The 144,179-nt window shown below is 37.5% G+C and overlaps 1 protein-coding gene across 6 annotated transcripts; it reads right to left on the bottom strand.

The window, feature by feature from the left end:
- Positions 1–28,346: 28,346 nt before the first annotated feature.
- PLSCR5 (phospholipid scramblase family member 5) lies at positions 28,347–97,348 on the bottom strand. 6 transcript variants are annotated; one of them, XM_051818696.2, is made up of 12 exons: positions 97,281–97,348; positions 90,577–90,756; positions 82,333–82,441; positions 63,060–63,281; positions 50,182–50,248; positions 44,756–44,937; positions 38,779–38,821; positions 36,592–36,812; positions 33,827–33,988; positions 31,476–31,637; positions 28,794–28,876; positions 28,347–28,706 (listed from the first exon to the last, which is right to left on the bottom strand). In XM_051818696.2, exons 5-11 carry the CDS (start codon positions 50,192–50,194, stop codon positions 28,838–28,840), a joined length of 822 nt encoding a protein of 273 aa, XP_051674656.2. In that variant the 5' UTR covers positions 50,195–50,248; positions 63,060–63,281; positions 82,333–82,441; positions 90,577–90,756; positions 97,281–97,348; the 3' UTR covers positions 28,347–28,706; positions 28,794–28,837. The 6 variants fall into 6 exon arrangements, with proteins under 6 accessions (XP_051674656.2, XP_051674660.2, XP_051674657.2 ...); XM_051818700.2 differs by having other exon boundaries at positions 44,837–44,937; XM_051818697.2 differs by lacking the exon at positions 82,333–82,441.
- Positions 97,349–144,179: the final 46,831 nt, after the last annotated feature.

The raw sequence follows: 144,179 nt of genomic DNA, 5'->3' as shown, positions 1-144,179 counted from the left end.
AGGAAGATCGTCAGGATCCAGGCAGGACGTTTGAAATGCTGACACTGGGCTGCACCTGGAAGGTTATCGGGATGACTTTGAGGTGCAGATGCTGGACCTGGATGTCAATTCCTTAGGCCTTTGTCACACACACATAAGCTCATTTCTGACTTCCTACCTCACAGTCTTGATCTTGAATCTTAAAATCTATTTTTGCAAAAACTGTAACATCTACTTTTAACATTTTCTGTTTAATTGGGTAGTTTGTACTGTTTAGAGAGTTAGGTCCTGTAGGCTCTTTCCTGACTCTGCTAAATTGTTCCAAATTATGCAGTGATTTCCTGTGCTCTTATTTAAGGTTTTTATTTCTGATTTATTCAATGAACAAGAGAGACAGATTTTGTGTTCTGTCAAAGTAATCTATTGTGTTCTCTATTGTCTCTGTTAAGTTCTGATTGTTGAAAGGCATACAGTCTTAAAAGTTATTTTTAAATACATGTTTAATTAAAAATATTTGGTCACTTTATCATTATGATTAAATCAGTATGCTTAAAGCATACAGTCTTAAAAGTTATTTTAAATACATATTTATCTAAAACATATTTGGTCACTTTATCATAATGATTAAATCTGTTCTAAAGTTATTAAAATCTCCCTGACTAAATGGATGAATATTATTTCACGATGTTAAAGAATTCCATTTTGACAAGACAGTTTAACTTCTCTTGGCATCTTCCACAGACTTTCTGAAAACCAAAGTTCTAAATTCTCTGGACTTTGATTCTTCCAAATGGGCCCCTGGAAATGTCAAAGGATATATCTCTCATCTTGCAGAGATAATAGCCGGTTGGGTTATTATGATTAAAAGTGTTGCCAAGATGTGAAATGTTGCTAAACTTCAGTAATAAGCATGTTTCTTTCCAGCTGCTCCAGTCTAGCTCAGAAGCCAAATTATTTAAAGGGAGAATGACCAAGTCTCAGTCCAGCTAACCTTGAATATAACCAGGCACTGCTAGTTCAAAATGTGGCTCAAATGGAGGTCCAGCCAAAAGAGAGAAAGTGTTCCAAAGGAGACTTAAAGATGATTGGAGACAAATATGCAGCAGATACTAGAGAACTGGGTTCCAGGAATCCCCTAAAAAAGCTTTAGTATCCACAGGCTACCTGGTGAAAATCTGGAAGCTCAAAAACTTAATACAATTTTCCAAAAACTCACTTTTGAGTGACATGGTAAGTTCTAGTATAAACTTATGAGTTACATGGTAACATTAGTTAAAACCGGCAACCCATAAACCACCAGCTACATGGAGAAAATGCAGAAGCCTAAGAATGGCAGAGACATCAGCCACAGCTTCTCCTCTAAGACAGGCTATGTAATAAACACTGGTCAAACATCGGTTAAATCTGGAAGCCCAAAAAGTCAGGCTAAGCCATCAGGGAGGCCTGACTCACTGCCTCATTTCTCCTTTTTTGTTCCGGAAGAGAATTTGACTCTGTTCCACAGGACTCTCCACTGTGATATACGGTTTGAACCTCAGACCTTATAAAAGGGATGACTGACCTTCTCTAGTATTGCCACAGTATAGAAAACCAAATAGCAAAGCCAGAAAATGAGAGACAAAACTATGAAATGATTTTACAGCTAGATTTGATTTTCTGTGTGCACAATAAATGGGCAGAACTCCCCTTTTTAAACCAAATTGAGGGGGAGATAAGAAGTTGTGCTGATGACCTCAAAATATATAGACAGGTCACTACATTTGACTGACATCATAAAGGCTGCCTCCATGGTCTACTTTATTAGAGACCAGGAGAAAGAGGAGAGAGTTAGGTAAAAGGAGCAATGTAAGGATAGGCAGCAGGCCAATTAATGGCTGCTTTACATGGTGATTTGCCTTCGAAGAGATTCAACAAGGCCCTTGCTTTTGATATGAGGAGTCAGGGCATTGGGCAAGCAGCTGTCCTGACAGAAACCATCTTCTGTCAGCTCTTCCAAGAGCAAGGCCACTAGAAACGGAGCTGCCCTGGGTATTGAAAGATTCCTAGGTCACAATTGCAGACCCTATTGGCCCTGAGCTAAAAAGCCCTTAGCTTTGCCCAGCTTCAAACTCTAATTACTGCTATTGAGGGGATTGCCTAGGGTCAGTGAAACGTAAGTTGCCTATTTATACTAACCTCCTATTCAGTTCTCCTCCTAGTTCAGCCATGTAATAGGAGTCAACAGTGTGCCTTCCTTAAGAAGGTTCACACCTCTCTTGTAACATCTCTTTCAACACCCCACGGATAGGTCTGGGCCTGACACATAGCTGGCCAGCCCTTGAAGCCTATCCAAATATTATTAAGCCTAAAAAGCCCTTCCTGCCAGTTCCTAAAAACAGGGCTTAGGGTAACAGCTAACTTAGATAGTTATGCACCTATTTAGACAAGTCCTCACCAAAGACTTAAAGGACCTATCTCTTGAGAGGGGTGCAAAATAATGCAGAATGTAGGTGGTTTATTAGTCTGTTTTCTTTCTCAACCTGAGACTCTTGTCTTGTGCATTATCTTAACTTCCCAGCAAAATGTAGCTACCAGAGATCCAGAAAAAAAAAAAAAACATAGCTAGTCCACCAGAAAATTACTTATTTAACCCTTGTCGTCACCCCTGGGCAGAGAAAAGCAGCCACAGGGAGGATACAGGCCATGCAGCAAATTCCTACTTCTACAACTGATATAGGGAAGCAGATAGGATTAAATTGATTAGATTTGTGAGCTGGAGACCACGCCTTTGTCCTGCTCCATTTCATGAGTTCACACCACTACCTGACCTCACCTGTACCCTCACCTGCCAGACTATGTAACCACTCCCCTTAGGAAGTGAATGAAAGGCCCGGAGAATGGTGGGCCCTGCGCTAGTTGTCTCGCACTTTTGGACATATGGCCTTTTGGCTGCTGCTCTGCCTCTGCTTGCCCTCCTGTGCTATACTACCTGTGGCTGCTCCTAACTGCACGCGTTACTCCACGTGGCTCCTGGCCTGCTCTCTGCCTGATATGGACCCAGCTTATGCTTCTAGACTTCTTTCTCCCCTACATAAAGCCTTCACTTTCCTGTGTATTTCTCTCACTGAGTAAACATTAAATACCTTACCCTGTCACCTATTTTATTCTGAATAGACAGCAAGAACCCTCAATATTAATGGTAAATTTACTAATATAAAGCTAGTTTGTAACACAACCTGCAGGCAGTCTCAGCATTTCCCAAACAGGTTACCGATTCCTAGATACAGGGAAGTAGCAGAGTTCTCAAATCAAGTTCTTAATAAGGAACCAAAGTAGAACCCCCTCCTTTGAGAAAAAGAAACAAATAAATAAAACACAGTTTTCATCCTTTGAAAAACTGCCATGCACAAAAGCACTGTAAACTCAGCCCTTCAAAATAGGCAGGCCCTAGACCTGTGAACTGCTGCCAAGAAAGTGTCCCAAAACTTGGATCAAACTAAATGGGTACAAAATATTGTTCATGCTTTCTTGTATGAGGACAGACAGCTCCAAGACCAAGTCAGACAAGGCTAAAATATCTGGCCTAACATCTGGTCATATAAATTCTGGTCATTGTCTCTCCTTGGCGACATAGTGTCCACATTCTCTCTGCTTCTCTGTAGACTATTGTGTTTTTAATGACCTTGTTCTAACAGAAGATAAGCCATCTAGCACCAGGTACTTTTGAGACAGGGCTTCCAGCCTACCCCATCAGACAAGATTGACCAGTCCTCTATACCAAGCAGGACAATGCTTTCTGAGGCCACCCTCAAACACCATAGGCCACATAGCAAGAGAAAAATACCCATATTCACCACTACACCTATTTGTCAGCTCCGAAGCAATGACAGAAAATAGATCTTCACCCATTTATCCCCATAAGATTATGGGTATTTTCTCTTGAGGGGAGAAATGTTAGGTAAGAAGTTAGAAATTAGCCTAAGTGTGTGAGGGACCTGAGAGAAATACATAGGCACAGAAGCTCACTTTGGAAGCAGCCCAGCATCTATACTGTAACATCCTGCCCAGAACCTGATGACTTTCCAGGTGGTGCCAGCCCTTCCACCAAGAAAAGCTACCAGGAGAATTCAGGACCAAATAGGTTACCTGGCCTGATCACATAGAGCAATAAAACCATTACATCCTACCTCTAAGGCAGGTACCCTAGGCCCAGCACCAGGATGCCTTTCCCTCACCCCCAGTCTGATAATACTGAGTAGTATACTTGGGAAGGAATTTCATAATTTACACTCTGTTCTGGAGGAGAAAGGGGAGGAGATAAGAGAAATGGCAGGAATGAACTGGACCCTTCCCTTGTAAGCCCTGAGTCTAAACAAAGACTGCATGCTCAGTTCTCTCAGCTCTCTGCTTAGCCATCCACCTGCCTGCCAGGTGTATTCTCTCCATTTAACCCTGTAACCTCACTTTCCCCCAGTCTGAGTGACTGGGCACTCTCTCTCTGTCCCTTCCATTCTGACAGATGCCCTGTCCCCAATAAAACCTTACTACTTTGCTCTCTGCCTCATGCCTGAATTCTTTCTTGTGCAAAGACAAGAACCCCACAACTTCTTTCTGGTGACATTTCTAATCTGCACCTGAGTGAGCTTGTGTCTGCCTCTGCATGTGATGACAAATACTGCCTCTCTTGCATATTCACATCCCCTGTGTTAAAAGATACTCATTACCCTTTCCTTGGGGACCTCAGCTCTTGTGATTCCAGCATCCCATATGGACTCTGGCTCCTGTCACAGCAGCTCGAGTTCTGATGCAGCTCCCTGATAATAGCCTGCAAAAGCAGGGGAAGAGATCCCAAGTGTGGACTCCTGCCACCCACATGGGAGACTGGGAGGAAGCTCCTGAATCCTGGCCTCAGCCTTGCTTAGCCATGGCCTTTGTGGCCATCTGGGGAGTGAACCAGTGGATGGAAGAGCTCTCTCTCTCTCTCTTATCTCTCTCTTTCCCTCTCCCTCCCTCTCTATAATTTTGACTTTTGCATAAATAAATACATATTAAAAAATGTAATCCCTATGTTTTTCCTAATTTTTCTATTTTTTTTGGTTTTGTTTTTCATTTCATGTGATATTTACTTTTGTATGTGATTCATAGCAGGGTTCTTTTGTTTTTGCATATATTGTCTAACTAGTCTAGTTTCATATAAAGTAATTAACTATTCTCCAGCTGTTTAAGATATAATTTTATCACATTTGAAATTTGAGTATGTTTGTAACTTGTCTAATTTCTCCTTTTTTTCCCCCCACATTTTCTTTCAGGTACTATGTACAAAAAGAAAGTACTTCAAAAGCTTGTACAAAAAAGAGGCTTAGGCCGGTGCTGCAGCTCAATAGGCTAATCCTCTGCCTGCGGCGCCTGCACACCGGGTTCTAGTCCCGGTCAGGGTGCCGGATTCTGTCCCGGTTGCTCCTCTTCCAGGCCAGCTCTCTACTGTGGCCCAGGAGTGCAGTGGAGGATGGCCCAAGTGCTTGGGCCCTGCACCCGCATGGGAGACCAGGAGAAGCACCTGGTTCCTGGCTTCGGATCAGCGCAATGCGCCGGCTGCAGCACGCTGGCAGCAGTGGCCATTGGGGGGTGAACCAACGGAAAAGGAAGACCTTTCTCTCTGTCTCTCTCTCTCTCACTGTCCACTCTGCCTGTCAAAAAAAAGAAAAAAAAAAGCTTAAATGAATCACTATGTTCCTAAATTTTGTATATAAATTTCGTGAAGTTAGCATACCTTAAACCAAAGATTTCTAGGTAAAAAATAAAATAATAAAAAATTTAGAAAATCTATACATATACCTGCCATGAATTAGTCACTCCACTCCTGTGTACTCAAGGGTAATAAAAGTTCATGGTGGGCCCACCCTGTGTTGCAGCCCTAGCCTGCAGTGCCAGCTTCCCATATGGGCACTGATTCGAGTCCTGGCTGCTTCTCTTCTGATCCAGCTCTCTGCTATAGCTTCAGAAAGCAGTGGATGGTGGCCCAAGTCCTTGGGCCCCTGCACCCATGTGGGAGACTCAGACAAAGCTCCTGGCTTCCGGCTTCAGATCAGCTTATCTCTGGCCATTGCAGCCATTTGGGGAGTGAACCAGCAGATGGAAAACCTCTCTCTCTCTGGCTCTTCATCTCTCTGTAACTCTGTCAGTCAAATAAATAAAATAAATCTAAACAAAAAAAAAGCACATTGTATACAAAAAAATAAGTCTATTTTGGGCAGAAATTGTTTTGAAAATGATGCATAGTTTTTCATAATACACATTTTCCATGAACATTTTGAGACCCTTCATACCACTGTGTTTTAATTATTTAATTGTATAGTACATTTGCATATCTGCAATAGTAGTCTCTTTACTGTTCTTAAGGTTATGTATTTTTATACAGTAAATTCACTGATATAAGGATTAGAATTAACTTATAAAGTTCAAAATACATTAAATCATCTGTCCATTCATTCATACTTTCTTTAAGGGCCCTCCTTCAAGTTTCATATAGTTTTTAAACTTTAGTGTGTACAATATATTTTTTAATTCATTCTGTATTATTTTGCAGGATTTGTGGTAAATTTTAAGTGAAATCTTTTGCCTTTGACCTTTCAAATTTGTTATTACTGCTTTACAAGAGAATGATGGTAGTTGTTGATAACATTAAAATTGTTTTTCAATTGATTGCTTCATAGTCTCAAAAAAATAATCTGGCTTTTTGACAATTTTGTGTCTTTTTTCCAATATTTGTGTTTGCTTACTTTTTATGTCTTGTTCATTGGTTAGAATTTTAAAAGCATATTGAATTTGTTGAATAGCATGAACAATTAGAGGTATATTCTTATTTTGGTAGTATTTAGAGGTAGTATTTAGAAGATAAGATTGTTTTACAATCACATGGGGGGCTTTCATGTAAGTTTTTATAAAATTCTAAAGCTATTTCCATGGAAATATTACTCAGATGAGAGGTCCAAGTTATAATTATCTGAGATAGTAAAATACAACTTGAACATTATGTACATTAATAATGAAAACTTCAAATAATTTAATTGCAAAATATTTTTCCTCAGGTATTACAATTTGATTTCAACAGGTGCTATTGTGTACTAAGCAGGTCATATGCTGAACAATGGAACTTTCCCTTTAAAAATATTTTTGTTGATTTCTATTTAATTTGAAAGGCAAAGAGAGACAGAAATAGATCCTCCATCTTCTCAATCATTGCTCACAACAGCTCAATTCATATCTCGCATGTGGGAGGTGGGGACTCAAATACTTTCAGCTGTCACCTATTACCTATCGCCTTGTGCATTAGCAGGAACCTAGAATTGGAAGTAGAGCCAAAGCTTGAACCCAGGTACTTTGATATGGCGTATATATCCCAAGTAGCACCTTAAACAGTATATACCAAAGCCCACCCCCAGAACTTTCCTTTTTTCCCATAGTTCTTTCTTTTTTTAAGATTTATTTCATTTACTTGAAAAGCACAGAGAGTGAGAGAGGCAGAGAGAGAGAGAGAGAGAGAGAGAGAGAATCTTTCATCCACTGGTTCACTCCCCAAATGGCTCCAAAGACCCGGGCTGGGCCAGACAAAAGCCAGAAGCTAGAAGCTTCTTTGGGGTCTCCCTTGTGAGAGCAGGGGCACAAGTACTTGAACCATCTGCCATTGCTTTCCCAGGTGCATTTTCAGGGAGCAGGATCCGAGGTGGAGCAGCTAAGAGTCTAACTGGCACACATATGGGATGCCAGCATTGCAGGCACTTTACCTGCTATGCTACAGCGCTGCCCCCTCCCATAGAATTCTTGACACATAATTCTTGACACACAATTCTTTTACACTGAAAGATACACTGTTTTCTTATTCTAATAAATATTTTCTTTTTCGATCCACATAGCTACATTGATCTAAAATATTTAAACCAAAACACACCAAATTATCGATAATACTTTAGAAGGAATTTTCATGTTTTTTTTTTTAAGAATTCATAACTATTCCCAGAAACAACATACAAATAACATTTATTGTTTTTTTAAAAAAGATTATTTATCTGAAAGGAGAGTTACAGAGGCAGAGAGAGAGAGAGAGAGAGAAGGAGAGGGAGAGAGAGAGAGAGAGAGAGAGAGAGATCTTTCATCCTTTGATTCACTCCCCAAATGGCCACAATGGCCAGAACTGGGCCGATCCGAAACCAGAAGCCAGGAACTTCGTCTGGGTCTTCCATGTGGGTGCAGGGGCCCAAGGGCTTGAACCATCTTCTACTGCTTTCCCAGGCCATAGCAGAGAGCTGCATTGGAAGTAGAGCAGCCAGGACTAGAACCAGCACCCATATGGGATGCTGGCACTACAGGCTGTGGCTTTACCTGCTACTCTACAGTGCCAGCCCCCGATTATAGTTTTTAATAGAAGAATACAGGAAACTAGGACTCTTGGTTTTATCATCATATTGATTCATCTTTTGCTTTAAATAGTTCGTGTAGTTGGAAACAGATAAAGGAAATAAATAATGATATAACTTTCCTAGTCTTTTGTGCTCCATGAAAGAAAGGATTAGGTCTGGGTCTCTGTTTATGTTATCAAGGCGTTGGCTTGGCTTAGTCCCGAAGATCTCCAATTGCCATTATTTGTGAGCCCATATTCCTTGTCAGTGTCTCACAATTCTACAGTCTGTCTGTAGAGTGGATCATTTAATTGCCAATGAAAACCATAATTAAAACCCAAATAAATAGACTCTGTGTTCATAGCCATATCTAATTAACTCTAGATTGAGTTGAAACTTGGTACTGTCATAGGAGCAGTTGCATCTGCATTTTTGGAGTGGTGTCTTATGTTTTTATATTCTGCTTTCATTGTTTTATGTTCACATTATGAATAGAAAATATGAGAAGAGAAGGACACAAAATAGCTTGCATGTTCCTCAATCAATATTATGTCATAATTTCTTTTCTAACAAATCTGCTATATCCTTTCATCCTGTTCGTGAATTCAGAATTTTTTTTTTTTTTTTGGACAGGCAGAGTGGATAGTGAGAGAGAGAGACAGAGAGAAAGATCTTCCTTTTGCCGTTGGTTCACCCTCCAATGGCCGCCATGGCTGGCGCGCTGCGGCTGGCACACCGTGCTGATCCGATGGCAGGAGCCAGGTGCTTCTCCTGGTCTCCCATGCAGATGCAGGGCCCTAGCACTTGGGCCATCCTCCACTGCCTTCCTGGGCCACAGCAGAGAGCTGGCCTGGAAGAGGGGCAACCGGGACAGAATCTGGCGCTCTGACCGGGACTAGAACCCGGTGTGCCCGGTGTGCCGGTGCCGCTAGGTGGAGGATTAGCCTATTGAGCCACGGCGCCGGCCCAGAATTTCTTCCTTCTTACTTTTCTCCTTTTCTCACCATTCTACACAGATCCACTCAGGAGAAATCCTCAAAAAGTCTGGGTCCTGTTTCTTACTTCAAAAACCCCTATAAACTTTTTGACTCTCCTCAACTCTGGAAATTATCTAATATCCTTTAATGCATTTATTTTTTTGTTTTGACCATCCAAAGTGGTTTTTTTTTTTGGGGGGGGGGTGATAAACAATTTTGTTATATAGCTCAATATGTAGAAAATGTTTAATTTGGTGGGAATTTACAGGTATTAAATATGGAAACTAGCAGTTGAATAAAGAGTTATAGTATTGGTCAAATGTAGGATGAAAACTGATTTTACTTTCCATGTGCAAATAACTGATTGATTTGAGATAGTAGACTTTGCAGGAGTGGGGACTCTTTTTTTCTGCCAAGTACCATTTGGATATTTATAACATCATAAAACACTACCAACTTAAAAATTAGCCTGCTAGAGATTTGTTGAATTTCAAGTCCCAATTTTGGTTGGTTTGGTAAGGTTAGATAAAAGAAATTTGCGAGCCTTATATTGCCCACAGGCTAGAAGCTCCTCATCCCTGCTTTAAGGTAACATAAGTGGAATTAGGGATGATAGTTTAACTATTAAGCCTTAGACTTGGAATCTTTCCTTTATGAGGAATTATTTGGGCTCATTTTCTTAGTGCTATATAGAATTCTGTTGTCTTATGTTCTTTTTATTAAACATAAATTGAATTGATACAGAGAATGAATTTATTTATTTATTTTTAAGGAATATATATTTCATAAGTACAACTTTAGGAATATAGTTATTCTTCCCATAATACCCACACTTCCACCCAGCCTCCCACCCCTCCACCTCCTCCCAGTCCAGTCCTCTACCTCTCCCCTTGCCAGTCCCATTCTCCATTAAGATTCATTTTCAATTAACTTTGTACACAGAAGACCAACTCTACACTAAGCAAAGATTTCAACACTTTGCATGCACATACACACATACAAAACTGTTTGAGAACTGGTTTAACAGTTGTTTCTCAATACAACTCATTGAGGACAGAGGATCTGCATGGGGAGTTAGGGCACAGTGCAGAGAATGAATTTATTCTCTGTATTGTCCTTACTAAGTCAAACACACACCCTCACCCACACCCACACCACCCACCCACACCCACACACACACATACTCACACACAGAATGAAGTATAAGAAGCACATAGTCCAGTCCAAACCTCCCTTTGTAGTTTTCCTAGGTGGAAATGAAACACTGTAAGATCACTGTAATCAGCTTTGTTTTCGGGATCATTATAATACTCCAGGTAGATTAGGGACATTTATGCTGTCAATGACACATTCACTATTCAATGCCAATGTCTAGCCTAAACAACTGGTTTATTTTAGACTAAGTTGTGAAGTGGGCACTTTATCAATGGCTGACTTATTTTTTCCTGTGCCCTTCTTCCAGTTCAGTGCCCTCATTGTTCTTTATGCCTAAGAAGTCCTCATGTTAGTGTTTACATATGATTCTAAATCTCACCTGCTGACACATTCACAAACATGAAAACATTATTGCCTGTGAATGCAAAAGCATTTCTTGCTAAGCTCCAGGGAAAGAGAATGAGGAATACTCCTGACTGTCTTGCCCACTTGTGTGGAATGTTAATTTGTACCTTTCCTGGGCACTTTGCTGTTTATGGTTCTAGCCATGTTGATTCAGCACATCAATATTGCTACCCAGATTTGGGGAAGTCATATAGTTGGAGGTCTTCTCAAGACTGGGGTACTCTTTGTAATTTCCTCCATTGGACAACATCTATGTTGAGGTTTGAACTAGTTCACTATTCTGAGGGATTAGGAAATTCTAATTATCATGAAATTCTTTGTTATGTGTACAAAAGTCAGTCTGTCTACATCTATTATTAGCATTTGTAACACCCAGATTACAGGATTATTGACATATAAATTGCCACAACTGTTCCGATGTTATGGACATAATTTTCTGTCAATTTATCTAAGTAAATCTTACACGACTTCAATAGTTACTTGAGCTTGTCGTTAATTAAAATGTTGAAACTCCATTTATTCATAAATTTTCCATATTATTTTTAGCAATATGAGGAGTTACAAGTATCTGCCTAAAAATTTCATTTGCTTCACAAGCAAAGAAATATTTATTGAAATTAACTATATACAAGGCACAGTGTCTTGGCCTTAGGCCTGATAGATGCAAAAACATGTCAGAATCAGAGCCTGCCCGCCCAGAATGAGCTCACAGTCTAGTAAAGATGAATCAGAAACACAAAGCAAACAGCTACAATATATACTACATCATGGTGACTGTCACAATAAGATACCATTACATGTTACTGATGTAAAGAGAATAGAGGAAGTGACAGAGTGAATACAAATTAGAGAATACTTTTGAGGCAGAAAAATTTTGTCATTCAAACATGAAGAGCATTTGGACAGGTAGAAAAATGTACTAAAGGGGAGGGAAAAGTAAATGCCCATAAACACAGGGAGAGTTGAGTGTCTTGGACATACTTGAATTAGAATAAGGCAAGTCAGGCTGATCATTTAGAACCCAGACGTTGTTCTTCCTGCTTTACAGTTGAAGTTTGATAATGATATTTTGAGTTAATGTTGAGATTTCATGGTCTCACTTCTTTGTTAGGCTATTTATGTACAGGTTTGGTTTTGTTTTCTTGACTTGTACACAAAAGTATGAAGGGCAGGAATCAAAGTCTGCATCCTAGGTTGTGATTCTTGATGATTTCTTGACCCTCATAGCTGTCCCATTTGATGTTGGAATATTTTAAAAATTCCATCCTGCAAAGAGATTTCTTCTATTTTGGCATTCTCTGGAAGGCATAGTCAGGCATAAAACAGTGAGTGATATGCCTATGTAATATTTTTGCATTCATGAATGTACATGTTGGATACTATTTTATTGGAACAAAGGGAAAGAACTATAAAGTGTGTATCAAGAATAGAAACATGTTTCATTTCCCATAATGAAAAAAGTTATGTTTTTGTACCATAGAGTTTACTTTGAGAGTCATTCATCAGATCTTTCTGGAATTATTGGGTAGATGTTTTTATCTATTCTACCTTACTCCTGATATTCATCTTCATAAAATGTATGTTAATAATATAATTATATAATACAATATAATTATGTATGTATATTTGTGTAATAAAGTATAATATTTTGTATTATAGTATAATAGTGTATGTCATATGTCACTATAGTATATAATAATAATATAATAATAGTATAATATAATAATAGTATAATATTGTTATGTCATATGTGCAAAGGATATAACACAATAATGTTTATACATTTGATTCATGGACTTAATTAATCATAATAGCTATTAAAAATGGAAAATGGAGAGAACATTAATTTTCTGAAGGCTAAAACCATTTTCTGCTATATTTAAGTTGTATAAGTTTGCATTTGCTTCAAAAATAGCAATATTAATATCTAACAGTAAACAAGCAATTTGTCAATTATAGTGAATTTTGGATTCTTTATGTACATTATACATTTATGACTTTCTTTTTTTCTCTTATACTACTATGAAATCAAACTGAAAAAGACTAAGCCTTTGATTTTCCTTCTTCTAATGAATAAATCTGCCTCCTAACTCTTGTGCCCAAGCAGACAGTGATTGATATAGTTATAAAGTATAGATAAACAAAACAGTCATCAAATGATTATGCATTTTGTTTATGTCTAATCTACACATATTTGTTCACATTTTCTTTCTTGGGTAGCAATATCATCTTGCTAATAGTTGTCTTCATTTGAAAATCAAGATTTAATCTTTAATATTTGCTAATGACTCTACTTCTTAGAATTGGTAATAAAATATTTCCTGAGAAGAGAATTAAACTCATAGTTCAAGTAAAAAAATCAAATTTTCTTAAGATCATGATATCATGGTGGTTTCGGGAAGACAATATTATTTCTTTATTTATAAAATCTGTTCTTCCTTCATGATTGTACTAAGCTTTCAAATTCCTTAATATACAGTGATTTTTTTAAATTCACTTCTGTCCCCTGGCTTACATTTGTTTCCTTTCTGGTCTGCTAGCTTTTGGTTATATTTGTCTTCTGTTCTTCATATACTGAGAGGTCCTTTGTTCATGTGCATTTATGAATGGAAGGCTGGTGTCTGCTGTCATCTGGTTCTGTTGTGTGTGTCCAGGTTTCTACTCGGCATCTTCCACCAATGGGACCAGGCCTGGGAGGTCATGCAGGAACAAAGCTTGTCACTATTAGGATGAGCAGATTGGGAACCATGCTTTGGAGGCTAATATGAGTGGAAATTTACTTCGTGGCCCAGGAAGTCATTCCAGCCAATTTAGAGACCTTAATGCTCTTCATACTATTAAACAAAATTTTCTCAGAGTGCTACTTTCTGTCTACTTTCTATATGTATCCAGCAAGGGACTTATTCAAATATTTTAAAAATTGAGAAATATAGAGGAGTTTGCATCTATCTATATCTATGTGCTTTCTTTCTTTCTACTCTATCATCTATCTTTCATCTATCTATCTATCTATATCTCATCTATCTATCCTCTATATCTGTCAAGTAGGTTTTTGGTTCACAATTTTAAAAATTACAGAAATTCATGAAGTATTCAAAATATACCAAGTTTTATAAATTAGCATCCTCCATTATGCTTGGTCCTGCTTTAGAATTATCACTTAAATTTTTGATATGTATTATAAATTTTAAAGTTTAAGAATACCTTATTTAGTGTGTATATCATTGTCTTATATTTAAAAAATAAAGCATGGTTTTCCTGCTCTGAAAAATAATTTGCTTTTCCTTGACCTACACTATTGTAGATATTTTCTACCCTTGATTCCCTTCTCCTTCCTTTCATCTACCTGGCTACAAATCCATCTCATTTTAAGAATGGAGAATTCCATTCTATGTACAAGCAATCAATATAACCAATGTCCCACTGGTCAACATTTTGAAAATCTCCATTAATTTTTGTGAACATTAAAAATTGCTGCAATAATAATCTTTGATATATATATGTATACCATACACATACACACACACACCTTTGAAAGCTTTTGCCATTGTTTAATACATTTGTATGATAAATTCTAAGAAAACAAATTGTTTACTCAATTAATACATATATTTAAAATTCTGACACCTAAAATCAAATATCCCACCTGATTAATTATGCTACTTTTCTTTCGGCCAAGGGCATATAGAAACACTTGTTTTCTTGATCCTTTGATAGTGCATAATTCAAATTTTGAATCATTTCTATTTTTACTTAATAGATAATTTGAACATAGTTTTATTTTTACTAGTTATTAACATATCTTCGTGAATTTTTGTTCTTGTGTTTTGCCCACTTTCTTTTAAAGTGTTTGCCTCATACATTGGAAAATCCCTTTCCTCGTATGGGTAAACATTGTGTTTTATTTTATGTTGTATTTTTTCATTTGTCTTGTTTCATGTTGTGTTGGTATAGGAAAACATATGAATCTTCCCAAAGTTTAAAGTTTTATTTTTGTACCTAAATATATGTTTATTAGGGACTGATATTATACTTTTTCTAAATGATTTTATTTGATAGCAATATTTTCAGTTTTGTGTTAAAGCTTACCTTCCTGCTAGTGGTTTAGGCAATAAAATCATTTAATGATCTCAGTTAAGAATTTTGGAGCTAGATAACTCGGGATAGGTAAAACAACTACATGATGTCATCAAAGACCCATATTTCTTCTTAAAATTTATTTTTAGTTAATTTATTTTTTAAAGATTTATTTATTGATTTGAAAGCAGAGTTACAGAATGAGAGAAGGAGAGACACACAGAGAATTATCTTCCATCCACTAGTCACTCCCCAGATGGCTAAAACAGCTGGGGCTGTGCCAGGCAAGAGCCAGGAGCCAGGAGCCAGGTGCTTCATCTGGTTCTCCCATGTGAGTGTAGGGACCCGAGGACTTCGGTCATCCTCCACTGCTTTCCCAGGCATATTAGCAGGGATCTGGATCCCATATGGGGTACTAGCCCTGCAAGCCATGGCTTAACCTGCTGTGCCACAGTGCCAGACTTCCCCTACCCCCCTACCCCACCCTCCCACCATGTTCCTTCTAAGTTCCTGTGAGTTGTTATTTTCCAAGAATTGACTTGTTGATTCATCCTCAAGAGATTGCAGCTGTTATCATATGGTATTCCCAGGAGGAAGAAGTAGGCTGAAAATATACAGCCAGCTGCTGCTTCCTTATTTCTCTCTTTCTTTTTTTAACAGTAGAGTAAATGCTTTACTGGAAGCCCTAAGAAAGTTATGATTATGTTTCATTGACAGGGCCTTACTTACAGGGTGCCCTGGATACAATGAGCTAATAAAGTGTTTAGCTTAGAATAGACTTAGACCTGTATTCTGACTTTTACAAATATACTTAGTGGTGGGCCTTCAGCACGGTGGTTAAGATAGTTAGGGGCTACGCATTTTGTATCAGAGTGCTTGGGTTCAAATCCGAGCTCTGCTCCTGATGCCCGCTCCCTACTAATGCTCACCCTGGGAGGAAGCAGGTGCTGGCTCAGCAGTTGCATCCTTGTAGGAGACCTGGATTGAGTTCCTGCTTCTGGCTTCATCCTAAGCCTACCCATGGCTATTATGGGTATTTGGTGAGTGAATCAGAGATGGGAGCTCGCTCGCTCTCTCTCTCTCTCCCCCCTCTCTCTGTTTCTCTCTGCCTTTCAAATAAACAAAAGAAAAAATTTAAGGGAAAAATTTTATAACATGTATCAAAAGATATTTCATGTGACTTTTAGAAGATTGTACACCATACTTTCTACTATAGCAAATTGTAAACTTAAACTTCATGTTTCCCTTTTTCCCTTTTTATTTCATTCTGTTATTCACAGGGACCATATATTTAACCTCTGTACCTGATATTGACAAAATGGGGTTTGGAAATTCATTAGCCATCCCAAAGCACCTCCATATTGGCTAATATTTTAACAGAGCTTTGTGGATAATTATTCAGTGGATATTCATTAACTTATTGCTTTGAAAACTGTTTCAAACTAACTTTTCATAAAGACCAAGCTTTATATTTCTGGACTTCATACTCCAGAGTTTTGGGTTTTATAAAGTTTTTCTCAAGAACCAAATCATCTCATTCTTTCTTGTCTTCTATATGAATTTTTAGAAATTCTCAGAGCCAACAGTGCACCTGTAGTTCTGGAACTTGGGTGCTGAGAATCATGAAGAAACATCCTCCTACTTACAAATGCATGTCTCCGGCCGGCGCACGGCTCACTAGGCTAATCCTCTGCCTGCGGGGCCGGTACTCCAGGTTCTAGTTCCAGTTGGGGCGCCAGATTCTGTCCCGGTTGCTCCTCTTCCAGTCCAGCTCTCTTCTATGGCCTGGGAGTGCAGTGGAGGATGGCCCAAGTCCTTGGGACCTGCACCCGCTTGGGAGACCAGGAGGAAGCACCTGGCTCCTGGCTTCAGATCGGCGCAATGTGCCGGCCATGACAACCATTTGGGGGATGAACCAACAGAAGGAAGACCTTTCTCTCTGTTGCTCTCTCTCACTGTCTAACTCTGCCTGTCAGAAAATGCAAACAAACAAAAAAAGAAAAACAAATGCATGTCTCTTCCTCCCACTGTGTTTTGTTGGCTAGACGCTCCCTAGCTAGAATAGGGTAATGCCACTCTTTAGGGCTATCTAATGAAAAACAGTTCCAGGAAGGAAGATTTACAAAAACATGTAAGTTCTGTTCTGATAGTCATCACAATCGCAGAGTTTCCTCAGGGTGACATCTAGAAGTTTTACTTTTCCCTCTAATCTTTGTGATGTCACAGAAAATGTAGCACATGCTTGACAAAGTATGAATTACAAACTGAAAATATCTTTTTAAGAGATTTATTTATTTATTTGAAAGTCAGAGTTACACAGAGAGAGGAGAGGCAGAGAGAGTGAGAGAGAGAGAGAGAGATCTTCCATCCACTGGTTCACTCCCCAACTGGCCACAATGGCCAGAGCTGAGCCGACCTGAAGCCAGGAGCCAGGAACTTCTTCCAGGTCTCCCATGCGGGTGCAGGGGCCCAAGGACTTGGGCCATCTTCTACTGTTTTCCCAGGCCATAGGAGAGAGCTGGATTGGAAGTGGAGCAGCAGGGACTAGAACCAGCGCCCATATGGGATGCCGGTGCTTCAGGACAGGGTGTTAACCTGCTGCGCCACAGCGCCGGTCCCAAACTGAAAATATCTTACAGTAAGTAGACTTAAATCCTAATTGTTACTCTTATATACATATACTTTCAGTTACATGTTTGATTATTTTTGGATTTACTTATTTATTTGAGAGGCAGAGTTACAGAGAGGGAGGAGACAGAGAGACAGATCTTCCATCTGCTGGTTTACTTCCAGATGGCTAAATTGGCCATCTAGATGGGCTGATCGGAAGCCAGAATCCAAGAGCTTCTTCCAGGTCTCCAATGTACGTGCAGGGGCGCAAGAACATGGGTGTTAGGGCGTCACAAAACACTCTAGACACCGGAATAAGGGAAAGAGTTTATTGGGGAAAACCCAGCAGACTGGAGAGAAGGGGCGAAGAAGGAAAAGGAGAGTAAGAGAGAAAGAGGAGAGAGAGGAATGAGAGAGGAGAAGAGGAGGCTAGAGGAGAGAAGAGAAGCCAAGAGAGACGAGAGGAGCCAAGAGAGCCACGTGTTCAGGAATAGGCCCTTTTAAAACTTTGCCGAAGGGCAGGCAGGGAAGCAGGAGCAGCGAATCCCATTAGGATGGGGGTGGAGCTTGACACCAGTGGTTGAGCCTTGTGGCCACTTCTGGCTTTCAGCAATGGCGGCAGGAGTTGGGGCATAGGATGTAAATCAAGGTGCAGATCGCATCATAGGTAAGACTGTGGCGTTTTGCTGACACATGGGCCATCCTCTGCTGCTTTCCCAGGGAGTGGGATAGGAAGTGGAGCAGCCAGCACTTGAACTGGCACCGATGTGGGATGTGAGTGCTCTATAGCAGGGCTTAACCTACTGCACCACAGAGCTGGTCATATATATGTTTCTTATCTTTTCTTTCTTTCTTTCTTTCTTTCTTTTTTTTTTTTTTTTTTTTTTTTTTTTTTTTGACAGGCAGAGTGGACAGTGAGAGAGAGAGACAGAGAGAAAGGTCTTCCTTTGCCGTTGGTTCACCCTCCAATGGCCGCCACAGCCGGCGCACTGCGGCCAGCGCACCACGCTGATCCGAAGGCAGGAGAGAGGTGCTTCCTCCTGGTCTCCCATGCGGGTGCAGGGCCCAAGCACTTGGGCCATCCACCACTGCCTTCCTGGGCCACAGCAGAGAGCTGGCCTGGAAGAGGGGCAACCGGGACAGAATCTGGCGCCCCGACAGGGACTAGAACCCGGTGTGCTGGCGCCACAGGTGGAAAATTAGCCTGTTGAGCTGTGGCGCTGGCTTATATGTTTCATTTTTATGACTGCTTTTATTTAACTATTTGATAAGTCAGTGCTAATGAGTTTCCTCTGAGAAAATAGGAATACATTCATTCACTAAATAGATTGAAGTGGTGTGAAATATGCTTATTAACAATAGTAATTACTAAATTTTTGTGGTATGTATAATACATAATTTAAAAAATATGTAAATCATTTATTTCTTGGTTAATATGAAAAATGATATCAGGGCCGGCGCCGTGGCTCACTTGGTTAACCCTCTGCCTGCGGCGCCGGCATCCCATATGGGCACCAGGTTCTAGTTCTGGTTGCTCCTCTTCCAGTCCAGCTCTCTGCTGTGGCCTGGGAGGGCAGAGGAGGATGGCCCAAGTGCTTGGGCCCTGCACCTGCATGGGAGACCAGGAGGAAGCACCTGGCTCCTGGCTTCGGATTGGCGCAGCGTGCTGGCCGTAGTGGCCATTTGTGGAGTGAACCAACAGAAGGCAGACCTTTCTCTCTGTCTCTCTGTCTCTCTCTCTCTGTCTCTCTCTCACTATCTACAACTTTACCTGTCAAATAAATTTTAAAAAATAATAGAAAATTTAAAAAAAAAGAAAAATGATATCAAAGTTTGCCTTCGTACATAAAAAAACAGCATATTTTCTTTCTCAGATAACAGAAAGAACAAAGTGAGTACTCAGTAGAAATTTCTATCTTCATGATTCTTCTGGTGTAGCTAAGCAATGCTATCATAATGTAGAGTGTTGCTGCCACCTGCAGCATGAAAGACTTATTTAAGGTATAATGTCCCTACACACATATAACTGGGATTTTAACCAAGTTGCTTATTTAAAAAAAGTAAGAGTTGTTTCATTTCTTTGTTAGTCACTATATGAATTTTCTATTGATAGCCTTCAACTACATAAAATGTGGTACATTTTAAAACACTAAAATATTTGAGGATAGAATCTTGGTGCCAAATTAAGATTTATTTATTGATTATTTGTTTACAGTAAAATAATTCTAAAAAGTCATGTAAAATGGAGTAGTCTGATTTATCAATATCAGGAAATAATTTGCAAGTCTTTTGCTTGACAAGGTTTTTAAGGAGTTAGTATAGTATAAACATTTTCTTAGAGAGATTTTTTTTCAGGCTTACACACTAGCTGCTTCATTTATTGTGTAGGATACAGCTCTCGGGGAGAGCCACAAAAATGGCCTCACATGTGGAGCATCAGTGGGTGAAAGTCCTGACATCATCATTTAAGTTGTTTTTCTAAATATTTGTGAGAATACCACTTATTCAAGTCTGAAAGGCATGAGAACACTTCTCCCCTAGGTTTCTGGATTTTCAAGTTTCTTCTCTGGGACAGGTGTTTAACCTAGCATTTAAGTCGCCTGTCCCTTCCTCACACTGAGTATCTGGAATTAATGCCTAGCTCCTATCTCTAATACTTGACTCCAGTTTCCTGCTAATGCAGTCCCTGCAAGAGAGCAGTGATGGCTTAACTGAATTCCTGAAACTCATGTGGGAAACCTGGATTGAATTCCTTTCTCCCAGCTTTGGCTCAGCCCAGCTTCTATCATCGCTAGCTTGTAGGGATTGAACCTGCTGATGGAAATCTCTTTGTCTCTCTGTCTCTCTCTGTCTCCCTCTCTCTCTACACACACACACACATACACACACACACACACATTAAATAAATAGGGGCTGATGTTGTGGTGTAGCAGGTAAAGCCATTGCCTCAAATACTGGCATTCCATATGGGCACCAGTTTGGGTCCTGGCTGCTCCACCTCTGATCCAGCTCCCTGCTAATGTGCCTGAGAGAGCAGCAGAGATACCCCAAGTGCTTAGGCTCTTGGACCCAAGCGGGAAACTGGGATGAAATTCTTGGCTCCTGGCTTTGGTCTGGCCCAGCCTTAGCCATTGCAGCCATTTTGGTACTGAACCAGCATACAGAAGATATGATTTCTGAGCTAGATTTCTTATATACATTTCTCATCTAATTTATCTAATTTCAATGCAACACACAAAATGATTATTTCTTTCAAAATGATTATTATAAACAAGAAGAGAATAGATGAATAAATCAATGCTCTTATATTGCTATTAATGCTAGGTTTTATATATTCATGAACAGGTAGTTTTATTGTGCTTTAGCTTTGTTTCAGGTAAAATGTCACATTTTAACATTTGATATCTCTTACCATTTCATTGTTATTGACCTTTAGCTAGATATTTATAAATAAATGATAAACACACAAAAATTCTTTTCTTTTTATTATTTGAGAAAGAGAAAGAGGGAGAGAGGGAAAGAGACAGACAGTCAGAGAAAAAGAGAGAGAAACACTCCCATCTGCTGGTTCACTCCACAAATGTGTTACAGGCATGGAGTGATCCCTGCAGAAATGAGAAAAAACTCAATCCTGATTGCCCATGTGGATGGCAGGGATATAACTATCTGAGAAAAACACCTGCTGCCTCCCAAGGTGTGCATTAGCAAGAAGCTGACAGTGTGAGCTGAAGCTGGGACTCAAATCCAGGTCCTTTGATTTGGGATGCAGGCATCTTAACCAGTGTCTTAACTGCTAGGTCAAATGCTCATCAAAGAAAATGCATTTTTTAATGACTCTGATAACAATGTTGAACAGGTAGTCTTTTTTAAATGTATTTATTTGAAAATCAGAGAGAGAGAGAGAACTTGCATTCACTGGTTCAGATAGTCTTAAAATTGTGACCTACTTTTCTTTAACAACATCTTCATTAATTTATTTTTTTCTTTTTAAAATGTATGATGGATTCCTTAAATTACTCAATCCAAATTTGTGATGTCTAATTTTAATGCCTGGAGAGTTAGGATAAACCACCATACATATCACAAAGTCCATTTTCCACCTGATTCTATTTTTAAAAATAAGTAATAGCATGAGAAAACAGACAAAATCCATTTATAGTATTTAGAGAGTATTCATAAAAATGTGTTTAATTTCTATAATAAGCCACGTTTCAAAATAAAATGTAAGAAAAATAAATAAAAATCAAATAATAATGAATAAAAAATCAAAAGAAAGGAATAACTGCTTAACTTGAGAAGTCAAAATATTATAATTTCACTCCCTATGAATTTTAAAAGTCAAAAAAACTATGGTATAGAACTTTAAAAACATGAATAAGAGTAAATCGTGAAGAATGAAAAGTTCATGTGCTTTCCCTGGCTTCTTCTTTCATTTTGATAATTAAATATAACAAAACAAAAATATTTGTGCATAAGCCTCTAATTAAGTTTTCAAATATATCAGTTTTCATGAGCTGCTATAAATATTATGTGTATAGATATTATATGTACATAGATATTATGTGTGTAGATATTATGTGCAATATTTTGAATCATCTCTCAAAACTTTTCTTTTGCAATGAAATATGAATGATTTATCTAATGATTTTTGGTTTTCTCCTTCAGGTACTATGTGATGGAGGGATACGCAAGCTCCCCACTCCAATACTCTTGGTTTACTCATAGTTACCTAGTTTCCAGATAGTTTCCAATTAATTTCCAAAGTTCCTTGATGATGCTTGGTCAATTACAGATAAAACACATGAATTTAAAAGAATAATATGTTATTTGAAACATATTCTAGCACTATTACTTGGGGAATATTTGGAACACAACTCAATGGGAAGATATGACTTTGCACAAGAAAAAAGCCTGAATTTTTTAGGCACATCCTGATCTTGTGAGGCCTCTTTATTTCTGGTTCTGTGTACCATGTTTCTCACTCTGATGCTTTGTTTGACTGTTTTCTTGGCTTGTAAGTTTCCCCCAGCCACATACTTTCTGACTTTGACTCCACCTGGTCTGGAGAATGTTTTTCAACTCTTGTGTTGTTAACTACTGTTCAAGTGTTACAAGGCTCCGCTCTAAATAGCATAGAATGCTGCTTCATTTGTTTAATTTAGCAGCTACAACACTGAATTGCACCTATTTAGTGAGTAACCTAGATATCCCTTCAATTTCCTACAATGGGAACTTGACAGAAACTGGAGTTTTATCTTTGAGTTCTTAATGTCTCTTACATCACACATCCAATCACATTCAAGGTTTCATCAATTCATCTTCATTACTTTGCCCTGTAAGATTTGTAGGATCTGGCTGTGGCTACTAGCCCTCCTGTAGCTCATAACCCCTCTGCCTGTTCATAATACTACAGTCACATACGTTTCTTTTTTCCCAAACTTTCCCAGCATGCTCTTGATTCAGAACTGTTGCACTTGCATTTCTGTCTGTTTGGAACTCTCTTTTTCCAAATGTTTTTATGTCTGGCTTCATTATTTCTGATCTAAGCTCAAGGGAATCAAAGCTCTATATCTATTTCTTTATTCTAAATTACTTTTCTTCATGAATTTGGGAATATAAAATGCTCACCTACCCCCAAGCAAAGAATGATGGTTTTTTCCTCTCATTTTAATAATTAGTAACAATCAAAACCTGTATTAAATTTGCTTAGTTGATCAATGATTGATTATAAAAGTGAACACAGTTGTGGAAGACAATGAGTAACATCTCCTTCAAAGCATTTCTGAAAATCAGATAATCATCAATAGCTTCAGTCCGAGGAATAGATTTCTAAGAGTTAACCAGTCAGCAACAATTTTATTCTGGTCAATACATTTCTATAGCTATACTCAACACAGCAGCTTTTAAACTTCACATCTTCTTGTAACATCAGATAGGCTCTGTTCTTAGCCTTCAAACAGTGTCTGAGAAGCTCAACTCTACCTTGCCTGAGCAATAAGTTAATTGGTTTAGATACAGAATGGTCTACTATCTGTATTTCTAACCATCCATGATTACATTATATTATTGTTAACTGTTGGTTTATTATCTATCTTTGTTAGATGTAAGTGCCGTGAAAGCAGCTATCTTGTTGCTTTTGTTTACTGCCATAACTTAATGCTTACATTGATGCCTGGTACATTTAGCCATTCCAAAAGTATTTGTTGACAAAACGTTTGTAGTAAGAATAGCATGACCTTGAGCATAGTAACATGAATGGTTAATGCAAAACATAGTACCTAGAAGTAATTTCTTAAAATACTAGCTAAATAACTGCTAGTTATTCTTACCTCCACTGCTAGTTATTCCTTATGTATTACATCCAGCACCATTTCTGGATTTCCTGATCAGTTCAAATAGCCCTACCTTAACATGCTGACCATCTCCTTAAATACTTCTCACATTTGACATCTTACCTTTGTATCACTCTTGGGTTAAGATCTTTCTCCACTAGGGTTAGATTGCTGTAATAGTTTGTCATGACTATAATTAAATGCTTGAAGCAGCTAACTGAAAAAAGGATAACGTAGCTCATTTTGGATATTCAAAGTCCAAATGACATGGCTCAATCTTTGGCTCTAGTTAGTGGCCATAGTGCATTCTAGATAACACAAGGAAGAAAGATCACACAGTGAATGGGTCAGGCTAGACTGAAGTTTTATGACAATCCTCTTCAGGATAACTACTTTCCAAGAGCTTACTCCTAATGACCCAAGGACCTCCCAGTAAGTTTCACCTCCTATAGGACCTACCACCTCCAAACAGTGCTACCTGGGGTCCAGGCCTTTAACACATAGGCTTTCGGGGGACATCCAATATCCAAACCATAGCACTAACTAATAGGAGGGACTACATTTTTTGAAACAGAATAGGGAGTCAGTACTTATGAAACGGATGAACGAAGGAATGAGCCACTTGAATCTGGTAATCTTTCTTGATAAATCTCAGAGTAAACCATGTTGAAATCTGTGTTCTGAGAGTGTCTTGGGACCAAGCAGAAATAGGAAACCAGGAAACAGTAAGGCATAGAGGACCCACCTAGCTTTTGAGATGAATATTTTATTGAAAGTCAAAGGGTTGCATGAGTGTGTCATGGACTTATGTTTGGTAGAAAAGGGAAAAATAGAACATAGAGATAGAAACGTCAATTTTACTTTCATGATGAAGGTGAGACAGGATGGGTCTCACTTTACTGTAATATACCAATTCAAGAACAAAGTAAATCATCAGTTTTTTAAATGTAAAAATAAGTGCCATATTCTAAGAAGGAGTTTTATCTTCAGCAGGTCTCCATTAGATGTATATGTTGACTAGCTCTTTCCAATATTGTTCTTTTTTTTTTTTTTTTTTTGTTGTTGTTGTTGACAGGCAGAGTGGACAGTGAGAGAGAGAGACAGAGAGAAAGGTCTTCCTTTTGCTGTTGGTTCACCCTCCAATGGCCGCTGCGGCCGGCGCGCTGCAGCCGGCACACCGCGCTGATCCGAAGCCAGGAGCCAGGTGCTTCTCCTGGTCTCCCATGGGGTGCAGGGCCCAAGCACTTGGACCATCCTCCACTGCACTCCCTGGCCACAGCAGAGAGCTGGCCTGGAAGAAGGGCAACCGGGACAGAATCCGGCGCCCCGACTGGGAACTAGAACCCGGTGTGCCAGCGCCGCAAAGCGGAGGATTAGCCTAGTGAGCCACAGCGCCGGCCAATATTGTTTTTTTTTTTTTTTTTTTTAAAGGATTTATTTATTTATTTGAAAATCAGAGTTACACAGAGAGAGAAGAGGCAGAGAGAGCAAGAGAGAGAGGTCTTCCATCTGCTTGTTAACTCCCCAACTGGCCTCAACAGCTGGAGCTGAGCCCATCCAAAGCCAGGAGCTAGGAGCTTCTTCCTGGTCTCTCACACAGGTGCAGGGTCCTAAGGACTTGGGCCATCTTCTACTGCTTTCACAGGCCATAGCAGAGAGCTGGATTGGAAGTGGAGCAGCCGGGTCTCCAACCGGCGCCCATATGGGATGCTGGCACTTCAGTCCAGGCGTTAACCTGCTGTGCCCCACCGCCAGCTCCTCCAATCGTTCTAAGGTTCATTTAAAACTCCCAAGTAGTTTGTCCTATAAAAATGCAGCATTTACCAATAATGTCTTTTTTCTATTCCTGACCATGGTGAAAGTCTTAGCTTTTGCTGTTATGACTCAGTTACAAAAACTCTTGTTTTTCAAATCAAAACATGAAAGCGGGATCATCTTTAGGAAGAAAAATTGGAATGTAGAGCAGGGGTGCAGGTGTGGCAGCAGGACAGGGTCAGACATACTGTCTGATTTTGCTTTGTTATCCTTTCATTTCTTTACACTAGTCAGAGTTCTTAAGAAGTCCTCAGGAAATGTTCACTGTAGATGGCCATTTCCATAGTTAGTAAGCATCCACTTTAAAGATGTCATTGCTGGGCTGGTGCTGTGGTGAAGCAGGTTAAGCTGCTGCCTGCAATGCCAGAATCCCATATGAGCACCAGGGGAGTCCTGGTTCCTCCACTTCCCATCCAGCTTCCTGATAATGCACCTGGAAAAACACCCGCATGGGAGACTCAGATGGGTTCCAGTTCTTGACTCTGGCCTGTTCGGGCCCCAGCTGTTTTGGCCATTTAGGGAATGAACCAGAAGATGAAAGATCTCTCTCTGTGTCTCTTCTCTCTCTATGTTACTTTTATTGTCCAAATAAATAAATAAACACATAAATAAATAAATAAATAAATATTTGTTTAAAAAACAAAGTCATTTCCTTTAGCTTGTTATAATTGACCAAAAATCTGACACACTTTAGTTGAAATGGGTTAAGCAGAAGTGGAGGATGTGGTAAGTTTCCCCTAATAATCACCACAGCTCTGCCAGGTAACATGGGAAAACTGAAGAGTCTTGGAAAGTCTGCAGGTTTATTTCAATTTTAATTTGAGAGAGAGAGAGAGAGATCGATCTTCCATTGACTGATTCACTCCGCAAATGCCTACATGAGCTTGGGCTGGGTCAGTTTGAAGCCAGGTGCCAGGAGCTTCCCAAGGTGCCTGTCAACAAGAAGCTGAATAAGCAGAGGCAGGACTGGAACCCAGGCAATGCAAAATAGGACGCAGGCATCCCATGCTGAGGCTTAACCCATTGTGCCACTACACCTGCCCAAGCCTACAGGTGTAGGAAGCATGGCTACCAGACAGCAAGTCAGGTTCCAGGTGATTCCATCACTCACAGGATGAGTGAGTTCCCGTCCATGCCTGCATGGCTCCAACATGCGGGTGATACTAGTTATGCTGAAGAGATGGATAATAGACTGGGTAAAAGGTTGTGTGTGATTTTGAAATACAAATTTTTTTGTATGTTTACTTATTTTAGGGATTAGAACTTATTCTGTTCCAAATAGTTCTTTTGTGGTTGATGGAAGCGATGCATCATTTTCCATGCCATAGAAAGGAGCTATCAGAAAAGATGAATATCAATTATATTTCAGTTTTTAAAATAAAAAAAGAAATTAAAAAAAGAAAAGATGAGGTGTACAGCAAGGACAAAGAATGCTAAGGGAAACTGAACCAGAAAATGGGGAAGAGGTTCTTTCCTTTTAATCTTATGCAACATAAAGCCCTTATGCTAGAAACCGGAACTGAATAGGTATTTGTAGATTCTTTGGGAAGCAACCAAAGTAATGCTGTTGCTAGGAGATTATTGGTTCCTAATTTCCAACTATTGACTTAATAACAGGTACTTGGAATACATTCCCTTTTATAAGCAGAGGGTTTCTTGGAATTTCTTCAAACACTTCCATGTGCATGGAAATTTGGGTAGGGTTTGTACTATTTTAAATTAGAACCTAAATACCACATAGTACCTTTCCTATTGTTTCTGATCCTGCTTCCTGCTAATAAGCCTGGGAACCATAAGATGATTGCCAAAGTACTTGGGCTCCTGTCACCCACTTTGAAGTCAAATGGAGTTCCTGACTTCTAGTTTTGACCTTACTCAAACCTGGCTGTTGTAGTCATTTGGGGTATGAGCCAGTGGATGGAAGCTTCTTTCTCTCTCTCTCTCTCCCCCCACACTCCATCCCTCCCTCTTCCTCTCCCTCTCTCTATCTCTCTTTCTCTCTCCACCCCCCTTCTCTGCTTCTCTGCTTTTTAAATAAAAACATCTTTTTAAAAAAAGTAATGAAAAGGGGGAATAAATATTGTCATTCATAAAAAAAGAAATTTACCCTGTGTATAAGCTTAGAAAATATGTTGATAGCTAGGGTAGCATAACTAGGAGGGAGGACTCCAAAAACATTCAAGAAGTAGTAACTAACTGAATTTACTATACTCCTTTACTTCTGCATTTGCTCATGGATTAAGGCTTTATTTGTTTGATTTGCATGTTTTTAAGTCTTAGAGTTGCCCATTTAATTTCTTTTTTTTTGAGTTTACACCCGTTAATTTATTAAATTTTGCTGCAAATAAATAACTTTTTTGCTAGATAATGGGATTTGCTAACTTAAAAGTCTGTTTATATACTTATTTAAATATCCAAGAAGAGTCAGTATTTAAAGCATGATTTGGTTGGTAGGTATTAGCTTTCTTATATAATGTAACTGTGCCTCTTGCCACTAAAATGAATTGATATCATCTAATCCTCTTCATCTTTAGCTATACTATTTACCCAACTTTTAAGTTTTCATATGTAAAGTAAAAAAATCTCAGTACAATAGGAAAATTAATAAACAAAGTAAAAAAGACATCTTTTGAAAATATATTTCAGAAATTCAGTCCTTTTGATTAGTAACCAGACTCAGTACCAGAAAAACTTCAAAGTGTTCTCTAAACATTGAATTTTCATCAGTGATGCTGCAAGCCTCAGTTCTCATCTTTCATGCTTACTATTGCAATAACTTCAAAAGGATGAAAAGAAAGAATGGTAATCTCTCAAAGCAACCTTATGCTCAGACCAGTAATCATGTATTTAGCTATCATGCATTCACAACTAGATAATTGCCTCATTAAGTCATGTTTTAATAAATATAATAATTAACATTTTGTTACAAAAAAGCAAATACCCAAGTCATTCAGAAATGAAATCCAGTGCCCAAGGGATTTCTAGGAGAAAATGAAAAAGAATTAGATAGCGTCAAATATAGACATCTTCAAAGGGAAAGAGATCATTTAAACTTGCCTTTTACTTACTGGAATATGTTCTGCATATTTTATTGTTTTCGTCATCTTGCTTGTTATAATCCAGCCAGTGAATGTTCAAAGAACATAAAATCCTACAAAAGAATAAACTGAATATGAGTGAATTTACAAAAAGGCAACAATTAAGATCAAGAGTCTGACATGTAAGCTTTGATTATGTAAAGCAATTATATTTCCCAGCGGTGTTCCAGCAACATATAATTTATCAGCAGGAGAAAAATCAGTAAGTTTTAAGCTTCATGATATTCACATGTTGAATTTTCAGAGTATAAGTAACTTGTAATTTGAATCATCATGAGATGTAGTGAAAACGTGGGGTGATCAACATTTCGCAGGGCGAGATCATAGGGCACTCTATCATAGGTCATTGCAGGAAGTTGTAATAGACACTGTCCTGTGAGTAAGAATTAGGTAGATCATCACAGACTTTCTGGCCAGCAGTTGGGTACTCGTTTGAGGAAGCACAGAAAACTACACCAGAACTTGGAGACTGCAGAAGTTGGGAGCAGCTTGGAACCAGAAGAGACCAAAGATTAGGCTGCATTTGTGAACTGTGTTGTTAGCCTCAGAGAGTGTTCTCACACCAGGAGCTTTATGAAGCTTGTTGGTCATAAAGTAATAAAATGTAGATGTCATTTAAAAATTAGAAGCAGGGGTGATGGGCATTGTGGCTAAGCAGGCTAAGCATTAACCTGCCATTTGTGAAGCCAATGTCCCATATCAGAACGCCAGTTTGATTTCACTCAGCTTCTGATTCAGCTTCCCGATGATGCACTTGGGACTGTGAACCCTGCCACACATGTGGGAGACTCAGATGAAGCTCCTGGATCCTGGCCCAGCTCTGGCCTTTGCAGCCATTTAGGAAGTGAACCAATGGATGGAAGATCTCTGTCTCTGTCTCTCTCCACTATCTCTGATGCACTGCCTTCAAATAAATGAATAAATAAAGTTTCCAAAAAATTCAAAGTAGGAGATGTTTAGCTTAACAGTTAAGATGTAGTTTGGGTCACCCACATCCCCTATCCAAGTGCCAGGATTCAAGTACTGGCTCTATTTCTGATTTCAGATTCCTACAAATGTTACCTAAAGAAGACAGCAAGTGATAGCTCAAGTACTCGTGTCCTTGCCATACACATGTGAGACTCAGATTGAGTCCTCAGCTCCTGCCTTCGGCCTGGCCCCTTAGTTCAGAGTTCTCCAAAGCTGTATTGGGGGCCAGTGTTGTGTTATAGCAGGTTAAGCCACTGCCTATGATGCCAGTATCCCATATGGGCGTCAGTTTGAGTGCTAGCTGCTCTACTTCCAAACCAGCTCCCTGTGCCTGGCAAAGCAGCAGAAGAAAGCCCAAGTACTCGGGTTCCTGCACCCATATGGGAGATCCAGATAAAGCTCCTGGCTTCAGCCTGGCCCGACCCTGGCCCTTGAGGCCATTTGGGGAATGAACCGGCAGATGGAAGATACCTCTCTCTCTCTCTTTTTCTCTCTCTCCCTCTTTCTCTTTCTTTCTCTCTCTCCTTCTTTCTCTTAAACCTTTTAAATAAATAAATAAATCTTTTAAAACATGGTATTGAGAGTGACTACTTAATCAGTGTAAAAACCAAGCACTCTATATACATTAATTCTATTTTCTACCCATGTTAGGGAAAGTTAATTAAAATAATTCCTCTAAAGTCCTTTAGAAATTCCTTATTATCTATCTGTCTATCTATCTATTGAATATCTGTATTATACTTTTTGTTGGTAATGTCATGAGGGAGTTATTTTTATTTAATATAGTCCCAAATGTTGTCAGAATAGATTCAGAAATAAGACTTTTTATTCTGTAGTAGTACATGATTCTATGGCCATAAGATTTAGTATCCTAAAACCCTTAAAGTGAACAAAATATGAGAGAGAATGTATGTTTATTTTAAAATTTCATAAGTTTATTGGAAACGGTAGGAAATTATATAGAAATATTAGAGAAATTAGGAACAGGGGAATAGCCAAGCAGTTTGGCACAGATATTATTTGACTTCTCTTCTTGCATCACCCGTCTCCATATGCCAGGGAAGAAATTTTTTTCAATAAAATTGTAAGTTGTAGAGTAAGGACAAAGACATAACCTCTTTGTAATATTGGCAACTGGTACTTTTTTTAAGTCACCTTTTTTATCTCATGTAAATATGATCATATTGGAAGGATGAGAAAATTGCACTTTTCATGTTCTGATTGCCACCTACGTTGTTGTTAAGCAATGGAATAATAATAATAATAATAATGTCTACCCAGGATAAATTGTGTGATGTGTATGTTTAAGTATTTTTCTGTTTAAGTAAAAATAAGCCCAAAATCTGGATGTTGAGGGCATTTGGAGAGTGAACAGTAGATGGAAGATTTTTTTTTTTTCTTTCTGTCTGTCTACCTTTCTGAAAGTAAATACGTAAAACATGCAAAAGTCTTAATTGTGGTTGAAAGGGAGGGAAACAGCTTTTGAGGAAATGATGAGTAGGGTGTGATGGAGCGTCATTCCTTGGGGAAGAGGGTTCAGTAAGCCCCTGCAGAAGGCTTCTAAATTCTGGTTTCTGAAGAACATTGGCCCCATACCAGCCTCTGTGGTGAAATTGAGATTGGCTTTACAGCAAGTGAGAAGGAGAAGAGTCAGTGGTCCATACTCCCTGTGACCATACTCACAAAGAGAAAACAAGCACCAATCATCGCTGCTTTGATCCTCACATCTAGGTCTGCAGGAACATGAATTCCAAAGTTGTCAGCATTTGTGAAGACGTTATTTACAAATCCTGACCAGTACTTAGAAATCTTCCCAATTGTAAGCTTCTCATTAATGGTTTTCACCTTTGAAAAGCAAATAAAAAGTGTTAAATTTGAAAGTGAAGAGTTGGCTTTAATTTCTCAGTACCTTTATTTCATGAGAGTAGGGGTTATTTTATTCATCATCCCAGATGATAATTCTATGTTATTTGGCCTTTTATATATAAGCATAGGTTTGTAGGTTTCAGTTTCCAGTTCACTCTTCAGGAATTTGGATTTTCTGACAGTTTTCTAATCCATCATAATTTTATTTTTTGTATGCAAATATAGAATATAATTGCAATAAATAATTAAAGGCAGGCTACCACAAGATGGCAGCAGGTACATAGTTCAATTATATGATCTAACTATGAAGATCATTTCTTTATGTGACTGAAGTCCAGATTGTAAACTTGAACATTCCACTAAAAATATATATGAAAAAAGATGTGTTGAGAATGATTTTTTAAAGAATTAAATTAACTTATAGGCATAATTTGTAAACTATAAAATTTTTATTGCTGAGATTGTACAAGTATTAACACATGTAAATATAATCAGCTATTGTGAAATCATATTTTTATATTATACTCAAATATTCATTTTGCCACCCTTTCTAACCAACATATGTCTTATTTTTACTTTAAAAACTCTCTTGGCTAACATATCACACTGGAAGTTCAGACCAATTTGACATCACAGTCCGTCAGTCCTTCTCAGCTAGAAATCTATAGTGCAACTTCATTAACTATTCATTCACTTATCCTGTTCCCCATTTTGATATTGAAAGGATTCATTATAAACTTTTTCTTTCCATATGGTAGTAGAAGATAGAAAATAGAAAAGATTACTTAGGACATCTCTATACCATGCATACCGAAACTCCTGTTGCTAAGTTCGCTTCAATCATATTGCTCTTAGTAAAACCAAGGCACAAGACAGAATATTTTGCAAAATTTGCATCATAGTGTATGTGAATATTGTTCCCTAAAGCCCCAAAGGCTGAATTCTAGGGTGGAATTTATATGAATGAATGAAAAAATGAACACGTAATTTAAATTAGGTCATCTCCTCTGTTAAGATAGTTCATATTGCTACAGAGAGAAGAATGATTTACAATGAATTGAGCAAGTCTTATAAATATAGTTTTTAATTTCATGGTGTTTTAATGAAATGTGTTTCTGAAATGAGATCTGGACTGGAATTTGTGAACATCAGGGCTAATGAAAGAAATATATAATTTAGGTGATTTTTTTTTTTTTGACAGGCAGAGTGGACAGTGAGAGTAATTTAGGTGATTCTAAACTACCTGTACTTGTTTTACATTATGTGTGCTACAACTCCATATACATCATACAAGTCAAAAATTGGGGGGACTGTTATTTTTAAATATCAGAAATATTGGGCCAGCGCCGCGGCTCACTAGGCTAATCCTCCGCCTTGCAGCGCCGGCACACTGGGTTCTAGTCCCGGTCGGGGTGCCGGATTCTGTCCCAGTTGCCCCTCTTCCAGGCCAGCTCTCTGCTGTGACCCAGGAGTGCAGTGGAGGATGGCCCAAGTGCTTGGGCCCTGCACCCCATGGGAGACCAGGAGAAGTACCTGGCTCCTGCCATTGGATCAGCGCAGTGTGCTGGCCACAGCGCGCCAGCCGTGGCGGACATTGGAGGGTGAACCAACGGCAAAGGAAGACCTTTCTCTCTGTCTCTCTCTCTCTCACTGTCCACTCTGCCTGTCAAAAAAATTTAAAAAAAATTAAAAAAAAATATCAGAAATATTGGTAAATTTGAAAAAGAAAAACTAAATGTCCATAAAAATTTTGGTGTTCAAAGACCTTTAGGCACTTAAAATTATAAAACATTTTCTATTTTAAGTAAGATATAGTAGTTTTGCCCATAAGACATATAAAATTGTACTTAATATTTTCAGGAAATGCTTTATTTAATAACCATTTATTATATTTAAGGTGTTAAAATAAATTTGTGCTCATTGAAAAACAGATATCATGACTATTGTATTACATTTTTATTATAATACTTTTTAATATTTAGATTTAGTGTTTCTGGAATTATGAATTACTATTTTTGGCACATACAATACAGATTTATTATTGCATAAATATGTTATTTTCTAAGTTTATTTCAATGCTATTTCATGATTTGAACATTTAAAAAATTGATTTACGTTGCAGAAAATCAGGACCTAAGTAAAATCGTCCTCCATTATATCAATCATACCTCAAAATCCACATCGCCAAAACAGCCACATGTTGTACAAGGACCAACAATTCTCAAAATATCTTCTTTGTTTGCATTTTGAATCGTGAATTTAGGCAGAAAAGGGTCCCACTTCTGTGCAACATAACCAACTATGGTACCAGGAGGGGCTTCAATTTCTAACTGTAAGAAGAGATAATAAGGTAAAATTTCTCTAAAACTATATTTTAGTTTTACTATAATGTCAATTTACCCCCTAACAGTGTATTGTTATGCAATTATTTTTGATTATCATTTTCTACAAACCATTCTAAATATCTGCTATAAAAATGAGAAGCAGAGGGTTTTTGCTTTCCACATTTCATGAAAAAAATTCATAGGATTGTCTTCTGATCCTGAAGTACTGGCTTCTTTGCCATCTTAGTACAACTGAGTACAACTCTTGGTCAAGCACGGAAGCTGGTCCTCATGTAGGAAATCATATCTACACTCAGAATGGCAGCCATGGCACACATTCATCTTGATCTTTCTCTACCAAGTGTTAAGTGTCTCCAAGTTTTTCCTCTTTAAATTGTGAACTGCTAACCTTGAGTTTAATTACAAACAAATGCTTCTTGCAGGGTTGTAGTTATTAAGCACCAATTTGATTGCTGGCTCATGTCTTCCAAAGTGCTGAAGACAAGTAGTTACATTTTTTTTTTTTTTTTTTGACAGGCAGAGTGGACAGTGAGAGAGAGAGACAGAGAGAAAGGTCTTCCTTTGCTGTTGGTTCACCCTCCAATGTCCGCCACGGCTGGCGCGCTGTGGCCAGCACACTGCGCTGATCCAATGGCAGGAGCCAGGTACTTCTCCTGGTCTCCCATGGGGTGCAGGGCCCAAGCACTTGGGCCATCCTCCACTGCACTCCTGGGTCACAGCAGAGAGCTGGCCTGGAAGAGGGGCAACTGGGACAGAATCCGGCGCCCCAACCAGGACTAGAACCCGGTGTGCCGGCGCTGCAAGGCGGAGGATTAGCCTAGTGAGCTGCGGCACCGGCTTAGAAATTACATTTTTGTGTTTTCAGGCATTATTTTAGTATTTGACCCTATTTCCCTTACATTTATATGTAAGCTAAATCAAATCCTTATGTGAGATAAATTAGGGATGGTTGTAAATTTGAAAAATTTGTTTGCTTTTGGGATAGGCATTTGGTCTAGCAGTTAGCTGTCACTTGAGACACCTGCATCCCTTATCAGATTGCTGGAGCTTGAGTCCTGGCTTTGCTTCCAGTTCCAACTTCCTGCCAAAACACACTGGGAGGCAGCAGACAATGGCTCAAGTAGCTAGGTCCCTGTCACCCCTGTGGGAGAAAGGGACTGGGTTCTTGGCTCCCTGCTACAGCCTCACCCCAGTCCCTGGGCATTGCAGGTATTTGGGGAGTGAACCTGTGGACCTGTGGATGGGAGTGCCCTCTCCTTCTGTCTCTTTTTCTCTCTCAAATAAATAAGTAAAAATTGCAAAGTTGCTTTCTTTTAAACCAAGCCATCTCTTCAGCGCCTGATCTTGTATTGTTATTCATAGTCTTATTCATATGCACATAGTGTTTTTGAACAAATGTGGCTTCAGTTAGATTACACAGAATTATATAAATTTCTTCTGGGATCACTATTAAAGTAATTGGTTTCATTTCACCAAGTAAAATAAATTATTGGTGGATATAAACATATATGTTATACTGGATTATTATGAAACATAATCAAATATCAGAAATTATAAAATGGGCATATTTGCTGCAATTCTATTAGCTGTATCTTCTTTGGGCATACTAATCTCAAACATCCTTAGTAAGAGGATGGAAATCTTGGAAATCTTAGTAAGAGGATGGAAATTTTTGTGCTATTATATCACTTTGCCAGGTATGTGCCTATAAATAGAGACTTAGCTTCAATACATATTGTTAGACACTTTCCTAAAAATCACCTTTCATATTATTATTTATTTCCTATCATCCAAATGGCAGCATTTACACACATGTCCTCCCTAGAGAGGGTTGGGAATGAATCAGTTCATTTTGATCAAGTCTCATCTATGATATTCCCGGCAAGCCACCTCCACTCTCTGAGTCCTGGTTTTCTTCACTGCAAAATACAGAGAATGAAATCTACTCTTCCCAGCTCACAAGATGTCATGATGCTGAAAGCAGTAAAGTAGGTAAAAATTCTGTGTCCTCATAATTTCATGGTGTCAAAGCAAGTTATTATTATAGGTCTATTAAATAATGATGAAATTCTTTTATATATTAAAGTAAGTTACTTGATTCTTTCCCTTACAACAATAACATTGTCTTGCCACACCTTTGGATTTGTCATCAAAGGGTAAATCAAATGGGTGATTCTGTCCTAAATACTAAATCCTAACTGTGAAAACATCTTAGAGGAGTTTAGTATCACCAAGCATCTCCTGGAATTCACTACAGTTAGAGAAGTCAAAAACCATATTATATAAACAAAGGTGGAACTTGTAGATGTTACAGTTACACAGCTAAAACACAGATTCAGGAGGGTGTGTCTAATTTACATGATGCATGAGCTGTCTCCAACAATATCACAGAAGCCACCAGAGTTTTTGGTTCCAAAAGAAAAAAAAAATGTAGTGAATCACCACATCTTCAAGCTGTTTAGAACAGCAAGGAGCAACATACTAATTCAAAAAATTGAAAGCTTAATTTCCCCATAGTTCCAGATGAATTCCATTTAAAGAAGTAATTGCTAATCTTAAAAAAAAGACACTCAGAGCCAGTGACTAACCTCTTGTAGGTAGCAAGGGCACCAGCAGCTGTTACACCTCAAGGGCCTGTTTACTGTAATCACCTCTCGACCAGAGTTATCTGTGATCCTCAGGGTGCAAGATCGCAGTGTGGAACAGAAAGTACGATTAAAGCAGATGCTTTCCTCCACTGCAAAGTAAATTCTTTGTCCCAAGCTGTTTTTAATTTCATATTTGTTGGAGGTCTCAGTACCGAGTATCACTATTGGAGCAAAACAAAAATCATAAAATGATGCTTTGTTCAGTGTCAAAACCTTTGAGTAAGCAAAGGGCAAGTGTTATGAAAAGAAAATACAGTGATTAATTATTCAGCAGCTAGTATCTTCTTCATATAAATCCAGTTCCATACTGTAAATTTTGAGGACTTATAGAAACCAAAGCAAATTATGAGGATATATATATACATATATATAATTTTGACTCTAAATATATGATCTACTTTAAAACTTGTAGTACCAGTTTTCAACTAAAGAACCAATGCTGTAAAGAGGAATCTATTATTCAAATAATAATTATGGGGACAGGTATTGTGGCACATGGGGTTAGGCTGCAGCCTGAAATGCATTCATCGTATATCGGGCCAGTTCATGTCCTGGCTGCTCCACTTCCAATCCAGCTCTCTGCTAATGCACCTGGGAAGGCTGTAGAAGATAGGCCTAGTCTGTGGACCCCTGTCACCTGTGTGGAAGACCTGGATGGGGTCCCAGGCTCCTGGGCATTGCAACCATTTGCGACTGAAACAAGAGATAGAAGCTCTCTCTTTCTCTGTCTCCCTCTCCCTCTGCAACTCTCTGCCTTTTGAATAAATGAATGGATGTTTAAAAAACAGTAATAATAACAATAATAATTTTGTCATTACCATCTAAGATACTGAGATAATTTACTAATAGTAAGGAAAAATTTGCTTAAAATCTCTATCTGGTAATATACTGAAGCTTTTAAGCTATCCTGCAATCTAATGATTTCAATTTTGAATAATATACAATGCTAACAACAGAAAACAGACAAGTAATTTTGATTCAGTTGGTATGTTTGGGTAGTGATAAATAATTTGGCTATTTGGTGAGACATTGATGAAATAATAAAGTAGTGTCATTTTGTTTGAAGCATTTTTGTTCATCTCAATCTTGATTTCTATTTCTGAAATTGTTAAGAAATTTAAAAGGTGGGCCGGTGCCATGGCTCACTTGGTTAATCCTCCGCCTGCAACGCTGGCATCTCATATGAGCACTGGGTTCTAGTCCCAGTTGCTCCTCTTCCAGTCCAGCTCTCTGCTGTGGATTGGGAAGGCAGTGGAAGATGGCTCAAGTGCTTGGGCCCCTGCACCCGCATGGGAGACCAGAAGGAAGCACCTGGCTCCTGGCTTCGGATTGGCGCAGCACCAGCCGTGGTGGCCATTTGGGGAATGAACCAACGGAAGGAGACCTTTCTTTCTGTCTTCCTCTCTCACTGTCTATAACTCTACCTGTCAAATAAATAAATAAAAAAAAATTTAAAAGGTGATTATCCATAGAAATTATCAAAAATCCTTTATCATTTCAGATTAAATGTAATTTTAGAATTTTAGTGACTACAGCACTAAAACTTTGGGTAGTTTTATGCTTTTAGTGTCATCTAAATCAGACTAAAAGTTTTAATTTCAGCTTTTATTTTAAGAAAAATGGGTATGGTGCTTTTTTTAAAAGAAAATATTTATTTACCCATTTATTTGAAGGGCAGATTTACAGGGAGGCAGAGGCAGAGAGAGAGGGAGGGAGGGAGGGAGAGAAAGAAAGAAAGAGAGAAAGAGAATGATGTCTTCCATCTGCTGGTTCACTCCCTGAATGGCCACAATGGCCAGAGCTGGCCCTATCTGAAGCCAGGATTCAGGAGTTGCCTCTGGATCTCCCACATGGTTTCATGGCCCCAAGCACTTGGGCCATCTTCCACTGCTTTCCTGGGGAGCTGGATTGGATGTGGAGCAGCGGGGCTTGAACTGGCATGCATGAAGGATGCCAGTACTGCAGGCAGCGGGTTTACCTGCTATGCCACAGCACCGGCCCCTGTTGTAGGGCTCTTTTTGCTCTAATTCTATTCTACACATGATTTTTCTGACATTCGTATGTTAAATAAATCTCTGAAAATGAAAATATTTATCATAATTTTAATAAATAAAATAATATACTTACTTCCAAGAAGCTCCACCTGCTGGTGTATAATGATCAGGTCTAACTGTTAAAGGATGAAATAAAAAAAATATTACATTGCAATATGTCAAAAAACTTTGAAGATACTAATGTGAACCCATCTACTATGCCACATGAAATTATGTGTTTTTTTCATGTTCTCTATCAGGAAAACACTTGAAAGCAGATGACATTTTATGCTGCAAAGGAAGGTGTCATTCATTTATTCAAGTAAAAATGTACTAAAGTTTGAATGCACATTTGCCAATGAAAAGAATAGGAACAGTGTTTCACTCTGTGCTCTTTCAGGGGTGGTGAGAAATAAGGGCAGATCTCAGAAACAGTAGTTGGAGACTTTTAAACAATCTCCAAATAAGAATAATACTGAGTGGGGAGGTGGCAGATTGTGGGATAGCAAGTATGTTGCCTATGATTCTGATACTGCGTATGGGTGCCAGTTTGTGTCCCAGCTGCTCCATTTTCCATCTAGCTGCCTGTTAATGGCCTGGGAAAAGCAGTGGAAAGAAAATGGCCTAAGTGTTTGGGCCCCTGCCATCCATTTGGGTGATTTCCATAAAGCTCCTGGCTCTTGGCTTCAACCTGGCCCAGCCCTGGCCATTGTGGCCATCTGGAGAGGGAACCAACTGGTAGAAGATTCTCTTTCTCTGTCTGTCTGTCTGTCTCTCTTTCTGTGTCCCTCCCTCTCTCTGACTTTCAAAACAAATAAACAAATCCTTACAAAAAGAGAATCCTGCTAGGGTTTGCATGTGGTTTGAGTTTCCTTCCCAAGGGTTCATGTGTCAGGAGCTTGTCTCCAGTGTGGTGATGTTGGGAGGTGGTTAGGCTTTTAAGAGGTGGAGCCTAGGACGAGGCCAGTAGGTCACTGAGAGTGCCGCCTTTGGAAAGCAATAAGGTCATTTTCAAAAGTCCTTGAGTTTATTCTTGTGAACACAATTTGTTATAAAATAGGGTTTGACCCCCAGAGTCATATTTGGCTCCGTGTGTCTTGATGGATCTTTTGTTTCTGTGTGCACTCCCACCCTTGTGATACCATGCCATGGAGAGGCCCTCACATGCTGTTGTTCATGGAAACAGGCCTCCGACTCTCCAGAACGATAAGCTGAATAAACCTCTTTTCTTTATAAAATTAGCCTGCCTCAGGCATTTTATAATAGTAGCAGGAATGGACAAGCGGTAACCCTCCTGATTTTTGTTAAAGAAATGAAACAACTTAATAACGACTTGAGGGCCTAGTACTTGGATCCTTGCCACCTATGTGGGAGATCACATGGAGTTCCTTGCTCCTGGCTTTGACCTGGCCCCGCCCACTTGTTTTGAGAATTTGGGGAGCAAACTAGTGGATAAGAGATTGTTCCCTCTTTTTCTCTCTTTGTGTCTCTGTTTCTGTCTCTCCCCTTCAGCCCCCACTCTCCTCATGTCAGGTAAATAAATAAATCTTTAAAAACAAATAGTGACTAGATGGCCTGGACTCACACATTTAACCCCTGTCTAACCCAATTGCTATTCTGTCAGATTCAATTCATTCCTGCTGCTGAAGAAACAACTTTGTTAAAAATTTCATAAATTTCTCTCATCCCCTCTCTCTTTTGGACTAGAAAACTACAGAAATCACATTGATGCCAATAAAATAGCAATGTAAGCAGAACAATAGTTATGGCACTGAAGTGTGACACAAAACTTAATTTATATAACTAAAAATGAAGTTACCTATGTAAAGTATCCACAGATAGGTGAGAAATGACTATATTCAAAAATATACAATAGTAATTCTTTTTCTAGAGAAAATATGAAGGATGTCTTCTTAGAGGGAATGTTATTTGTGTATATTTTAGATTTGATATTCAGTACTTGAAGATCCAATCAAGCAAATCATAACTCTAAATACAGTGCTGATCATTGTATTTTATAATCCTTAAAATTATTTCACCTTAAAATTTTCTTCACTTTCTTTCATGTTAATAAATTCATCAGTAATTGTTAAACAAAACCAGTTACTACTGAAATTTGGTATTGATTGGGCACCACAATGCAGTTTCAGAAATCTTGAATATTGTTTTCTTTGTTCTCTTTAGATAACCTGAGGTGGAGGGAAAGTAAATATAATTTCTTTAATTTTAAAATTTATTTATTTGAAAGGCAGAGCAATGAAGAAACAGAGAAAGAGATCTCTCATTTGCTGGTTCACTCTACAGATCACTGCAATGGGCAAAGCTGGGCCAGGCCAAGGCCAAGAGACAGGAACACTATCCAGGGTTCCCACTTGGGTGGCAGGAGCTCAAGTACATGGGCCATCTTCCACTACTTTCCCAGGAACGTTAGCAGGAAGCTGGATCAGATACAGAGGAGCTGTATATCAGAGAACTGCTATCCCCATATAGAATGCTGGCATCTTCAGCAGTGCCTTAACCGGCTACATGACAATGGCTGATCCTGAATATCATTTCTTTTATTTAAATATTATTTATAAAATAGCGCATGTGATCTCTTTTTTAAGAGTCACAAAGGGGGGCCGGCGCTGTGGCTCACTTGGTTAATCCTCCGCCTGCGGCACCAGCATCCCATATGGGCGCCAGTTCTAGTCCCAGTTGCTCCTCTTCCAGTCCAGCTCTCTGCTGTGGCCTGGGAGGGCAGTGGAGGATGGCCGAGTTCTTGGACCCCTACACCTGCATGGGAGACCAGGAAGAAGCACCTGGCTCTGTAGCAGCCATCTGGGGAGTGAACCAATGGAAGGAAGACATTTCTCTCTCTGTCTCTCTCACTGTCTATGACTCTACCTGTCAAATAATAAAAAAGTCACAAAAATATTTTTCACAAAATCACTAGTATCTTGAGATATTCTGAAACCTATGTACATAATTGTGAAAAAGCTTTTTATAAAAATTTAAAAATTTTGTGGCTTATTTTCATTATTTTGTTGTCTTTTGAATAAAATGGAGGGTTGTGGGGAGAGAGTAAATAAGCCTCAAATAGGGTAAATATTATTTAGCAGTGAAGCTTAGATGGAGGAATTTAAGGTTGGATATCGATGGGGCAAGACTAATCTTTGAAGTTAGAAATCTAACTGCTGGTGTTGTAGATCAAGTTTTAGTCTTGGGGTTTAGAAGCTATCAATTGTAGAGATTTACTTTACAGCGAAAAGAGATGTCGGTGCCTCTCTAATATCCAGTGATAATTGTTTGCTTAATAACTACCAACCATGATAAGAGTCATTGTGACATATATTTTGACATAGTTCTTGATTTAATAAAACTCAGCGATAAATATCACTAATTTTACATGTGAGGAAACAATCTCAGAGATTATTTGCGTAGGATCATAGAGCTTGTTATTGGCCAATGATTCTGACATATTTTCTACTGTATTATTTTACTGCCATTACTAAATTAAACTTATGATTGAGAAATTAACTGTTAAATGACACTCTTAAGAGCCGTTTTTATTTTCTTCACTCTTCTACTCATCCTAAATGTAATAACATTTGATTTCTTCTGTTTGTTGGCAAACTTCTTGGGTTTCAGGGTCAGTTATCCCCTAATCACTCATAAAACATTGTCCAAATTGGTCCCTTTTAATCAGATTTTATTGGTTGATAGATTTATTAGAAATTATATACTGAATTATATATTCATGTGTCAAGGTAAGTAAAACATTCCTTAAATATGAAAGCTGCAGAAATGAAAACACAATGACAATCCAGGGTATACAGCTTAGAATCAGTTTCTTAAATCAGTTTTACAAATATAAATGTTTCCATTTAATTATGTATTTCAAAATTAATTAGATATTTACATATGTACTTGTAGACTTTCATTTACTGCTTTTACCTTTAGGTAACTAAATAATTCTCCTTGACACCATGGAGTAAAAAATTATTGAATGTTATGAACATATAAATTCAATCTGGAAAAAATTTATTGTTTTTTTGCTGTAACTTACAGTGACCTGTGTATACAGTGATATGTCAAATATTTTGTAGGAAATGGAATTAAAAGATAAATCTATTTGAAAACTCCTAGTATGGCTATATTTCAATTTTTTTATGCACCAAAAGAAACTTTGGATTCCATCTTCCATGAACTTTTGAAGTGCCCTTGAATGTTTATTTTTAAATTGTTTATGGAAATGAGATTCTTAATAGGCATTGAGTGCATTGAGTGGACTTTATTAAAGGAAAATGAAATACTTGTTTTTAGAAATCATCTTATTTTAATTTGGAAAGATTTTTATCATGTTAATTTCCTGGTCACTTCCTGAAGAATGGATTATTTTCAAATATTCATGATTTTATTTCTTCTTATGGCTTTCAGGTGAAAGTTAATAAAAATGCATTTTATATTATGTCTCTTCAGACTCACAACTCTTAAAATTCTCATTGATCCTTTTATATGTGCACTGATATAAAGTAGATAAAATAATTGTTCATTTAATATGAAGTGAGCAAATTATCTTTCTATTTAGAAGAAAAATATAGTCAATGATTTAGGGCATATTTTGGTTTCTGAAAAAGATGAACCAAGTTATATTTTTGGCAAATACACTCCATTTTAGATTGAAGCCAGTGGATTCATATCTCTGTGTATTGAATGTTTTTTTTTTTTTTTAAAGTGTTCATGTCAGGCATCTGGCTCCGGTGTGTCATCATTCATGGATGGAAGAAGAATATGTGATGACCATATGTGATCATCAAACCTCAGCCCTCTGGCACTGCTATATCACTTTTATACTTGGCAAAACCTTGTCTGACAACATTCCCAAACAGCTTGCAGCAGTTAATCAGCTCTAGTCAGCTATTACAGCTGATCCTTTCTGCAGATGGAAGAGGGTAGGTTAGATTTTCCAGCTCTTTTACATATCTCCCTAAGCTCTCCAGTCTCCAAAGTACATTTGTCTGCCAGTGGGTTTCTGGAGAAGGCATCTGCAATTATAAACATTTTCCCAGGAACATATGCTACATGCAGCTTAAACCCTATCAGGCATAACAGAAATCTCTTGTACCTTTAGGGAATTAGCACAGAGATTTGATTTTGATAAAGGAGATAGACTTTATAGTTTGAAAGAATGCCAAACAAGCTGAAAATTGCAGCAGATGTGCTGACATCTCAATATTAGTGTAAGTGTATTTCTAATCTTTTACAGGATAAAATATAAAAGTAGCAATAATAAGCATAAATAGCAGTTGCTGTTTATTGCTGTATCATTCCGATGATATTTGTTGATTGATTTATTACAAGGCTTGAGTTGCTGCTTACACTACAATGACCAGAACAGTGATATACCCGCAGGAATATGATGTTTAAGTAAATTGACCTGGAGGTGCAGCAAAACCAGGAGACAATAATGTTAGCTTCTCAACTTGCTTTCCCTTGGATTTACAATTCCTTTTTTAGTTGAAGGTGAAGTTTCAGCTCATTGTGGAAGTTTCTTTGAGTCTTTTGAGCCTTAATGGCTTTTCTCTCTATCCATCTGCACACATTTCACTTTTGTGTTGATCAGGCTTTTTTTTTTTTTTGCATAACCTTGCATTTCTTATCAATATTTTTTGCCCCTTAGATTGCAGCATGTTTAGGTATGAGGGACTAGGTTTCATGCCTTGAGTATAGGACACACCCAATAAATATTATTTAATTAAAAATAATTGTAGGTGATTAGACAGAGAGTTCCTTAAGGATAAATTTGCTGACACTTTAAGCAATGAACAGAAGGTTGATAAAAATGTGCTAAATAGCTCAATGAAAAATAGTATTATCGCTCAGTCAAAAAATAAGAAAAATAAAAATAGAATAGAAATGAAAGAAAGTAAACATATGCCTATTATTACAAGTAAACAGAATTAATATTTTATAATTTCATGATCCGTCAATTATTGGTTGCAGTCTCTCAACTTTAGTTGAAAAGCAAGAGGTGATGTTTGCATTAATTTTAAGGGGAAAACCTTGTAAAATTAGAAAGATAAAAACACCTGGCTTAAATATTCTAGACCAGGAGGAAAACTGATGGCTGGCAGGAAATTACTTGGTGAAGGAACACCTGGCTGCCATACTTGATTCCCTGGATCGGATGACGAGGCACGGAAGCTTTGGTCTGGATCTGGAGCTCCAGGAAGAAAGCCGGGCTGACCTCTACTTCTTTGGTTGTGTGCATCTACAAGAGAAAGAAAACCCCAATACACATTTAAATTTAGGTCATTCCATTTAGTCTTTCTTAAAATATTTGTAAGTTCTTAACTAAGATGGTAGATTATCTCCAGATACCTCTCATTTTAGTGCCCCTTCTTTCATTTTTCACTACCCTTTGCCTCCACCATCTGGCCTCTAAGTCAGAGAAAAAGGAATCTGGAAGACTGCAGGTAAAGGCTGTGAAAAAAGTTGAATTATCTGTCCACAATATATGACTTTAAGATTTATTTCTTTGGGGGCCGGCACTGTGGCGCAGCAGGTTAAAGCCCTGGCCTGAAGTGCCGGCATCCCATGTGGGCGCCGGTTCGAGTCCCGGCTGCTCCTCTTCCAATCCAGCTCTCTGCTGTAGCCTGGGAAAGCAGTAGAAGATGGCCCAAGTCCTTGGGCCCTTGCCCCCACGTGGGAGACCTGGAGGAAGCTCTTGGCTCCTGGCTTTGGATTGGCGCAGCTCTGGCTATTGCAACCAATTGGGAAGTGAATCATTGGATGAAAGACCTCAGTCTGTGTCTCTACCTCCCTCTGTAACTCTGTCTCTCAAATATCAAATAAATCTTAAAAAAAAATTATTTCTTTAAAGGCAGAGTTGCATCAAGAGAAGAGAGAAAAGATTAGAGAGAGAGAGAGTCTTTCATCTGCAGGTTCACTCCCCAAATCCTGTAACAACCAGGGCCGGGTCAGGCCAAAGCCAGGAGCCAGGAGCTGCAACTGGGTGCAGGGGTCAGGCACTTGGGCCATCTTCTGCCACTCTTTCAGGTGCACTAATGGGAAGCTGGATTGGAAGTGGAGCAGGTAGGACTTGAACTGATGCTCCCGTATGGGATGCTGGTATTGCAAATGAAGGATTAACTTGCTGTGACAGGACATCAGCACCAGGTGTCCAATAATGTTTTGATGGAGGTTCACACAATATTACAAAAGACAAAATAGCTACAGAATTCTTTATTGCATGGCTTTGATTTTTTTATAGCAATCACTTGTTTCTTATTGTCAGGTAAATATATTACTATTTCTGTCATTTCTCAGATGAAAACCCAGAGGTTTTCTACTTACCATATATTAGCCTGTGTAATATTGTGCATAAACTCTAATTAGTGGTGCACGTAAACATTTTTGGATTGAAAATATAAATGACAGACTTTCTACTATCATTTTTCCCTTTTCTATGCATATAACTATTGTTTGGGTATCGCTGTCATTCAAAGACTATTAGTGCTTTCATTTCTTATTTTTATTTATCCATAAAGTATCAGAGTTTTCTTAAGTGTATTTAACTTATCAGCTCTGCCATTTCGGGGAGGACATTGCTGCACAGCAGGTTAAGCTGCCCCTTGCCATGCCAGCATGCCATACCTGAGTGCTGATTTGAACCCTGACTGTTTTGCTTCCCAGCTAGCTCCCTGTTAATAGGCCTGGGATGGCAGTAGAAAATGGCTAAAGTACTTGCATCCCTGTCACCCATGTGGGAAACCCAGATGGAGTCCTAACTTCTGGCTTTTTTCTGGTCTAGCTTTGGTTGTTGGGGCCATTTGGCAAGTGAACCAGTGGATGGAAGATTCTCTCTCTCTCTGTCTCTCTCTCTCCCTTTCAAATAAATAAATAAACTTCAAAAATCCATGTGTTACTTCAGATATGTAGGTATAGCAAGGTGCGTGACAGATGTACCAACTATGAGAGGAGTCATTTGAAGAGAAGTAATTCAGCCATTTCTATAGACATGGTAAAGCAAAAGGGAACTGGTTCTGTATTGATATGAGGAGTCAATTTATAACTATGGCACAGAAATCTGAAAATGTACTGTTCTTCCATATATGGAATGTATACTATTGACAATACATACAGTGACCTCACTTAAGCAGCAACATCCAAGTTCATGTTACAGGAGGGATATTTTTCTGGAAGTTTTTACAAGTTTAAAAAACACATGTTAATAATTGAATGGGTTTTCTTTGAAAACAGTAAATTCTTCGTCATTAAGAAAATTCAAGTCTGGTCTAAACAAATAAGAAGAAAGAAAAAAAAAGAACCCTAATGTTTTGATTGGTGCTTTGTACACTGATGTAGAGTGATTTTAGTAAGAACAGGCTCATTAAGGTTATCTATACATGTAGTGTTACTGAAGGATTATTACTAGATGATTCACTTATTTAACTTTGAGTTTGTAAAAATAGCCAATTTATTACTGTTGGTGTAGGATTTCAGAATTTTTAATGGTCATGATGTTTAGAATTTGGATATACTTCAGAGTTAAGACCAAACAGAGCAGGCACTGTGGCACAGTGGGTTAAGTTGCCATTTGCAGTGCTGGCAACCCATTTGGGTGCCAGTTCCAGTTCCAGCTGCAACACTTCCAATTTACCTCCCAGCTCATGCACCTGAGAAAGCAGCGGGAGATAGTTCAAGTCCTTGGTCTCCTGTCACCTCTGTGGGAAACTTGGATGAAGCTCCTAGTTTGGGCTTGGCTCAGCCTCAGCTGCTGTGGACATTTGGAGAATGAACCAGTGGATGGAAATTCTCTCTCTCTCCTTCTCTCTCTTTGTTAACTCTGCTTTTCAAATAAATGTTTTTTTTTTTTTTAAAGAGCAAATAGAAATAAATTGTAATTTGATACCAGAAAATAGAGCTCCATACTGATAATACAAAGGTATTTCAAAAAGTTTATATAAAAATGGAATTAACATATGTTAATTTTGGTGAGAAAACATTTTGAAATTCATGTGTAGTTCTTTTTCATGATATGCATTTTCCATGAACTTTTTGAAGTTCCTTCGTACTTTAGAAATGTGCTTCCTAGAAGGACTTCATCCTGAACATCTCTTAGATTTGGAGTAGACATGAAGGATTTAGACTTTATAACTCCTCTTGTTCTAGAGAAGGAATCCTTAAGAGGATCCCAAAGGGCAAGTTCAGAAGAAGGCTATCTAACACTATGCCAGATTTGAGAGAGGAGCTAATGTACAACAGAGCAATGTGAACTAGAATATATTAAATGATGATAAGCATCCTGTCTCCAGCATTAGTTTCAGAAGCACTAGACACATAGAGACACATATAGGCAAGCTCATCATCTAGGGGAAAGAGGTTCACAGTGATAAAATTCAAAATGGTAGTTCATCTTGGGACTGGAGATGCATGGCAACTGGACAGAAAGTAACTGTATGGGTTGTTAGGAACATTCTGTATCTTTTTTTAAAAATTTATTTGACAGGTAGAGTTATAGACAGTGAGAGAGAGAGACAGAGAGAAAGGTCTTCCTTCCGTTGGTTTACTCCCCAAATGGCCACTATGGATGGCCTGTTTCTCTCGAACTTTCAGACCAACGTGTTCTTAAATTATGTTTATTTACACTAAGCCAGGAGGCTCCAGAACACACAAATGTTCCTTCAGTTCTAGCAGCTCCCAGTATTCAGACTACCCTCCAATGTCACAGTACTGATTGACCCGCCTAACGAAATGTGTGAAATTTCTGATAAACCTGAATTCCCTAGGAGAACACTTACTGGCAAAACAGTTTCAAGGGCTGCAGACTATAATGATGTTATAAATAATGTCTTTAAATATATTTGAATAAAACCGTCCACAAAACTGTTATTCACAGTAATGATGATAACTTGAGTTGCCCTTTCGAACAAGATATCTAATTCAGATGGAAGTTACATTGTCACTTAAAAATAGTGTGGGGCCTTTAATAGATGTTTTATCCACTCTATGTGTTAAAGCTTTTTGAATAGGTTGCAGAAAGAATGTTAGTTTTCTAGGTAAGTTTTGTCTCTAAGTTTATCCTAAGTCCTTAACATTACTGAACATCACTGCTTTTTTGGTATATTAATCATATTTTGATCATAATATTGCTTTCTAGTCACAAGTTTCTTCAAAGACTCAGACCACCAGATGAAGAAGAAACTCCTTTGAATTTCTATCTGGCTTTGAATTTCTATCTACTCTTTTAAAAATGTATAACTAGCTTATAAATATTTCATGCACTCTGGAACTCTTTACCTTACAGGCTACAGTATTGCTGTAACTCTTACAAAGTGATGAAGTGTTTTGGATTAAGTGTTAGTGGCAGTCTTAAATGGGAGAAAATATTTGTCAAGGTTTTTTTTGTTTTTTGATTCATCCTCAAATATGAAAATGAAGCATACATATATTAAAATTCATGATTTTGCTATCTCATGTATATATTTTACAAGTTGTATGTGCTTCACCAGTGATTCTCAGGTAATCATCTCCATTAACTGTTGATGAAAAGTGAAAAGATGACCTCATTTGTTTAATAGTAGCATAAAAAGTGTTTTAATTTATGAAACAAGCATGCCCATGAATTGAATTGATCATTAATTTTAATTAATATATTATACATTTGTAGACTCCATTCTCACATAAAAGTCTCCCACCAATTACACTAATCGTAATTCTTTATGCTAAAACTTTTCATTATTGCCCGTAGTTTACTGGTTTGTTCTGATAATCAAAGAATGTTATAATTTATTTTTAAGCACGTTTCACAATGTTTTAGTGAGATGTAGCTCTTAAAAAATTCACATACATCTCTTGTCTTTCAAAAACAGTTTAAAAGTAAGGTAGCAATGATGGTATTTATAGTTTTAGGAATTTGAGCTAAAGCTCATCAGCCTCCTCTGCCCAAAAGTTGCTGATCTGCTTCCTTAAATTTGATATTTTCTGTTTCATTTTTTATAGCAAAGAAATTCTGAAATATTTTTGCTTCTCAATTCAGAAATATTTATTTCTAGTTCCTCAAGTTTATGATACAATAACTGTGTCAGATTCTTTATAATAAATGGCCATATCATATAGTTTGAATAATAAATGGGAAATTAAAAATTGAGTTATACTTTAACATTTCATGACTTATCCATGAAAAGTTTTCTTCAAATTCCTTTAAAACTTAGAACATCATCCTGTCCTTGTTTCTAACATTAAACATTCCCATTCTTATTAATTCATTATATTTATATTCATGATAACTGAAACATTGCTTACATCTGTATTTTTACATTCTACCAGATATTGTGTTCTTTTTTTTTAAATTTAATGCAACATGCTCTTGGGAATTAAAATATAAAAAGTCCAGTGTTCAAAAGTGATAAATGACAGCTTTTAAAGTATCTACCTCACTGATTGTAACACCTCCACAACTCTATATTTTTAGTCATAATATAAATAAGAATCTGGCTGTATTTATTCTTACCTTTAGAGGCCATGAAGATGTCTGAGCCAGTTCTTCAAAGGCAGCCAGGTTAAAAGAAAAGGCTTTTCTTGTAGCAAGGAGAGAAAACAGCATGCATAAAACTTCAGAAGGTGTCTGTCTACCTCATGTCAGCTTACAAATAACAGAGGAGGGCAATGCCTGGCGGTTTCTAGAAGGCTGGATGTTTTCAGTTTGGACAACAGGGGGAGATGAAGCTATCGATCACCAAAGATAAATACTGCTTAGAAGCCATCAAGTAACTTGGTGACTGAAGGAACAATTTTAAAATAAGGAAAGCTAGAAAGGAAGGGACGCGACACTCATTTTAGGAGTATTTCCATTTCATTGCTTTCTATTTTTGAACATACACTTTCTCATTCACTCTCCCATAAGAAATATTCTGTTGGCAGTTTTCTAATTCCTCTGAAGTGTCCTGTACCAGAGTCTGTGATAAAACATCCTATCATGCATAAGTTTTTGACAGTTCTAAGAATAATTCTTTAAATGTTGAAAATGTCTGAATTTCGTTCTTTTTCTCTCAGCGTTTCTTTCCACTCTTTCCCCCCTAAAAGAAACCAACAAGAAGAGGGCTGATGCCTGCTATTTGTGTGTATCAGTACATCTTTATTTTCATTGTAAAAATGAACTTCAGTGACTTGCATTTGTAAACACAAACCTTCAATAACCTCACAAAGTTAGTCAGCTGTACAGTTGGTATTTAACCTCATTGCCTACTAAAAATAGCACTGTAACCTTAACTAGACAGCTCATATTTCTTTCTAAACACATCTGCCCAGGTGACCAGGAAGGTTTTTCTCACCAAGTCAATTGCCCTGGATGACATGGTTGGCAGAGGTTGAACTTGTAGGCTATATTGCACTATCAGCAACACTACTTCTAAAAATAGTTAAGCAGCCTCAGAAGGTATAGATAGCAGGTAGAAATGATCAAATTGGCCTGGCAAGCTGTAGATGGCTGGAAATTTATGTTAGCTACTATATGGCAAAAATAGTTTTCAAAAATTTTGGGAGGATTCAAAAAACCTGCAATATTTACTGTTTAATTTTTCAGACAAATGTATACATATGATCAGCATTTTAAATTAAATTGTATGTTCACTAAATGTCTTAAGGTTTGTCACAATCAACTGTAGTCCAGAGAAATTACATTATTAACACTACCAAGCATACCAAGCAAGATATTTTAAATTGTGGTCTTAATTGGCCCATTACTTTTTTTTTGACAGGCAGAGTTAGACAAGGAGAGAGAGAGACAGAGAGAAAGGTCTTCCTTCCATTGGTTCACCCCCAAAATGGCTGCTACAGCCGGCGTGCTGCGCTGATCCGAAGCCAGGAGCCAGGTGCTTCTCCTGGTCTCCCATGCGGGTGCAGGGCCCAAGCACTTGGGCCATCCTCCACTGCTTTCCTGGGCCACAGCAGAGAGCTGGACTGGAAGAGGGGCAACCAGGACAGAACTGGTGCCCCAACCGGGACTAGAACCTGGAGTGCCGGCGCCACAGGTGGAGGGTTAGCCTAATGAGCAGCGGCACTGACCTATTGGCCCATTAATTTTATTGAAATAAAAATAAAGCTTTAAGTGGATCAAACATAGTTGATCCACATAAAGCCAACCATGGCCATATGACTGACTGATAGGCTATTTCCATATTTAATTTACAAGGGAGATTTTCAGGTCTCCTGGCCCTGCAAGGATATTGCTGAAATGCAGACACTGCCTGTTAATTTCCCTTGGTCATCTATCTTCTGTGCTGACAAAGAGGGCACCAATACAGGTATCTTCTTTTGAAAGCCCAGCCTTTACCTGTCTGTGGTCTTGCTTTCTTCCATCTATATTTCCTATTCTTCCTCATGGAGAGGCTCACAAACCTTCCTCTATGGGATGCTCAGGTGTTTTAAGTATCTGGATGCCATACATTCACAAAGCCAGATGATGCTGCCTGACAGCTGGCCTCACCTTCTCTCCTGCTGCTCTTGTCACTCAACTCCACCTTCATGATGCTCAGTGTTCCTCTCCTGTCAACTGCTGCCTCCCCAGCAGAATGAGGACTACTCTTTATTACTCGAGTTGGCCACCTATCCTTATGGGTCTGTCCTTGTCCTTCCTGAAAGAACAGCTGCTTTTATCTTCCTGTTTCAGTTCCAGCCAAAAAGATATGGAAAACACTAGCATCATGATCTCTGCGCACTCACTGTTTTCCTATGGCCTTTTATTTTTTTTACAGGAAATATCACAGCTGTTTCTTAAGGGCTGTCCGTTCTAAATTATACTGTTGTTCAGGACTGTATTATTTAATGGCTCAATGGCAGATTTGAAACACTCTTCAGAATAGTCTCTGTAGGTATAACAGAGAGAGAGAGACTGCTTATTTATTTAATTTTTATAGTGACATAAAAGAAATGCTACTTGTTATACAGCAAAGCAAAACAAAAACAAGTGACATGCTCCAGATGGGAAAAGAATGGGAAATGGAGTAAGATGTCAGCTTACAGGTCAGGGATCTGTAAAATACACCTTTAAGTATACTTCACTATGATCATGTTTCTCACTTTGGCTTTACTATAAAAAGTATGCAACCCTAAAAGTTACATTACATACACACATATTTGTAGAGCACTATACATGTACATGCATACATGAGTTTATGTAAATATATATGCAGTAAGAGAATTATTTACCTTTCTTTATATATATTAAACATAATTCTAGGATACATTTTATTCATTTACAATTATGATTTTTCAAAAATCCATGATAATGCGTTAAATTATATTTGTTTTCAACCACTGCATGCTATTCCATTTTATAAATATATGAAACAAACTTGAGACCATTGCTCTTTTTTTTTTTCATCATCAGTAGGATAAAACTAACCTGTCTCACGACAGTCTAAACCCAGCTCACGTTCCCTATTAGTGGAGACCATTGCTCTTTAAATGGACAAATATATAGTTTCCAAATCTATATGTAAGGCAACAGTTCTCACACACATGTGTATCAGTCCTTTAAAGGTATAAATCTGGAAATGAAGTTGTTGGTTTTTGGGCGTGAATATCTTCTGCTTGATCCCCAAAGTACTTGTACTAATTTATACTTTCTAAGATAGTGAATGAGCGCTCCCATTTCCATATATCATTTCTGATACTAACTTGGGTAGTGTAATAAGGGATTAGCTAGGGAAATTCCCAAATATTAATTTATCAGTGGGAAATATTCAGATGTCTTATGCAAATTGCAATCTGGGCAAGTTAAACTCTGTTGTGTATATTTATGTTTTTATCTGTTCCTATCAACTATGTGAGATAAAATAATTAATAGCAAATTTTATGAATTGCTCATGAAAAGACTGCTGAATGCAATGAATTGTGTGGAAATTGAGTATACTACAGTGACAAAATAGAGCCTTTCATCTAGTGATGATCATGGCATGTTCTGCTAAAATATAAATGCACATAAAGATTCGATCATGTAGCACCTAAAGCATGTATTTCTATGCACAGTCTTATCCCTGGATTTATAATTTCCCATATTAAAATTCATTGTTGAACAAGATAAGATGGATAGGATATGTGTAAATAAAGGAAGTAACATAAATATGGGGAGAAATATCATTATTGTAAATGCTTTTTCCAGAGCCATGATTAACAACTACCTTATTAAATATGAGAAATCCAATCTTTCAACGTAAATCGGGATGCTCTTTTTCTGGGAATGTAGATCTTCTATTCCATTAGCCATTGGTCAACCTTTTGTAAACCTCTATCAAAGTGTATTGCTTTATCATCTTGCTCAAAGCTTCCCTTTATATGCAGATTCTTCATTCACTGACTTACTCAATAGACATGTATTAATTACATTGCGCATAGCATTGTGAACACACTGACAGAAGGACACGTCCTCCACTCTGGGGGATGTGCATTTTTGTGGAGTATTACACTGCATTAACACAGTGTTCTTCTTATTTTTTAAAAAATAATGGCCTCTAGGAAGTACAATGATATGATGCATCCTTTCTGTGTAAAGTGAAACTAATCAGAATTAATAGTGTACAAGGAGCCTTCAAAAAATTCATGGAAAATGAATTAATGCAAACAAATTTTGAAATTCATGCATAAGCTTTGTATAATGTGCATTTCTGTGGATCTTTTGAAGACCCTTTGAATACAGGGTTTTCAAAATGTTCTGCATCAAAATAGGCATCCTTTAATTCCATTTTCTGCCAGTTTCTTAAAGTATCTTTATATCATTCAAATGAGTAATTCATTGTTTCACACGTATTTAATTTTCCCTTTCTCTAATATTTTAAAACAGGAAAGCAGAAACTATTAAGATTCTTAAGTAAAAAGAATAGTTAACTGGATCACCTTTCTTGTGTACTTATAAGAGATTGATTTTTTTATTAATTTTATTATTTATTTGAAATGCATAGTGACAGAGAGAGAGAGAGATAGAGAGAAAATCTTCCATCCTCTGGTTCATTCTCCAAATAGAAAATGGCTGTGGCTGGCTTAGGCTGATGCCAGAAGCCAGGCACATTAGCAGGGAATTGGATCAGAAGTGGAGCACCTGGAACTTGAACCTGCACACCAATGTGGGATGCAGGTGTTACACGTGGCAGCTTAAGCCATCGTTGCACAACCCAAGAGACAGATCTTAAGGGATCAAATCACCATCCAATAATAAAGGAAGATTATTAAAAATAATATTAAAATAATATTGATTCAAAGGACTAGGGAAAAAAAGGAAAATTATCATCACAGAATATGCCTGAAACCAACAAAAAATTGATTCTGGTGCAAATATATCTAGAAGGCTTCACACTCACCAAGATGGCATGGAAAGGACACTGAATTTGGAGCCCTGTACACAAAGACCTTGTGGGACTAATGTTATTTCATCATCAGTAGACTATAAAGTGTGTGTAGAACTTCTTTTAAAATTGTAGTGTTACAGTTTTCTTTGAATAGTTTAAATTAAAAAGAGCCTTTTCATTTAATCTGTCTTCTCAAATTTGCCTATTTGTTACATAAAATATGGACCTTTAATATTTTGTGATGGTATTTTCCTATAAAGAACCTAAAAAGAAAATATTATGAGAGGTTCTGGCTCATATAAACGTCCCACCCTATATGAAATGGAAAAACAAAGATATGTAAATTGCAAGCAGAAAAGTGTTATTCAGTATTCTACAGATATATGACACATCAACATTATTTACATAGATATACTTCAGGATGTCTGTCTAGGTATATGTCTGACAGAGAAATGGAGGTAGGGAGATAGAAAGAAGGCAGAGTGGGAGGGAGTGAAGGGAAAGAGAAAGAGGGAGAGAGAGAGAGAGAGATAGGATTTCCCAAATAGATGGAAAGGAAGAATTCTGAAGGCATTAACAATCTTCAGAGGTTAATACTCTGCATCAACAACTGTCTTACTAGGAATTTTTAAGTCGTCTTTAAGAAGAAGTTAGACTGGGGTTATGCTTTTTAAATAACCATTTGAAAAGCCATTTTTGAATATTTCTATAAAGTGGGAAGTCCAAAAAAAATCTCTTCATGTTTGGCAATTATCTAAACTGCATTTACCTTATACCTTGGTTCTTCTGCCTTGTTCAGTGTGGTCATTTTGTCCTCCCAATCTCTGTCTGCATCTCCAGATAGCGTCAACAATACCGCAACAAGCACTTCGGCAGCTGCAGTCAGCAGCCCAGCCGTGCTCTGTGTGTAACTGCCTTCCCTGACAGCAGCCATATCACGCACAGCCAGCGCAACTGCAGCTCAGCACCAGCCAGAGTACGCCAATTGTTTCCTGCAGCACACTTTCTTCACATTCCCAGCATTGAAAAGAAGCTTCCCTGAGCTTGGATTCCCCCAAGAGCAAAGTCCCCAAGACGTTACAGTAGTTACTATAATAAATATACATTAAATATGCAGGCAGAATACATTAATTGATGCTTAATAGTGCATGTTTGCTGCTTATTTATGGTGTTTTTTTTATAGGTTGAACCATTGAGAAAGCATCAATACATTTGTAAGCCTGCTTTGCTACGTGGTGGCTAAGAGTGGCGTGTGTCATGTATGCCACGCGGAGTGTGCCTTCACTTGGAGTTAAAGTTTAGTGGAGAAGGAAGGTGTGTTTTTGCTATTTGCATCTATTCTTTTTCATTGCCTAATGGTGGGATGCTGCTGCAGTGTTCACTTAAAGCATGATGTCACCAAAGCCTGTGGCATCTCAAGTCAGTCTTCCCACCTTAATTATTTTGCTTACAAGAAAATACATGAGCTATGAAAAAAACAGTTGAGAACTATAATCTTATTCCTAATTTCAAATTATATTCAGTCATGATTTATTTATTTATTTTTAAAGATTTTATTTATTTATTTGAGAGGTAGAGTTACAGACTGTGAGAGGAAGAGACAGAGAGAAAAGTCTTCCATCCGCTAATTCACTCCTCAAACAGCCGCCAGCAGCCGGCGCTGAGCTGATCCAAAGCCAGGAGCTTCTTCTGGATCTCCCACATGGTGCACGAGGGCCCAAGCACTTGAGCCATCATCTACTGCTTTCCTAGGCCATAGCAGAGAGCTGGATCTGAAATGGACGAACTGGCACCCATATGGGAGGCCAGCACCACAGGCGGAGGACTAACATACTGCGCCACAGCACCGGCCCCAGTCACGATTTAAACACCATATACAGAAAATATGAGTTGTGTTCTTGGTTTGATTAGGAAAAAAAGACTACTATGATTTTTTAGAATACAGATTATTAAGGTGCTATTTGCAGAATTAAAAAAAGTGATCCAATGGGAATGGCAAAAATTTAGGTTCTGAGATTGTCAGTGAACTTTAGATTTGTATTCCCACTCTATCTTATTCATTCTCTGAATTCAGATGAACTTTCTTATATGTTACCTTGAGTCATAGTTCTTAAGAGATGTCATGAAATGTCAATTCAAAACATTTGTTGAGTCTTTTGTATGTACCAAGTACAGTACTATTTTCTGGAGGTAAGATGATAAATAAAGAAAATGAAGAGTAGTCTAGTTGAGAAACATTTATGTAAATAAGGAAATATAATATGAAGCATAAGATAGAAAAAGTTCTGTAGTTAGAGCATGTATACAAAAAAAGGGATTTTTAGGAAAATTTATTTATTTATTTATTTATTTATTTGAAAGGCAGAAAGAGACAGAGACAGAGAGAAAGATCTTCCAGTCATTGGTTCATACCCCAAAAAGCCACCACAGGCTGGGTCAGCCCAAAGCCAGGAGCCGGGAACTCCATCTGATCTGCCTCTTGGTGACAGGGGTCCAATTATTTGAACCATTTTCTGTTGCTTTCCTTAGTGCATTGGCAGGAAGCTGAATTGGAAGCACAGCAGCTAGGGTAGGAATGGGCTCTAATACAGGATGCTAGTATTGCAAACAGTAGCTTAACCAGCTATGCCACAATGCCAACCCAGGAATGGGATGATGGCTCTCTCTGATGTTGGGGCATTGAGAAGTCTTAAAGCACGAGTTGGGTACATCAGGCCCATGTGCCCTATAAAGCCAGCGAAATCATTTGTTCTGGTCCTGCCATGTGGGATGCAAAATTCAACATATCTATGAGCATTTTTCATAGCAACATAAATTTATATTACATGAATCATGACAGTAACGTGAATTTTGAGGGACAAGCAAGGAATATCCATCACAGGATAGACAGGAAACATGCATATATATGAGTAGAGATATAAATATGTTTCTTGTTGGTTGCCCAGGGCCTGTCTGCCTTTATGGTGGTGACTCAGACAGTCAGGCTGGTGGTGTACACGTTGTGGAAGTGTGAACACACTTGTGACAGAACTACAGAGATCTGTGATGAGAGACAAAATGCAATGGGAAGATTCTTCATGACATTGATGACCTTGCCTGCAGTGACTGATGATGTTACTTACTTCTTTGTTGACACAGGAGATACTCAAATCTAAATTTATCCACACATCCACGGTCAACAAACCTTGCAAAAATGGAATCTTAGATGAAGGAAACTATAGCACACCTTAAAAAACCCCAAGAGTTGAAGATAGGAACATTGGATTTGCTCCAAATCCAAGATGCAGGATTAGAACAGAGGTCAAAGCAAGATAATCATGTTGCTGGTGACATACTCACTGGATAGTTATGAAAATTTAAGTGGAATGACATCCTGGAAATGACCATTACAAAGAAAAGTGTCTATCTTTCCAAGAGAAGTAGACAAATGGCTGCTTTTTTCTTTTGAAGTTAAAGGCAAACCTGTGCCTAGGTTGTGGTAACATGTTACTAGTAATAAAAATAAAGCCAACTTGGGGCATCCTCACAACTCAAAAGCTGCTAAACTCAATGAATTAGGAGGCCAAATTCATCTGAATAAAAGCAGTGCTCTTCAGTGGGGTTTGGAATCACAGTAAGCTACTTCCACTAGGTTTCATTCTGAAAGACAAAATATTATTCAGAAGAGGTATGTAGTGAGTGAGATAATGGCAGAAGGCTGGGGCCTCATGTCGTGGGAGAGTTTGTGAAAGGGTGCATCATGGCTGCTGTGAAGTTCCTAGCCCCAGAGAGTAAATTTGTTTCAGCATTGGTTTGTCTCAGAAAACCATCTCAGATCAGATTACAGACTTAGTACTAGACACTGAAAACACACTGAAGGTTTCTGCAGGAGAGTTCTGATTTTTCTGTCTGGCTTTTTATGAGATAACAGACATAACTAATTCTGCCCAACTGGCCCTTTTCATTCGTGGGATAATTGCAGAGTCTGACACATGAGAGGAACTGCTGTCACTGGAAGCTGTGCAAGGCACTACAAGAGGTAAGGACTTGCTGGAGAAGCTTGTTTTATCAATGAGAAAGCTTGAGCTAACATTGGGAAAGTTAAGTGGCCTTAATGCAGATGGGGCTTCAGCCATGGTTGGCTTGCAAACAAGGTTCATTGCATTTGGCAAGAAAGAGCTGAATAGCCTCCATCTTGATCCAAGTGATTTAATTATATGGCACTGCATCATATACCAAGAAAGACTCTCCTCAAGTTGAGATGCCAACAATAGCACCATGCATAAATTTTGTTAAAAGCAGATGGTTTAACAGCTGCCCATTTAAGGAGTTACTGAATGATCTTGACTATGAAGTGCCGTGACTGAGTCATGGGAACATGCTCCAGGAGGTTTTAGGGACTGTGGGATGGAGTCAAGCAGCTCCTGAAGATGAAGGGAAAACCTTTCAGGGGACTTAATGACAGCAACAGGCTGTGTGATCTAGCACGCGTGATGGACATAACCAAGTACCACTCAGAGCTGAATGTCAAACAGCAGGGTCTCAAACAGCTTTCAGACTGGAAATCATTTGAAGCTAAATTAAGGCTGTGGAAAGTACAACTCAGAAAGAATACCATGGTGCACTTCCCTTTTCTGGAAGGACAAAAACCTTCCATGACCCTTGAATACGATGGCGAGTGCAGGAAACTAGTGGAGGCATTTAATGAGAGATTCAAGAATATGAAACATAGACAAATGGAATTGAACATCTTTGCTACACTGTGCAATGGGGAACCAGCTGATGTACCTGATATAACCTGCAAACCAAAATCATTCAGCTGCAAAGTGATGATGAGCTGAAAACTAGGTACAACAACAACTTGCCACTGCTTGAGTTCTGTAAACTTATATAAGTAATGACGAATTTTCTGCTTTGAGATGATATGTATTGAAATTTGCATCTGTGTTCGGAACAACTTTATGCTGTGAGCTGTTCTTTTCAAATTTACCATTGCAAAGAGTAGATTGCACTCCAGGCTGATTGACACAAACCTGGAAAAGCAGTGGCAAGTCTCGACATCATTGAAACCAGCTAACATCACAAGCCTTACCAAAGAGAAGCAGCAGTGTTAGTTAAATGTTTGACCAAATACACCTGGCTAATTTTTAAGTTGATAATTTTATATGCCCACAAATGATGTTATAAATATCCAAATGGCTCTTGGTAGAAGAAAGGTTCCCACCCCTGAGAGTTTTTATCTCATAGCTAGATGATCAATACATCTTTACTGATTGAAAGTATATGAGGGAGCTGGTGCTGTGCCAAAGCAGGTGGGGCCATCGCCTGCAGTGCTGGCATCCCATGTGGGTGCCGGTTTGAGTCCCAGCTACTCCACTTCCTATCCAGCTCTTTGCTATGGCCTGGGAAAGCAGTAGAAGATGGCCCAAGTCCCTGGGCCCCTGAACCAATGTGGGAGACCCAGAAGAAGCTCTTGGCTCCTGGCTTCGGATAGGCGCAGCTCTAGGCGTTACGGCCATTGTGGAGTGAACCATTGGATAGCAAACGTCTCTCTCTCTCTCTCTCTCGATCTCTCTCTCTCTCTCTTGACCTCTCTGCCTCTGCATCTCTGTAACTCTGCCTATCAATCAATAAATAAATCTTTAAAAAAAAGAAAAGAAAGAAAGTATATGAGGGACTGGTGCTTTGGCATAGTGGGTAAAGCTGCCTCCTGCAGTGCCTGCATCCCATATGGGCGCTGGTTCAAGTCTTGGCTGCTCCACTTCCGATTCAGCTCTCTGCTATTCTTTGGGCCCTTGTACCCACATGGGAAATCTGGAAAGATCTCCTGGCTCCTAGCTTCAGATCAGCCCAGCTTCAGCCATTGTGGCCATCTAGGGAGTGAACCAGAGGATGGAAGACCTCTCTCTCTTTCTCTGTCTCTTTCTGCCTCTACCTCTTTGTACTCTGCCTTTCAAATAAAATAAAGTAAGTCTCAAAAAAAAAAAGAAAGTATATGATATGATATTACTTCTGTATAACTTAAAATCCACTGCATAAATCAACTCTAAAAATTTTGTAAGACATACACAAATCCAAAAATTAGACATATTCATATAAATCAATAAAGAAGATATGACCCTGACAGCAATGAATTAAACATGTTTGTGATTGATTTTATTTCTAAACAATAACCTAAAAAATAAAAAGCTGACTTCCTTAAACAATCTAATTTTCTAAGTGTATTTTAATAAATTTTATATTTCCATTTTAATTTGACATTTCTATATTAATTTTAATTCCTGATTTATTTTGGCCTATTTTTACAATCTCATTTAATGTGTTACAATTTTTTCTTTCTTTTGTAAAAGTCAGTTTTGTCAAGTATTTATTTATAAAATTCCAATTTTTCTTCTTCATTTTCTTTTATTCTTGTGGCTTGGAAATGGTAAGTAGTATTTTCATTCTTATACAACCTAACTTTTCTTATTGAGCATGTATTTAAAATAAAATCTAAAATCATTTTCTACAACTATGTATCTAAACATTTGATCTAAGTCCTTTCTATCAAACTTTCAAAATGCTTACCATTGGTTCTTTAATCACAACTTCATGATAACATGAGTGGCTACATTTGTCTAATGTAGTATTTGAAGAGGACTCTTGCTTGGGCCCATGTTTTCTTAAATCAGGCATATCTAAAACTTTTTCTTGTGTTTGTAGTTGCTTTGACAGATTGGCTGTGTATAACATTCCTGAGTTATACTTCATTTTCCTTTAGGTCATTGTAGACTCTGCTCCAATTGTCTCTGAATATGTGGATATTGAAGACAATAAGACATCTTTTATGTCATGAATGTTTTGTCTTGTCGGGATTACTAAAGAAGTCTTGATTATGCTCGAATCTCAAGAAGTTGACTACCACATCAGCTGGTTAATTGTTTGGTAGCACATCTTTTCAGAACATGAAACCTATGTTTCATAAACAAATACATTTACCCCTTTAAGGAAAATTCCTATAAGTCTTTTTTCTTGTTTCATTAGTTTTTTCTCTACATTAGATACACAGATTATCCTAGGTTTCATTGTTATTGCCTGCCCTATGTCTATTATCACTTTTTTCTAGTTGCTTTCACCACATTGCCTTTTATATCTGCATTCACATTAAGATGTCAAGGTTCTCTGTATTGTGAATTCTGCTATCCATTACTCAGAATAATACAGGTTTCCTGTTTTAATTGTTATTTTACTCTTGTTTCTTAGTTCTACAATAGTGTTTTTCTCCCTCAATTTGGCCTTGAACTCCACTTCATTTTATTTTATTCTGATATTTTGTTTTTATCAACTTAGATTTTGACCTTTTTCACCTTCTATAAGTTTTTGGGAAAGAAACAACAAAATTTTTTTCTTTCTGTTCTTAGAATTTTTTTTGCTCCTGAGTTGATTTTTTTTAACTTTCATATACTATTATTGCTTCATATTTCTGTCTCAGCTAGTCTTTCTTTCCTCTGGTTCATCTCTATCTTTATTCCTTTCCTTTTCTTTTAATGATAGTGTCTGCAGTGTTAACACAGTGCCTTGTGTCATCAGTGTGTATGGAGATCTTCTAATTCCTCTGATGAAGTGTGGGTAAATTCTTCTCTTTTTTTTATTTATTCAAATGGCAGAATGAACAGGGGCAGTGAAGGAGATTTTTCTATTCACTGGGACACTCCTCAGTTGCCTGCAACACTCAGTTCTAGACCAAGCTGAAGACAGGAACCAGGAATTTCATTTGGGTCTTCTACATGTGTGGAGGGGTCCCAATGGCCATATTTGGCTGCCTTCCCAAGTATATTAACAGGAAGTTGAATAGGAAGTGGAGCAGCTGGGTCTTAAGCAAGTGTGCCTATATGGGTGATATGGGGTGCCAGCATTGCCAGTGACAGTTTAACCTGCTGTACTACAATGCTAGCACTATAGATTTTTTCCCCCACCTAGTTTAAAAGTCAGAGCTCCAGTTCAACATCATGATATTTCACAACCAATTATTCCTACATTCCCCGACACCATGAAGGTCAAGGAGAAAATTCAACTTGGTTTACAGTACCTTATTTAGAGGATTTGGTCTCTTTGCCCATTTTTTCAGTTTGTGAAGCATTTTGTGCCAGATTTCAATATACTTAGCTTGCTGTGTGTTTTTTCTCTATTGTTTCATGGTGTTCTTCCATCCTTAGTCAAGTGGTTAGGGCCTTCCTTTGCTTCTGGAGTGGTCAGCCTTTGTAATTCTCTTGTTGCTTCTTCCAGCAGCCATTCCCATACTCATCAAGTACTGGAATGGAAAACAAGAGAACACTGGATTTAATCACAGAATTGCTAGAATAACTAGTCTATTATTTGTGGGGGTGAGACTTGGAGAGTTTGGGGACACTGCATGATAAAGGAGAGTAAGAGACTGCTAAACCCAGTTCATATTTTCTCCTTTCTGATATGATTTGTGTTTTTGTTTCCAATTCTTGGTCTTGAACTCCTTTGTTTTTCACCTGGAGACAATAAATTTTGGGAAAGTTTGTTCAAATTTTCTTTCCTTTATGCATTCTTCCTCCTAGGAAAATCTGAAAGAAGAGTCTGGGAAATTTTTCCTGCCTCTTCTGAGGTGCTGAACTACAGGGATAGCCTAAGTATTTCCAACTCTGTCCATATACATCTCTTCAAATTGGGAGGAACTATTTAAAAATCATAAGATTCAAGGGGTAGAAAGAGATCCTTAGTGTTGTTGTCTTTAAAATAATTAGCAGGTAATAATAATAAGTACTTATAGTGAGAAGAAAAGCAAGTTATAGGCCGGCGCCGCGGCTCAATAGGCTAATCCTCCGCCTAGCGGCGCCGGCACACCGGGTTCTAGTCCCGGTCGGGGCGCCGGATTCTGTCCCGGTTGCCCCTCTTCCAGGCCAGCCCTCTGCTGTGGCCAGGGAGTGCAGTGGAGGATGGCCCAGGTGCTTGGGCCCTGCACCCCATGGGAGACCAGGAAAAGCACCTGGCTCCTGGCTCCTGCCATCGGATCAGCGCGGTGCGCCGGCCGCAGCGCGCCAGCCGCGGCGGCCATTGGAGGGTGAACCAACGGCAAAGGAAGACCTTTCTCTCTGTCTCTCTCTCTCACTGTCCACTCTGCCTGTCAAAAAAAAAAAAAAAAAAAAAGAAAAGCAAGTTATAAGTAAAACAGTGTGCCCAAGTCCGTGCAACTTGCTGCTGAGATAATTATCCCATGATTCTAGATTGCTTAACACCCTTCTCACTATACTCTCCACTGTACCAGAATTGGGTTTTGGCTTTTGTTTTGTTTCAACTCTTAAACTCCATGAAACCATATAGAGAAAACAAAGTATTTTAGCTTTTTGGGTTCATTGACAATTTGACCAATAGATTTTAATCTAATTTTTAAAGTGTGTATGAATATCTATATCTATATATATCTATATCTATAGATATAAAAGATTTATTTGTGTTAAAGGCAGAGTGACAAAACTTAGAAGGAAAGAAAGAGAGATTCCAATCACTGGTTCACTCCCAAAATAGCTACAAGTGAAGCCAAGAAGCAGGAATTCCGTCTGGGTCTCCCAAGTGGGTGGCAGGTGCCCAGGTATTTGGACCATCTTCCATTGCTTTCTGAGGCACATTAACTCCCTGAACAAAAGTAGAACAACTGGGACTGGAATTAGTGCTTCCGTTTGGGATGCCTGCATCACAAGTGGTAGGTTAACCTGCTGCGCCACAACACCTGCCCCAAAGTATATTGTTTAAAAATCCAATATACTTTGGCTAGTTAATCAGAAGCAAGAATTTTGGTTTGCAGGTTCATGGTGTTATAAATTGAGGAAGTCTATGCAATTTTTTATGAGGGAGCTAAGGGAGGTTTCATTAAATTTCAAAAGCCTGTCTGCACCCGACCATCAATGTGCTATTATTACACTTAATGTCTCATTCCTCATGAGGATAGTCTTTTTCTTTTTTTAAATCTCTTGTCACTTTCCAAATCATCATTTTTCAGAATCTACCAATCAAAGGTAATTGTTATTCTTTGAGCCTCTCAGTTGTACTCTTTGTATCCATGGAAACCAAGCCAAACTGTTACCAAGGTTACATTCCTGACCCATGATTTCATTCTGATTACCAGTTTTTCCTAGGATTAATAAATTCATCAAAAGTTTAACATAAAGAGAGCTATGCTTCTGCATTATTCATAGATTAGTATATGATTATTTTTAATTTTCTCCCACTTAAAATTATACATGACTGGATCATGATGGGGAAATATGTACACACATATGGCAATATGTTGAGAAATTGATTGTCTGGAAAGAAAATTAATTTGATCTTGATGCTGGGAATATTTTCCCTCGAGTGACAAACATTTGGTGGCTTAAGAATACTGGTCCTTTAAAAAATTCTTTTATGATTCATGCTGCAGTATTGTATTTCATGCTATTACAAATGCTGTTATTGGTTTTCAGGTTTTGTAATCAATCTAAAATCGATTTTTTAATATATATTGAAGAGTGGTGAAAGGATGTGTGATTTCACTAAATAGTTAATCCAATGTTCTTAAGACTTAATGGATATTATTTAAAATTTTAAACCACAAATTTGAATAATATTTCATGACAATCTTATAAGTATTTTCATATATATATATAAATGAAATATATATGTATATTTTAGAATATTTGAGAGTATATTTGGATACCCAACCAAAGGGGAGAAAATAGCTTGTTAAAAAAGATACTGGGGCCGGCGCCACGGCTCAATAGGCTAATCCTCCGCCTGCGGTGCTGGCACACTGGGTTCTAGTCCCGGTCGGGGCGCCGGATTCTGTCCCGGTTGCTCCTCTTCCAGTCCAGCTCTCTGCTGTGGCCCGGGAGTGCAGTGGAGGTTGGCCCAAGTGCTTGGGCCCTGCACCCGCATGGGAGACCAGAAGAAGAAGGTAGTTCTCATGAGATGCTTGGTTACATAAGCTGAGGGTGTTTCCTTTGTGTCTCTCTGCTTCCTGGCTTAAGATATGATCATCTCTTGTCAGCACTGTGGTGTAACAGGCTAAGCAATGCCAACATCCCATAAGGGTGCTGGCTTGAGTTCCAGCTGCTCCAATTCCTACAAGTCCTTAATGCAGCTAGGAAAGCAGCAAAATATGGCCCAAAGGCTTGATCCTTTGCACCCATGTGGGAGGTCTGGATGAGACTCCTGGCTCCTGGCTTTGGGTTGGCCCAGTTCCAGCTGTTACGGCCATTTGGAGAGTGAACCAGTGAATGGAAGTTTCATCTCTATTTGTGCCACTCTCCACCTCTGTCACCCTGTCTTTCAAATAAAATAAATCTTTGTAAAGAAAGATGTGATCATCTCCCCACACATATTATGCCATTGCCAGTCCCCATCAAAAGCTGGACTAATAGAACTAGTAAATCTTGGACTATGAACCCCAAATCTAGAAGCTGAAATGAATGTGCCTCTGTCGTAATTTGATCGTCTCAGATATTTTAGTTAAAGTAATGAAAAGCTGACTAATACAGTCTCATCAGAAACAAATGACAGAACTCAGGGCTGCTTACAGACTAAGTCTGATTCCTATTGCTATAACAAAGTGCTTGAGGATGGTACTTTATCAAGAAAAGAGATTTGTTTAGATTAGTGCTCTGGAGATCCAAGAGCATGGCACTTGCACGAGTTTCCAGTGAGGGCCTCATGGAAGATACCACCACATAGTGGAAGCATGTGTGATGGTGTTGAACAGGCACTTGTGGAAGAGGCAGCAGGGGAACAAACTGAGGAAGCTCAGTTTGCTTTGCATCTTTTGCAGTAACTAATCAAATCCTGAGAGCCCCAACCCACTCGCATGAGACTAGTGTTAATCCCTTCTAAGAGTGGTGCTTCCATGACTTAATCATCTCCTGTACTAAGCCTTACCACCCCAGCTTTTAAATTTTCCATAAGTCAAAATCATTATATTTGGCATCCTAGGGACCAAGCCTCCAGCATATGAACCTTTAGCGGACAATCCATATCCAAACCATAGCACTTAGAGAGGGGTTATTTACAAATTTGTATATGAGTGGGACCCAGGATGAATACTGTTTTAGTTCACTTATCATCCCAAAAGGATGAGTGTGTGAAATACGACAGGAATCAGAAGGAGAGACAGATCATAGAAGTTGGCTGACTTAAGAGGGATTAGACAGGGAAAATAGTTTTTCTGACCTCACTCTCCTTCCGCATTCCCACCCCTGGCTCCTCACTAGCTAAACCCCTAGAAGAAGCCCGATTGCATGAGGGTTCTGTTTGTAGAATAAATAAGTCAGCCTCCCTGGGCATAAAATGGGTAGGGATAGGTAGAGATGAGAGTAAGAGTAAGATATTCATCACTGAATCCTTCTCTAACTTTGTGAGAACTGGGGTTTTACTTTCATCTGTAAAAAAAAAAAATGCTGTAATAAATGTCCAAGTTGGCCATTCCTTCAATGTGAATTGACTCCTCCTACATATGACAAAGTGTATACCACACATTGTGCTTTATGTGACAGTAAAAATTCACAATGAAGGACCTGACCTGACTCCATGCCAGATGTCTTTTATTTAAAATGCCTCCTCACTAACCAGTAAAATGGAAATATTATGAATTCAAATTTCATTGCTTCATCAAGGCACATTGACAGAATTTCATCAAGGAAGAAGTTTGTTTATCTTAGAGTTCTGGATGTCCAGGGCATACAAAGGCATCAGCTTCGTGTGATGGTGGCACCCGATCAGTGTGCTGCAGGTCCTGAAACTCCACCATCGGAGAATTCCTTTGGATTCCATTTTCCAGAGCACAACCACTTAATTCTTACAACAGGAATACTGGCTTTAAATAAATACTTTGTTCCTTAAATGAAAGTTTGGAGACATCTCTAGAGTCCTCATTTCACCTGAGAAATGGAGTGCTTAAAGGAGGAAAGCAGGAAGAAAAAAACCATTTGCACTAAACTGTTTTGCATCAGTTGCTGTGATATGGTACTTCACATTTTGTGTAAAAAATGAAATTAAAAACTTAAACTTAAAAACGTAAATTATATTTCAATAAAGCTTCACCAAGAACAAGACATTTGTGCCAATAATGATATCAACCATTCAGTCCATCATTAAAGAACTCAGGCTCCTGGGAATTTAACTGTGTCAATGAAGTCTTCTTATTTTTACATTGTTAACTGAAGAAAAATTGATGCCCTTTAAATATTTCTAAGATAAGCAAACATAAAGAAGGCACAAGGAGCTAAATCAGGATTGGAAGGTGGATGCCTAATGATTTCCCATGGAAACTCAAAAAATTTCTCTCAACTGATAATAGGAATAAGCAGGAATATTATCATAGTGACTAACTTTCATAAAAACACTCTCCTAATTAGAAGATATTATTATTCTTTGGCTCTAAATAAAATGGCAACTAGCAAAATGTTTTGAGTAGCCCAAAACTTGCCACGACCTTTGCTCAGGATCAGTCTGCTTTTGCTCTGAATGGCCCACAGCTACCTCTTGGAATCCATTGCTTTGATTGTGCTTTGTCTTTATGATCATACTGGTAAAGCCACAATTCATTTCCTGCTACAATTCTCTGAAGAAATGGCTTAGGATCTCCACCCCACTTGCTTAAAGTTTCCACTGAAATTCCTGCTTTTATCTGCGGTTGACCTGGAGCAACAGTTTTGGCACTCATTGAGCAGAAAGTGTGGTCTGCTCTAATTTTTTTGTCAGAACTGTGTCAGCTGAACCAATTGAGAATTTTATGATGTTGGCTACTGCTTATGCTGTTAATCATCAACCCCCTCCAGTCAGGACATGGCCAAGATTATTTTTTTTCTTTGCAAATTGATGTGGATGGGCTGCTACTGCCAGCTTAATTTTCAACATTGTTCCCTCCATCCTTTAAATTAGTTGATTGTTTGAAAATTGCTGATTTCTTTGGGAGCATTATCCCTACAAACTTTTTGTAAAGCAACAATGATTTCACCATTCTTCCTCTCAAAATTTTCTATAAATTTGCTGCTTCTTTTTGTTCAATTTTAGCAGAATTCATGTTGCTTTGATAGGGACTCTTTTATAATTGGTATTCTATCCTTCTTAGTGGCTCAAACCTGAACCTATTCACTCATGCTATACCCAGTTAGTGCAAATTTATTATGCTACAAAAAAATTGAAATTCATGCATGATTTTCCCATGAGCCTTTTGAAGACCCTGCAAATATAGCCTAATAAAGTTAATCACTGCATATTGATGAGGTGAGTAGCTTTCACTTTATTTTATAAAATCTGTGTGGGTTCTTTACAAAATTTGTTTTCAAACATGTTAATTGATGGCTGCTCATTCAGTTGCAGGTAAGTATGCGTAAAGAAACCAAGACAGTAGAAGAAAAAAATGTGCAAACAGATTTAAATTTGTATCTTTGGAGATTCTCACATTCTAAGAAGAGGTCTCTGTGGTGAGGGGAGGCCACGATTGGGGAGCTCAAAGGAGGCTTTGGCTTTTTCTGTTTTCAAAATTTTCATAAAAACAACTGTCTTAGAAGATTTTATACATCATAGTTTCTTCATATTCAGTCTAAATTACTTCAAATATATCACTGACATAAAGCTTTCAAAGGATATTATAATCATATAGAAATGAAGCAATAATTAGCTTGCTATTCACATAAAATGCAAAAGCTGGGCAGTTCATTAAACAAGTATGTGTAGTAGTTCTTTCAGAAAGTGAGAAACAGTGTAATGAAACTTCCTAACCTAAAAATTATTTTCACATTCCTTCTTAAGGTCAACTATTTACTGGGGCCAGTGCTGAGGCATAGCGGATTAAACTGATGCCTGGGTAATCGGCATCCCATATGGGTGCTGGTTCAGTTCCCAGCTGCTGCACTTCTGATCCAGCTCCCTGCTAACATGCCAGAGAAAGTAGCAGAAAATGGCCCAAGTGCTTGGGCACCTGCACACACATGGGAGAACTGGAAGAAGCTCCAGGCTCCTGGCTTCAGTTTGGCCTAGTTCTGGCCACGGTGGCCTTTTGGGGAGTGGACCTTGAGAGTGACTCTGTCTCTCCCACGCTCTCGATAACTCTACATTTCAAACAAAATAAGTATATCTTTAAAAAAATAGAGTATTTATCTGTTATTTTGAGGCTTTCTTTTTTTTAAGGTTTTGTTTATTTATATGAGAGGCAGAGTTAGACAGAGTTAGAAGCAGAGAGAAAGGTCTTCCATCTACTGGTTCACTCCCCAAATGGGCTGAATGGCTTGAGCTGGGCTGATCCGAAGCCAGGAGTCAGGAGCTTCTTCCAGGTCTCCCACCTGGGTGCAGGGATCCAAGCACTTGGACCATCTTCTAATGCTTTCCCTGGTACACCATCAGAGAGCTGGATCAGAAGTAGAGCAACTGGGACTCAAACTGTCTCCCATATGGGATTCTGGCACTGCAGGAGGAAGCTTAACCAGCTATGCCACAGCTCGGGGCCCTTGGGGCTTTCTTTCTAATTCCTCTCTTACATTTAACAAGGTAATAGTTTTGAGTAAGTTATTGAATTAATATGCAACCATAATCAGTCCATTTATGGTATAATATTGTATTTGGATGCTGATGGTGAATCTGGAAGTGGTCTGTAGTTTGTTCAGGCCACTGAAGTTGTGAAACTTGCCTATCCAGTTGTAAGAAAGCCTTAAGAGATTTTTCCACCACTACATCTTGATAAAAAAGTGAGGGAAAATAATTCAAAATAAAAATGTTGTATGTTTACACAATGGAATATTATTCAGCTAAAATAAGGAACAAAATTCTTCTATTTGCAGCAAAATGGATACAACTGGAGGACATCATGTTGAATGAAATAAGCCAGATGCAAGAAGACAAATACTGAATTTTATCCCTTATATTTAGGAGCTGAAATTGAGAAACAGACTAAAAGGAAAGAGGTAATAAAAAAAGAAAAGAAAGAAATGTCTCTGTGTATTAGTATAGCGCCGGCCTACTTGTTGTTTATAACTGAAGTGAGGTTACCTAAGGAGGAGACACTAGGAAATCTCATAGAAACCACCATAACCTTCCTTTTTAGCATTCTAGAGGAAAGGGAAGGGATTGATAGTCCACCTGTTAAACTAAACACGCACACACACACATGCATATATCTTGGAGATTTTTCAGTTTCAAGAATTGTTACATATTGCAAAAAAGGCCATCATATCATTGATTTTTGACTGATTTGTTTGCATCCACATATTTTAATGTGCTCGAGAACTATCAGAAGGAAGCCAAATATTTAAGTCAAGTAGAAACAGACAAAACACTGGCGAGGAAGGAAGGTGAAAACTGTGGAATAATTTGGCTGCAAGTATTATCTGATAAGGAGATTGAATTAGGGACTTATCATCTGTGTTTAATTTTCCCCCTTGCATTTTATCTTCTATATAACCAGGAAGAACCAGAAAAATGTTACGTTGGCCTTTCCAGTTGCTCCCCAGAAGGCTAATTATAGTAGGAAAACGAGGAATGATGGCTCTGCCGTGTTTTAAGGGGCTCTGGGATTACATGCTTCATTTTTGCACCCCTAGGCATGTTTTACAAGTAATTTGGACGGATAAACCTAGAGGAAAGGTGATTCCACAAGCCATTTCTTGTAATTCATTGTAATGTTTAATTGATGTCCCCTAACTGGCAGGAAGTTCTTAAGTCTCTGTGAAATGCTTTGTGCAGGAATTTGAATATCATATAAAAGAAAGCATGAAGCAGTATTTCTCTCCTGTGCAACTATATCAATTGCAATGTCAGACTCTCTTTCTCTTTCATTTGAATTGAATCTTCCCGAAATATATGTCAATAATTGGCTTCCCAGCTTCCTTTCCCCATCCACCACCCACCATTCACTACTTAAACAAGTGTAATCTGGTTTTCATTGCCCAATTCAAAGGCCTATCACTTCTCTGAACATAATGATCCTTTGATAGCTAAACCTAAATATGCTTTGAAATCCTATTCACTTGACCACTTCTTGGCTTATCTGACATTATTTCTTCCTTGTTTTGCTTTTATGATTCCAAGGGATCTCTTGCATTTGCTTAACTTTTAATTTTTGCGTTACCATGTTCCATCCTCAATTCTATTGTTTTAAATTTTCTCATCCTCTTCTATCGCCTTGAACAATCTATGTACATGCTGGGTCTAATCCTGATGATCTCCCAAATCCATAGTATTATGGATTTCTTCTGCTCTTGATTTATATAAAAAGTTTAATTAAAAATTTCAAATAATTCTCTATACTAATTACTCAAAAACCTCTGATGTTCTATAAATTGTACATATATATATATATATATACACTCATGCATTCCCACCAATTGTTTGATAAATGATGGACTGTGTTTTATCTATCATAAATTGTATTTCTAGCCACTCACATCTCTTATATGCCCTGCTAAGGACTAGTCATGGTAGTGGACATAGAACTTACAGTCAAATGAAACACACATGTGGTTTCTAGGGACTCTAAGTCTAGAGACCTTCATCCCTCTTAGATCTGCCTATTAGAGCTTACCATACAATTTTGTCTTTTCTCATTGCATTAGTCAGTTTTTTGTTACTACATGAAATACCTGCTCCATTGGTCCAACCACCTGGTGAAGTTAGAGGATGGCAAAGGTGGAGCTATGCAGAGGAACAAGGTGAACCATGAAGCAGAGAGAGCATCTATTCTCAGCTTGGTTTTTATTGCCAGTCGTCCTGGAAGAACTACCTTCTGAGGGCACATCCCCAGTGACCTAAGGAACTCCACTAGGTCCACCCCCTTGACACCATAATTAGGTTAAATTCCTATCATCTGAGCACTATCAACCTATGACATTGAGATTTAACTGTCCTCACCAGTTCAGGAGCCATATCATATTCAAACCATAAAACCCATCATAGCTTGTACCATACTGTTCTATAATGGTCTATCCCTTATGTACATCTCTTACAAATAGTATCAAAAGAATAGGAATTATCTCTATCTTGTTGATATCTCATTCTAACTCAATATAAATTTATTGACTTAAATGAATGGATTTTTCCAATCGCTATGGCCTTACTGTGTCAGTCTGTTCAGATTACTATAGCAAAATACCATATACTGGGTAGAAAATTCAAACAAAAATCTGTTTCTCATAGTCTGGGCAGTTAAAGATCAAGGTCCTGGAAGATTTCATGTCTAAGGTCCCATATTCTGTTTCATAGATGACAAAATCTACCTCTGTTCTCACATAGTAAGAAGGGCAACGGTTTATTCTTGGGCCTCTTTTAAAAGAGCCCTGATCTCATTAATGAAGGTTACATAACCTAATCACCATCAAATACCATCAGCTTGGAGGTACACAACAAATCAGACCATAGCATCCATCTAAATATTATAGAAATTTGGTATAAAAAGAAGATTGTTTTTTGTCCTAAGTTTCAGTTTCATATTTTTGCAATCATCTCAAAATCATTCTATTTAGCCATTCAAAGGATGTGTTTAATACTCATGAACCAAATGTTCTACTCATAAAATACAGGTAACTTTTGGTAAGTGTACTATCTATATGACCAAAGACCCATAAATATATCCTCAGATGTTTAAAAAAACAGCTTATTAAAACATCTGCAGCCAGATCTGGCCAGGGTGAAGTCAGGAGACAGGAGTTTCATCCAGGTCTCTTATTTGGGTTCAGGGTCCCAAGGATTTGGATCATTCTCTGCTGAATTCCCAGGTGCATTAGCAGGGAGCTGGATCAGAAGTGAAGCAGCCAAGGCTTAGGGTGCTGCAGGCAGTAGCTTAACCCATTATGCCACAACACCAGCTACAATGATATACGAGTATTATAGTAACTTTTAATCCTTTTTGTTGCTGTTTTACTTATTTTTTGTTATTTTAGTGTTTGCTACAGGTTTGTCAAGCTTATATTTCTGTACCTTATAAGAGTTTATCTTCAAGTGATATTAAACTACTTCAGGCATAGGATAAAATACTTATGCCGTGTTCTCCCTCCTTTGCTTTGTCAGTCTTTTTGCTATTTGCATTTTGCATTTTCCTTCACATATGTCATAAACTTCACAGTATATTGATGTTGTTGATTAAACAGTCGAGTATTCTTTAAATAGATAACCTTAACAACTAATAAAAGTACTTGTATATTTTTAAAAAATGGAAAAAGAAAGCATCTGAATTTTGTGTTTGTGTATGTGTGATTCTAGGTAGGATATAAATGAAGTAACATAGGTTTCGTTGAAGTTTTCTATTTAAAAATTCTTACCCATGCATTCTTGTTGAGTATTGCTATGAAAAAGCTGATTATTGATACTAGTCTAGGCCTTGGAGTAAAAACACTGAGCTTATTTCTAATATTTCTTCTTGTGCTAGGGTAAAGGTATTCTTTGAAGTCACTGGCATTATATATATATTATATGTATAGTATATAATATATATGTATATGTAATAGGAGGGGCACATAATAGGAAGGGCAAGGGTTCACTCTTGGGCCTCTTTTAAAAGAGCATTGATCTCATCCATAAATGTTCCATTTACATAACTTAATCACCTTCCATACATATACAACCATATACAACCAATCAGACCACAGCATCAGTCTAAATATTAATATATATAATATTTATTGGCATAAATATATGTGCTAATTTTATTGAGGAGGCTCTGTAGCTTTTATCAGAGGGGTGTATTTTCCTCAAAATATTGAGACATACAGGCAATACTCTGCTTTCTGTTAATTTTACAATTATTTTGAGAAAGATGAATGTCAAATGAATACCTTAAGCAAAAAAAAAAAAAAAACAACCCTTTCTGTTTTTGAAATTTACATCACACAGAAATTCAAGTTCTCTTGATGCTGACCTTCCAAGGCCATTCCTATTTGTATCTGAATAGACTCATTTCTGAATTTGGAGGAAAGCCCATGTTCCATTACCATGCAGCCCACAACATGCTTGAGATTACTAATTAGGGTGCAAATTGTGGTGATATTTCTGGTGACCTGGACATGTGTTCAATAGAAACAGAAATGAGCCCCTCAACTCATTTCACATAGGCCAGGAAACATCTGCCAGATGGTTATAGCTTTCGGTGACTATTAAACTGGATTGTATTTGAACGAATGACTTGATATATAGTATTTGAAAGCTTACACTGATATTTCTAACATATCCATGGAGATTAGTCTTAATGAAAAACTATATTAATCTACCTCATGCATTGTGATTAGCCTAAAATAGATAATTCCTTTCACTTTCACCAAAGTCAAGCTAAAATGCCTTTATCCACTTTCACATAATGCTGACAACACATCTGTGAGATTTATTGATATAAGGCTATCTATTAGGACATCAAAATTAATTTCAATTCCCTGAGGTATCTTATTTTAATTAACAAATTCATGATTCTGTTCTATTAATTATCATGCTGAAGGAATGTTTGAGGTGAATTTAATTCTAACAGCTTTTATCTCCTAAAATAATGAAAAGAAAATTAATAATATCAATCTAACTTGTTTTACACTTTTAGCAACATTCTTGAAATTCCATCAAAAAGAATAAAATAACCAACCTTCATTATCCTTAATTTAAAGCTTTATTTTGGGTGTGCATATTTATAACATCCTCATCATTAGTGACATCGTAGTTCTAACATCGCATCTTCTAAATATTATTAGTGTAGATACAAATGTATTTAACATGACACATTATTAAACTTTATGTTATACTAGGAAACTACATGTATATTTATTTTGGCCTCAACTTTTTTCTGATGTGCCACTGACTGTATCAGGAAAGAGGGTGAGCAGAATCTGTGAATAACTCCCTGATCTGGCTGAATGAATAATTTATTCATAGTCATATTTTTTACCTCAGATTTCAGTTATTGTTTTATCTTTACATTTTGAACTTTTTCTTAAATATAGCTAAAACATTTTAGGCTGCAACAAAATTAACAAATTAGATTAACAGTGATCTGGTATTATATTGAAAGTATAATATATTGGGAAATATTAATTTAAAAAATTGTCTTATGTCAAGTCACACAAATGATGGCTTCAGGTGATATAAGATAAAAGGGACTGGGTTTTGAAAACCCAAATAACATTTCTCTGAAATTCTTCATAGAACTTTTCCACTCACATATCTGTTTTAGACCCACATGCTTATATTTGACAGCAAAATAGAAGAGTTCTTGAATATAACTCTGTTGTTCTATCAATATCAAATACAAGAAAAAAATTCAAACTTTGTAGATTCTATTTTTTAATCTATCATGCTAATAATGTATATTGTGTGTTACCATAGAAATTGTCACATAGTTCACATTTTAGGTTTTATGGGACAAGAGGCAAAATTGTGAATATTGTGGAGGTCATTATACAACTTGAGAAAACAGATTCTCATAAATATTATTGATATAATTTTCAAACATAATAATAATTGAAGATATTTTTTGGTGATACAAGTCTTCTAGTGAGAAGAATGGTATTCTCTTCATACCCAAAGGAAATGAAAACAGCATATGAGTTATCTGTTTGCCCAAGTTTATAGCAGCTCAGTTCACAATAGCTATGATACAGAATCAACCCAGGTCTCCATCTAGTGATGACTGAATAAAGAAAATGTATTATATATACACTTTGGAATACTACTCAGTCATAAAAATATAATGAAACCCTGTCTTTTGCCACAAAATGGATGTAAGTGGAGATGATAATGCTTAGTGAAATAAACTAGACCCAAAAAGATAAATATCATTTGCTTTTTATGATTCATGGTAGTTAATATAGAAGAAAAAAACCTTAATGTACACGAGAGAAATTGACATCTTGTGATTTGATTATTGTTTATAACCCTTGTCTATGTTCCTAAGGAGCAATGGTCTAATTTTTACTTGTAGAACCATTTATTTAGAGGAGAGTTAAGCTTGTGATTATAAAATAAATTGAAAGTACGTTGTCACAAAAGTTAAAAGAAAGGAAGAAATAGGGAAGGAAAGAAAGGCAGGACAGGAGGGAAGAAAGCATCCTATATTCTTAGATTGTATTTATGAAATATCTAAACTCTCTTTATATTAGTAAATTTTAAAAATAAGAAAAAACAGCTAGATAGCTGTGCACTTCTCAAATAAAGCCTGTATGCTCATTGCCTCTTCAAATTGGTTAAGAACAAAATCATTATCTTCAGTAGTTTCATGCACACTTACTTTTTGTTCTCCTTGGATGTCAGAGATTTAGTGTAAATTAAGATTTCTATTTTTACCAGAAAATATGGGCCACTTTAATTATAAACAAAAACTATTTTGAATAAGACATACAGCTTTACTCCTAAAAAGAAATATTTCTCACAATTAATCTCAAAGTTACTGTTTCCTATCATTAGAAAAAATCGAATTGCTCATCTTTCAATGATAATCTGTAGTGAGATTTTATATATTTCATCTTTGAAAATGCCTTTCACACAGATAGGTAGTACCAAAAAGTGAAATTAATTCATGAGCATACGAAAAACACATATAAAATTATGGTAGATTCAAGAATAGATATTTGTCTTTTAGTATGTTATTACATTTCAGATTATTCATTTCCAATTGAAAGTTAGCTGGAAGCACCTTGCTTTCAAAGATAAGTGGATTTTGAAGAGTGGAAATTCCCTTTGAACTTGGAACTGTTTGGAACTGTAGTTAGAGCTCAAAAAGTATTTCTCCTAAAAAAATGTGTGAGAATGAAGGTATTCCTTTTATTAGCTTAACTTTCGATTCTACAAAGCAGCTTTATGGGAATGGCTCTGTGGCATAGCAGGCTAAGCTGCTGCCTGCGATGCTAGCATCCCATTTGGGTGCTGGTTCTAGTCCCAGCAGCTCCACATCTGATCCAGCTTCCTGATGATGCGCCTTGGAAATCAGCGGAAGATGGCCCAACTGCTTGGGCCCCAGCACCCACATAGAAGACCCAGAAGATGCTTCTGACTCTTGGCTTTGGTCTGGCCCAGTCCCTGGCCATTGCCTTCATTTGGGGAGTGAACCAACTGATGGAGGACTTCTCTCTGCCTCTGCCTCTCCCTCTCCCTCTTTGTAACTTTGCCTTTCAAATAAATAAAATAAATCCTTTCTGTAAATCAACTTGATATTACTAGTGACTTAAACAGTGTTAGTTGTCATCAAAATTGTTTCATGTAGTAAAAATTTTGTCTTTAAGTGCTGTGTTGTCTTATAATTTTAGGTCAGATTAATTAAGAAATATTATCAACTCTACAGCAAAATGTTATTTCCAAAGCCATTCAATGCTCAAAATAGTGGTTGAGGACAACTCTTCTTGATCACAAAAATTTCAGTTTTGTCTCTGACCTCAAAAATCACAATAGGAATGGGTGTTTGGTAGAGTAATTATGACACCACCTTGGATGCCACATGTCATATTGGAGTGCCTGAATTCAAATCCTAGCTCTCCTTCTGACTGCACATTCCTGCTTATGAGCATCCTGAGGCATAGTAGACGTTGGTTTAAATACTTGGGTCACTGCCATTCACATAGGAGGACCAGACTGAGTCCTGGATTCCTGAGTTCGGCCTGTCCCAGCTGTGGCTGTTGTGGGCATTTGGAAAGTGAACCAACGGATGGAGATTCTCATTCTCACTCTCTCTGCTTCCCACACCCAGCCCTCTTTCTCTCTGCCTTTCAAATAAACTGAAAATAAATAAATAAGTATGATAAAATTTTGACACTTGGAAGCTATGGGATTGAGATGTGGTAGAATTAGTAATGATATTCTTTGTCTATTTCTGACACAAATTCACAGAATGGATAATGATTGCACCCATGAGAACCAATAAAGATCAGCCTTAACACTATTTGGGGAGTGGCTTACCCATTATGAAGTAATTTATTTTTTACTGACTGACAATAATTCACTAGGTTAGTTGGAATTCTCTGAGACAGATACCAAGATTGAATAAGATGAAAGCCATGAGCTGGAGCAAATATTTGTAAGAGACAAATGAGAAAGAGTTGGAAGAAGTGGGGAGAGCCTTCAGACTACAGCTCTGACCTATGTGAAGACAAAAGAAAGGAATGCCTTGTGATAGAGTTTGAAGAAAGTTTCAACCAAGCTTCTGGGGAGCCCTTTAGACAAAACTCACTCATCCAAGGACTCCGTGCTGCACTTAATTGTGGTCTCAGCACACTCATGGCAGATTTGAATGCAGCAACTAAAGCCGTCAATTATACTCCACAGAAAGATATCTGAGAATGTATTTTTATGGCTACTATAGTCTTACACTTGCTCTAAAGAGGTCTACTTTTCCACAGTACCATTGTGACTTTTTCTTTATATGTTGCTGCTGCTGATATTCCCTAATGCCAATTTGATTATTTTGTCTACTTTGTTGTTCAATATCTTTTCCATGAGGCAAGTTTTTTCGGTGGTCATTAATATTGATACAAAAGCAAACACATTTTCTTCTCTATTACATATACCAAGACCCGTGGTTCTTCCTTACATACTTTTGTCTCTGATCTTTCAATCTTTTCTATTCTAGTCCCCAAACTTAAGACTTGGACATTGGCTACTGCCAAGGCATCGATGCATATTCTCACTTCTTTGCCAGTTGTTGCATACAAAGTAGACGGACAGGTGCACTGCTTTCAGTTCAGCCATTGAGAAGGTTTTCCCAATGTCTTTTAAAGCCTCCCATGAACATGACTGCATCGCAGACTTTATCTATTTTCAGTTAACACTGACATACTGAGCTAAGCCATTATATGATAGCAAGTTCTAGATTTTTCTTCCTGAATCAGCTGATCACATGGGGCCCTTTTGTGCAGCCATAGTATACTTCTGTAGATAGGCACAGGTGTCACGGGCAATGAAATTAGTCACAGAGGCTCCTTCAGATTAATAGAAATGTGAAGACTCAACTAAGTCTTAGAGGATAAGAGGGCAATATGGGCATTGAGCAAGCAAAACAGTACTTAGATTGTTTCAGGGGCCAGCGCCGTAGCTCACTTGGTTAATCCTCTGCCTGAGGCACTGGCATCCCATATGGGCACCGAGTTCTAGTCCTGGTTGCTTCTCTTCCAGTCCAGCTCTCTGCTGTGGCCCAGGAAGGCAGTGGAGGATGGCCCAAGTGCTTGGGCCCCTGCACCTGCATGGGAGACCAGGAGGAAGCACCTGGCTCCTGGCTTTGGATCAGCACAGGGCCTACCGTAGTGGCCATTTTGGGGGGTGAACCAATGGAAGGAAGACCTTTCTCTCTGTCTCTCTCTCTCACTGTCTCACTCTATCTGTCAAATAAATAAATAAATAAATAAAAGATTGTCTCAGGCCATCTGTGTTTAATGTGCTACAAAATAGTGCTTTCTTCTTCAGAATGAAATATAACAAAGTTTGAAACAGCCAAGGATTGTCACCTTTGGTGCTGATGTATTTTTTAATTGAACCCTTTCAATCCAAAAAATTAAGATGCTATAGTGACTCAGAGAAGAAAAACAGCTAAAGACGAAAGAGTAATTGTTATATCTACTCATTATCTTCTAACAAGTATTCATGATATGTACAACAAAAAGAACTGCTTGCCTTATCCTGTTAATTTTTCAGCTCCAGATGTACATTTGGATGTTGACATTGTTGTGTTATGTTCAGAGAAGGAGAGAAATGGATGAAAGCATTGGCAGCACAATGAGTTATCTGGGAGCACTGATATTAGGACAGGAGCCACAGATACAAACGCATAGAGTGATGAGCTAGAAGAAAATAAATGAGTATGCAGAATTGCATGTAAAAGACTAACAGTGCCCATGGGATGGGCAGAAGCAGTGGAGCCTCAGTTTCCGTGTCACAGAGAGCAGCAGGAACAGTGAGCAGCACATTCTCTATGAATGTCACTTCAACTGTTTAAAGCCATGGGACCCTGCCTGGCACATGGTTTCACTCTTCTGAAAGATAAGGTAGAAATGCATTTTAACATAGTAACCCAAGTTGTAAATATTGGAAATTATTCTAATTTAATGTGTATGGTATAGAAAATTATACCTGCTATAATACTGGTACAGTACTGACACAGACTGCTAGATAGTAATTTCCTCTTGAGCGCTGGCCAAACTTGGGTCCCCATCCTGGTTTTTAAGCAACCACATGATTTTTAGGTAAATTTCTTAATCTGTTCAAAATCTTTGTTTCAATACATTCAAAATAGTAGTATTATTAATAGATCCCCACAAAACTGCTTTAAGGATTAAACATGATTATGAAAAACCCTAAGAAAAGTGACTTAACAGAGTCCCTGCACACGGCAAGGGCATAGGAAATTTTTTCTTCAGGTGTCAAGGATCCCAGTTAGATTTATTATTTGCAGTTAAATAGCCGAAAATGAAACTGTTTCAGTTTTTATGGAAGTAAAAAACTTTCTCGTTTTTCTCAAGGCAAGGAAAGGAAAAGAGCAAGAAAACAACAAAAGAAAATTTTAAAAGCATCCCAAGTAATAACAATAACAGAGCCTGCATCTTTGTCTAGAGACACCACACATTTTCTTTTAAAGTAACTCATCACTTTCATAAAATTCAGTTTGCTTAGTTGATCATAAATCTAGTATATACTAAGAAGACTTGTACATATTGATAATCTTAGTTTGGGTGCTACAATGTACATCTGAACGATTGCACAATGAAGATGGCTATGTGAGTTGAAAAGAGAAAACTTCCTTGAAAAAAAAAAGCACTATAACAGTTTAACTGCTTGAGCCATAATTGCATTATTAGCTCTAATGTGTGGTGGAGTTACACTTCAGGCAGGTTGATGACATGGTTTTGAAAAAGCTTTGTAGATTCTGAAAAACATTAAATGCTTTTCAGAACTATCATTGAGCAGAATATGATTTCAGATTTCTGCTTTTGTATACATAGAAAAATTACTCGACACTTTTCTTAAATAGCTTATGACTTACATGGAACTTTTGATATATTTACTCTCTGTATGTTAAATAAATATATGCTCTTGGACCAGGCAATATAATACCAAAGTCTATTTTCAGCTCTTCTTGGAAACCCATTTTGAAGTATTTTGCAAACTCTGGTTTGCTATATCAATCTTCTTTCTAGTAAATTATTTCAAATTTTAGGCTTCAGGGTAAGCAAAGGACATTGTTCATAAATAGAAATGATCTTCCAAAGCACTTTGCAATTCGTGCAATAGACACCTTCCTGAGCTGCTTTTCTTCAATTCACAAAGTTCTACACCAAACTAAAATTACATCACACAAGTCTTCTGCCTGTAACTCTTTAATGGCTGATAGATGCTCCTAAAACAAAGTCCACACTACTTACTATGGCCTTCAAAGCCTTGCAGGCTTTGTTCCTGCTAGATCTGAGATTCATCACCTTCCACGTCTGAGTCTCTCTGTAAAGTCCAGCCATTATTCTTGATGGTGGAAAACTGGAAGTAACCAAATATCTATTATTAGGAATTGGTTGAATAAATTATGATATATCAACACAATGAAGCACTGAGGAGTACAACACAATTTTCTCTCTCTCTCTCTCTCTCTCTCTCTGTGTGTGTATGTATTCCAAAATACCTAAGTGTGTGTGTTATATGTGTATATCATTCAAATTGTATATGAAAATTGTGTAATAGTTACCCGAAGCGAAGAGGAAACAGAGTGGAGATGGAGGGCAGAAGAGATAGAATGATAACCACAAATTATGGAACATACTGTTACGCAGATTTAACTTTTTAAAAGATTTTATTTATTTATTTGAGAAGCAGACTCAAAGAGGGAGAGACAGAGAGAAAGATCTTCCAGCTGCTGGTTCCCTCCCCAAATGGCTAGAATGGCAAGACCTAGGCCAATCCAAAGCCACGAGCCAGGAGCTTCTTCTGGGTCTCCCACACCGGAGCAGGGGCCCAAGCACTTGTGCCGTCTTCCACTGCTTTCCCAGGCCATAAGCAGAGAACTGGATCAGAAGAGGAACAGCCGAGACACAAACAGGAGCCTGTATGGAATGCCAGTGCTGCAGGCAGAAGCTTAGCCTACTATACCATAGCACCAGACCCAAGATTTGACTTTTCAACCACCAATATTTTTCAGTAACTTTATAGTTAACTTAAATGTGAATAATTCAGTCCCTAAACGCTGAACTCAAAATGAATGAATCTAACTGTATTTGTTAATGGAAAAAATCACATAAAGATTAAAAAGTTTATTCTATCTCTAATGATTTAAACTCCTGTTTAATTTCTATATCCTAGTTCAAGCTTCTTTTTGTTGTATGTTCTTTTTTTAAAAAACTTTTTGTCTTATTTAGAAGGCAAAGAGACAGAGAGACAGAGAAAGCTCTTCCATCTGCTACTTCACTGTCCAAATGCCTATACCAGCTATGGCTGGACCAGGGCAAAGCCAGCAATCTGGAATTCAATCCAATTCTCCAATGTGGTGGCAGGGTCCCAACTACTCAAGTCATCACCCACAGGCCTCCCAGAATTCATATTAACAGGCAAACTGGACAGGAAGTAGAGGAGCTGGGTCTTGAACCAGACATTTCAGTGTGGAATACAGGTATCCCAAGTGGTATATTTAATTTTTTTTAAGATTTATTTATTTATTTGAGAGGTAGTATGTGTGAGAGAGAGAAAGAAAGAGAGATCTTCCATCTGTTTAACTCCCCAAATGGCTGCAGTGGCTGGAGCTGGGCAGATCCAAAGTCAGCAGTTTCTTTCAAGTCTTCCATGTTGGTGCAGGGGCCCAAGCACTTGGAGCATCTTCCACTGCTTTCCCAGGTGCGTTAGCAGGGAAATGGATTGGAAGTGGAACAGCCAGGACTTGAACCAATGCCCATATGGGATGCTGGAGCCACAGGCAGCAACTTTACCCACTACACCACAGTGCTGTCCCAATTAAGTGGTATTTTAATCACTGTGCCAAGCATCACACTTCTGCAGTATCCTTTTAACAAACAATTTACAGCCTTCTACTTAAGGATCTTCCTAGTTCAGTATGACAGACAGGGAACACAGACATGCTGCCTATATCCATTGTACATACATCCAGGTGCTTACTGCTAGATTTTTAAAGGTTTCTTTATTATTTATTTAAAAGACAGAATTACAGAGAGAGAAAAGGAGAGACAGAGACAGAGGTCTTCCATCCACTGGTTTAATCCCCAAATGGTTGCAATGACTGGGGCTTGACAGGGCTGAAGCTAGGACCAGGATCTTCTTCCAGGTCTCCCTCATGGGTGCCGCTCAAAAATTTGGATTATCTTTTACTGCTTTTCCTAAATGCATTAGCAAGGTGTTGGATTGGAAGTGGAGCAGGGAGGACTCAAACCAAAGCCCATATGGGATGTTGGCATCACAGGTGATGGTTTGCCCCCTATGCCACCACAACTCAGTCCCTACTGCTAGATTTTTGACATCCCTATTTTTCCAGTTGAGAATCGGGCACTGATTCCAGGACCCTAAGATCTTCAGAAATCCCTGATCAAGTTCTCTAACTGGTTAGATTGAAGCCTTTCTACTTATTATTATTATTTTAAATATTTATTTTATTTATTTGAAAGACAGAGTTACAAAGAGAGGTAGATACAGAGAGAAAGGTCTTCCGTCCGTTGGTTCACTTCCCAGATGGTCGCAATAGCTGGAGCTGCTGTGCCGATCCAAAGCCAGGAGCCAAGAGCTTCTTCTGGATCTCCCATGTGAGTGCAGGGCCCAAGGACTAGGGTCATCTTCTACTGCTATCCCAGGCCATAGCAGAGAGCTGTATCGGAAGAGGAGCAGCCAGGACTAGAACCGGCACCCACATGGGATTCCAGCGCTTCAGGCAACGGCTTTAATCTGCTGCGCCACAGCGCTGGCCCCTGTTATTATTTTTCAAGAGTTACTTATTTATCTGAAAGTCAGACTTATACACACACACACATGTGCACACACAGGGAGGGAGGGAGGGAGGGAGGGAGGGAGAGAGAGAGAGAGAGAGAAAAATCTTCCGTCGGCTGGTTCACTTCCCAAATGATTGTAATGGTCAGAGCTGGGTCAGCCCAAAGACAAGGAGTCAAGAGTTTCACCTGGGTCTCCCACATGGGTGCAGGGACCCAAACACTTGGATCATCTTCTGTTGCTTTTTCCAGGACATTACTAGAGAGCTGGATTGGAAGTAGAACATCCAAGACATGAACCGGTGCCCAAATGGAATGTCAGCATTGCAAGCAGTGGTTTAACCCACTACACCATGCACCTGTTTTCCTTCCTCATGGGGCTGGAAAACAGCATAATCCACTGATAATTTTCTTCGAAAACCTATTAAATGTCAGGGAAATTCTGGAAATACTTGCAAAAGCAAAAACATTTTGGAAAAGACCAAGAAGCACAGGCAATAAAAGCAAAACTAGACAAATGGGATTACCTCAAGCTAACAAGCTTCTGTACTGCAAAGGAAACCCCCAACAAAGAAAAGAGGCAACCGAAAGAATGGAAGAAAATATTTGCAAACTGTGCAACTGATAGAAGATTACTATTTAGGTTGCATAAAGAGCTCAAGTAAATCAACAACAATGAAACAATCCAGTTAACAGGGATATTAACACGTGTTTTTCAAAGGATGAGATACAAATGGCCAACAGACACAGACACATGAAAAGATGGTCAGGATCATCTACCCTGTGACCTATCCATTCCATTCCTGAGATTTTAACCAAATGAAAGGAAATTACCATATTAAAGAGGTTATTTGTACCCCAATGTTTATTTCAGCTCAACTCACAATAGCTAAGACATGGAATAAATCCAGATGCCCATTAATTGATGACTACAGAAAATGTGGTACATATACAGATGAAATACTACTGAGCCATACAAAAGAATTAAATCCTGTCTTTTGCAACAAAATAGTTGCAACTGGAAGCCATTATGCTTAGGGAAATAAGCCAGTCCCAAAAAGATAAATATTATATACTTTCACTGATATGTAGTAGGTAATATGGAATTCAAAAAAAATCTATAGGAATGAAATAGACATCTTGTATTTTGATTCTTGTTTTTAGCCCTTATTTATACTCCTCTGCAACTGCAGTCTTTCTACTTTTTTAGTTATTGAATATTATGGTTAGCCCATGATTATAGGGTGGACTGAAATTATGCTTTTGCAAAGTAAAGAAAATAATAAAGGAAGGAAGGAGGTAGATTGAGGTAGGTAAAGAGAGAGGGAGGGAAGTATGGTTATCTTCTTAGAACTGTACCTATGAAAACTGTCTTCTTTGTTTTAATAATTTTTAAAAAAATCATTCATTCTCACCTTTTTAATTCTATCAATTATTATTAGTAGGATCTCTGTCCTTAATATGTTGTACTATGTGAATTAATGGTAAAACTAGTATTCAAACAGTACTCTATACTTTCTGTGTCTGTGTGGGTGCAATCTGTTGAAATCTTTACTTAGTATATACTAAGTTGATCTTCTGTATATAAAAATAGTTAAAAATGAATCTTAATGACGAATGGGATGGGAGAGGGAGTAGGAGATGGGATGGTTTGTGGGTGGGATGGTGGTTATGGGGGGAAAAACCGCTATAATCCAAAAGTTGTACTTTGGAAATTTATATTTATTAAATAAAAGTATTCTTAAATAAAGTCATTCATGAATCTTTCTTCTCCCTGCCCCAGTAAAGCCTTTTGGGTGGGTGAGAGAATAAGGAATCTGATGGATTTGGGTTCAGCACTTCACAAGTATAGCACCACATGTCTAATCTCTGTTTTAAAGATGGGGCAAATTATCTTTTTATTGTTCTCAGCTTTGGAACTTCAACTGAAAATAAATAGACCTTATGATTGAATGACTAGAAATATTTCAGTACTGTCACAGCAGACTAGAACCCACAGGACTTCATGCTGAATGGTGATGAATGTTCTCTTTGTGAAGGTCCAGCGCAAGGTGGAGATTGATTTGAGCAGAATGACAGAGAGAACTCCTTATTGCATGTGAAGCACACATCTGAAAGTCAAGAGCATAGGAAAAGACAGAAAAATGTCTGATTCTCAGTTTAACTGTTATAGAAAATAAATAGACATTGCCTGTAATGTCTGACTTTCACAAGAAAGTCAAGAAGTAGATGTGAAAGCACATAAGTATAAGATAATAAAGTACAAAAAAACCCAAGAGGTAAAATTTGAAGATGATTCTTATTAGAGATGAGAAAATGGGAGCTCTTTGATAATACAGTGAAGGAAGCGAGTAACTTAATTTGTAAGATAGGTTTCTTCCTCACTTTTAAATATTTTGTGTAGCACCCCCTCCATTGTGTAATACTAAGTATTAGCATTTTGCTTCTAAACATACCTAATGAAACAAACCTAAAACAATTGGGAAACATAAAATTAGTTTATTACTTGGCTCCAAATGTAATAATGGCCTCATAATAACTACATATTTGGTTTGAAATGTGTGATTAACTATTTTGAGAAAATATGTGAAAAAATAGTAGATGCGAGGAATAAAATGGAATTAAAAAAATAACTAGGGTTCACTGCATGCAACAACCTACTGGATAGCAAATCCTACATGTGAAGCCCCTCAAACTCTTGTTTGCCTCAAATAGGCTGTTAATTTTCTCTAAATATATTCTGAATGATTGGCCTTATTTGTCATAGCTCTGGATAATGAACAAGACATTTTAACTAGAAAAGACAATTGATTTTATAAACTAAATGATTGGAAAATACTCATACAAATAAATACATATCATACATGTAGAGCAGAAGTAAACATATATTTGCTACTTTGAAAGTGAAATATTTTTTGTACGTACATTTGTTAAATGGGTTGTATAATTTGTCCATCCGGATGTTATAAAAAGGATATGCTTATAGTTGAAAGTAATTTTTTATTGCAAAGAAATCTCTTCAGACTTTCAAGTAGATGTCGTTTCTTGAGCAGACATTAAAAGAAACCGACTTTTAACATTGGGATGGTAAACATCAGGTATGAATGCTAGCTAGTCTAGATTAAATGGTGCATTTATTCAGTAAGAAAATAGTGGTTTTGATTGGCTTCTCAACATCTCTTCATTTCCCACACACATGACAATACTTAGGTATATAATCTAAATGGCCGAATTACTCCAATAGAATGGAAATTTGTTTTGCTATTAAAAAGTTTTCTTTCTTGTGTGTTGTTGTGAACAAAGAAACAAATGGCTTTGATTGGTATTGATACTGATTTTGAAATGAAGTTGAAAATTGTCATACATTGAAGCTGTTTGTACAGAATGGAGAGACCAAAAGAGTTAATGACTCAGTAGAACAGATAAATTATTCAATGCTAACTGCTCTGGTGTGTTTGCCCCCAAATTTCCTTTGTGTGTAGGCTACTTTGCAATGACTTCTATGTAAAATGGAGATGAAATTACATTTTTTTTAAAATTAATTCTTGTTGTTTATATTTGAGGTTTACAATATGATGGGATGGGATACATATAGATGCTATAATGCTTACTAGAGTGAAACAAATTACAGTAAGAGATTGATTCTTTAATATCAACTTGTTGCCAAGAATACTTAGCTAATATTTATAACATGAAAATAAAGCTTGATTTATTTATTTACTAGTTTATTTTTACCTTGCTACATGACACATTGAAAAGACATTGTCTAAGTCAATAAATTAATAAATGATATTTATACAATTTTTAAAACTATAAATATTCATAAATTTAACTTTTAGGGAAGAAACTTTCATTATAGAGCCACCTAGTGGGGGAGAAGAAAGTGCTATGGAGACTAAAGTTTTTTGTTATATATTTAGGCATTTCAAAGTTTTATAGAATAATATTTCAGATGCAATTGATAAATAATATTATGAAATTACATTAAAACTATACAATTATGATTTTGCTAATGCTTTTTCTTCATTATTTTAACTAGCACCATTCTTTGGCAAATAAATTTAATACAATTATTTGGATATACATATATAATATTAGTAAGTGATAACAACACCCAATGTTTATGTGTATGTGCTTTTTACTGCCAAAGAATGAAATTTCTCCACACAAGATTTTTTTAGGCCGGCGCTGCAGCTCAATAGGCTAATCCTTCACATAGCGGCGCTGGCACACCAGGTTCTAGTCCCGGTCGGGGCGCCGGATTCTGTCCCAGTTGCCCCTCTTCCAGGCCAGCTCTCTGCTGTGGCCCGGGAGTGCAGTGGAGGATGGCCCAAGTGCTTGGGCCCTGCACCCCATGGGAGACCAGGAAAAGCACCTGGCTCCTGGCTCCTGCCATCGGATCAGCGTGGTGCGCCGGCCGCAGTGCGCCAGTCGTGGCGGCCATTGGAGGGTGAACCAATGGCAAAAAGGAAGACCTTTCTCTGTCTCTCTCTCTCACTATCCACTCTGCCTGTCAAAAAAAAAAAAAAAAAAGATTTTTTTTTTATTCAATTTTCCCCTCTTCTCCATGACTTCAGGTCGGAAGCACAGAAACATAATCCTCAGCTTTCCACATCTCAGTTGTTCTGCATATAAATTAAGGTGTCTGATATTTCCACAGATCCCTGACTTAGCAATCGACAGTGGCCAGGCATCTTAACATTCTTGGTTAGCTTCGAATTAGAAGAAAATTACTTACAAAGAATTTCCTTACCAAACAAATATTTCTTTAGGAATATTCTGAGACACCAGTGGAACAAGAAACATTTTTATTTTATAAATGTATTTATATGTATGGCATGCCATTATATTTGAAGCATTGTAGTATATATTTGCTTCATATGTTTTTTGGAGAATCCAGGTTTGGAAATTAAGTACAAGTAGGACCAGAATACAAGAATACAAAAATATTTATGCATATTTCAGTATGCTTACCTTCATCTTTGTAATTTCAACTATATGCATATATATATATATATGCACAAGTGTATATTTTTGATGTTCAAAAAACCTAAGATGTTATTGATGCTAATTATAAATATTTCACGTGTAATTGATTTCTTTGCAATGTATATTACTGTTATTCTCTTGAGCCATTATTAACTTCTCATTCAAATTGTGACTTAGTCTTAATGATATACAATTTTTAAAAATATTGCCTTTCAATTTATTTTTAAGTGACAAAACATTCTTTTTAATTAAAATTTTGCTATGGGTCAGTTTCTGGAATGTTTGGCTTGCTCTTCCTACAGGGTTGGGTTTGTAAAAAATTATTGCTGTTTTCTTGTCTGACAATTTTAGTGATTCAGGCTGCTCATCTGTGAGAGGGTTGCAGCCCTGCTCTCTTACCACAGAGTGAAACAGTAGTGTTCACTAATTTCTAAGAAGACAGTATCTTTGGTCTGGACTACATGAGAGTGAACAGACAGATCACCTTACAAATAGGTGAACAAATGACTAGCATATGAATGGGGAGATTTCAGCAAATACATACAGAGATGTGCTCTGGAGATGGTAGAAGAGTATGCTACTTGCTTTTATCCTCATCACAGTCACTAATCAATATTCCCTCTTGTTTTTTTTTTTTTTTAAATGTTGTGGGCTAGACCTAATTTTTTAATTGTTAATATTGTGGACAATTGAAAATTCTCTTACAAAATCACGTTGGGCCCAGCTGTCAGGAAAACTGGCAAGTTTTATTTCTCCACTCTAGGCATTTCCACTCCAGCATAATCAGATTTCCTCCAACCCCAGGGCAGTTTGCAGTTTGGATGCCAGGAACAGCTGTGGAGTCCAGAAGGTGCTTGGTAGAATTCTCCCACCAGGAAGAGGTTTCTGAGAGTGGGCAGCGGAGAGAGGAATAGATTTGGAACAGATCAGGGAGATAGCACAGCTCTACAACACGGTGTTCAGTAACACATAACTATTCCAAGGGTGGGAATCAACAAATCTCTCACATGATGAAACTTCAAACGTAATTGAATATTTAAAAAGTCAAAATAAAATGTGCATTGCATGTCAAATAAGTTTTACGCAGAAATTGAAATAATTGACCACTAAATAAAATTGTTAAAAGGGATATATATATGGAGATGCCTGTTAGTAATACTTTATTGTAGAAGTTGGGACTTTATTCACTTCATATTTTAGGCACTTTAGCTCAAGGGGATTTCTACTGTCAAATGCTTGTTTATTTGCATTTATATGGTGAAATGTTGCCATCATGTGGCCAGTCCGTCTATCGCACTCTCCCTTTACCTTGGGGAATTTACTGTATTTTTGGCTAATTTATAAATGATGTTTTAGTATTTGGGGCAGGTATGTTATCTATTGAAGTCAATATTTACTGTAATGAATATTTAAGCATATTAACCCAAAATAGCCATTAAAATAAGATCACTACTATTGTCACACACTTGGATTTTAATATAAATTCTTCTGGAGTTCTTATAATTTTCTTTCCTTATAGTTAAATTATTCATGTTTCCAATCTTATTTGGATATATTATCTTAAGAATCCAAGAATTTTTAAAAATATTTCTGGCAGCTCTGAATGTTACAATTTACCAAAATGTCCATTTACTTGTATATAATTTGGCAACGATTTCTAACGCATATCCCATTTTAAACAATAGGGGGCATTATGATGTCATGTTTTTGGTTTCTCTATAAGATATTTTATTTCATAGTAAAAACCCAGTTTCTCTTCTTGATAAGAATACTGTAAATTCAAAGGCATTTTTGCTTTATTTTGAAGCCACTGCAATGAATGTTAGTCTCATTATATACCTTTGATGGATAGTCTTTTCTAAGAGAAAAATACTATACGAGTTTACCAGCATTTCCAAATAAGCACAGATTTCCAAATTGATATAAAATCTAAATACATTAAAACCCTGTTTTAATCCAGAGATAATATAGTTTCAAAATATAACTTGGCTTGCTTCATCATTAAACAGAAATTTTGCCATTTCAAGTGTATTTTTTCAATCTTTTCATATTATCGAGTATCATAAGTGTAAACCTTTTTAGAATAAAGTTTTTATTAAAGACTAAATATCAAGGAACTATGTGCTTATCTTTATAAAAGTTTGAAATCCTTCAATAACTATTTTGTGTACAAATGATTGAAATTAAAAGTATTTTCAAAATTATTTGATTTTCTGAAATTAATCAAAGGATATATCAACTTATGGTATTTGATATTCTATATTTTCAAGGTTTACAAGGAATTTAGGTTTCAGATAGAATATAGGGTGAAATAAGTCTTAGTTTGAACTTAAGGATTGGGTTAGGAAAATTTTATTTTTCAATGGAAAGCATCTCTCATGTTTCCTCAAGCAGATATCAGGAAACTCAGGATAAAACAGCAACATCAAATACCATGATTACTGTCACTATCTTAAATAATATAATTCAATGTTTTCAAGTTTTATTAAATTATATATACATATTTGTATTCACACATATGAGATATCTTCAAAAAGTTAACATAAAATATGCTTTATCAAAGGTCTATGGATGGATTTCACATTTTTTGCAACAAAATAAACTTATCTTTTAGTATCATTTTCTATGAAATTTTGAAGTACCTTCATATATATATGTATATACAGTATTACTATACTCCCTTCAATAGTTACAATTAAGTTAAATAGTAGTCTGTTTGTTTTCCAGTCTCAATCTTTTTTGTTAGATAATTATCATTATGAGTTTGTTGTACATACTGAATTTTTTTTTTTTTTTTGACAGGCAGAGTGGATAGTGAGAGAGAGAGACAGAGAGAAAGGTCTTCCTTTTGCCATTGGTTCACCCTCCAATGGCCGCCACGGCTGGTGCGCTGCGGCCAGCGCACCACGCTGATCCGAAGGCAGGAGCCAGGTGCCTCTCCTGGTCTCCCATGGGGTGCAGGGCCCAAGCACTTGGGCCATCCTCCACTGCACTCCTGGGCCACAGCAGAGAGCTGGCCTGGAAGAGGGGCAACCAGGACAGAATCTGGCGCCCCAACCGGGCCTAGAACCCGGTGTGCCGGTGCCACTAGGTGGAGGATTAGCCTATTGAGCCGCGGCGCTGGCCTGAAATTTTAATAATTCAGGTAAAGGTGACTATGAAGAATCTTTATAAAAATATGTTTCTGGTCATTCAGATCCATATATAACAGATAATTTTAAAATCTTTTATTTGTTTTTAGATATCAGTTTGGTAGCTTGAAATTAGCCGCAGTGGGAGTATTTACACCCTAGGAATCTGGGCAACAAATCTGGGCACTTTCCCTTTTTTCTGATGAGTTTGTTACTAATTGCCGGTGGGTGGTTCTTTCTCGGGACTACTACTGGCACGTTGGTAAGAAAACATCTTGTGCAAGATTTTTCTACCCATTGCAGGATGTTGAGCATACCTGGTCCTTGCCTATTAAGTTCCAATAGCAAACCTTAGTCACTGACTCCAGTATGGCTGGCACCGTAAGTCTGCAAATGTTCCTAGAAGGATGTTTTACACTGATAATGTCACCTATTCCTAGGAGAATGACTAACCAATGTGATAATGCAGTAATGAAATCTCAAGCTGGGTCAGAACTTAGACATAAAGACACTGTGACAAGTTAGGTCTACAGAAGTAAATCGGAATCAATTGATAAAGGAATCTGAGTTAGAGAATACACTGTTTGACCTGTTGGTCTATTCACTGATATGAGAAGACTGTTGAGACAAAAAACTGGGAAGCTATCTTGGGTATCAATTGTTTTGCCAACCCACAGCACTTGTTCTTCAAGTGCCCTCTAAATTCTGGAGCTGTGCTGTCCAAATGATAGACACAAGCTACATGTGAAATTGAGCAGGTAAAATGAGACTCCTGCAATTATTTTTAATTGAGTTATGATATGCCGAAAGTGTAATATGTGCACTGGATTTTGAATATCTATTCTGAATTTAAAGAAACTGCCATATAGCTCATTCTTAGTAATTTATATTGAGAAGTGAAATATTTTAAATAGATTGGGTTATGTAAAATGTATTGTACTTAATAGATTCATCTATTTTTTCTTCCTTAAATGTTTTAAAAATTTATTTTAGATGCAGAGAGATTGAGAGAGAAAGACAGAGATATAGGGCATGAATGTGATTCTTTCTGACTCACTCCCCAAATGCCTGCAATGGCTGGAGCTGGCCCAGGGCTAGAGGTGGAACTGGGAACTCAATCTGAGTCTCCCCTGTGAGTGGCAGGAACCCAATTATTTGAGACATCACTGCTGTTTCTCAGGGTCTGCATTAGCAGAAAGACTGGAGCCAAGAGCTGGCATTGGGAATCAAACCTCAATACCCCAGTGTGGGACATGAGCTAAATGCCCATCCCTCCCTTAATTTTTAATGTGGTTACTAAAACAGTTAAAATTACATATGCAGCTAACACAGTTTTCATCAGACAGGGCTGCCCCTGAAAGAAATATCTCATTTTCATTCCTAGTCCAGGCAGTTCTGATGTTCTTGATTTGCCCAATTGCAAGACTGTCTCATTTTTTCTGGGGAAGGTTGCATAGCCAGTTTCAACCCAAAAGAGTGAGACCTAAGATTTCAGTTCAAACTTCTGCAATGGATTAGTTCTTTTTGTTGGACTTGAAGCTGTAGATTAGAAACCTTGAACTCATATCAGCTGTTTTTCCACCTTATTTTACCAGGTTAAAAATGAAACCAACACAGGGATGCAGAGCCAAGAAGCAGAGAGAGGAACTCCTATAGTCAGATCTACCTGTGTAACAGTGGTGACCATTTTGGCTGAAGCCCGTTTGGGTTAAGGTATTCTTCTAATGAAGGCAGGAGGCATGTAAGAGCCAGAGTTTAGGGCTAGTGGAGGTGGCAGGAGTTGGGGGTGAGGCACAGGAGAACACCAGATCCAGAACAGATTGTAGTGAACAGAACCCTGCTTTGATTTAAAGGTTACAGAGAGTAGAAATAGGAAAAAATAAAGAATATTAAAAAAAAACCAGCTTAACTAAGTCAGCTTGTAGCAGGTTGGTTGACTGTAAGTGGATGTTAATATTACTCACTGTAAAGGAGAATGATGAAAGTCAGACAGACACTGATGGAAACTCTGCCCCAGCCACTAAGCAGTTACATGACTTGAGAAAATTACTTAGGATACTTGACCTACAGAATTCTCATCTCAAAAATTGGAATAAAATATTTACCTTATTTGGTTGTCATGAAAATTAGCCACAAAAAGTACACAAAGCATTTGGCAGTACTATTTGCCTTGTCTTCAATACACTATAGTCAGTGATACCATTTCTAAGAAGTTTTTAAAAGCCCTAAGTCCTAAATGGTTGGCATTCTTCTCTGAAAGAATGGTGCAATACTGAAGTATGTTACAATGATCAAAGAAGTATAATTTTAAACAATATTTTGTAGGATTTTTTCCAAATTAATAAGCTAAAACAACTTGGATTTCAGTGTTTTTGAAATTATTATTCTCTTGTCTATGTATTTCTTGTTAAGAAATCTGAGAAGTGTAAGTGATGCTGACTTATTGATGTCATCTGACCATGAACTGATTGTATTGAGTGATCAACATTTTACTGGCATGTAATATAGAGCTTGTTTTGAAATTTAGCTTTTTTTTTTAATGGTATGCTGAGCTCAAATCAACAATAACCTGAATAATGGCATTTCAAAGCTGTACTTCTTAATTGTCTCTGTAGTCTCCACTTTTTATTTTTACTTTAATGAGTAACTTCAAGTGTATAACTAGTGAAATTAGGAATTAAAATATATATTTTGGATTCTGAACTGGAAATATATTGATAGCAATTGATGTACACGCCAGTGTTACTTGAAAACATCTTGATATAACCACCTTTGCAACTCTACTCCTGTTATAAAAGTGACCCATAAATTCATGTCTATTGCTGACTGATTTTGAGTCAAATGAAAACATTTAAACTTTTTTATTCATGTGCCTTCTGGTATGGGTAAACTTTTTTTTCGTTTTTTTTTTTTTTTAAATTAAGATTTATTTTATTTGAAAGTCAGAATTACACACACAAAGGAGAGACAGAGACAGAGAGAGAGGTCTTCTATCCCCTGGTTCACTCCCCAGTTGGCCCCAATAGTTGGAGCTGCACCGATCCGAAGCCAGGACCCTGGAACTTCTGCCAGGTCTCCCACACAGGTGCAGGGGCTCAAGAACTTGGGTTACCTTCTACTGCTTTCCCAGGCCATAGCAAAGAGCTGGATAGGAAGTGGAGCACCCAGGACTTGAATGAGATGCTGGCACTGCAGCATGGGTGAAACTTTATAGTGTATTATTGCTTTATTTTTGGCAAATTATAATTTGTTTTTGATAATCTGAATTTCAATTAAATCTCCACTCCTCCATAACATTGAAATATTTCAAATTTAAAAGTTTACTAATCTTCATATTTTAAAAATCTATTTTTAAATTAAAAAGGTAGCAGAGAAAAACAATGACTGCATTTTAGTTTTGACTTCTGTTCTCTGATATACAAATGACATGAAAAAGGTTTTCCAAAATGTTTGATCTTCTTTATCTTCCAATGGGAAGAAGGTAGAAGAAGATGATTTTTTTAATTTAATAAGTATTAGCTAGAATAAGACAACATTTCTTATTATGATAGAAATTTCTCATAGGGCCCCCCAAAATGATGTTGAAGAAATGAGTCCCCTGTAATGTACTGGTTATATTCAACTCAGACATAAGTGATTGAACAAGTAGAGAGAGTTCCGTGCTCTTGACACCAACAAAAACATTACCTAGTGGAATGAAGAAAGATAGATCCTTCTAATTGTATAATAGTGGAAGGATACTTGCATAATTACAGGGCTACAGTGACAGCTGCGTACAATGTCCGCTATCATGCACTGCAGGCGGTAATTTACCCATGTGCTTCCCATTCATTTGAATGGAAAACAGTAGGGGGTAACTCTTCTGACTCCTATATAATTGCAGACATTTTAAGCAACTATCATTGAAGATTTCTCGTTTTAATATTGTGTAAAAATATGGCGTTTTAGAAAATACTGGACTTTCCTACCCAATAGAGCTTTTAAGTACTATGTGTAAAGTATTTCTCTCCTTACTTCTTTTAAATTACTATTTTATTGTTTTCATGTTCCAAGGCACATGTGAAGGGCAAAAACAACAAAATCTCTTTGATGGTCATATGGCTGTAATGAAAATATTGAATGAAATTTTATCTTCTCATTAATATTGATAGTACTAAGTACAGTGGCATAAAAAGCTAGATATAACATAATTTTGGAGTTCGGTTGGATTTTCTAAAATTGACTTCAGCAGTACCTTTGCTTGCAAATATTTTCAAAGTGCTTGTAGTATGTACTTACTCAGATGGTTGTACCTGGCTTTCTGAAGTCAGCCTGAGAGGAGACCCGAGTAAACAGAAAGATTCCTGCACAACGGAAGCTGCTGACATCACAGCCGAGCACTGACATCAGAAGAAGACTACAGCTTTTGACCAGAAGATCTCTATTCCATTCATTAACACACAGTTCTTAAAAACAGCCTTATTTCCTAATGTAGAGGCAACTAAAAACAACAAAAGAAAAGCAACTACATGGAAGAAAAAAGTTTATTTTTGTCATGTAACAAGTCAACTTCTACTTCACCATTTTCTAGGGACTTCTCAGGTCTCTAGAGTTAGAATTAGTGACCTCATCCTCTGCTCTCCCCAAACACCTGTTTTTTTTTTTTTAATAAAAATATATATTTTTTAATTTGAGAGGTAGATTTAGAGAGAGAGAGACAGAGAGAGATGCACCTCTCACCTCGTAGTTTTTTTCCCAGATTCCCAGATGCCAGGAAATCAGTGTGGGTCTTCTGTGTTTGTGGCAGTGACTCAACTACTTAAGCCATCCCCTGCTGCCTACCAGGGTGAACGTTATCAGGAAGCTGGAATCAGGAGCAAAGCTTGCACTCCAAACACCTGCTCAGAACAGCTTTTAATAATAAATTTACATCATAATCAGGCATGATATTTGAAATATTTAATAACCAATACAGACACTGACCAAGTGGATGAGCCAAGCTTTGAGCTTCTCATCTGTCCGGAACACAAATCCTTTGGTTGTTGGATTCTGGACAATTTCAGGGCATCTCAGTTCCTGGCTGCTGAAGTGACAGGGATGTGCTCAGAGAATAGTAGTCGTTGTTTGCCAAGTATGATGGAAGCATTTAATATTTCAAAAACAGAGAAAAGTGTATGGGTACAGGGTCTACTTCTTACTCATCTTAGCATCTCTAACTGGCAGAGGACCAGATGTTTCTCAAAAAGTACTCTTTAAATTTAAAGTATTTTTCAAGAAATTTTAACAACAATTTAGACTCACATCTGCATATATTTTACTTAAGATTCTGTCCTTATGAGTTCAGTAAAGAAACAGAAAATTATTCCACTGTGAAAGAGTAGAGAGAAGAGGATGTTGTAATTATTGAACTTGGCTTGGCCAAACACACTTTGGATTACAAATTTTATTTACCAGGCATCTGTTCTTACAGCTAAATAGAGATGCCCAAGAGCTGCAAGTGAGCTGATAAAAGTAAAATTTATTATTTTGACTTATGTAGTATCCTGTTATGAATTAAATAATGTGAAGACATTTTGGGAAGTTTTGGGTTTTATTCTTTGGTCTTTGGATAGCTGTTCAGTTTTCATTTACATCCTGTGACCTTATCTATTGGTTTCATATTTTGTGGAAGAGCTGGATGAAAGTGTGTGAAAAAAACAAAGGTTTAATGAGGAAAAAAATTCCAATACAGTGGCCAGCGCAGTGGTACAGCAGGTTAAGCTGCCGTCTGCAGTGCTAGCATCCCATATGGGTGTTGGTTCGAGCCCTGGCGGCTCTGCTTCTATTCCAGCTCTTTGCAAATGTGCATGGGAAAGCAGCGAAAGATAGCCCAAGTGCTTGGGCCTCTGCACCCATGTGGGTGATCTGGAAGAAGCTCCTGGCTCCTAGCTTCGGTCTGGAACAACCCTAGCTGTTGTGATCATCTGGAGAGTGAAACAGCAAATGAAAGATCTTTCTCTTTCTCTGTCTCTGTAACTTTGATTCTCAAATCAATAAATAAATCTTTTTAAAAAATTCCAGTTACAACAAAGCCTACAGAATACCAAAAGCAGTGTGCTATTTTCAATCTATAATTTATAAAAATTATAGATAATAGCATCATCCAAATACTAAAAGGCCATGTGTAATATCACACAACAAGGATTATTTTGCATATTTTTTCAAGAAGTTAAATTATACTTTGAGGCATATTTTAGATCCTTAGAATTGAGAGCTAGATGAACATGCTAAACATTTACATTTTAATTGTAATCTTGGTAGGTAAGGTTCTTTTTAATGTATATTACATTAAGCTAATGAAGCTAGTGAGAAGAGCTTGAACAAATCATTGGATTTACTCTAATTCATTGTAAAATGTAGGGCTCATTAACGTGGAATTCTATTCTACTTCAACTTGTTTTCTACCATGTAAGTGACCAGCTCTAAATTTCAGACAACAGTTGTGGGGAGCAACTAAGTTACTGGAATTAAGACTTATTCTATGCATCTGCTCTCCCACAATATGGCGCTGTGAGAGGACTAAACAGCTTCTACGCAGCTGCCTCTCGCCAACTTGAGTGATGACCTGCAGGAGCTGATCCTGCTCCTGATTGGAGGAGAGCAGCGTACTCGGCATGTGGGTAGCAGAGTTGGGATTGGTGGAAGAGGACTATAAAGGAGGAGAGAGACAACATGCACCAGGAACATCTAAGAGGAACATCTATCTGAAGGAACACCTGTGCAGCCCCCGAGAGAGCCGGCCGGCGGTGTGCCGCTCCCCCGTGGAAGTGGGGAAAGTGGCAGGGGGAACTGCCCTTCCACGGAGGTGGAAGGGACGGTAGCCAACCCGGGAAAAACCAGCAGCAAACCCGGGAAGGGCCGAGCAGACAAAAGAACAGCGCAGGGTCCTGTGTCATTCCTCCGCGAAGAGGGGGAGCGACAACAGTGAGTATGCAACTTGATTTTTTTCTTGTTTTCATTCCTAATCTAAGATCTGATTGGCCTTTATGATATTGTAAGTTCTGGTCAACTCCCCACTCCTTCCTTCCAGCTTCTTTTTCCTATTTTTTATTTTTTTCTATTCTCTCCAAAGATTTACTGAGGCATAATTGGCTTATAATTATCACATATTTAGTGTGTTCTCAGTCTCTCCTTAGCCATCATTCTGGAAATTTCCTTGTGTCCCTTTGTAAACCCTCCCTTTCACCCCTCTGCAAACTCCATTATTAAATCACCACTGATCTACCACAGAAGTTTTTCTTATTCTAATAGTTTAGTATTGATCTTTTTTTTTTTTTTTTAAAAAGTCTATTTATTCATTTGAAAGGCAGATTCACAGAGAGAAAGAACAGAGAGAGAGAGAAAGAGAAAGTCCTTCATCCACCGGTTTACTCCCCAAATGATGACCGTACTGGCCAGAACTAGGCCTATCCAAAATCAGGAGCCAGGAGCCCCTCTCCCCTCCCCAGGTCCTCCCACATGGGTACAGGGGCCCAAGGCCCTGGGCTATCCTCTACTGCTTTCTCAGGCCACAGCAGAGAGCCGGATCAGAGGTGGAGCAGCCGGCACTCGAACTGGCATCCACATGGGATACCGGTGCTGTAGACAGGGTATCTAACCAGCTACACCACAGTGCCAGCTCTCGTATTAATTTTTTATAAGTAAATTTGAGTGTCCAACTTAATTTACCCATATTTACTATGAAGGTAGACTGACTTCACACAGTGAACGTAACAGCGTCAATACAAGTACAACTCAACCAAACTTAAAACTTAAAAAGGAAAAAGCAAAAGCAAAATAAAATAAATACACTTTTCCATAGTAATAGTGGCCATTCTATACCTATGGAAACTAATGTTTCACATCGACTGTCTTTATGTAACTACTCAGAAATAAATATTCTGACATGTTGTATTTTCTGAAATTAAATAGGCATTAACAAAAATCAAAATTTCCAGGCTTTCATTTAGATATTAATATATTTATAGACTAGGAAATGGTGGATAAAAAAGCTGAAGGAGCTTAATTAATCCTCTGAAATATGGGTCCAGAATTTGTTGTTAAATATTAAAGACTTACCATAGGTTGCTTAGATTATTAAAAAAAAAACACATTTTTTTTTTCTGTATCCTTTTCCTTACTGTGTGATTTGGGCCAGTGGTGAAAAAAAGTACTTTATCGTGTATGCTTTAGTTATTGCCTGACACAGTTGCATGCTTTCCAGTGAAGAAGCAAGTGGTGGAGCTGTATGTCTCCTAGGTATGTCAGTGTAGAAATCAGGATTCCTGTGTGTGTGTGTGTGTGTGTGTGTGTGTGTGAAGAAATAGAATTAGAATAAAAATAGAATTTCATTGTTGCACATTTTTTGTTTCCGTCTGTAAAATGAAAATAACAGTTACAAATTTGTGTAAAGGAAGAGAGGACGTAGATAACAGAAATTTGGTGTATAACGTGGCTCTTAGAATGCTAGCCAACATTTTTACTTAATTTTTTTTATATTTTAATGCTGTTAGAATCAAAATATATGTCGTCTGTGTCCCATCATTAACCTACTTGCCCTTTAGAAAATGGCCATTGATTTTTTGACCTCTGGAAACCATAGCTGTATCTGGTCAAGAAAATCCCCTGAATTGGCAGGCTATTGAGTTAGCTGCATGGAAACTACTGTGAGAGAGTCGCTTCTGATTAGAACTGACATCTAAGACTTTTAAAAATTAGTTCCTTCCCAGCCTGCTCATGTATTCAACTTTATTGTTTACAGGATTGCAAAGCCTGTTACTTAAATTAACACAGACACTACCTTTACTTTCTGCTGACAATTAACATAATTAAGAATAATTAAAAGTTCAGGTACTCCTATTTTCTCATAAAGTGTCCTGGAAGCTGATACAGCTCCAAGGATTTAAAAAGATGGTAATTCCACATGGTCTGGGGCTGGTGCCCCATTTTTGAATTGTTCCTCTTCTGTGAGGGTTAAGTACAGAAGTTGAGAGTCGTGACATGAAAGGGCGTGATATAATATTTGAGTATTGCTCTGATGGAGACTACTGAGGCAAACACACTGGTCCTTCACAGTAATATCTTAAGCAATGTCTGCAGAGTAAATCTTTGTAAATATACAAGCAATTATGTGGTGGGACTTCTTGAGACCTGAGTTGTCTCCTAATCTGTTCCCAAGCATCTGCTATGAAATTTGATTTTATAATTAGGATTTTATTTCTCAGAGTGGTAGACTTTTAAAAGGTCAGAATTTAAGATCCTTTTACAACAGTGGAAATATTTTTGATAAGAAAGGTAGGAACTAAAATTTATTGAACAGCTACTAATTAAGTTTATTTTACATTTATTATTTTCACTTTGCAAAATGTGAGCTCAATGACTTAAGAGAGCTTAGTTACCATGAAGGTCATTTGGAGGTATGGTGAGCAGGTATTAGCAAAGAATAGAAAGGTCCTGAATAGGTGGTATATGTGTGTGTGAGTGTGTGTGTGTGAGAAAGAGAGAGAGAGAGAGAGAGAATGTGTGTGTTTGTGTATGTATGTGTGTGTTGGGCTGGTGGGTGGGGCAGGGAGTTAGATTGCTCTATGTGTAACTCATTAGAGGCTCTATTGGACCACATTGATAATATAACTTTGGAAATGTTTTTGCTAATAACACACAGCCCACAAGTCCAGTGAAGAAGGCAAGAATGGAGGTGAAGGGTTGCTGTTGTGGTACAGCAGGTTAAGCCATCACTGGCGATGCCAGCACCCATATCAGAGTGCCAGTCTGAGTTCCAGCTGTTCTTCTTCTCATCCACATTGCTGCTAACGCACCCAAGAAGGCAATGGAGGTGGCTCAAGTACTTGGGCCCCTGCCACCTACATGGGAGATGAGGATGAAGTTTCTAGGCTCCTGGTATCAACCAGGCCCAGACCTGGCTATTGGGACCATTTGGGGAGTGAACCAATAGATCTCTCCTCCCCTGACCTTTTAAATAAATAAATTCAATAATTTAACAACAACAGAAAAACAATGGACGTGAAACATACAGAAGAGATTGTGCCTTCTCCTCCACCTGCCACTCAGTGTTTTTCATTATGCTTTACTCTGGGATGCTCTCATTTCTTGGATGTTTTAGGGAGTGTGTTCTATGTGGAAATGTACTGAGCTTTCAGAATAGCAAAGGAAATCATGTGTTTTAGACTAGCTATTTTAGTTCCAATATTACATAGCTCCTGTTTTCTCTTGAGAATTTTTTTTGGATGCTACAGGCAGAATTTCAAAGATGAATAGAGAAAGCAAACAAAACCTCAAGATTCTCTAAACGAGGATTTTTCCTAGTAGTGTTTTGAAGTATTTCAAGTTTCTTCTCATCTATTTCATAATTTAGATTTTTCTAACTAATCAGGACATTCTTTAAAACTTTACTTCCCATTGGATTGCAATGATAATATTCACTATTGTGTTGGTTTTGCTAGATATATTTTAATAATTTTTAAAAGATGTATTTATTGCAAGGAGTGACATAGAGAGGGAAAGTCAGGAAGAGGGACAGAGAGAGAGAGAGAGAGAGAGAGAGAGAGAATCTGATGGTTTACCATCCCCAAATGGCTGCAACACCATGGCTGTGTCAGGCCAAAGGCAGGAGCCTGGAACTCCCTCAAGGTCTCCAACACTCCAAGACATTGATGGCAGGGCTGAGCACTGGGGCATCTCCCACTGCTTTCTCAGGTGCATTAGCAGGAGGTTGATCAAAAGCAGAGCAGTGGGGACACTGACTGCTGCTCATAGGGGATCCAGGCATCGCAAGCAGTGGCTTAACCTGCTGTGCCATAGTTCTGACTCCACTATTTTAATAATTTAACATTGGTTGTTTACAGAAATCTCTGGTACAACTGTCAAGGCATGGACTCTAAGAGTCAGTATGAAGATTGCCTGATGTTTGCTTTGGCGTCCACACTGTGTGAGGGTTTCAGGCACAGTGTTACTGAGACGCTCACTGAACAGCACTGACTGAGCAGCACATCCTGAGTACAAACATTGAATGTTTTGTTGATTCTGTTCTAATTGATAAAGAGTTAAAATTTAACTCCACAGATCTACTGGGGAAGATGGCCTTTTTACAAAGTACTACCTAGGAAGAAAAATGTAAAGATGTTAAGTCACTGGATTGACTAAGACATAGTAGTTTTTCATTAAATACTTCGTATTTCTCTTTCCAACTTAATATTTTATGTTATTCCTTGAGATAACATTTTTAATTTATGTTACATTCAAAGGTTTAATGTTTATAATAAATAAAGAGCTCAACAAATATAAAGTAGAAGGACTGAAACTAGCAGGAAAATAGGCAAGGACTATAAACAATGGTCAAATGAAGGGATGTTCAACTTCACATATAAATTTTAAAACAGTAGTATAACATCCCTATCAATTTGCTTGACAAAAATTTTAAACAATTTTTGATAAAACATTGTATTTATGCAATAGCTTTTAAAAAATGCCTTCTCATGACAATAATTTTGATCCAGTATTGTTATTGGTGCTAGGGCATCCTTAGTTCATTCCAATTTGGCAGTAGAGAAACAAGTACTCTTTTGGATACAGGACTTTTGATGATGAACTCATAGACTCTGAAGCCCAACTGGACTCCTAAATTAGAGAAATGAAAACTATTTGCACTAAATCGAAACTTAATTTTCTCTAATTAAAATGCTAAGAAGCCTTAATAAATTAGACAATCTTAAGAAAGGAAAATTTAACAGTGATTTTAAACATTTCCTTACCTGTGTTTTCCATTTTATTTTTGAGATACACATATGTAAAATTTGTTGATCCCTTACTATATGTTGTGGGTATGATGGTAAATCTAAAATGACATGGATACTTAATCCTCATCAAACTCCTGTGAGGTGATAGAGAGCTTTTCCTCTCATTTTTATGGATGAAGAATTTTAAGCATTGCATACTGATTTATCTCCACTTCACAAAAGTGAAACAAAATATGATATGTAAATTCATCATCTATACACCAGCTTCCTGGCACTACATTTGGCCTCAGATACACGAATGCTCTGTGGCTAGTTGTAGTGAGCTGACCCGAAGTCCTCAGCTGCCCTAAAGATAGGATGACCAGGAGATTGAGCTGTAGACCAGGGAATGTGAAAGAACTGATGATGGGTCATTTTCGCCCAGGGCTTTACAAGAGATTGTTTCCACCCTTGTTCTTTTCCACTTTTGCTAACATGGTGAATATCATGAGACTTTTGGAAATACTGGAAGCACAGGATGGAAGACTTCATTGCTGAATTAACCCCTGGAGAAAATATTGGTTGGCCCAGAACTGCTGTAGTGTAATCGTATCATTTACAGAGTCTCTTAGTTAACTGGTAGCAAAGATGAGATTTGAAATATCAGTCTGGCAGAGTCAACAGCATTAGCCAGCTCATTAGTGATTTTCAAAGCGGAGAATGCACAGAATCACTGAGAGAGTTTACTAAGCAGGGATCGTTAGGCCTCGCCTGAGGAGTTTCTGCTGCACTAGATGAACTGAGAGACGCCTGAGAATTTGCATCCCCAGGTGCTCCTGGCGCTGCCCTGCCAGGGCCCACGTGGTGAGAACCACTTGCTTTACCCTCCTGCCTTCCTTCTCCAGGTCTGGATCATCTTTCCTTTCTTTTACAAGTATATTCATTCAAATTAATTAATCACATTATAAGAAAATGTTTCAATACTCAGATTTCATAGTTCAAAAACATGGATTAAGGTTTACCAAAATTAATTCTTTGTCTTTATAATTCGCTTTAGTGAATTATAAAATGAAAAAGAACTGCCTTTTTTGAGTCAAAAGGTACAGTAATTATGAAATATTTCATTTTCTTAATTATCTGATTACCATTATGTTATTCACACTGGCATTTTCACATTTTATATTTCTCTTTGGATGCATGTTAATTCCCCATTTTATATACTAATTCATGTGGTCAGATTTTAATACTCAACACCTTTTTCTATTTTAAAAAATTTCCCAGCAAAAACATATCATCACCTTTCATAGCATATTTTACATAGTTGTCTCACAAGAATTTCTACTTAGATTTTCCATATATTTTTAAATATTTTGTTTAATTTTCATTAGACATCCATTATAAAAATCAAATATATTATTGATTAGTGTAGGAGACAGAAAATGGTAAAATGAAATAAGAAAAGTCTGAGAAAATGTGAAAAAATATACAGTAAGAAGAGAACCTATTAAAAATAAAAGAAAAATTATAATACACACTTACACAGTAAAATTATTTCTAGATAAATTTATATATTTGTCACATATATGTACATGTGTATGAGTATGTGTATTTATTATGTATATGAAGTGGTTTAACTCACATGTACTTTCATGTATTTAGAAGCTATCACATTAATGTAGTAATGCTCAAATTTTATATTGAGTGTTTTTTCATGGATTCTACTGTCAATTTTAGTTTATTTTTGAAAGAAACTTTAATCCATATAACCTCAAAATATGAGCAAAATAACTCTAAGTTGAAACGAATGAAATGGAGACATTAAACCATGTTGAGAGATTTTGTCTGTCTTGTAGAGCCAGGAGGAGTATCTTGTTTGGAATTGTTTCCTTCTAAAAGCATCTGGGTTTAAAATCATGATCAGTGACTGAGATTCTGAAATACTAGAATGATGTGGGTTGCAATGGTCAAGTAAGAAAAAAGAATTAAGTAAAATAAGTGAAGGGAACATGCACTAATTAAAACCACTTTTCTATCTTTCAGAAGCCCCAAAATGCATACAGATGAAAGCAGGGCTGCTTGTTTTATTAGTTGCCTAACCAATCAATACCATCCTGCAAGCAACAACTGTATAAACATCAAGCCTCCAGCAAAGGCTTTGAGGAGCCACCTGCACTCTGATCTAAAATGAACCGGAGTGACATTTCAAACATTCTCATGAGAAGTTTTCTACTTTCTCAGGATACAACATTCCACATTGCCCATAAGATGGCTGGATTGTGTCCAGCAACATTTCTCATCACACTATGTGCAGTACAATGTTTTCAAATCATAAAAAGCTCATTCTTGAGTTTGAATGAAGTTCTGATAGAATGTTTTTATTATTTCAAAAAATGTCTTTCAGTAGTTGCAAACAGTCCCTTGCAATTACTATTGCATGTGTTCCTGGTCCATATCACTTTTTTCTCCCCTTCCTACCCCTCCTAATTAGAGTAGTGACAAATGTAGTTCTACTTTGTTATAAAGTTTATCTTCCTATGCACTGGGGTCATGAAAAATTGTCATGTATTTGCATAAATGCAAGACAATATGCTTAAAATAATTAAACTTGAAAAAAAATAAAATTTTGCCTTTGGAAAGAATCAAAGATGTTATTTATTTCTTCTCAATGACCCAGTTGAGAGTTTTTAGTTACCATTCATTTATAAGAAATTTAAAAATAAAAATGCTTAACAATTAATGAACACTTTATTCTATGTATTGTGATAAAATTTTGTCTATTAAATTAGTTCATTTTCACCCTGGCAATCTGAGGTAAGTACTGTCACAATTTCACAAGAAAACTAGAAGTTAGAAAAGTCAAGCAAATTTCACCTAAACAGTCAATATGTCCGAGCATGAACTTGGACTGAAGTCTGACTCTAAAGTGTTGAGTTCAAGGCTTTTCTCCCCTAGCTAACTGCTATTCTGAATAGCTACACACTAACAATTGAGTTGATTGTATGAAAACCTTGGGCCTGGTAGGGACTAATTTTATTTATTTCTATGTTAGTATGTATCGGGTAATCAAAATGAAGAGTGTGTATTAAAATCACATTCCTAAATGTATGTGTCATAAAGTATAACAAAGTCCACATAAGAGTTACAGGCTTAGAGTGAGAGATGCAGGGGGAAAAGTAAGATTCAAGGAGCCTTTGGGCAAAGAAATCCTGCCAGGCGACCATGACCTGGGGCCGCACAAGTTCTCCAACTTCACAGAAATCAAGAAACATATTCCCTTATCCTCAACGACTTTCTGATAATATGAATCTGGGAAGAATAACTAGAAAATCTCCTTACTCATCTTTTTGCTGTGATTGTTTGTGGCGGAGGAGTTGGTGATGAACAGAAATAAGACAGATCCTGGACCATGTGTTACTATACTTACCCATAATCAATTCATCCTAAAAAGAATAAATAGAAATCACCTCATAGTTACACATGCATATGGTAAGTGCTAAACCCTATCGACAAAAGTGGAATTCAGGAATTCTTTTAGACATCAACATAGTGTAGTTTTACTTCTTCCAGACAGTCTCCAATTGTCCTTACCTGTTTATTCATGGCTGAAATTCTTGTAACTTGTGGCAGAAGTTTTTATTCCCTCAACTGAGAGAAAGGTTGATGATATAAAGGCAAGAATGTTAACTCGTGAAGCATTGTAGCTGAAACTCATTTACCTGAGTTAGAAAGAATCCATTCTCTCTGGATTTAATCAACCCGGAAGAATGTTGAAAGGAAAAGGACCAAAGTTGACTGACCCTGAAGCTGGAGGCAAGATAGCCGCTCAGAAAGACGAGTGTGAGGAAAAGCAAATCTTGCATTCCACGACTCACAATTATACTTGGAGTTTTCTTGTTAACTTGCAAATATGCGCACACAAGCAAGCTGGATGTAGAGATATTTTTGGGTGAACGTGACAATAGATGTGCATTGTTAGTTTGAAATGCTTTTAGGTCTCATGAATACAGCTAGGCTGCTTCATTCAAGTTGTTTATGAAGTCCCTCTTCCTCACCATTCTATCAATTTATTTATATATTTGTTTTATTTTTAACTGACACAAAGAAATTGTACAAATCTGTGGGTACTGTGTTTCAATGCATGCACCTATGTGCACCATGCAATCTTCAAATCAGGGTAAACACGCATCTTCTCAAACCCGTTTCCTTTCTTTACAGTGAATCCATTCAAAATTTCCTCTTCTAGATTTTTAAAAAATGATTTATTTATTTGAAAGAAAGAATTCCAGAGATGGAGGGAGAGAGAGAGAAAGAATATTCCATCTGCTGGTTCACTGCCCAGATGGCAACAACAGCCAGGGCTGAGCCAGGCAGAAGCCAGGTGCCAGGGGCTTCATCTGGGTCTCCCACGTGGGTGGCAGTGGCCCAAACATCGGGCCACCTTCTGCTGCTTTTCCCAGGTTATTAGCAGGGAGCTACATCTGAAGTGGAGCTTCAAGTGCCCATATAGTATGCTGGCCTTGAAGGTTGCAGCTTTACTCACTATGCCACAATGCTGGCCCCTCTTTTAGCTATTTTGTAATAACAGAAACAGTACTTTGTTGGTTTCTATAGTCACTCTTCCGTGCAACAGAATCCCAGGAACTTTTCTTCTTAGCTAATTATAACTTGGCACACGTTAATGATGCTTTTCTATCCCTTTCCCAACTTTTTAGAAACAGGACATTTAGAGGAGAATTTATCTCTGGAGGTAATTTATAAAACAACAATCTTTAGATTTAGAATGACCAACAAATCAAGTGTAGGATAAATAAGACGGAACCCACACTTAGGCACATGCCTGTAAATTTACAGAGTATCACAGGCAAAAAGGAAGATGACTAAAAATGCCAAAGGGAAAGCATCCACTAAGGTCTAACAATTGGAAGGAAGAGTGATTTATCAACAGCAACTCTGAAGACAGAGGAATACAATCTTCAAAGAGCTGCAAGAAAGTAACTGTCAACTAAGACTTCCAGAAAAAAATTCTTTCAGGGACAAAATCAAGACATTTTTCAGAAAAATAGAACCTAAGAATATACTGCTGATATATTTCTTTATTAGTAAAACTTTTCAAAGTTATTTTTAGAAAGAAGATATTCAGCTTGAAGGCAAAAAGAAATAGTAAGCAAGAGTAACTAATACATAGTGAAAAAATAATGAAAATATTTTAATATAGTGAATATGTACAATACATATTTCAAACCCTGATTCCAGCAAACTTTTCAATCCCCTGTTGACCTCCAATCCATTCATCCTGAAATATTTTCACTGCACGTTTCTTACTTCCGCAGCGAACGCTATAAGAATCCTCACGTCTGGTGCTCCTCGGGTTTTACGACTTCTTTCCCTTTCACAGCAAAGCCAGCATATAGTTTAAATCTAACTCATTGCTTTTTTATACCTTCATCTTCGCAGTGGAAATGCAGGAGAAAAACAAACTACCTTACTGATTAATTTTGCTTTGAAAGCAATGGCCACGAAAGTTAAGTGACTTAAACACTGCGTGGCAGTCATACTATACCTCTATATTCTAGTCCAACCAGCACCATCTTCACTAACAATCACTTATTTTTCTCTGGCTTTTCACACCTTCACCACCTCCCGAGTAGCCTTGTTGTCTCCTGCTAAAATTGTTTCCTATTTCATGGGGAAAATCAAAGTATTTTAAGGAAATTTTTTTCGCACCTCTCTATCATCCCTAAACTGCCTTCTCACTTACTCCCACTGGTGAATGATCCCCACTCCTACCTGAACCCACCTTCTCCCACTGTTTGCGAGGTTTCATCCCTTTCCATCTATATCACCTCAACCAATATTTTCCCTCTCCTACAGAATCAATTCCTCCCTCTCTGACTACATTGTTTCAGTGGCATAGAAGCCTACTATTTCTCCCACCATAAATAAAACGACCTGTTTCCCCGACCAGCGACCATTCTTCTTCTTCTTCTTCTTTTTTTTTTTTTTTGTGATTCCCATTCTCAATTTCCCTAAGGAGCTTCTATATTCTGACTTTTGAAACAATAAAACATATTATAACTGGGTAGCAACATTATTTTTCACATGAAAATGATACTCAGAGCATAGCATTGCCAGAATCCCAGAGACCTCTTTGTGTCTCCTTCGAGAAACAACTCTGCAAATTGTCAATTTTCCTGATGGTGAACATTTGTGCTTGTTTTTTTTCATAGAGCCAGAATATGTTCTCCTTTTATATGCATGCTTTCTCTGAAAATTATATTTGTGAGGTACACATGTTTTAAAATATTTACCCCCCCTTTTAAGATTTATTTGCTTGAAAGGCATAGGCAGAGAAGAGAGGTCTTCATCCACTGGTTCACTCTCCAAATGACTGTAATCACCAGAGCTGGACCTGTCTGAAGCCAGGAGCCTGGAGCTCCTTCCAGGTCTCCCAGGTGGGTACCCACCCACATGGCATGCAGGCACTGCAGGGGGCGGCTTCACCTGCTAAGCCACAGTGCCAGCCCCTCCATTCTCTTTAAAATATATTCTTTTTTTATTTTTTTATTTTTTTGACAGGCAGAGTGGACAGTGAGAGAGAGAGAGAGAGAGAAAGGTCTTCCTTTTGCAGTTGGTTCACCCTCCAATGGCCGCCGCTGCTGGCGTGCTGTGGCCAGCACACCGCGCTGATCCGATGGCAGGAGCCAGGTACTTCTCCTGGTCTCCCATGGGGTGCAGAGCCCAAGCACTTGGGCCATCCTCCACTGCACTCCCTGGCCACAGCAGAGAGCTGGCCTGGAAGAGGGGCAACCGGGACAGAATCCGGCGCTCCGACCAGGACTAGAACCCGGTGTGCCGGCGCTGCAAGGTGGAGGATTAGCCTAGTGAGCTGCGGCGCCGGCCTTAAAATATATTCTAATCAGATTCACCTCCCCCCTATTCCAGTCTTCCACAGTACTATGCTCATCTAGTCATTACTAACCTCAAATTGTTCAATTCACCAGAGTCATTTTACAAGACCTACTTGATCCCCATTGTTTTGGACATGTTCTTCATTGTTTCAAAATTCTTTTGTGTTGTGGGTGTCTATCTTTCTCAGTTATCAGTCTTTCTTTTTCTCTTTGTTGGTTACCTCTCTCCGGATTTGCCTTCATGTGGAACTGTTCCAGAACTTAATTCTAGGTAATCGTTTTATTCACTAACATCTCTTATTCATTTTCTGATTAATTCCATGACTCTTAATAGCATCAGGATGATAATCTTTCCCAAACTTGTATCTTAGGCTCTGGCTTCTTCTTTGAAATGAAGATTTCTATATATAGCTTTGTACCTAACTTCATTTGGATGTCTAATACAAATAAATACAACAGCTACAGAATTGAACTGCTAAGTTTACTCCTCAAAACATGATCCACCTAAAGCTGTTTCAATCTCTTCTGATAGTGTAACCAAGAGTGTAAGATTTAGGCAAAAGGGGGGCACTAGAATATGGGCAGAGAACCTGAAGCAGTTTAATTATTTTAACTTGTCTTTCAGAAAACAGTTTTGTTGGCTCTATTAGTTTACAAATACATTACAGAACCTATTTGTGAATTTATACACACACACACACACACACACACACCCTGAGATTTTGATTAGAGTATTCATAAATACGCCACATAGACTTGAAAATAATATGTATTTGTATATTTAATCTCTATGTAGGCCATCTAGGTCAAGTTAGTTGATCTTTAAGTCTTATATATATATTATATATATTGATATATTATGTTGATATATATATTAATTATATTGAGTGCTGTATATATCAGGTGCTGTCAGTTACTATCAAATGTGACAGTTTTGTCTGATTTTCCTCTTAATTTTATTAGTGTGTGCTTCACAAGTTTTAAGGTCATAATATTGTATGTGTACAAATTTAGGATTTTATACCTTTCTATTGAACTGGCCCCTATGATTATAAAATGTTTCTTTTTATCTTCACTAATATACTTTATCTTGAAGGTTTTTCTGGGCTTTATAGATTTTTAATATCTGTTATTAGCAAAATATCTGTATTTTGTTGACAAATGCATTTTTGCTGAGGTATTCCTTTGATTCCCATTAACCATAATTTCTGATACATTCGAATTTAGAATATTTAAACCTACTATTCTACTATTTTCTTGTCATTGTCACTATATTAGCAATGTTTTATTTATTTGAGAGAAATGGGGACAGAGAGTGAGGCATATATAGAGAGAAAGAGGGACTTCTTATGCACTAGTTCACTCCCCAAATGCCCAGGAGCTGAGAACTCAATCCCGGTTTTTCATATGGCTTCAGGGACACAACCACTTGAGCCATCACTGCTGCCTGCCAGGGTGCCCATTAGCGGGAAGCTGGAATTGAGAGTGAAGCCAGGACTCAAACCTAGGCACGCTGATAGGGAGGATGCAAAGGTCTCAAGTGATGTCTTAACCACTTCACCAAATTCCCAGACCTACTGGTAGTTTTGTTCTTTGTTGTTTCTCCTCCATTGCTCTATTGCTCCATTGCTCCATTGTTCCTCCTTGCCTGCTTTGCAGACCCACCTGCACCAGCCAAACCTCCCCTTCCATATAGCTTACAACTGGAACCAGCTAAAAATATCCAATGTAACTGTTGGTTGAGTCCTTGCAATGATCTTTAGGTCACTATAATGCTATTTTAGTATAATTAAATGACTGACACTCCCACTCCCATCATGCACCTGGTGCCATGGCTTTTCTGAGATTGCTAATAACGGGCAAGGGAATGGGCAGTACTCAAGCCCTGACTGAAATTCTACCCCCTAGAAACATTCAATTGTGCTCAGAAACCACTTGGTATATTCTCATATCACATAAAAGGGTGGACCTGAACGTTGTGGAGTGCCTCTTTTTCTTGATCACGCCCACATGCCTCCCTGAGTGTGTGCTATAACATTGCACATAAGTAAATTTTGCTTCTCTGCTGACCTTTACCTATATTTCATCCTCGAATTCTTTTCTCGTATTGGAAACAAGCACCTGTACCCAGCCACCCTTGTCTCATCTTAGATAAAACATGTTTTCAAAAGTCATTAGCCTGTTTCAGTTGGCTTGTTCTTCATATATTCTTCTATGCTTTTAGTTTTTTATTTTAGAGCTGTACTGTTCCATAACTGTTGGCCACATTTGACTATTTAAATTAAAATCAAATGAAGGTGGCCGGTGCTGCGGCTCACTAGGCTAATCCTCCGCCTGCGGTACCAGCACCCCGGGTTCTAGTCCCGATTGGGGCGCTGGATTCTGTCCCAGTTGCTCCTCTTCCAATCCAGCTCTCTGCTGTGGCCCGAGAGTGCAGTAGAGGATGGCCCAAGACCTTGGGCCCTGCACCCACATGGGAGACCAGGAGGAAGCGCCTGCTCCTGGCTTCAGATTGGCGCAGCGTGCTGGCCTTAGAGGCCATTTGCGGGGTGAACCGATGGAAGGAAGAACTTCCTCTGTCTCTCTCACACTGTCTATAACTCTCTTTCTGTCTCTCTCTCTCACTGTCTGTCTCTACCTGGCAAAAAAAAAAAAAAAAAAAAAAAAATCAAATTCAGTCCCTTAGTCACACTAGTGCCATTTCAAGTGCTCGGTAGCTACATGTGGTTATTGGCTGTTCTATAAGATAGCACAGGTTATGGGACATGTCCATTATTGCAGAAAGTTCTATCTAAAAGCATGGCTTTAGGACTGACAATGTGCATCTCAACTCATTATAGCTTGTCTTATGTTAGTACTGTCTCTATGACCCAGACAATGGAAAAAAAAAAAACAAAACAAAATTTCATCACCTATCCTCTCCTGCCATTTCAAATCCTGTTATAAAATTTAATTATTTAAGTATTTTAACTGCATGTGGCATTTTTTTTAGAAATCTAAGTAGTCGATGTTTGTCCAGAATATTAGTGGAGACAGGGGTCCATTTGTTTGGGGTGATGCCAGATAATCCGTGTCAAGTGAGTATTGCTCAGAGGAAAACTTTGTGTATTTTTGACAAGTGGAGGAGGAGTGGGAAGGTGTAGTTCCTGAAAAAGCTGCCTCTCTGTGGAGCATGCATCAGCATAAAGCTGGAAGTGGAAATGCAAGAACTTGAAACCAAGTACACTTCCGTGTGGCATGCAGACATACCATGGCGTTCCAAATACTTTACCAAACACCTGATCCCATCCTATTATTTCTTGTTTCTCAAAATTTGGTAAATGATGTTTTTCCCATAACTTGTCAATATCATTTAAATATTTAAATTGAATGACATACTTTTTTTTTTTTTTATTTTGACAGGCAGAGTGGACAGTGAGAGAGAGAGACAGAGAGAAAGGTCTTCCTTTGCCGTTGGTTCACCCTCCATTATAGCCTCAGTATCAGTCATCTATTGAATTTCAATAAACTATCTGAAATTTTAATGGTTTAGAACAGCAACAAATTCGTTTCATACTGATTATTCTATAATTTGTGTTGTACTCATTTGGGCAGCTTGTTTCTCAGGGCAATAGCTAGCATGCACCAACTGTAACTCAATTCACTTTCTTGAAGACTCAGCATGGCTGGAAAAAGTGTTGCTTGCTTGGAATTCAACAGGAGCTGCAGGCACAGACTTTGGTATTCCAGAAGAAACCGTTGTAAACTTATGACCTTCTGCAACCTAGTCTTATAAATCACATAAATTCTTAATCTTCTGCAATCAGAAATCCACCCAGATTCAAGTAAGATTATATGGACAACAGTTCTGAATGACAGCAATGTAAAAATAAAATTGGAAGAAGGGCAAGCCAGATGGAAACATTTGATCTATTATTAGGAAATAAAACTCGTCTAACACCCCCTTGCTATTTCTCTAACTCTATTAGGATCTATCTTCTCAGAGGTTAATTAATTTCAATAGTTTTTAGAACAGCCTTTTGATTTGCTTAAAGTCTCCATTGAATATATTTTCTCTTAATCTCTGCATTTATCTGTATTATTTTTTCTTGCTATCCTTTTTGAACCATATGATTTGGACTACATAATTTCTATTGTTCTCTCCATAATCTCACTAATGCTTTCTGTACCTGATTAGCCCCCTAGCCACACTTCATAAATGTTAGAAATCAGGCTTTGGATAGCTCTTGCCTTGGTGATGTTTGTGAAATCTTTGCTCAAATGTCATCTTCTCTAAGAAGACTACATTGCTCTTTCTTTTTAAAGTAGGAGCCCGACCGTCAGTCAGTCTTGGTGTTCCCTTTCTCTGTTGTACTTTTTATTTTTCTTATAACTTATAAAATTTTCTATCACATCATGTAACTTGTTTATTACTTTTATTGCTGCTTTTATGATAATTCTTTGTTCCAGCCTAATCTTTGAGTAAGAGAACTTTGCATAGTCTATCACTTAGGTAGCCTAAGTTCCTAAAGCAGTGCCTGTCTCAAGGTAACAGTGCCTGTCTCAATCTTTTGTTGAATAACTGAATAAATTATCCTAACTTGTGTTCTTGAAACTAACACTGACAATTTTTGACATGGTAAGTATCTTCTCCCATTTTTTTTTAAGTAAGGAAGATCTTGGAACTATTGAGTCAAGGAGGTGTAGCATACATGGAGTCCTGATGTAACAGTATATGGTAACATCTCACCAACTGTACTGAGTATTCAAGGGTGGAATTTGTTCCTTTTCTGAACTTCTTACTATAAATCATTCAATTTAACAGTGAAGCTGTTAGTTTTTTTATTGGATGACATTTATATCGGTAGGCACTCGAGAATCTCTTCTAGAAGCTACTCGAAACTCATATTTTCCAAGCATCTGCATACAACTGCATCCAGGAAAAAATGGCTGCTTGTTTTTCTCCGTCCAAATTTCATGTGAGTGGTTTTTATTAGAAGCTTCTACCTCAGAATCATATGGGGGAGAGGATTCTGGAAATATATTTGTTGGCTTGTCTACAGAGAAGAGTATCAGAAAGAGCTGGTGATGCCCAGATAGCTGGTGAATACAGATAGCCAGAAAATATTTTCTTATATCTGCACAAAAATCTTTCGTAGGAAAAGCTATTTTTTAAAATGAATGTGCTAAGTAGATTACAATTAGAAGTATATGTGAAAGTTTCATAGAGTTATAAAATTATTATCTATTATTAACTGGACTAGATTTTGCATCTATAAATAGTAAACTGACCCTTTTGGAGAACATTGCAAGTGATTTACAAATCACAGAAGGAGATTTAATAAATCAGGGAGAAATTTGCTGAGGATACTAGCTGTGAATAGCAAATAACTAATAATGAATAATGAATCCCTGGTTATTTAATCAAGAATGTAAATGATAATGAATTTATCTATTACTTCTGGAGACTTACAGGAAAATAGTTTGAGAAGCTAACTTACCTTGAAGAAGAATTAATTAATTTGGTTTAAAGTTGGCCCAGAAGTTCAGAGAATAACTTTAATGATAATTGGCCATTGTATAATACGAAGTATTGGCTTGAGCCAAATTCAAAGCCATAGAAGAACAAAGTTTTCTGTTTTTTTTTTTTTTTAGAACTAAATTGTGATATTGTGATGTTCTTTTTTGTTTAAAAAATCTAGCATTTACTTCTAGTTTCTTTATTCTGTGTATTAGATAGTGGCAATCGTCTTTGCACAAAAATATGCTCTGCTGGCAAGGTATATTGCAAAGTCCATGAAGGCAAGAGTAGCATTTTTTATATTCACATCTGCACTCCCAGGACTTATACTAATGCCTGGCAAGAAGCAGAAGCTAATCAATTTTTATTGAACCTATGACTTATATTCACCTTACTTGATGGAAAATTTCTTTGGAAATAAATTTTCCTTCTGCGGAGTTTTTCTGTATTCATGAATTTAGATTTATATACATAATTTTTATGATTATTTTTCCTCACAAAATATCTCAAATTGGTTTTCTTCCTATCCAATAGTTGATCATTTTCCACTTTTAATTAAATAATAATTGGGAAGTATTACTTTTTTAACACTATGTCTCAATTTTGGCTACGGTCCAAATTGAATAACATTCAGACAACCAAAAATTCCCTTGCAATTTCAATTAGAATGGTTGTTCCCCACATTTTCTGCCAATAGTCTTTTCTTGGGAGTTACTGGGACAAAGTGACAATTCTATTAAATTATAGAGGTGCCATTTCATTTCTCTGTTTATATCATGTGATGTATTTACTGCTGTAAAAAATGAGAACTGCTTCTTATCACCACATAAAAGAGGGGTGTGGATTATCTGTAGTGCATATAATAACATCGTAGGACATAGGACAAAAAGTGGGAAGCAGGTGTGAAAAGAGGGAAGGAGTTGGTGCCTAACAGCAGTGGTGTGCTGTGCCATTTTTCTTTTTCCATTGAAGATGATCATCCTTTTTTCTGATGAAGAGTGTTATCTGATATGTTTCAGTTTTATTTTTGCTTAATGCTACATGAAGGAGATATTAACATAGCCTTGAGTATTTTTAATCTACTCTCAGTCTTTCTAACATAAAACACTGAGAGCCATTTCACTATAGGCAATTACAAAAAGGCTTCTAACTTCCCAATTCTAAAGATGCAAATATTGCTATGTTACTTTGCCAAATGAAAGGACCCCAATTCAGAATATTCTTGGAGTTCTCATGACATTGCAAAACCTAGAGAATTTTTAAAAAGAGGATTTACTGAACTATAATTGACATATAGTATAATTCACCCACTTTGTTGTACAATTCAATGAGTTTTATAAATGCACAAAGTGGTACGACAACCACAGAAATTAAAGAATAGACTCCCTCATACTAAAGAAAAAATCTTTGCAATCAGTATTTTCTCCTACTCCCAGCTCATGAAATGATTGATCTATTTTTTTATCCCTATAGTTTCACCTTTAAATAATAGCATATAACCAAGTCATACAACATGCAGCCTTTTGAGGCTGACTACTTTCACTTAGCATAATATAGCCACATTTTTGAGATATTAAAAGCATACTCCAGGTAGCTTAGCTTAAATTATAGATTCAGCAAATGTCTCTTCTTTGAACTCTTTTAAAACTGATTGGGGCTGGTAATGTGTCATGGTGAGCTAAGCGTCTGTCTGTGGCTCTGGCATCCCATATGGGTGCCGGTTTTAGTTCTGGCTGCTCCTCTTCTGATCCAGCTCTCTGCTATGGCCTGGGAAAGCAGACGAAGACAGTCCAAGTGTTTGGGCCCCCCCCCCCACACACACACATGTGGGAGACTCAGAAGAAGCTCCCTGAGTCCTGGCTTCAGATCAGCCCAGCTCCAGCCTTTGTGGCCATTTGGGGAGTGGAGCAGCTGATGGAAGACCTCTCTGTTTCTCCCTCTCCTCGTCTGTAACTCTACCTCTCAAATATATAAATAATAACTAAAAACCTGATTTATAAGTTTTATTACCTATTCTCAAAACCTTTATTTCTGTTTTACTGGAAGTCTACAAAAAAGAAAAAAAAATCAAGGTAAGATGACAAACCATTCAGCCTAAAGGAGAAGACCCTAAACATTAGTTTTCTCTACTTTCTTAGGTTAAAAATCGTGCTTTGTTGTAGTGGGTAAAGCTGTTGCCTGTAGTGTGGGCATTCCATATGGGAGCTGGTTCAAGTACCAGTTACTCTACTTCCTATCCAACTCTCTGCTATGGTCTGGGAAAGCAGTGGAAGATGGCCCAAGTCCCTGGGTCCCTGCACCAACACGGGAGACTTGGAAGAAGCTCCTGGATCCTGGTTTCAGGTCAGCTGTTGCAACTATCCAGGAAATACTTCTATCTCTCTCTGCTTCTGCCTCTGCCTCTTTGTAACTCTGCCTTTCAAATAAACAAAAAAAAAATCTTTAAGAACAAAATCATGCCTTGCTATATTTAGACTGATGAAAATATACAATCTATGGAAAACATCTGAGTCTCCCAGGGATTTCTGTATTCCCTGAAGGTCTATAGGAAATGTTTAGATTAGGTAATCGAAAGTTAAATTATTGCTGTAATAAATATCAAAGGAATTGATCATTTACCACTTTTTACAAAGTATCATTTGAATTTCATTCCTCAACCACTTGTTATCTATATATTAGAGGGTACAATGTCAGTCATGTGATAATATACAGTTAAATTTGACTAAATCTTTTATTGTAACAAGTGGATAATAAGAATTTCAATTGCAATGCCAAACGTGTATCATTTCTCCAAATGGGTTTTATTTTGTTTGACCCCAACACATATGAGATAGGAAGTGTAGTAGATGGTTTCAAAAAAGCCTATTATGTTTATAGCCTTTGTTTCTTCTGTTGAGAAACAGTGTTTTGTTTCTTCATACTATTTGTTAAACTCTACTTAGGGTAGGGTTAACCTTCTGATCATTAAGTAAACTGAAAATAGATATTTGAAAAAATTAAGAGTGGGAATAAGAGGGAGGAGGATGGGTTGGAGCATGGGTGGGGGGGGTATGGTGGGAAGTCTCACTATGTTCCTACATCTGTATATATGAGATGCATGAAATTCGTATAACTTAAATAAAATCTTTAAAAAATTAGGGGAAGCTGAATGTGGGACATATAGGAACTCTTTGTATCATTTTACAATTTTTGTTTGACACATTTAAAATTATTGTGAAACAAAAATTTTAAAAAGGAAAATAATTTAAAAAAATATGAATAGGAGAGAAAAGAGGAAGAAGGGTTGGATCATGGGCAAGAGGGAGAGTAGCATGGGAAGTAACACTATGTTCCTAAATCTGTATATATGGAATACATGAAACTTGTATAACAAATATAATTTAAAAACCATAAAAAATAAGAAAAAAGTGTGAATTATCTTTTACCTCCATTTTTCCAGGGACTTGTTAAAGACCACTTGTGTTTCATCCCAATGAATCATGATGAGATACAAATCTATTAACTAGATTTCTCTCCCACATTATATTTGAACTTAATAGGTGCATTATATCCCTCATTTTAATGGAACTGTATAATTTTTATGCTTTCTGTGTTGTAAGATTAATTATAGGATTATAAAGATTTTTTGTTTCTTCTCAGAAGCAAGATGCTACCATTTTCTTGAGGAGCTTAAAGATCAAGTAGAGAATGATAGGAAATTTTAAAAGGAAATCTATATAAAAGGGTTTTCCTACCACGATGAGATAGACTGAAAAACAAAAACCCTTTAAGTGGTCCCATCCCACTGCAGAATCAGACCATTTTGAAAAAGAATCTTTTCCTTTTTGTCCCTTTGCTGATAACCATTGTGTATTTTATTTGTATGCAAGTGAATGGCAGTTTATTGTGTCCCAGAGGATAGGGTATTAATGATCATTTGCTTCCTGCTGTGGGGGCTGTCATAATTTTGTAGTCTGAAGAGTGACAGAAGTAACGTCCAATCAGTATGCTAATATTGCTTGAGAATGGATAGTTAGTCCATTTTAACCAACGTTTTTCTGCCAAATCCTTAGGTAATTTTCATTAAAAAATGCATTTTTTGATAGCATTGCAAATTACTAGATGGAACCAGTTGAAGAAACCATATATTTCTTTTGTATGGCCGTCAGACTTCTGTCTCAGCAGGTGCCTTCTAGGGAAAAAAGAAAGACTTCTAATCTGAAAGCCCATTTTGGTCAGCAAGAATCAATCACTAAAACATTCAGCAATTTGTTATATCAATATCTTAACATGGAGAATTCTATGCTGCATACAAAAATTAAATCTAGTCTCTGACAAGTAAATACAAAGCAAGATCTTTAAGAGTGATAGTTGAAAGCCAAATGTAAAAATCCTGCAGTTTTATACAATGTGATGTCATTCATTTTTGTCTTTACTATTCTGTTTGTTTCTTCCATTTTCATGTCATTTTTGAAGGAAAAGATATGCTTGAAAAAATAGCTTTCAGTGCTAATGTATGAATATTCAAATATTTTATTACCCCTTTTATAATATACAGTTATAGTGAGCATACTCTTAACTAGGAAAAAACTCATTTCTTAAAATGATTTCCGAGTGTCTGCACAGCACGTGAGCACATGATTACAGAGGGGATTAGTGGATTAAGGTATCGACAGTTGGCGGCCTTAAGGCTACAGATATAAAGAACACCACGTTCTTTCCATAAAATCACATTTTATTCTTACCCGTATACAAACAATACCAGCTATGTAAACCATAAACAGAATTATTTTGTGAATATTATTGTCACTTAAATATGCTTATCATAGAAAGCAAAACAATAATAAAAAAGCAGCAATTTCACATATGTATATAACTGCATGAAATACAAGGTAATACCATTTAACATCACAAACATGCTCTCAAAGAGCTCTGATTAACCCCTGGAGACACAGAAAGAGGTCTTTTTTACATATTAAGACTTGAGCTGAGTTATTTCAAAATGTGAACTTTTTTGACTAGTGATGATCAATGTTACTGTCAGAAAGATATTCAATATGTTTTAATAGAAATTAAGTAGATATTATAACAAATGCAATTTTACTTTTTGGAAAACAGGAAAACAAACCTTTTTACTACCTGCTGTTTTTTTATATATGCAAATCTTTATACATTACAGAACAACCTAGCTGCCTTCCACAACCCCATAAACATTTTATTGTTTTATGAGATGTTAGTAATAAATGTGATTGATGATTTTTTTACAATTGCCTATTAGAAATGCAGCACTTTGTGACTAAATACTTAGGAACAACTGAAATCCAAGTCAAGAGATTATGGATGAAGAATTTACATGAATGTAAAAATACATGTCTAATTTACTATTTAAATTTACTTATTTATTTATTTTAGATAGTATTTTTTCAGTTTACAGAGATTTTACATTTCAATCAATTGCAAACATATCTGAAAATACTGTTAGTGTGGCTTGAGGCAGGAAAATAGCTTGAAGCTGCACACACATAGTCATGAGGGTGAAGAGCTATAATTATGTTGGAGTGCATCCAAGAAATCAGCTATTCTGTTTACACTTAGTGCCTCTTCAAATTTATGTTCACCTCAAGCAAACATACTGTAAATTGATTTTAATACCAAAAATTTTTGACCTGGATAGTACAGTTTATTGATTATTCTTCATGTTTCCAACTGTTTCCAAAAATAAAAAAAAAAAAAAAAACAAGGGAAACATTGACAATAGAGTATTAACTATAATTTTCAATCGTATCTTTCCTCTTTAATTAAAAAACTATTGGTTTAATATAGTAAAACAGAATTTATGCAAATATGAAATAAAGTCTGAATTCTAAGGTCCTCTACAATTGAAGTGGTCTACCATGGATTACAATTAGAACAGACTAGAGAGGTTTCCTTTGAATTAGACTGCAAACAAAATTGGTTTATGTCCAAGAATCCACTCTAGGTTGATTTTACAAGAATATGAATTTATAATTTTGTACTAATCAATTTTGTACTAATCAAGTTTTAAATAGTGGAGAAATGAATTTCCATAAATATCCAGATATTTCAGTATTTAGGCCTACCTCGGTATCATAATCTCTGAAATCTAACCATTGGATTTTTCTATTTGGTTACACAGTTCTGGAATTTCAGACACCTGGTATACTAAACTAGATCTAGAAATCCTCTCCTTAGGATTGTGTTCTAACATAGAAACCAAATTAGCCTTCTATCTGGTGGCTGATTTGGATTCATCCTCTTTTAACAGATGGGGCCACTGGATTTGGAGTTCAAATCATAGGTATTAATAATTTTATTTCACTAAGGATTCAGCTTTTTTGCCTAACTTTTCTTTTAAGTTACCAAGGAAGAAAGTTGGCAGCAAGAGTAGCTACTAGAAAGAGATTTTGCAATAAATACCTTTCCATTTCTTAATACATAAGCAATTTTACCCTTTGTTTCTAAATGCTACCCTTACACATTATCATGGTAAAAGAGCTACCAGTCAGTTGATACATCCTTTGCCTGCTATAATCATATTTGAGATAATGTAATTCTAAAGGCTATTGATTTTGCTTGGAATATGAAATCTATTCTGCCATTAATGCGCTCAATGACTAGGAAGCTACATAACTGCTGAAAGCATTGGTATGTTCATCTATAATTTAATATAACAAAACTTACATTTTGGATTTGTTTTGAGGATGAAAGTAACAATGTATATCTAGCACTAAATTGCCTCTGAACTATTTTGTACCATGTAAGACATTGCTAGTTTTAATACTAAAATTAATTTACTTGATCATTCATTCCTTCACCAAATCTATCCAGCTGTCCACCTTTTTATTCATCCATTTATTCTGGCACTTACTTAGGCATTGTGGAGAATTCTATAATGTATGTGTAGGAGGATTTATATCACTGAAAGATCAATTGTCTGGTAGGAGAATTAATACATATGTCAAACTGTAACACATGATTGAAAGTGCTAGGGATTTACACAATGCTGTGGGTGATCAAAGCAATAAAAATACAAAGAATTAATACAATTCATTATTTCATACTGTCAGGAGCAATGCTAGATACTTTACATACATTATTTCATTAATCCAGGTTGTGCTTGAGAAGAAGATAGATTTTGAGCAATATGTGATGATTGAGATAAGTAATAAAGGACTGGTTGGATTTGAACTTAAAATAAGGAAAAAATAGGGATAAACTAATTCCATTCAAAGAGTTATGCATGTATTGAAGCTTGTCGGCTGCTATGGAGTGGACTTTGCTAAGTATGTAGGGAGTAAGGAAGGGAATAGAAGCTGTGCCATCACCTGTGGGACTGTGGAAAAATATAAAAGAAGGACACCTATGTAGCTGTAATTTTGATTGCATCAACAGAAAATATGACATTTAACAGATATCCAAAGTACAATGTACAATGTACAAAGTACAATGATGTAGTATATTTGATTATACATGTTTCCTGCCAAACCACATAGTAGGAAGCTACTATCAAGCAAATTGTTTTAATTTAATAAATTGTTTTATTTAATAAATATAAATTTCCAAAGTACAGCTTTTAGATTACAGTGGCTTTTTCTCCCCCATAACTTCTCTCCCACCTGCAACCCTCCTATCTCCTGCTCCCTCTCCCATTCCATTAACATCAAGATTGATTTTCAATTATCGTTATATACAGAAGATCAATTTAGTATATATTAAGTAAAGATTTCAACAGTTTGCACCCACACAGAAATGCAAAGTGTAAAGTACTCTTTGAGTACTAGTTATAGCATTAATTCACATTGTACAACACATTAAAGACAGAGATCCTACATGGGGAGCAAGTGCACAGTGACTTCTGTTGTTGACCTAACAATTGACACTCCTGTTTATGGCATCAGTAATCACCCTAGGCTCTTGAAATGAGTTGCCAAGGCTATGGAAGCCTTTTGAGTTTGCCAGCTCTTATCTTATTTAGACAAGGTCATATTCAAAGTGGAAGTTCTTGTCTCCCTTCAGAGCAAGGTACCTCCTTCTTTGATGGCCCATTCTTTCCACTGAGATCTCACTCACAGAGATCTTTCATTTTGGTCATTTTTTTTTTTTTTGCCAGAGTATCTTGCCTTTCCATGCCTGAAATACTCTCATGGGCTCTTCAGCCAGATCAGAATGCCTTAAGGGCTGAATCTGAGGCCAGAGTGCTGCTTAGGACATCTACCATTCTATGAGTCTGCTGTGTATCCTGCTTCCCATGTTGGATCATTCTCTCCTTTTTTAATTCATTCAGTTAGTATTTTCAGACACTAGTCTTGTTTATATGATACCTTTGACTCTTAATCCTTTCATTATGATCAATTGTGAACTGAAACTGATCACTTTGACTAATGAGATGGCATTGGTACATGCCACCTTGATGGGATTGAATTGGAATCCCCTGGGATGTTTCTAACTCTACTGTTTGGGGCAAGTCCAATTGAGCATGTCCCAAACTGTACATCTCCTCCCTCTCTTATTCCCACTCATGTTCAACAGGGATCACTCTTCAGTTTTGTTCTACTTAATACTATTGGTTGAACTCTTTAGTTAACACATAATTATTCTTAGGTGTTTAAATTTAACTGAAGAGTGATCCCTGTTGTATATGAGTGGGAATAAGAGAGGGAGGAGATGTACAGTTTGGGACATGCTGGATCAGAAGTGGAACAGCCAGGACTCAAACCAACACCCATATGAGATGCCGGCACTGCAGGAGGAATATAAGATTTTCTTTCCTTCCAGAGAGGAGGATGGACAAATCCCCAGTAGCCTTGTTTAAGACATTTCTCAACTTTAAGGCTCCTTTTGTGTAATGCCCTCCATTGCATGTGCAAGTACTATCTGGCTCCCACAATACTGACCTATGATTTGAATTGGGAAACAGATGCAAAATGTTGTTTTGGCTGCCTCTTTTATGTTTGATTTTATTTTAATTGGTATATTATAGTTTCATAAATATTTATGGGGTACAATAAGGAGTCTTTCTTTCTTTCTTTCTTTTTTTTTTTTTTTTGACAGGCAGAGTTAGACAGTGAGAGAGAGACAGAGAGAAAGGTCTTCCTTTTTCCTTTGGTTTAGCCCCCAACGGCCACAATGCTTCTCCTGGTCTCCCATGAGGGTGCAGGACCCAAGGACTTGGGCCATCCTCCACTGCACTCCCAGGCCACAGAAGAGAGCTGGATTGGAAGAGGAGCAACTGGGACAGAATCCGGCGCTCCGACCGGGACTAGAACCTGGGGTGCTGGCGCCACCCAATGAGGAGCTTTAACACATTATCAAATCAGGCTAAATAAGATATCAATCACCTGAAATATTTATCCTTTCTTTCAATCCATTCTTTTACTTATTTTCAAGTGAATAACACGTTGTTATGAATTACCATCACCATGCCATGTAATAGATGACCACAGCTTATTCTTCCTGTATAACAGAAACTGTGCCCTTTGACCAGCATCTCTCTTTTCCCCACCACCACCCCCTACAGCCAGGCTCTGGCAAGCAGCATTCTACTTTCCATTGCTGTGAGTTCAACTATTTGAGATTCCACAAATATGTGAGATTATGTGGTATTTGTCTCTGTATGTCTGAATTATTTCATTCAGGAGAAAGTTCTCCAGACCCATTTGGGTTGTCACAAATGATGGAATTGCCTGTTTTTAAAAGGCTGAATAATATCCCATCATGAATGTATTAAGGCATTTTTAAGATCCATTTATATATTGATGGGCACTTTGGTTGTTTCTATATCTTTACTATTATGAATAATGCTATAATGATCATGGGATCACCAACATCTCTTCAACATACTGATGTGATATTCTTTGGATATATTCCTAGAAATATCCTTGCCAGATCATTATGAAATTCCATTTTGAATTTTTTGAAGACCCTCTAGACCATTTTCCAAAATACAGTACTAATTTACATAATGATCAATACTATACATGGGTGCCCTTTTCTATACATCCTTGGAAATGGTTGTTATTTTTCAGCTTTTGGTAAAAAGACTCGAGAGGATATCTCATTGTGATCTGAAATTGGATTTTTCTGATGACTAGAGATCTGGTGTATTTTCCATTTAACTGTTGACCATTTGTATGTCTTCTATCGAGAAATGTCTATTTAGGTCTTTTTGCCATTTTAAGAAGGTTATTTAATTGTTATTGAATAGTCTGAGTTCCTTGTATATTTTTGATATTGATCCCTTATCTTTTGTATGGTTTGCTAATATGTTTTCTAATCCTTGTGCTGTCTCCTCAGTAATTAATCATTTCGTTTGCTTTACAAAAGTCTTCTAATTTGAGGCAATCCTACTTGTCAACTTTTACTTTTATTGACTGTGCTTTTAGGGTCATCCCAAGCAATCTCTGTTCCTACCAATGTCATGACATTTTCCAGTATATTGTATTCTGTTAGTTTTATAACTTCAGGACTTAGCTTTATGTTTAATCCATTTTGAGTTCTCATGTATGGTGGATGGAATATGGTCTCACTTTCATTACTTTGAATGTAGATATGGATATCAAATTCAAACTTTCACTGGGGAGACTCTCCTTTTCCCATTGTTTATTCTTGGAAATTTTTTGAAAAATAATTGGTTAATTATGGATTTATTTCTGGGCTCCCTCTACAGTTAGATTTCTTAATTCTTCTGTTTTATAGCACTATCAGTCTGTTTTTATTCCTTTGGTTTGTAATATTTGGTAGTGTGGTAAAGTGATGTCTTCAGTTTTGCTCTTTTTGCTCAAGATCAGTTTAGTTATTTGGTGTCTTTTGAGGATCCATTTGAATTTTAGCTTTTTTTTCTGTGAAAGTGGAACTTTGAATTTTTTTTTTTTTTTTGACAAGCAGAGTGGACAGTGAGAGAGAGAGAGACAGAGAGAAAGGTCTTCCTTTGCCATTGGTTCACCCTACAATGGCCGCCGTGGCCAGCGCGCTGCGGCCGGTGCACCATGCTGATCCGAAGGCAGGAGCCAGGTGCTTCTCCTGGTCTCCCATGGGGTGCAGGGCCCAAGCACTTGGGCCATCCTCCACTGCACTCCCAGGCCACAGCAGAGAGCTGGCCTGGAAGAGGGGTAACCGGGACAGAATCCGGCGCCCTAACCGGGACCAGAACCCGTTGTGCCCGTGGCGCAAGGCAGAGGATTAGCCTACTGAGCCGTGGCGCCGGCCCGGAACTTTGAATTTTTATAGGAATTGCATTGAATTTATACATCACTTTGGATAGTATAGGCATTTTAATAGTAATTACTCAAAACTATGAACATGGAATACCTTTTCCTTTATTTGTGTCATCTTCTTTCATAAATGTTTTATAATTTTCAGTATACAGAACTTTCACGTACATGGTTAAATTTATTCCTAAGAATTCAATTTTTGATGATATTGTAAATAACATTATTTGTTAATTTTCAGATTATCTTATTACATAAAACATTGCTAATTTTTGAAAATTTTGTATTCTACTGCTTAATGAATTTATTTATTGGTTCTAACATTTATTATAATTTTTGGAGTCTTCTATACAAAGTGTCATGTTGTCAGCAGTCAGAGATCATTTTACTCTTTCATTTCCTATTTGAATACCTTTTCTTTTTCTTTTTTTTCTTTGCTTGACTAATCTGATTGGAACTTCTGGTATTACAAAAGTGAGTGTTCTTTCCTCATTCCTAATTTTAAAGGAAAAGTTCTCAACTTTTCACCATTGAATACGTTAGCTATGGGCTTACCATATATGACATTCATGGTGTTGAGAAACATTCCTAAGGCTCTAGTTTGTAATGATTTGATCTTAAACTTGTGCAGGACTCTACATCCCAAGTTAATGTTACTAAAAAGGTGAAAACTTCATTCACTTATGATGTGTAGGAGATAGGGGTTGTGGACTGTCCTTATGTCCTTATGTCATTGTGGGCATTCCCATGAGAGGTTGCTATAAACCAAGTGTCTGAGGCTTCTCTTTTCTCTCTAGTTCCTAGCTCACCATGTGATGCATCTTGTGAACTTGTTCTCCATTGCTATCCTCCTCCCTTACCAGAGGCAAAATAAATGAAGTCAGATAATCCCAAACTTGCATCACCCAACTTTTTCATTTTATAAAATTTATTATCACAGATATTAAATTATGGTAATAAAAAGATCATTAATAAATCTTCTATACCTAATGTGTTGAGAGTTTTTATTTTGAAATGTCAAATTGTGTTAAATGCTTTTTTTACATTTATTGAGATGATCATATAGTTTTTGTCAATTATTATATTTACACAGTGGATCACATTTATTTCTTTTTTTACAAGATTTTATTTATTTATTTGAGAGGTAGAGTTACAGACAGTGAGAGGGAGTGACAGAGAGAAAGGTCTTCCTTCTGTTGGTTCACTCCCCAGATGACCACGATGGCTAGAGCTGCGCCGTTCCGAAGTCAGGAGCCAGGAGCTTCTTCCAGGTCTCCCATGCGGGTGCAGGGGCCTAAGGACTTGGGTCATCTTCTACTGCTTTCCCAGGCCACAGAAGAAAAGGAGCAGCCACGACTAGAACCGATGCCCATATGGGATGCCAGCGCCACAGGGGGAGGATTAACCTACTGCGCCATAGCACCGGCCCCACATCTATTGTTTTTCGTTTATGTGGGACCATCCTTGTATATAAGGATGTATCTCACTTAAACATGGTGAAGGATCATCTTAATACATTACTGAATATGGTTTGCTAGTATTTTGTTGAGAATTTTTGCAGCTATATTCACCAGTGATCCTGGACTATACTTTTTTTGGGTGGGGGTAGTTCCCTTATCTGGCATTGGTATCAAGTTCTCACAAAATGAGTATTCTGTCTTCAATTATTCAGAAGTTTAAGGAGTATTAGTTCTTCCTTAATTGCTTAGTAGAATTCAGCAAGGAAAATACCATTTCTTGGACTTTTCTTTGATGGAAGATTTTTTCATTAGTGCTTCCATCTCTATTCATTATTGGTCTGTTCTGATTTGTTTTCTTCACTATTTAGTCTTGGTAGGTTATATGTTTCTAGGGATTTATCTCTTTCTTTAAGGATATCTAGTTTGTTGGTATATATAATGCTTTTTGGGTTTTCGTGGTGTCTACTATTTAATTTGGAATGCCTCCTATTTAATTTCTGATTTTATTCATTTCAGTCTTTTTTCTTAGTCTAACCAAAGGTCTGTGAATTTTATTATTTCCAAAATTAAACTTCAGGGGCAGGTGCTGTGGCTCACTTGGTTAATCCTCTGCCTGTGGCACCAGCATCCCATATGGGTACCGGGTACTAGTCCCGGTTGCTCCTCTTCCAGTCCAGCTCTCTGCTGTGGCCTGGGAAGGCAGTGGAGGATGGCCCAAGTGTTTGGGCGCCTGCACCCGCATGGGAGACCAGGAAGAAGCACCTGGCTCCTGGCTTCGGATAGGCATAGCTCTGGCCATAGCGGCCATTCTGAGGGTGAACCAACCGAAGGAAGACCTTTCTCTCTGTCTCTCTCCCTCACTGTCTAATTCTATCTGTCAAATAAAAAAAATTAAACTTCATATTTTTTATCGTTTCTATTGTTCCAGCCTTTCTATTATCTGTGCTCTAATTGTATTTCTTTCTTTTTTTCTACTAGTTTGTGTTTAGTTTGTTCTATTTCTACTTCCTTGAGGAAGTAGATTAAGTTAAGTAGATTAAAGTTAAGTTTTCTTTTTGAGATCTTTCTTGTTTTTAACAATAGGCATTTAATGCCAGAAACTTTATCAGAACTGCTGTCCTTGCATTCACAAATCTTGGTACATTGTGTTTCCATTTATGTTTTCCTTGAGGTAATTTTTAATCTCCCTTCTGGATTTTTGTTTGGCTTATTGATTATTCAAGAAGGCATTGTTTAAATTCCACATATGTATGGATTTTCTAAGTTTTCTCCCATCATTGATTTCTAGTTGTATGCCATTGTGATTGGGAAACATACATAATATGATTTAAATTTTCTTAAATCTGTTAAGACTTCTTTAGTAGTCTAACAAATTACTTATCTTGGAGAATGTTCCATGTCCTCTTGAAAAGAACGTGAATTTTGCTGCTATGTAAGTGAATGTTCTGTATATGGTCCCATTTGGAAGTTCAAGTCTACTGTTTCCTCGTTAATTTTCTGTTTGAATTATCTGTCCATTGATGGAAACAGGGTATTTAATTCCTCTAATATTCATGTCTTAGTCTTTCTCTCTTCAGATTTATAAACACTTGCCTTATAGATTTAAATTCTCTAATGTTAAATGCACATATATTTATAATTGTGATAGCCTTTTTGAATCGGTCCTTCTATAATACTTCTTTTTTTACAGGTTTTCCCTTAAAAGCTGTTTTGCCTCATGTATCTACTACCTCTGATACTTTCTGTTTTCAGTTTACATGGAGTATCTTTTACCATCTTTCACTTTTAGTTTAGGTGTGTCCTAAAAGCTGCTACAAATCTTTTGTAGGCAGCATATTGTTGGATCCTTTTTTAAAAATTTTATTTGAGGTATACAGATTTCATGTATAGATTCATTAACATAGTGATACTTTCTATCCTACTCTCCCTCCTGCCCACTCTCCCACCCTTCTTCCTCCCCAATCTCCTATTCCCATTCTTATTTTTTACAAAGATTTATTTTCAGTCAACTTTATATTTTTTTTTTATTTATTTTATTTTTTTTGACAGTCAGAGTGGACAGTGAGAGAGACAGAGAGAAAGGTCTTCCTTTGCCGTTGGTTCACCCTCCAATGGCCGCCGCAGCCGGCGCGCTGCGGCCGGCGCACCGCGCTGATCCGATGGCAGGAGCCAGGAGCCAGGTGCTTTTCCTGGTCTCCCATGGGGTGCAGGGCCCAAGCACCTGGGCCATCCTCCACTGCACTCCCTGGCCACAGCAGAGGGCTGGCCTGGAAGAGGGGCAACCGGGACAGAATCCGGCGCCCCAACCGGGACTAGAACCCGGTGTGCCGGCGCCGCTAGGCGGAGGATTAGCCTAGTGAGCCGCGGCGCCGGCCTAGTCAACTTTATATTTTTAATCCACTCAGCCACTCTGCATCTTTTGATTGGAAAACTTAATGCATTTATTTTCAATTGAATTACTAATAGGTAAAGATTTACTGCAGCCATTTACTTCATTGCTTTCTGTTTCTTTATAGTTCTTTTTTTTTAAATCTTCCCCTCTTTTTCATTTTTTTTTTTGTGATTATATGGTTTTCTGCAGTAACATTATTTGGTTATTTTCACTTTAAAACTAGATTGTATTATTTCCATTTTATTGGAAAGGCCAGGAGTAGAGAGAGAGAGAGAGAGAGAGAGAGAAAGCTCTTCCATATGCTGGTTCCTTCTCCTTCACCATGTGGCTGGGCCACACTGAAACCAGAGACCCAAAACACAAGCTGGGTCTCCAACATGGGTGGCAGAGATCCAAGAACTCGAACCACCACCCACTGCCTTCTAGATTGTACATTAGTAGAAAGCTAAATCAGAAGTGGATGAGCCAGTGCTCAGACCAGGCATTCTGACGTGGAATGTGAGCATCCCAAATGACAAATGTCTGCTTCTTCTTTCTCTTTATGTTTTATGCATCTGAGATTATGTTTTTGCCTTGTGGTTGCTACAAAGACTGTTATGCTGAGAAAAACTTGACTTTGATTACATAAAAAAGCTCTATATTTTTTCATGTCATGGCTTATCTTTATATTTTTATCTCCAACAAATTATTATGCTTAATGCTAGAGATATAAGTGATATACACCACCATCATAATTTGGAGTATTCTGACTTAAGTATGCTTACTTTTACCAGTGATATTTATACTTGCTATGTTTTCATATTACCAGTTACCATCCTTCCATTTAATATTAGAGAACTCTTTAATATTTCTTACAAGAAGTTCTAGTACTAATGAACTCCCTTAATTTTTGTTTACATGGAAAAGCCTATATTTTATTTTGGAAGGACAGTTTTACTGGCAGAAGTTTGCTTGACATATATTTATTTTTTCCAGAAGTTTGACTATTTCATCAGAGTTTCACCTGGACTGCAAAGCTTCTGCTGAGAAATCAGCTGACAGCTCTGTGATGGCTCCTTTGCCTGGGAAGATCTTTCTTTCGCTATTTTTTAGATTCTTTCTTTTTGTTTCATTTTTGGCAGTTTAGTTATATCTTGATCTTGTCTCTTTTGGATTGACTCTGCCTGGAGATTTTTGAGCTTCTTTTACATGGTTATTGATATCTGTTCCCAGATTTGGGGAGTTTTCAGCAATTATTTCCTTAAAAATGCTTTCTTCACTCCTTTTCACTGTGTCTCTTTTTTCTTTTGTTTCTTTTCAAATAGCCTGTCATTTAGTTCACAGGTTCTTCTGATAGACTAATTCTATGGTTGACACTATCGTGTTCTTTATATCATTCATTGTATTGTTAAATTACATAATATCTGTTTAATTGTTTTAGAAGAGGAAGAAGAAGGGAAGGGAAGGGAAGGTGGAGTAAGAGAGGAGGAGGAGGAGGAGGAGGAAGAAGAAGAAGAAGAAATTTTAGTTCGAAAATACCTATGAAAAGTTTAGTAGGGCCAGTGAAGATTCCCAATTAAAAATGATGAAAAGCTCTCCAATTCATTTAATAAAACTATTAATACCATTTTAGTGACATTGAGTAGGGAAAATATAGATAATATTCTAAGTATAAGCATGAAAATTCAAATAAACTGTTAGGAAACTATGATTTAGTATGGTCATGATATAGATATGCAGTATAACTACTTGTATTTCTATCAGGGAATGCAGGAATCTTTAAATATCAGGAAAATCTATCAAAGTAATTTGTGGTATAATCTCTTCAATAGAGAAGAAATATGTAGATACATACTAAAAAGTCATTTGATAAATTCAGAAGCTATTAAAAATACAAACAGCTGGTAATATAGGAGTAGGAGGCAATTACTTCAACATTACAAAGACTACCAAAACCATTAATGAGCATGATTCTATATTGTGCAACATAAAAGCTATTTCTACTAAAAATAGGAACAAGGAACAAATAACCACTTCCATATCATTCAATATTGTTTAGAAATTTTAATGCATATTAAAAATTGGAAAATAAGATAATAACCCAAATATCAAATATAAAATAGATACCAGGAAATGGAAACTTGACATATGATAAAAAAGATATTTTAATTTGTGTGGATAGAGGTGATTTATTTACTAAATGAAAATTATTCAATTTACTAGCTATCTCAGATGAAAACTATTTTACATGGATGAAAGTTTCAGTTCATAAATAAAATAAATATATCCAAAAACCTTAGGAGACATCTTAGAAAAGAATGAAAAGTTGCTCATCTCTCAAGTATCAAGAAAATCTAAGTTAAAGTAATAACATTCTACCACTTGTGTACTTCATATTAGGAAAATTAAATCAAGTAATAGTAAAGGCTGCTCAGAGTGATGTGTTTTTCTCCTATTTTGCTGATGGAGACATGCATTGTTACAGATGTATTGAAAAGTAGGTGGATCTCTGTACTAAGCTATATGACATCTGGGATTGCAAACAAAATACATTAAAAGACAACTACTAAATTAGTTTTACAGGCATGTTTTTTGCTACCTTTTTTTCTGAAAAAAATGGAAACAAGTAACTCTTCTGTAATGCGAGAATAGGACAGTTATGTCAGCCTGGATCACAGCCTTCTTAATTATCTTTATTTATAGAATCATAGTTTGAAGAATTTGAATAAAGGTCGAGTTGACAAGAGGTAGGTTTGTGATGGTTAGTTTTATATGTCAACTTTACAGTACCAAGGGATGTCCAGAAGGGTGGTAAAATATTGCTTTAGAGTATGTCTGTGAGAATGTTTACAGCAAACAACAACATTTAATTCAATAGACTGAATAACAAATAGCCACCTTCACAAAATCAACAGGGATCACCTAATCCATTCAGGGCCTGAATAGAACAAAAAAGCAGACGAAAGGCAGTTTTTCTCTCTTCTTCAGCAAGAAAATCCATGATTTCTGGTCCTCAGGCATTAGAGCTCCTGTTTCTGAGGCCTTTATAGTTGGAATGAATTCACAAATTGCCTTCCTGATTCTTCATATTGCAACATATCAATGGGCATATCAGCCTTCATAATTACACAAGCCAATTGCCATTAAAAATCTAACATCTATTTATTCATCTTTCATCATATATCAATCTATCATCTATATCTATATCTATCATCTATATATCTATATATCTAGTCATCTATCATCTAACTATCTAACAAATTGGTTATGCTTCTCTGGATAACCATAATAAGCATCCATTCTTCATCTTACAAGACTATTAATTTTAAAAACCGTCTGGGTAACTTTTATACCTTCTGCTGTGCTTATATAATGAAAAATAGATAAGTGCATAGACTAGGTAGATACACTTATAAATAAGTATTTTGCTTTTTGTACTATAAAAATATGATCATAGTTTTTCCAGTGCTCACATGTGCTTTTCTCACTTCCTGTGAAAATTAATTCCTATTTTTTTTCTTTTTTTTATTTTTTGACAGGCAGAGTGGACAGTGAGAGAGAAGACAGATAGAAAGGTCTTCCTTTTGCTGTTGGTTCACCCTCCAATGGCCGCCGCGGCTGGCGCGCTGCAGCCGGCGCAATGCACTGATCCGAAGGCAGGAGTCAGGTGCTTCTCCTGGTCTCCCATGGGGTGCAGGGCCCAAGCACTTGGGCCATCCTCCACTGCACTCCCTGGCCACAGCAGAGAGCTGGCCTGGAAGAGGGGCAACCGGGACAGAATCCGGCGCCCCGACCAGGACTAGAACCCGGTGTGCCGGCGCCGCAAGGCGGAGGATTAACCTAGTGAGCCGCGGCGCCAGCCTAATTCCTAGTTTTAAATGTTGTGTAATAATATAGATGGTATATATGTTATAGTATAAATAGTTCATAGTGCACACCTGAAAGCGCTAATCTTGTCAATGCAGGAGGTAAGTAAAGTCTTCAAGCAATTTCTGGGGCTTTTATTCGTTTCCAGGGAAGGCCTCCATCCAGTTAGTAAGGGTGTCTGCTCATACTAGGAAATACTAGATACCTTGATTTTAGTATTTGAGTTAAATCTAGCTGCCAGTCTTCCCCTCTATAACTTCCTTTTCTTTGTGTCCCCGGAAGCAGGAGTCTCTGGTTTAGAGGGTTGTTATTAAGGCAAAATCACATGGTCTCACAATTTGTTTGATTGTCTTTTGGAGGTTCCTTCTGGTAAATAATCAAGTCATTCATAGGGTTTTGTCCCTTCCCAAGAGAAAGGTCTGGTGGAGAGTTTTAAGGACCTTCCATTGGTTCAAGGAGGAGAGATGAAGTTTTCCTTCCTTGGATTGGAGCCACCCAGTGTTTTGGAAACTATATCCCCAAGAAAATTTGCTTTGGATCTCCTGATATGAATATTCCATCTGATCCCCAATGTGGATCCTTACCAGATTAAAGGAGTTTCCAAAGCCTTAAAGGATGGTGTCTCCTTGGCTGCCGATGAGGCTGTTAAATCTGACGGTTATTTCCCTTAAACTGTTTCATCAGTGCCCTTTTGCTGTACCTTACAGTGTATAACTACCACCTCTTCAGAGAAGAACAACCAAAATAACGGTAAATACATCTCCTGATTGCATTTGATAGGAGACCCATTTGTGGTGAGGAAGTATCTTTAGCTCCAAATGAGCAGGAAGAACTAGATAGGAGTACCAGAATCAGTGTAAATATTTACACTTTTATCCTTGTCCAGCTCAGGGGCTCTCATCAGAGCTATCAGTTCTGCACACTCGTATCATCAAGAAAGCTTTCAATGATCTCTTCTAGGGTGACTGTTGTATATCCAGACTTGCAGGTTCCTGACTCTACAAAGGAGCTAATATCTATAGAAAGACCCCAGTCTGGGTTCCCTATGTGGGTTTCCTTGAGGTACTCCAAGTGAACTACTTGTTCACAGTCATGATGCAAGCTCTCAATTAGCTTCTGGAAGAAAAGTGTCAGTATTAAGAGATGATCAAGTCTTGTTTTGCATTTTAGGGCTCATAGCAGTAATGCCTCATGTTTTAAAAGTGATTGTTAGGCACAGGCTTCCTTTGGTGTTAGTATCCTGTCACATTATGGGGAATGTACACTATTAAATCTTGTCCTAAGGTCAATTTTATTCTCCAGGAATCAAGAGAATGATTGCTGCCACCACACAAGGATAGGCTGGTCACCCCTTAGCTACTGGGTCAAGTTCTTTACTAAGATATCCTATAGGATGTTGAGCTGATCCCTTAAACTAAGTCAATACCCCTTAAGCTATCCCTTTCTTTTCTGTTATGTATAGGAGATGGTCTAGGGTTTTTATAACTTTTGATGCTGTGGGGAAGTTTGCAAGGTGGAATGGTTTCAAATATATTATTTATTAACCAGATTTCCTGTTTTTCTGCTACAATCTCATCTTGTTTTCTTGTCCCTAATTCCTCCCATCTTGTTAGTCTCCAGTCTAAGGTTCTTTTCTCCAGTCCCACTATCTTGTTTTTGCAAGGCATACCTTTCTGCATGTAGTCCCTTTTCTCCTGGTTATGCACCTTAAAACTGAACCAAAGGCCTCCTATCTCTATGAATAGGATTACACAAATATTCAATTCTGAAAGGCTGGACCATTTAAAGTTCCCAAAGGTCTCCTATCTCTATGAATAGGATTACACAAATATTCAATTCTGAAAGGCTGGACCATTTAAAGTTCTTCTGGATTTGATTATTTTCCATTTATTCTACTAATTATAGAGCTTGGTAATAATAAGAGAAACTACAAGAAATCTTATATATTCCAGACATACTTTTATCTCTACTGTCCAGTTCTAGTGACACCCTTTTAAGCCTGTTGACTTAGAAGCAGAAGAACCACAAAAGATCAGGTGGTAATATGAACTTCCAGGTGAGTAAATCCTTGTTGTGTTTCCTGGTAAAGCATGCCTCCTTCTATAACTAAGGCCATTAGGCACCAGAGGGGGAAGTCATGGAACAGGCAACAGTATTCTGCTAGGTGGTCTATTACTTGAGGTAATAGTGATTTACACTACAGCAATTTTCATCCCCTGGATTCCTGGACACATGAATCTTGGCTTTCAGAGAAATACACCATATATCAGGCACTGATTCAGAAAATATAGTCTTATGGAGACTCTGCCCCAGTCTGGTAAGTTATTACTACCTAGCTGTAATTGCCTTCAAAGGTCCATTCCACCATTCTATCAAGAAAGTGGCTTCAAGATGGTATGGAACACAATAAATAAATCCCGTGAGCATGGGCCCATTCCCATATAACTGACTATCAAGTGAATTCCTTGATCGGAAGCACTGTTATTAGGATACCATGATGCTGCATAAGAAATTCTGTGAGTACATGGATGATTGCTTTGGATGAAGCATTGCATATAAAGAAAGCAAATCTTTTTCCAGAGTAGTTGTCTATTCCAATAATGACAAAATACTACCCCTTCCTTGAGGGAAGTGATCTAGTGTAATCACTCTGCCACCAGGTAGCTGGGTGATCACCTTTTTGGGCCTATGCCATACAGAGGATTCAGTGTTAGTGTCCACCAATGGTAGACTGGGAATTAAGGCAATTATGTGGTCAAGCTGGCATTGATGAGTGTAATTATTTTTCTTAGCCCATGTATAACCACCATTCCTGCTTCCATGAACAATTTGTTCATGAGCCCAGGTTTCAAAGAGGGACTTCTCAGGAAAGAAGCTTATTGGTATCCACAGAATTGGTAATCCCACCCATTTAATCATTACAATTTTCCTCTTCTGAGATCACCAATTTGTGCACATTCACATGAGACACAAATGTCTTCACATTTCCCCCAATTCCAAGAGGTCTATGCAATACCTCTTCCCCAACTTTATCACTTTTTCTTCTTAAAGTCTCTGACCATTCAGTTAAACCATTGTACACAAACCAAAGTACACAATAGGTGCACTTACCCAAGGCTCTGTTCACTAACAGAATATTTCCTTATGACTATTCTTCAGGGATGTGAAGAATATGTTGCTACAACTGTCCCATTTGGATGGTGCTAATACAGTGTTGCAGAAACATCTGTAGACCAAGCACCAATACTTTTTCATCTGTCAACAGATTTTAGTAAACTCATGAAACTATGGTAAAGACTGGAAGAGAGAAGACAAAAGGAGTGGGCAAATTTCTTTTGCAGTACAGAAACTTCTCAACTTGTTGTAAGCCCATTTGTTAATTTTGGCTTTGACTACTTGTGCCTATGGGGTCTTTTCCAAGAAGTCTTTTCTATACCAATGTTTTGCAGGGTTTCCCCAATGTTCTCTAATAGTTGGACGGTGTCATTGCATAGATTTAGGTCTTTAAACCATTTTGAGTGGATTTTTGTGTAAGGTGTAAGGTAGGAGTCTTGCTTTATATGGAAATCCAGTTTTCCCAGTGCCATTTGTTGAAGAGACTGTCCTTGTTCTAGGTATTGAGTTTAGCTCCTTGGTCAAATATAAGTTGGTTGTAGATGCTTGGACTGATTTCTGGCATTTCTGTTCTGCTCCATTGGTCTATTCATCTGTTTTGTACTATTACCAGGCTGTTTTGATTATAACTGCCAACAGCTTCTGGAGGGCCACGGATAGAAATGGGAAAAGGTGTTTGCTAGAATAATAGCAACCACTAGCTAGCAAGAGGTATGTTAATTTGCTCTAGTAATGAAAACGCATCTAATACAGAAGGTAACCTTAAAGTTATGACTTAAGCTTATAATGATCCACTTTCATTCTCCAGTATCTATCTGTCTTCTGCAAATTATAAATAGAAGGATTTCATGGGGAAACTGGTGGAAATCTTCATTCCTACACTTTTTTAAAACTTTTATTTAATAAATATAAATTTTGAAAGTATAAATTTTGAATTATAGTGGTTTTTCCCTTCATAACCACCCTCCCATCCATAAACCATCCCATCTCCTACTCCCTCTCCCATCCTATTCTTCATTAAGATTCATTTTTAATTATCTTTATATACAGAAGATCAACTTAGTATATACTAAGTAAAGATTTCAACACTTTGCACCCACAAAGACACACAAAGTATAAAGTACTGTTTGAATACTAGTTTTGCCATTAATTTACATAGTACAACACATTAAGGACAGAGATCCTACATGGAGAGTAAGTGCACAATGACTCCCGTTGTTGATTTAACAATTGATACCCTTATTTATGAAGTCAGTAATCACCCAAGACTCTTGTCATGAGCTGCCAAGGCTATGGAAGCCTCTTGAGTTCACAAACTCTGACCTTATTTAGACAAGGCCATAATCAAAGTGGAGGTTCTCTCCTCCCTTCAGAGAAAGGTACCTCCTTCTTTGATGGCCCATTCTTTCTGCTGGGATCTCACTCACAGGGATCTTTCATTTAGGTCTTTTTTTTTTTTTTTTTTTTTTTTTTTTTGCCACAGTGTCTTGGCTTTCCATGCAGATTCATTCCTACACTGTTCTAGTCCTTGATGGCAGTACTAATCTTTGGAGTCCCTACAGGAATGTGATACTGCATTTGATTTACATTTTTTCTGGCAAGAAGACATTCTAATGGCTTCTGTTTGATCTTATGCACCATAATAGCCCTTACTCCACAGGTCAGGAACCAATGTGGGGAATCTGCCAGATGCTATGTGTACCTGTTCTGATTATAAATTCAGGAACTTGGATAATAACCACAGGAGGGGTTGAGGTTTGAGGACTCACCAGCCCCTGTGGAACAGACTTGAGCTAAAAGTATATTAATCGTCTGACTTCCATATGCTCATTTTCTGACTAGAAAACCATTAGAATCAGTGCCAGCAGTTCAGTGTTCAGGAGTCCCAGAAAGCTGGATCCCACATGTTCCTCCAGCCCCATACACAATTACTCTAGTAAAAGGCTGTAGTTCTCTTTGTGCAAGACTGAGAGGGATTAACATAAATTTTCACTAGCATACTAGGATCCTTCTTCCAGTGGAACTAGCTTCTCCTTTATTCAAGCAACTCTAGGCCAGTGTTGAGTCAGTCTATTCAGATTGCTATTGAGTCAGACTACTCAGATTGCTATGCAGTTTCTATTGCTCATTTCAGTAACCATACCCATCTTGCCTTCAGTGGTTGAATGCTCCCACTTGACCCTTGCTACTCAGATCAGTTTTCTCTCATTCACTTATACTTCCCTATTTTGTGGCTTTATTTCCCTTTATAAGGTTTAAGGTACAGAGAAGAAGAGTGATTATGGAGCTCTTCAAGGATGCAGGTAATCCTCTGACAAATTTATTTTTCAAAGAATTAGTAAAAGTTTACCTTCTGAGTCCCTAATATAAATGAGTAGGTTGTAAATCCACTCTAACACTCCAATATCCTTCAGATTTTGAATCTCTTGCTCTACTAAACCAATGGAAGATCAAGAATTTCTAGTTTCCTCACAGTAGACCATGCTTTGATCCATGTTTTATTTAACTAACCAAACTGGTAGAACCCTTTTTAGCTCCCAGAACCACAACATTAAATGCAGAATCTTTGCTTAGTGGTCTTTGTCAATAAAATCAACCTTCTCTAATATTGTGTTCCTCTACCACTATCCCATACCTTTAATATTCATTCTCACACAGGTACCCTGGTTTTCTTTGTGTATTAATTAGGAAGTCCAAGTGCAGTTAAACATTGTATAAGCTTGGGATGCATCCTGATAAATGTGCCAATAGGTGATTTTATTGTTGTACAAACATCATAGTATTGGCTTACACAAACATAGATGGTCTGGTATACTACACATCTACTCTATATTTATATGCAGACCATTTTTAACCAAAATATTGTTAGGTATAACATGACTGTAACTCTTTTTGAGTATAGCATACCTCCTCATGAAAAACACTTTATGGCCAGCGCCGTGGCTCGCTAGGCTAATCCTCCGCCTGTGGCGCTGGCACCCTGGTTCTAGTCCTGGTCTGGGCGCCGGTTCTGTCCTGGTTGCTTCTCTTCCAGACCAGCTCTCTGCTGTGGCCTGGGAAGGCAGTGGAGGATGGCCCAGGTTCTTGGGCCCTGCACCCACATGGGAGACCAGGAGGAAGCACCTGGCTCCTGGCTTCATATCGGTGCAATGCGCTGGCTGTAGCGCCATTTGGGGGGTGAACCAATGGAAAAGGAAGACCTTTTTCTCTGTCTCTCTCTTTCACTAACTCTGCCTGTCAAAAAAAAAAAAAAAAAAAAAAAAAAAAAAAAAAAAAAGAAAGAAAGAAAGAAAGAAAAACAATTCATAGCAAACTTTAGGAGCTTGCTGAAGCTTGACTCTAATTATAAGTCTAGAAGCAAAAAGGGTGATGGGGTGTATTCTGAAAAGAATCAGCATTTTCTTGCATGACAACTGCTTCATGTTGTGAAAGATGATTCGAAAGGTAAGTTTTTGGTGCAAAAAATTTGAATGTCACATAAATTTTGCATAGCATGCACTTATCATTCCCTTTTTGAAGACCTCTCTTGGACATTTGCATATGGTGAAGCTTCAGAAATTTCATGGAGGGCCGGCACCGTGGCTCAATAGGCTAATCCTCCACCTGCAGCACCGGCACACTGGGTTCTAGTCCCGGTCAGGGCGCTGGATTCTGCCCCGGTCACTTCTCTTCCAGTCCAACTCTCTGCTGTGGCCCGGAAGTGCAGTGGAGGATGGCCCAAGTCCTTGGGCCCTGCATGGGAGACCAGCAGAAGCACCTGGCTCCTGGCTTTGGATCAGCGTGGTGTGCCGGCTGCAGTGGCCATTGTGGGGTGAACCAATGGAAAAGGAAGACCTTTCTCTCTGTCTCTCTCTCACTGTCCACTCTGCATGTCAAAAAAAAAAAAAAAAGAAAAAAGAAAAGAAAAGAAAAGAAAAGAAAAAAAGAGAAATGTCATGGAAAGTGTATATTATGAAAAAAAAACTACCATGAATTTCAAACATGTTTTATGACATTAAACTTATCTTAATCCAATTTCCCATCAATTTTTTGAATTGTGTGTGTGTGTTTGTGTATGTGTTTAAAGAGAGATTTCTTATGGGAATTGGCTGACATGATTAAGGAGACAGATAAGTCCTACAATGTGCCATTTGTAAGCTGAAGAACCAGAAATGTCAGCAGTGTAATTCAGTATGAATGTGAAAACTGAAAAACAGGGAGGTGGCTGGTATAAAGTTCTGGAGTCTGAAGCTTTGCGATTCAGGAACTCTATTGTCCAATGGCAGAAAATAGACACCTAAGCTCAAGAAAAAAAATGAGAATTCAGTCTTTCTTCATTATTATGTTCTATATAAGCCCTCAGTGGACTCGATGAGGTTTACCTACATTGATGAGAATGAGCCTTATCATTCAGTCTACTGATTCAAAGCTAACCTCTTCTGATATTATGGAACCTCACAGATATCACGGAAATAATGTTTCATTGGCTACTTAAGAGTCCTTTAGAAGAGTGAAGTTGACACATAAAATTAACATCGTGAAACAAGAGGGTAGAGAGACAAAAATAATTTTCAAAAACTACCTTATACTTGCTTATATAATACTTGAGGAGATGCATACATCATTAAGAAGTTACTAGTTATTATTTCAGTCAATTGATTGTTGATTCTTTCTATCTTTAAATACTTGCTTTACTTTTTATATTGTGTGTATATTTCTGTCATAATCAAGATAATGTGCAGTTCTTTTCCTCATGATGGGATGGGGAGTACAAAAACTCTATAAGCAAATTCTATCATAATTTGCTACCATTGTGCTTTAAAAACATATAACAAATATCCAATTGTGTTTAAGAATCATTTGTAGCTAAGCTTCTCCTGCATATTATGTTACATAGAAAGCATATGCTACTTATGTTCATGTCATGATATGATGAATTTATGACAGCAATAGTACATTATGGGGCTGTCAACCAGTACATTCTCCAGGTAATATTTTTACCTGTGAATTCATCTCCTTCCACACTAACACCCCATTCCTTC

This window comes from Oryctolagus cuniculus, chromosome 4, assembly GCF_964237555.1.
Source record: "Oryctolagus cuniculus chromosome 4, mOryCun1.1, whole genome shotgun sequence".
In the NCBI taxonomy this organism is placed as follows: Eukaryota; Metazoa; Chordata; class Mammalia; order Lagomorpha; family Leporidae; genus Oryctolagus; species Oryctolagus cuniculus.
This window is presented reverse-complemented; position numbering and strand designations above follow the sequence as displayed.

Bases quoted from the DNA above. Each gene is read 5' to 3' on its own strand.
- PLSCR5 (XM_051818696.2), bottom strand. The intron at 38,822-44,755 runs GTGTTTTTATCT...ATCCTTTAACAG, and splicing joins GTCTAGAATATTTAAGCCAG to TTAGACCTGATCATTATACA. The intron at 36,813-38,778 runs GTAAGTATATTA...TTGCTCCAATAG, and splicing joins GCAGGTGGAGCTTCTTGGAA to TGATACTCGGTACTGAGACC.